The sequence below is a fragment of the Sciurus carolinensis genome, chromosome 9 (genome assembly GCF_902686445.1).
Source record: "Sciurus carolinensis chromosome 9, mSciCar1.2, whole genome shotgun sequence".
Classification (NCBI taxonomy): domain Eukaryota; kingdom Metazoa; phylum Chordata; class Mammalia; order Rodentia; family Sciuridae; genus Sciurus; species Sciurus carolinensis.
The window spans coordinates 64095654-64239832 of record NC_062221.1 but is presented as its reverse complement, the minus strand read 5'-3'; the positions used below and the strand labels follow the sequence as shown (position 1 = coordinate 64239832).

General features: G+C 43.3%; 3 protein-coding genes and 2 pseudogenes across 9 annotated transcripts; 4 read left to right on the top strand and 1 right to left on the bottom strand.

Moving 5' to 3' along the window:
- Positions 1-36435: 36435 nt before the first annotated feature.
- Fam43a (family with sequence similarity 43 member A) lies at positions 36436-39502 on the bottom strand. The gene has a single exon (XM_047565592.1). It carries the CDS (start codon positions 38595-38597, stop codon positions 37302-37304), a length of 1296 nt encoding a protein of 431 aa, XP_047421548.1. The 5' UTR covers positions 38598-39502; the 3' UTR covers positions 36436-37301.
- An 8993-nt stretch (positions 39503-48495) lies between these two features.
- On the top strand, positions 48496-75543 carry Lsg1 (large 60S subunit nuclear export GTPase 1). The gene is made up of 14 exons (XM_047565085.1): positions 48496-48628; positions 50157-50283; positions 55519-55639; positions 55809-55895; positions 56446-56532; positions 60650-60710; positions 61690-61866; positions 64710-65123; positions 66808-66909; positions 66999-67142; positions 69137-69260; positions 70708-70787; positions 72508-72681; positions 74507-75543. The coding sequence occupies exons 1-14, from the start codon at positions 48530-48532 to the stop codon at positions 74684-74686; spliced, it is 1977 nt and encodes a 658-aa protein (XP_047421041.1). The 5' UTR covers positions 48496-48529; the 3' UTR covers positions 74687-75543.
- An 11048-nt stretch (positions 75544-86591) lies between these two features.
- LOC124993392 (melanoma inhibitory activity protein 2-like) lies at positions 86592-88865 on the top strand (annotated as a pseudogene).
- Positions 88866-89356: 491 nt separating this feature from the next.
- On the top strand, positions 89357-92497 carry LOC124993633 (myb/SANT-like DNA-binding domain-containing protein 2; annotated as a pseudogene).
- Positions 92498-97058: 4561 nt separating this feature from the next.
- On the top strand, positions 97059-133636 carry Tmem44 (transmembrane protein 44). 7 transcript variants are annotated; one of them, XR_007110298.1, is made up of 12 exons: positions 97059-97374; positions 99896-100022; positions 101474-101567; positions 102703-102869; positions 103094-103180; positions 105683-105853; positions 107317-107463; positions 109732-109836; positions 115911-116069; positions 125965-125997; positions 129552-130247; positions 132727-133636. XR_007110298.1 is itself a non-coding variant. In XM_047565197.1 (11 exons), exons 1-11 carry the CDS (start codon positions 97232-97234, stop codon positions 129660-129662), a joined length of 1344 nt encoding a protein of 447 aa, XP_047421153.1. In that variant the 5' UTR covers positions 97059-97231; the 3' UTR covers positions 129663-130413. The 7 variants fall into 7 exon arrangements, 2 of the variants coding, with proteins under 2 accessions (XP_047421153.1, XP_047421154.1); XR_007110302.1 differs by lacking the exon at positions 105683-105853; XR_007110300.1 differs by lacking the exon at positions 125965-125997.
- Positions 133637-144179: the final 10543 nt, after the last annotated feature.

Below are 144179 nucleotides of genomic sequence, written 5' to 3'. Positions count from 1 at the left end.
AAATTACCTTTTCTCCATCCATAGAAAACTGGCTTCTCTGTTCTTGGGGGAAGCCCCAGGGCCTGAGGGAGAGCACAGTTCACCTGGTGCCAAACAGTAGTGGCTCAGTGAGAGGACATTCACTCCTCCATCCCCCAAGCAGTTGCAAGCAGAGTCGCCCAGTTCTGTCACTTCCTGTGGAAACTGGAACACTGAGCAAGTTATTCATCCCCTCTGAGCTCACTTTCCCATCTGAAAAGTAGACTGGACACTACCTGTCTTGAAGGGTTGCTGTCAGGGTTAGAGATAACACGTAATGTAAACATATGACACAATATGCCAGTACACTGCAGATGCTTCATAAACAATAGTGTGTGGTATCTGGACTGGAATGGCGTGTGATCATTCCAGGAGCAGAAAGGAGCATTTCCTTCTGGGAAAACCAGGAGGTGTTTGACAGACGTTTGTCCTGATTCCTTCATAGCACCCCAGAAATAAGAGTCTTGGAGTGAGTTCCAACTCTGCCACTTCCTTGTATGATTTTTGCACAGGTTACTTTCTCAGTCTCAGAATTGCCTCTGAAAGGGGGTAGACACATGACTTGGAGGCCACAGACCTCAGTAACACTGATAGTTCTGTAAGGCAGCTTGGGACCCGCGATGATTCTAGCTGCCGCTGCGCGATCCCACTGAACTGCCACCCGCTGGCTTGTCTCAGTTGCGGCTCGCCAATAGCTCCCAGAAAAATGCACCGCAGACACAAGGTCTCATGCAAGAGACTTTATTATGCGGACGACTAACACGTCTGCTCCAGGGTGAAAAGAAAGGAAAAAAGAAAGATGGCGTGTAGCTTCTCCCAGATATTGGAATCTCCCGGGCTGGAAGGAACCAATAGCGGAGGAGAATACTTGCAAGTTGACTGATGAACCCATAGCTATCTAGCATGTTAGGACTTAAGGTGGGAAGCAGGAAAATGGCGGCAGCGCGTAAGCCAGAAATTCCTGTAACGTAGGAGGCGGGCAGAGCGCAGATTGACAAGTGGTTGGGAAGCGGAATATTGGCTTTATATTACAAGTTCTAGTTCTGGAATTATGCTCCTGAGCTTGCTGAGTTACAATACTCTAGTCAAAAGAACAGATAGCACTTGAACAGATGGCCCAGTAATTCACTCCCAGGTATACACCCAGCAGAAAATTGTACACCTTTGTGTAGGAAAATTCATTGCAGTGCTGTTTGTAAAAGCCAGAACAACCCAAGTGTCCAGCAACAGGAGAGTGAATAAAAAGACTGTGATCTATCCACACAATGGACTACTCCACAGCAATGAGAATGAACAAACTATGCTACACACCACAAAGCAGAGTAGCCACAGACAGAATTTTGAGTGAAATAAGTCAGACATAAAAGAAGACATACTGAAAAAAATAAATGAATAAAGAGAACATACTGCTTGACATATATTGCTTATAGGAAGCTCAAAAAACAGAAAAACCAGTGCATGGTGTTAGAAGTGAAGAGAGTGACTACTAGGACTGAGGGGAGATGAGCGGAACTGCTGGGGTGCTGGTGAGGTGCTGTTTATTGAGGGGGGATCTGGCTATTCACATGTGTTCACTTAGAAAACAAGAAACCTACATGCACACTTATAACTTCTGCACATGTATACATACAAGTACATTCTAATTCAGTAAAAAGTATACCTAGAATCCTCTTTGGTCTCCAATGTACCAAATGTTTACTTCCATTTATGTGCTGCATCACTGTCCTGGGGGAGAGGTGGGGACAGGTGGCAGCCAATAGAAATTAGAGAACAAAGCATCTGTCCTCAAGAATCTCACAGCTCAAGGCAAAGCAGAGGGGTGAACAAAAATTATAATGGGATAACATGCTCAGGTATAGTCTTTTTATTGTTGTTTTTATCTAAGGATGTCTTTATTTCATGTCCATTTCTTTACAATATTTTCTTTCTATTATTATAATTATTAACACATATTAATTACACAAATTAATGGGCTTTGCTGTGGCATTTCCATACATGTGTATATCCTGTTTGGGTCATGTCCACCGTCCCTTCTTCTATTGTCTCCCGTCCTCCCCTTCTCAATCCCTGCCCAGGCAACCCGCCTCTGAGCCCCTAATCATCCCTCTTTAACTTTCAGGTCATCTGTTTTTAGCTTCCATATATGAGAGAAAATGTGCAATATTTGCTTTTGTTTCTGGCTTATTTCACTTAACATGATGTCCTCCAGTACCATCCATTTCCCTGCAAATGATGTGATTTCATTCTTCTTTATGATTACAGAATATTCCATTGTGCATATCAAACATGTTTTCTTTATCCATTCGTCTGTTGATAGATACCTAGACTGATTCCACATCTTGACTATCATGAATAGTGCTTTCATAACATGGTTATACAGGTGTCTCTTCTTATTCTGACTTCATTTCCTTCAGATATGTACCCAAAAGTGGGATAACTGGATCACAGGGCAGTTATGTTTTTAGTTTTTTGAGGAACCGCCACACAGTTTTATTACTATTTATTAATAATATTTATTTATTAATAATATTTATTTATTATGTTAATTAGAGGCTTACTAATTACCACACCCACCAACAGTGTATAAGGGTTCCTTTTTCTCCATATCTTCACTAGCATTTGTTATTTGTCTTTTTTGTTAGTTTCTTTTTTTTTTTTTTTCCCAAGCCGTTCTAACCGGGATTCCATGGAATTTCAATGTAGTTTGTTGGTGGGTTGGTTAGGAATTTGGTTGGTTTTCTTTCTTTCTTTTTTTTTTTTTTTTTTGGTACTGGGGATTGAACCCAGGGGCACTCAACCACTAGGTCACATTCCCAGCCCTTTTTTACATTTTATTTAGAGAGAGGGTCTCACTGAGTTGCTTAGCACCTCACCTTTGCTGACCCGTAAGGCTTCCTGAAACCCTGCTCCTCCCAGCCATACCCATCCCAGGAATGGCTGCCCCATCCTTCCAGTTCCTTAGACCAAAATGATCATCCCTGAGTCTCCTCTCTATGTTTCATCCAATCTGTCAACAAATCTCTGAGTTCCACTGTCAAGTTATCCAGAATCTGACCCTTCTCACTACCTCCGGGGCCACCGCCTATTCAAACCAGTTCTCTCCCACCTGGATTCCCACAGTGGCCTCCTAAGTGGTATCCCTGCTCCTTGCCCTTACCCTACTCCCAACAGAGTGACCTCAGGAAGTGATAGGTTGGATCAAGTCACTCCACTCTCAAAACTGCCCACTAGACTTCCCATCTCACTCAGGTCTTACACGGACTCCAAGACCCTACGTGGCCTGGCCCACGGCACCTTTCTTACCACAGCTTCTGGGCACCTCATTCTCTAGCCGCATCCATCTCCTCACTCTACCTTAAGCAGACCAGATGTTTTCTGGCCCCAGGACCTCTGCACCTGGGGAAAATTCTCTTCTCCCAGACATCACCCAGGCTCACTCCCTGAGCTCCTTAAGGACTTGAATCTAACTACGGTCCCTTCTCAGAAAGGCTCTCCCTGACCCTAGTATTTAAAATTGTAGCCACCCCACCCCAGCAGAACTCCCTAACCCCCTTCCTGGCTTTATTTTTCTCCATATCATCTATGACCATTCTGACATACTTTATATTTACTGACTCCTCTTGTTTATTGTCTGACTTCCCTTCTTCCACCACAGGGTAGGCTTCCCGTGGGCAGAAATCTTGGCAGCTTTGATCACTGCCATAGCTCAGGGTTTAGGACAGTACCTGGCACATAGGGAGTGAATGGGAGAGGTATGGTCAGTTCTGTCCATTGGAATGGTCATTTTATGCTGTGCAGTGGATGGATTTGTGTGAGGAAAGATTTGGTAGCAGCTAGAAGTCAGTTTCAATGATACCGATGAGATGTAATGGGGTTTAAGATTGGGAAGTAGCAGGGATTGAGAGAAAAGATTCGAGCCATATTTAGGAAAAAAAATTTTTTGTGTTATGAGTAATAGAAAAAGTAAGGGAGAGGGAACAGCTAGTAGTCCTTCTGAGTTTCTGACTTGGAGGACTTAGGGGATGACCACAAGAGAGAGAAGAAGAAGGGCTAGACCATGGGAGGGGGATAAGGATGTCACCCAAGTCATATGCACATCTATACAGCACACATTAAAAACAAAAAAAGACCAGTCCCAGAAACTGAGTCGCATCAGTCCACATTCCAACCACCAGAGCCATTCCACAGAGCTCACTCAAAAACTCCCTCACTCAAAACTCACCTGTGTGAACTAGAACTTCATTTCAGAGTCACCACCACACTCTCCAGATGGCCAGACTCTCTATTACTTTTTAATTAAAATAACAGCTGATCCCAACCTGGTTCATTCAGAGTCCCTTGTGCCAGGCCTTTGCATTCTGCATAAACAAAGGTTTATATTTCCTTCTGACACTCTGAATCACTCACTAGCCTGCTCAACTTGGCAAACATTTGCTTCTGTTTTTATATGGACTTTGGGCCACTAGACCACACAGGGTTTGGCTCTGTCTGTGACATACAATAAATTTTTCAATCACTCAGTCTCAGGGTATCTTGGGATCCCTCAATACCTAAGTCAGGGATTTGTAATCTTGGCTTCTCATAGACGTTATGAGTTAGTAGAATGAGTATATGTAATTGTGTTGATTCCTAAAGATCCTTTAAAAAGTGATTGTGATCTATTTGGGGGACATGGCCACTGGTCACAGATTGAACTAGATTTTTCCCATAAAGCCAGGATGGCCATATGTAGTCATGTTGGGCACGTCATGCAACTGGCCATGCTATGGGGTAAGTGGGAAATGCAAGCCAACCCAGACTTAACTCCCAGAGTGCCTGTGACCTGTAACCTCTAGAGGAGGTGCTTTGTCCATATTTCCACACAGATGTGGTTTTGGCTGGAACAAACTTTACATTATGCTGCTGGATGCAGGCAGTGGGGCATATAAGACAGAATGGAACACTACACAGTCACGTGCCACTTTCTAAAGGCCTGCTGGGCACGAGCCTGAACATGAAGGAGGGACGCTGGCCATTGTTCTTTGAAATGGAGTGTGGCTTCTGTGCCCAGTTCTTAAACATTTCACAAACAACAAAATTCCTTATGAATGAATACAAATAGAACAGATGGCAGTAGAGAGTGAGTGTTTCTCCTTAAGCACAGAGGTTTGTACAGACTTTAGTTATTCTCAAACTAAATGATTCACCTTGTTAGAGAATCTCTCAGCTGGGGCTTTTAACCAAGGGTCACCACTTTGTACCACACACTGAATCCCCAACATGGGCACATAGTTGTTTAGCAAATAAACAGCATTTCCTATGACCAGTACAAGGCCCATTGGCCAACCTAGGACTGTATGTTTCAAAAACAAGGGCCTAAGAAGATCATAGCAAATGCTTAGAATTCTTACTTCCATTTTCTCTTCCCATGCAAGCTAAGACATTACAAATCAGTCTTTCCCTCCAACTTAATATCAGCCTCAGATCTATTTTCAACCCAGTAGTCCAAGCAGTCACTACAACAAACTTAACTGACCTCCCTTATCCAGTACTTGCAAGTACTTGTGCAGTCAAACATACATATTCAGAACCAAAAGAGATGTGATAGCAGCAATGCTACGTCATGGAAGCTAGGTGCTTCCTCTCTCCTTGAGGGTGGTGGGTATTTCCACCCCGCACTCAGCCCTCCCTAATCTTTTCCACATACAAATATCTCAGTGTGAGATTAGAAGTGTTGCACTTTCTTTCCAAGGTGTATTTCTGAAAACCATATTATAAGTGGATCATATTTTCTTATAATAATAATAATAGAATAATTAGAGGGTTTTCCTGATTAAAAACTTGGAAGCAAATAAATCACAAGGTTGTTCAACAATACGTCATGCAAAAAACATTATTGACCATAGCCTCCTACAATTAATTAAAATATGGAACTTTAAAATCCCTTAAAATGGGTTTCATACTATATATGTGTATATATATATACATATATATATATATATACAGTATATATATATATATATATGTATATATATATATAAATATATCAGTGTTTATAAAGTACTCCCAGACAACAGAGAGCAACTAGTTCTTCTGAATCAGCAGTTTAAGCCATCTAAAGTGAATACAAGAACTATAGTAAATGGTAATTAACTATTTAAAAGAATTGGGTTTGCCTTCTTAGGAATTAAGCAGGGTTTGGGGGATAATTTGAATGATCTTGATTTCTTTGAGGAAGAAAAGAGGCTGCCAAGGAATATTTGACCCACTGCTTTTTCTTTTTCTTAAAAATATGATATTAGGGACTGGAGCTGTGACTCAGTGGTAGAGCCCTTGTCAGACCTACATGAGGCCCTGGGTTTGATTCACAGTACAAAAAAAAAAATAAGAAAGATGGCATCAGCCATGTAGCCCGCTCTGTGCCAGGCACTGGGATCACTCGAATTTATTCCATTGAGCTCAGAATTGCTCTTAATGGGGTCATTCTTTCCAATAGCTCTGCTGCATTGTTTACATACTTAAAGATTTTACTAGAGTTCAGTTGTATCCAGGATGTCACTGTTTCATCTTTCCTTTCTCCTTCTTATACTTTCTCCTTTCTTAATGTTTCTATTAATTTCTCTTAACTTACTTATGCCCTTTGAAAGTTTCACCCCAATTGCCTGAGATCCACAAGTACTTCCACCCCGGCTTTACAGCCCTGACTGTGCCTTAGAATTCCCTTGTGGAGCTTTTAAACACGCCCATGCCAGGCGGCATTCCACACGAGTTTAATCAGACCCTCTGGGGTGATACCCAGGTGTCAATAGGTTTTAAATCTCCACCGGTGCTTCCAAAGTGCCAGAGCAGACGCCACTGTCAGCCTCTCTTCCTTCAGTGGAAGAGAGGTGTCCCTCTCAGCAGACAGGTGTCCCTCCTGACTGCTGTCTCGACCTGAAGCAAATCTCTCCATGCTGTTGTAGTTACTCAACTCAAGTCTCCATTTTTCTCAAATGAAAGTGATTCTTGCCTCCAGCTATCAGTTAATATGATAATCAGGTAACAAGAGAAAAGCTTCAGGGCTGTCGCCTGCAGACTTCCAGAAGCTGGCACATTGTTTGGGTTCTTGTCTGTGGACACCTGATAGAATGTGAGACTCTCTGGAGGCCTCAAGTTTGGCATGAGTGTCAGTTCACATTCCATCCCGACTCCCTTCTGGATTAGCTTCCCAGGGCTCCCATAACAAAGTACCACAAACTTGGTGGCTTCAGAGCAACAGAACACTATTCTCTCACAGTTCCGAGGCTACAAGTCCAAAGTGAAGGTATCTGCGGGGCCATGCCCCCTCCGGAGGCACTGATGAGGAGCCCAGTGGCCTGCAGCTCTTGCCACTGATTGGTCTGTAGCTGCGTCTCTCCCATCTCTGCCTCTGTTGTCACGTGACTTTCTTCCCTGTGTCCTTGGGTCTCTGTGTGTCTCTCTCTTCTTATAAGGACACTAAATCATTGATTTAGGGTTCACCTTAATCCCTAACACAGCATAACACCATCTTAATTTGCCTCTGCAAAGACCCTGTTTCCAAATAAAGTCATATGCACAGGTTCTAGGACATGAATTTTGGAGGGACATATCCAACCAAGTACACCTTGTGAACTATTTGTGTGTGTTTTTGCTATCTGTCCCTAGGATGTAGAAAGTGGAGGTATTTATCCCAGTTTACCTACAAACCTATTTAGAAACTTAAATCCTTCGATAGATTGTTAAAAAGTCATCTGCTCATAGTTAAAGAATGTGACCAATTAGGTTGGCCTTTTAAATTTTTTAAGACAGTTTTTTTTTAAAGAAGGCATACATTGTGTTTGTATTTCTTCAGACTTTTATTCCATGTTTTAGCCATTAAATTGGTTCCATGTCTATTTAGAAATAAATAGCAATCATGTAATATTCAAGGTGTAATCAACTTATTTTTTTCTCCTAATGAAGCTTGACAGATTATCTGCCACACTCACAAATTGAACTGCAAACTCCTTCTTCAATTTTTTTTCACTTTAACATTGTGACTATTAATGTAGAAGGCCCAGGAAGGACCAGGCTGATGGTCAGATTTTGGAAAAATTCCTATGAGGGACTCATTTAACACCCGACACTTCCACTTCATCCCAACTTTCTTCTACAAAATCCGAGGTGGGTTTCAGTCAGATCCATTGTTTGTACTGCTCCTCATTCCCAGGTCCTAGGTATATTTCCAAAAATTAAACCATGTTAGGCTTTGAGGAATGAAAAGAGGCATTTATTTAAAAAACCGTGAAGTCCCCAGAGCTCCTAGGCTGACCTAGAGGTCTGAATTTGGGATTCACTATTCCCACTTCCATTTCTTCCTGTCATTTGAGCTGTCACCTTGGAGATGTCACAGCCCATATGTGCTTCCTTCTGTGAAATTAGGCCCGTGCTCATTGGCTATGGATCGTCAGGGGAGCTGGAAGAGCAGCCAGGAGATGTAAACTTAGCTCCAGCCTCAAGTCACACCAGCTCTGTGCTCAGAGAGGCAGAAGGTGGTAGATGAGGGATGGAAAATAGAACACAGTAAAGAATGGGAAACAAGGCTACAAACTCTAGAGTTGGACTGCCTGGGTTCAAATCTTAGACCCATTTTGGAGAACAAGATATTTAGCCTCTCTAAGCCTTTTTGTTCATCTATAAAGTGAGGTTCATGATAGTGCCTGCCTCATAGAGTTACACAGAAGTAACAACAGTGAATGTGACAAGCACCTGGCACATAATAAGTGCTCAGTAAAAGCTAGCCCTTATTACTGTGCCAGTTGTACTGTGTGGCTGGTTGCCTGGATCAGAGTCTTGAGAATTCTCCTGGGCAGACAGATGAGTGATGTCTGCCCTGGGTGTGGAGAAGGGTGGTTTTACAGAACCTGGACATAGTAACTATCGTTGCTGCAGGAACAATGTTGAAGTCATCTCTTTCTTCCCAGGACCCCTTTTTAAAACATGAAAGGCACTCATTAAATACACGGCTAAATAATTCATTGAGTGGTGTCTCTTGCTATAGTGATGTAAGGCAGGAGGAAAAAGAATGAGAACTAAAAATAAGTTCAGAGCCTGCGACAAAATCTCTCTCGCGACGTGGTTTCTGATAGTGCCCTTTTGTAGTTCAGGCTGTCAGCAGGACTGAACTGAGCCTCACCTGCAGGTGAATCCTTGGTTTGAAACTGATTGGGTTGACATGCCGTGGTGACGTCTAATGGGCCAATGCTGAACAACTGGAGGCAGAATGAGAAAGAGTCACCACCAGTGTGTGCCAGCTGTTCCAGTGACGCAGAGTACAGCCCTGAGCTGACCCTGGTCCCTCTCTGACCCTCATCACCCTTATCCATAAAAGGATAATGACCTCAAGTATAAGTATTGTGAGGCTCAAATAGCATAAGACATTTAAAAGAATGCTGTATAAAAAGTTGTTGTGTAGGAGTAAAGAAGAATGAATTTCCACCTACCCATCCAGGGGTGAAACAACTAGCAAAAATATATAGTCAGTTATATTTATATTAAAAATAAAATATAATTAAATTATAATTATATTTTAAAAATTATAAATTTAATTATATTAAGAATAAAAATATTTTTAAATATTTTTCTCTAATTTGAGCCAACCCTCCTTGGAACTTCTCTGTCTCCTCTATGACTCTTCTATCCCAATCCTGGGATGAATATTCAACTAATGAGTCTCCACCTTATCTTTACAACCAACTCTTGGCTAAAGACCTGTGGAAACTTCTAGCATATCACTACCCCAGTTAGCCAGAAGACAGACTTTAGCCATGATGCACATCGGATACTAAATGCTGAGACAGAGTGAAGCTCCAGAACCAGCATCCCAACCCAAGCAGATGGACGTACAAGAACCAAAGCCAAGAATTCCAAGCATAGTCCACCATTTACCAAGCCCTGCACACCAGTTTCAATTGCTGTTACCACAGCTGTGTGATATAGAGTCACTTCCTCTCTCTGGACTTTGGATCCTCCATCAGGTGGGAGCCTGTTCCAGGAGTTGGAATGAGGCCAAGGGAAGACCAAATCTTCCATCTTGCTGTCTTGTGCACAGCTGAGTTCACTGAGCTAGGAGGGGTGAGAGAGGGAAGATCATGCGCTAAGGTGGAAGATTCCAGAGGGGTCCACAAGTTAACAGTGCCTGCAAGGGCCAAACACTAGCAGTTGCTCAAATTATTCAAACTTTAGCATTGAAGTTCATTAGGAGGAGATGAACCCAAAATATGCTGGAAACATCCCTTACCTGCAGATTCTTCACAGCTAAGATGTGGTTTTATGTAGCTGGGTTTGGTTTGGGTTGTTCATTTCAAATCTGTGGCACAAATAAAAATAAGCCCTATAGGCAGACAGGAGAATAGCTGGGTCCCCCCTCCAGCTAACAGGACAGAAGTGTACCTCAACCACAGGAGGAAAATTTGCCCTTTGGGACAGTGTGGGGATTATTTCTGCTCTACCTACCACACACGTTATCCAAGGAAAAAGTTAGGGAAGGGCTTTATGAAGAACCCGTGAATTATTACATGTTTCCCAAGAAAGAACAGGAGAAACAGAAAAAAATGAAAGTATGATCTTTCTTTCCATTGTTAGGATTATGGGAGCTCCAGAGGAGAGAAGCCCAAGAGGAAGTTGTAGGGTTAGGGGGAGGTAAAGAAAATATTACCCTAGACCAGGACAGAAGATGGAATCACATTCTCTGGGGGTAGGGTGAGGATTTGCTGTGCTGCTGCTAGTACTGTTGAGAAGTCTTGTATAGACTTGGAGGCTGGGGCTCAGGCTGGTCCTCAGGAACCTGAGAGCCCAGAGGTAACCCAGGAAAGTGGGGTTGGAAAGAGAAGAGCAATGGAAGGAGGAGAGCTAGGTTGGTGGAAGGAAAGAAACTATCTGAATCTAAAAACCCTGCAACATGAATTGCTAAATTTGACTGTGAAACAAAGTAAATTAATATATTGTGTCTGGTGCTGGGCAAACTCAGTCAGCTAGCTGTTGGGCCGATGCCGCTTAGAACTTTTGACAGATGATACCTCATGCAACCATGATGTGGTACCAACCGGGGGAGGCAAGTAACCTGTGCCTGGTTTACCATGGGAAGAATCGGAGGTGTTGAGAGGCCACATGACTTGCCTAAAGTCATCAGCTACTTGCTGCTGGCCAAGCTAGGGTTCCAGAGCAGGTCTCCCTATTCCAAGACCAGACAGCAGTACTGTGAGAAGGCAGTTTAAATTTTCTTGTAATGTTGGCATACACCTGAACTGGACACATTTTTAGAAGAATAGAAATGATGAGATAGACAGATTAATAAGTGCATAAAACCAGGACAAGGAAGGCTTCCATGAACTTAGTACCTGGGAAAGTCTGAGGAAGATCAAGTAAAATCAGGATTTCCAGACACCAAAGATTCCCCTGTCCCTTGGCAGGAGATGAGTGTGAACTTGTATGTTCTCACATACCCCAAAGTTTAAAGACTGGAGCCACCAAAGAGGTGATCCCCTGGGTAGGCAGTACAGCTATACCCACGGAGTCCTGCACTAAAGTCTTGCTGGCAAGACCTTCAGTTTTCAGCAAACAGCAGGTCCCCAAGAGAGGAGCAGCCAGAAAACAGAAAGGGCAAGAGGCACAGTGTATGGGTTGGCAGGCTCTGCTCCAAGGCTCCTGCATGCCAGGGGCTCACCAGCCATCCCTCCCCGGCAGCCGCTCTGCCTGTCCCATGCTCTGAGCTCCCTGTGTTGCTGTCCTACTTTCTATTTTTTACTTTATTTATTTTTTATTATGAATATTCTAAGAACACAGAAGAGTATAGAGAATGATATAAAATGTACTCACCACCTGGGTTTGTCAAGTCTTAACATTCTTTTCCTGATTTGCTTTGGATATATATATATGTGTGTGTGTGTGTGTGTGTGTATAATATATATATATATAGCCTTCATGTACCACTCCTTCATTTTCTTGCCCTCCTTTGTCCCAGAGGAAACCACTTTCTAAAACTTGATGTTTATTTTTCCATGCATGACATATTACTTTTGTGACATCCATGGACATCCATAAAAAATAGTGTTCTAGTATATTGCTAACTTAACACTAATGGAATCATTTGTCATATAATATTAAATTAAAATAATGTATATGCCATATAATAAAAGATGATCTATGAACTAGGATAAGTACATGTGGTGTTAATATTAATGAAGTCAAAATGCTACTTGCTCAGTTTGTTTGTCTAACACTTTTGATTTGGGATTTGCTCATGCCAATCCTACTTCATTTATGTATTTTGATGCTGTGTGGTATTCCACTGTATGAAAATAGTATGATTTATGTATCCTCCTTTGGATAGGCAATTATTCCGATTTTTTTTTTTTTTTGCCAGTTTTTCACCATTTTACAAACAATGCCATGAGTAATATGCACGTCCGTGTGTGTGTGTTTGTCCAGGTTGTAAATCTCAGAGTGGAATTTCTGGCCTGTGGTGCGTGTGGCCTCAGCCTTATGTCCCATTGTCTTGTTCACCTCTTGTCTCTTACTCGCTATCACAGGTGTTTCCCTGAAATGGGCATTCCAGGAACCTGGAATATGAACAGAAAATGCTGCCCACAGACACAGCCACCGACGGACACAGGCTCTCACATCTCACGCATATGACAAAGGCTCTGTGCGCTTGTCTATGTGGGTCCAGGCTTCTGGCCCAAGTCCCCGCAAGGAGTAGAGGAAGTCAGAGCAAGGCTGGGGTGAGTCACCAGCTCTGTTTTGGGCCCCAAACTAAAATACACAGTAGTCCTGTCTTTATCTTTTCCTTTTGAAAATATTTACCTTAATATCCCCCTGGTTATCTAAGCAATATGTGTTTTTCACATAAATCTTAGAAAAAATGTTTTAAAAATTATATTAGTCATCCAAAATACCATTACTCAGAGGTGTTCACTGTTGATATTTTAGCCTATTTCTCCCAGTCCTTTTCCTTAGTGTTTTCCCCTTAAATACGTGCTTTGTTGTATATTGATTTTTAATCTAATACGTGTCTTTTTCTGTACCATCAAAAACACTATAAATAATTAAGTCAGATTTTTTTACTTTGTTTCCTTATTATCTACATTCAGATTATTCCTGATTTTTATGTGTACAGTTAAGCTACAGTGGGTACCTTTGGGCATGAATCTTTAGACCCTTAAGAAAAAATCCTAGAAGTATAATGCTCAGAAGGGCATCTTTAAAGCTTTTCATATATATTACTACACTTGTGCTATGTGGCATCTGACCATGTGGCAGGCCCACTGGCTAAGTCTACAGAATGGCCAGCTGGCCCACCTTCCCCCATCAGCCATTTGTAAAATCTCTTTTCGCTGAGGCTCAGATGTAGCAAGGGAACTTTAAATGCTGGCGCGCCCTGCAAGGACCAGGTTTGGTGGAGAAGAATGCATGGCATCCTTCCAAGCACTGTGTATTACGTGGCTTCCTCCACAAGACAGCAAAATGGATGAATCATACTGTGGGGAGTCAGACTCCTCAACCAGGTCTCTTCAGGTAAAGACGGTTGATATTGGCCCGTGGGAGAGTAGATGATATAGTATGTCAATTATTTTTTTTTCTTTTTAGGTTGCAACAACTAAAAAGACTAATTGAAGCAAAAAAAAAAAAAAAAAAAAAAAGAATTTTCTGGAAGGATACTGGAATCAAAGAACTGTCTACTTTGGGTGGGTTGTACACTGCACAGTTCAGGTGGGGAGGGGAATCATTCATTTTGTCATCTTTGTGAATGGTACCTGGTAGGGTGACTCAGTGCACTGCCTATACAACCAGGGAGCAACCCCAGTGGAGTATTTCTTAGATCAGTGTTTCTCAAACAATCTGTGCTGAAAGACTGGGGTTTTAGTATTACTGTTATTATTCAAATCCGCTGGAGGTCAATACTTTGGCAAAATATGAGTTATCAGAAAAAAATAAATGTCACTTGATGTCTCAGTGATGTCAATTATCATAAAAGTCACAAAACAGTGAGGTAAGTTTCTGTGGTGTCAATTATTATAAAAAATAATACAGTGATGTCGATTATTATAAAAGTTACTAAACAGTGAGGTATGGTCCACTGTTAGTTCAGAAACTTACCTCACCATGGACTGGTAACTCACAGTTTAGGAAATGATCCCACTCCACTGATGCACTTAGTAGCACAGTCACAGATATCCAAACCACATAAAGGCGGGAATGGAACTAAGTGTCCAAATACACCTGGTCTCTCCACCTCCTGTGCGTTTTCCTCTCTGCCTCATGGCACTGTGAAGCCTCACTGCGGAATGCCCGTCTCTGGAGAGTAGGAAACTTGATGACCAACATGCTTTGGTCTTTACATGTGTCTTATAGCCTAAGTCATGAAAGAAAGAATTAGTGGTCTCACATCCAAAAATTCTAGAGAAGGGACTCAGTGGCCCAGCATAGGTCTGCTGCTCACTGTGAGGAGTAAGGGGTGGATCACTTGTTCCCAAGGGATAGGACATATAGAAAACATCAGTTCCTCTGGGGACCACATGAATGAGACTGGGAACAGTTCTCAGGAGCATGTTCCCAGAAATAAATGTATATTCTAAACATAAAAAAAAATAGATTTCAAATTATTATGTCTATATTTTTCTATACCTATTTTCCATTGAATGCTTATTCTAAAATCTATCCCCCAAATAAGGGGTTGTGGTCAAATAAATTTGGGGAACACTAACAATTTCAGGATACAGATTCATAAGGCATATTAGCATATTAAAGACTCTGAAAAGTTCTGTAAAAAAAAAAGAAATACATTTAACTGTGTTTAATCCAGTGTTTTCCAAACTCATTCAATCACTGAATTTTTTTTAATATAATGACCAGTAATATTCCATGTGACTAGTGTTATAAGAATAGATTTTGAGAAAACCTTTCTAGGTAATATATGTTCTCCAGAAGGATCTGAGACAAATTCTTGAAAAAAAAGAAGTAAATCAAAAAAATTAAACAATTTATAAAAACTGTTCAATAAATTATTTATAAGGAGTTGTTTTTAAATATAATTTAAACTATCAAAGCTACCAGTTTCTCAGGGTTTTATATGCCAGAGTTACATATCTTATTAACATTGGATACATCTCTGCAGCCCCAGACCTTCCCTCTCTGGAACATTCCTTTCCCAGGGCATTCCCACAGATTGCTCAGAACCCTTTCATGTGATGTCTGATACCCTGCCTCCTTCAGGGTAAGGTGTATCTGTGCCATCATGTGGTTGGCCACTGCGGTTTGCAAAGCCAACTTAATAGCATAGGGACATCTGTTCTACCCTGTGTGCTTATGTAATAAAAGGCCCCACCAGGGTGAGCAATGCGCTTGGGATCAACGCTAACAGCACCTCACATCTGGGGCAGCTTGGAGGCTGGGCCAGCATTAATAAGTATAATAAAGGTCTTCTCCTCCCTAATGAGAGATTAGGATCTTATCCCAGATCAACCCACTGGATTACAGGCACAACTAAAGGACACAGTAAGTGGCGTGAGCATTCAGAAACAGGGAAATAAAAGGCAGGCTGGCTACCCTGTCTGGAAACGAATATATAGTAAATACTTTACTAATATTACATTATAATGCATGACAATGTAATATCTATGTTTCCAGACTTCGTGGTCACTCTGTAGCAAAAGCTATTATTATATTGAGTAATCACTGAACGTCAGGAGGCACTGTTCTTAAAGTTTCATCTGAATGAACTAAATTTAATTCTGTCAACCCTATGAGATGGGGACTGTTATCCTTTCCATGGTAATAGAGCAGGAAACTGAGGTATAAAGGGATTTAGCATCTGGCCCAAGATCCACTGTTAGTAAGTGATAGAGCTGAGCTTCCAATCCAGGGAGCCTCACTTGAGCTCACCACACTACCGCTACCTCTTCAGGAGGACCAAAAGTCCTCTGACCACGAATAGCAGTCAGTAAGCAGGGATTTAGGGTTTTCTATTTTGTCTTTAATTTGTGGAACCACAGGTGGTATTGTAATAATCATTATAATTAGCATCTGGACACCCTTGGTACCTGAGTGGGATTGGGTCCAGGAATTCCCCCACCCCCCTAAGAACATTAAAATCTGAAGATGCTTAGGCCCCTTACATAAAATGGTGTAATATTTGCATATAACCCTAGACACATCCTCTTGTGTACTTTAAATTATCTTGAAATGACTTGTAGTACCGAATACTATGTAAATGCTATGTAAATAGTTGTTACACTGTGTTTAGGGAATAATGACAAGAAAAAAGTCTGTACTATGTTCACTGTAGACACAATGTTTTTCAAATACTTTCCATTGGTGATTGGCTGGATCCATGGATGCAGAAACTAACTATGGAGGGTTGACTGTGCTGTTTTGGCAGCTTAGTTCTCACCACAGCCTAAGACAACAAACCAAGTATTATGGTTTGGATGTAGAATGTCCTCCCAAATCTCATGTTGAAAGCATGGTTCCCAATGCAGCAAGATTGAGGTAGGGCTCTGGGGCAATGATTGGATCATGAAATCTCTGACTGCATCAGTGGGATCAATTCACAATTCATTTGATGGATTAATCCATTAGTTGCTGAATGGACTACTATGGGAGGTAGGACCTAGTTGAAAGAAATAAGTCACTGGAGCCATGCCCTGGAAGGGTTCATCTTCTCCCCAGCCCCTTTATTTTTCTCTGCTTCCTGGCTGCCCTAGCTGAGCAGTTTTCCTCCACCACACCCTCTGCCATGATGCTTTGCCTCAACTCAGGCCCAGAGCAATGGGGCAGTCCAACCATGGACTGAATCTCCAGAAACCATGAGCAAAACTAAATCTTTTCTTCCTTCAAGTTCTTGTCAAGCATTTTGGTCACAATGATGAAAAGTTACCTATCACACCAGGCAGGGACTATAAGTCCATTTTACAGATGAGCAAGCAGAGATTTTCATAGGATCACTACCTACCTAAGGACTGAACCATGTTCTTTGACTTCAAGAATCATGTGATTTTGCTAGGCCTGGTGTCACATGCAAATAATCCTAGTGGCTCGGGAGGCTGAGGCAGGAGGATTATGAGTTCAAGGACAGCCTCATCAACTTAGCAGGGCCCTAAGCATCTTAGCAAGACCCTGTCTCAAAATAAAAAAAAAAAAAAATTAAGAAGTCTGGGGAAGAAGCTCAGTGGTAAAGCGCCCCTGGGTTCAATCCCCTGTACCAAAACAACAAAAAAAAATATATATATATGATTTTAACTCATTACTTGTTGGGTTATATGGTAGCCAGAATTCAAGATGGTGCCCAGTGATCCCTGCGTCTCTTGTTCTTTCCTCCCATGCTAAATCAGACTCTCCAGTCTAACCACTGTGATACGGTGGAAATGCTGATGGGTGACTTCTGAAGCCAGGTAATGAAAGACACAACAGCATCTGCCATGACAGAGATCTCCTGTATCACTCCCTCAGGAGGAAGTCAGCTGCTGTATGGTAAGGACACACAGGCAGACACGTGGAGAGGCCCTCCTGGTGAGGAATAGAAAGAAACCTCTGGCCAACAGCCAGTGAGGGGCATTTCACAATAGGCATCAATTTGCCAACCACACGAGTGAGCCCCATTAGAAATAGGTCCTCCAGCCCTAGTCAGATGACCACAGCCCACCTGAGGCCTTGACTGCAATTGCACGAGAGACCTTAGGCCACTTCCACCAGACTAAGTCACTCCTGAGTGCCTGGCTCACAGAAATCATGAGCTAATAAGTGTGTATGCTATTGTCTCACGCCACTTTGAAATTTTTAACTTCAAAAAAAGTTCAGGAATGCCAGGTGCAGGGGTGGGCACCTATAATCCCAGCAACTCAGAAGGCTGAAGCAGGAGGATTACAAGTTCAGAACTGACAAAAATTTTTTTTAAAAAAGAGGAAATTTGTTGTGCAGCTACAGATTACAATACAAGTTCCAACTTCAACAATGCTGACTCTGAGTAAGGTCATTAACTGGCTGTGACCAGAAAACCTTTGAAGTACTCTTTTGGACTCAGTTTCTTCCCCAGCTTAATAATAATCTAGTTCATTTTGTGAGTCATTCTTGAGGTAAATAATTTACAACTGGGTTCAGAGAATGCTCTTCTGGCACACATAGACTACTTTAGGCCAAACCTGCATTAAGCACCTATATTTGAGGGGCATTTCATTTGTGTATTATCCACTGTATCAACTCATGAAGATCTGATTGAGAACCCTCATAACAATAGCCCACAAATGCTCACTGAGCTTCACTATGTTCCCTGCTCTGTGCCAAGATACCCAAAGAAGGAGGGCCTTTGCTAACGCTGAATGGCTCACCAGAAATACCTTCCCTTACTCCACACCTACCATACCTATGCCCTGTCCAAGGCCCATATCACTTGCCCCTGAAACTTTCCCAGGCAATTTCATGTGACACTGCCCTCCAGGTCACCCAGGCAGGAGAAGCCTCAGGTATTTGGCAGAGGTGTGGTGGTATAACATGTATAACAACCAACTCTCTGGGAGGAAAAAGCCTATCTTGATTTTTGTGATGTTGACCTTTCTACCATTGCTGATGGAATGCTACCAACATCACATCCCTAAGTGCAGATTTGAGAAAAGATGTGCACAGTCAGTCTTCTAAGCCAGTGCCAGCTGTTCCCAGACACCCCTGCATTTCTGACACCTTCCTCTTCCTGCCTGTTACTTTGAAATATCCTTAGGACAAATCTCATTCCCAGCATCTCTCCCTCAGTCCAGATCTGAGCTCACCTCTTGCCTGGGCTATCTCGAGAGCTTCTTCCTGGTTCTCTCCGCCTTTTAGACCCTCCCCACCCCTCTATCCTCTAATCTGCCACTGGGCGAGGGCTCCTACATCATCATCTCATGGCACCATACCATCCATCCTGTGTGTCCTACAAGTCCAAGGTTTTCAATGAAAAGCTCAAAATTGTTGGATCTACAAGCTCTTAGTGGACTGACCCCTGTCCACCTCTCATTTACACACACACCTCACATCCCTCGCCCCAAGGAGAACTCTCTGAATAACCTAGCGCTATTTGTGTGAGCTTCCTACAGCCTGAAATGCCTTCTCTCCAATCACAAATCTCACTCCTCTCCTCCTTCTGGGCTCATTAGCACAATCCTCTTCCCTCTAAGCGCCTCCCTGAAGCCCCCTTATCTCCTCATTCCAGTGGCGTTTTTATTGGAAGCCCAGGTTTATTGAAAGCTCGCTTACCATGGGGAATCTTGGCCAGTTCTTTGTATCTCTGACTTTCTCTCCCTTCCCAAAGCCACAGGCTCCTTGGAGGCCAGACCTTATGACGAATCTCCTACTCTTCAGTGCCTAGCACCGTGGCCTGGCATTGGGAGGATCTAGAGAGGGGAGAGGTGGTGTCAGAAGGAGATCAGCGGGGTGAAGTAGTGGAAAGGGGCAGAGCCAGAGACCTCGCCTACCTAGGAAGGCTCCTGGCAGGGAGGACACAGTTCACCGAGGCGGAGGTGTGGAAGGAGAAGAGTGAGGAGCAGGAGCCCTTCCAGAACCCTCTATAGTGACTGCAGCTCCCAGAACTGCCAACACCTTCCATCTGTCTTCCATGTCCCTTTTTCCTGAGACTGAATGTCCTCCTCTCAGGAGTTAGGTTCTGTGTCTTTTATATTGCTTCAAATTAGATAATTATGGGCTCAAAACAGGCCACAACTTAATCACGTGTTAAAGACTCTGGTCCAAGCCCTAACTCTGAACATTCAAACTGAAGTCACTGATCACATGCATCGTGTCTAGAATTTCAGGTAACTTCCTTAAAATAACTGCAAGAAAATGCCCTTGGCATGTTAACTCTGCTCCAGTTACAAGGAGACCTGGGCAAGCCTCTTGTTTCTAGTTCATTTATCCATCTGAAAAAGGAAGTTTGTGACCAGATGATCACGAATACCTTTGACTCTGTGATTCTGAGCCAATCCCCCACTCTGTGCTTTAATTTCCTCACCTATAAGTGAGAATAATAATCTCTTTCCATTTCAAAAAACTGTTTAAGATTAAATTAAGTAATGGCTATAAAAATACCATTGTAAGCCAACCCTAAAATAATAGTTTTAATTTTTAAATCCCATTAGTTTGTTAAAAATATTTTATAAACATTCTTGGATAATTTAAGTCATTGCAATACAATTGTGGGTATCATGGTGAATGTTAATTTAGGAGGAAAGCTAGAATTTATTAGAGGTAGGTAGAGGAATTGGGCACTTTTCCCATGGCTAAGCAAACTCAAGAATCAGGCCACATCTAGCTGGGTGTGGTGGCTCGGTTCTGTAATCCTAGTGACTTGGGAGGCAGAGGCAGGAGTATGGCAAGTTCAAGGCCAGCCTTGGCCATTTAACAAAACCCTAAGCAACTTGGTGAACTCTGTTTCAAAATAAAAAATAAAAGGACTGGGGATGCGGCTCCGTGGTAAAGCATCCCTGGGTTCAATCCTTAGTACCGAAAAATAAAAAGAAACCAGACCATATCTACTGGGTGCATTGGGGATGGACACTGTAGACCAGGCCTGTGTTGATAGGTTTTTTTATTGCTTTCTTATTCCCAAGTTCTACACAAAGGATTGGTCATTTAAATCCAGGGATGCCTGCTTATTCTAAAGCTTATCCTGAATGTTCAGTCGTCCTTTTAACAAATGTGCTGAAGGGAATTAAAGTAAGTCATGCCTGTTCGCCTTTCCCAGGTAGAGCACAACTAGGCCACTCCAGTACTGCAAAGTCTCCTCTTTCCATCTTGGTTATTATTATTCAGCTCTTCAAAAGCAAGGTCAGAATTCTGAAGTAAGCCAGGTCTCACTTTGATCTTCAAGAACATGACCACACTCTGCCCAGCAGCCTTCATCCCCGTGTCTCCAAGCACAATAAAAGTATAATTAGGAAATCTTTTGAGTGTCCTTGAGAACAGGCACACCCGGAGTGATTGAAGCCAGGGACAGTCTGAGGAGTCCAAGCCACTGCACAGCTTTGGCCTGAAAATGATTGCCAACCACTACCCTGAACTGCCAGCCAAAGAATGAGACCTCCTTTACCTTCACTTCATAGGGGAGCAGAGACACAGAGACAGACCAACTAACACAGCAGCTTTTGTAATTGATGTTGGAAGTGCAGTTTCTGTTTCAGTCCCTCCATGTGAAGTTTAGAATGAAAGGTCCAATCCTAAGTAACTCACTTTTTCATCAACACACAGTTGCTTATACTACACAGGTGGACAGCAGCAGATGGGCAAATGGCCTATCTCCAGGCAAATGTCTCTGGCAACCATGTAAAAACCCCTGCTGATGAAAGATACGGAGTAAGAAAGAATAACTTACATCTCCCACCACCCCAAATGCAAGAGTTAGGAAATGCACCCAGTCCACCAACCAGCAAATCAAGGAAATCTTTATATCTGAAACACATCCCATTAGAAAATAGGCATGCAAGAAAAGCCCAATAGTGCTTTTGTGAAGGGACTAAATTACATTAATAGCGTATTATTCTTATTATAAAATCCTTTCTATTTATACCTTATTTACAAATAAAGAAGTATTTTTCTCATGATTGACAACTGCTGGTACAGTCACACTTACTGGTATAACATTGAATTATTTCTATATCTGTTAGTAAATAGCCACTGGTCCAAGCTCCCTAGGGTGCACCTTCTTGTATCACCCAGCTGGCATGTTGCTCCTCTAGGAACCCTCCCCACAACACATGCATACCTGTCCACAATCCTGGAGTCAGAGTTAGCACCTAACTGAGTAGGGGCCCCAGGACCAATGTCAGGCCCCTGTTGGGGCTGATTTCATTCACACTAGGGGGCACGTGAGTACTTCCCTATTGCCCCGCCTCTCCACACTGAGGTGCTGGGGTGGAACAGTCAGCCAGGTGCCTGGGCTTTGCACCCCACAATCAACTCTCTGGCTCGGCACTGGCCCTAGTGTGGGAACACAAGCCAGGCTACCCCAGAACAGCCACGAGGCAAACGCTGAGCGCCTGGCCAGGCCCTTCTTTAACTGAGGGAGGATTGGGAGACATCCTTGGGGACTAGCATTTAAACGTGGCCTCTTTCCCCTCGGCTTGGCCCCAAAGCCCCAGGTTAGGTACCTCTTAAAAACTAGAAATAATGACACATAACAGACAAATGGGCAAGTCCTTAACCTGCTGTCTGCATCCCTTTCCCTCTGTTCAATTCAATGGAGAGAGATAATGACCTATCTTAGGTTTAATTAACATCTGGGCTCTGCTGCTGGGAGATTCCCAAACCCACGTCTCCCTGTAATTGCAAACCTTTATTTATTCGGGCACTTTGATGACAGCCACATAATAGAGCGATGGCCCCAACCCCACCCACTGCCTCATACTTGCCAGTTGTCAACCTCCCCTCCTTCCCCCACCTGCTCCTCCTGATTACTCTCCTGCCCATCTACCCCCCATTCCCAGTGCCTTTACCTACAGTCCCTTCTACCTGGCCATTCTGTACTCACAGAACACTCAGAATCAGGAGACCTGGACCCTGGACCCAGCTCTGCCCATTACTTACTCTACCACACTTGAAGTCCCCAGCAGTTTGCTTGCATACAGTAAATGCTAAACACTTGTGCGTTGCCTAGTTTTTTGCTCCTTTCTACTCTTTAATCCCTAGGTCTCTTCTAAAAATTGAGTTACTCCTCCTGCTCTGTTTGCCTCACTAGGTGGTTATCAGGAGAGAAACTGAAAGCATCCTTTATTAGTTCAAAGATGCCACATACACAGAAGAGTGACTTCCTCAGGAGAGAGGCTTGGAGCCAGCATCACAGGCCAGATATGACAGCCCCAGTGCCTAGTAAGGCCACCCCAGTCCATGGTCTGGCCTTCAGTAGTGCAGGTCCTAAGGAAATGTTGGGTCTCCATCCTCAAGATGTTTTGGGGGAATCCCAGGAAGCCATAAACAAAGGATGCAGCAGGCTCTGCAGCAACGTGCAGGCCGGAGTCCACTTCTGGAGCTTCCCCACCCTGCTCAGGTACAACCCAAGCTTGGCCTCCAGGTTCCTCCAGGACCACAGGGATAATAACTTCTCACAATTGGTACCACACTTTTCCATAAAAAGTGGCTTATATTCATAAACTCCTTTGAATTGTGAAATGTCATAAGGTAGCATAAATGTCCCTATTTACAAATGAGAACGTCAGACCTCAGAGAATTGCACCACTTTGTGCAACACCACCTTGGAGCTCTGTTGAATTCGTGCAAGCCCCACCTCTGAGTCAGAACCCAGGGATTCTCTTCCGGGTGGAGTCAGCCTCTGAAAGAGATGCGACTAGTCCCTTTGCTTTCCTTTTTTTTCCCCCCCTCCCTTTCTTCTTTCCTTTGATGGTATTATCTTTATTTCAATCATTTACAGATTTATCACTAAAGTTATCAAAGGATAATAATTATAATAAAGTAGTGTTGCATTCCATTAAAACCCTTACTAGAAAATTTCCCATCATTAGGTACCCACAGGCCTTTTAAAACATGCCATTTTAAATGAAAATATTCTTAAAATGTGTTATATAGTTGTTGGTTTATTTTTAAATTAGATTAGTTTATTGCAAATTTAACATGCTAACAAAAATCCAACAAGAGCCCTATAGTGCCGGGCGTGGTGGTGCACGCCTGTAATCCCAGCAGTTTGAGAAGCTGAGGCAGGAGGATCCTGAGTTCAAAGCCAGCCTCAGCAAAAGTGAGGCTGTAAGCAAATCAATGAGAGTTGCTCTCTAAATAAAATACAAAATAGGGTTGGGGATGTGGCTTAGTGGTCCAGTGTCCCTGAGTTCAATCCCCAATACCAAAAAAACAAAACAAAAAAACACAAAGAACCATGTAGTATAGTCACATGCATCACATAACAATGTTCTAATCAACAAGCAACCACACATCAGTAGTGGTCCTTCAGGATGGATCACCTAGTAATGTCACAGTATTCTTAGTTTGTGTAAGTACACTCTATGATGTTCATACAATGATGAAATCGCCCCCAAAAATTACTTGTCTGAACATTTCCCCATCATTAAGTGGCACATGGCTGTATAATGTAAAAGTCCACCTACCCTCACACCCCCACACCAATGTGAAGATTCAACAAGTCAGTAGAGGTGCTTCTGACAGGGAACTGTGAGGCTCTGTCAGACATCTTGGGTGGCCACGGCAGGGGATGAAATTCACCTTGGGCCTTCCCAGAGCACAAAATGACCATTCACCCATCTGTCAAGGGCCCTCTCTTATCTAGGGAAAAAAAAAAAAAAAAAAGCCTTTCCTTTTCTTAGGTGCCTGGGCTTCCAGGACTGGGGTGGTTGGATCCTCCATGGAAGAGAACATGGGCCTCCCCTCAAGGGGCTGGTTCTGATCAAAGATGTGGAGCAGGGGAACTGTCCTGGAGGCTTCTGTCTGCCCTGCACACTGAGAAGAACCAACCAACTTGTTCCCCACATCCTTGCAGGGCTGAGGAGGACCAAAGTGACAAGTCACAGGAAGAGAAATCTCATAAGAACTTTCCAGGAATGAGGGCTGCCCTTCCAGGATCTGGTCAGGAGGAGAAGAAATCTGCTTCCAAGGTCTGCAGAATTAAGGGATTCCCCTAGTGAAGATGGTCCACTTGGAACATTCCTTCTGGTCTTGAGCTAATCTTTTCAACATTTTTTTTTTCATTAGAAGTTACTTGAACCCTGGGTCCTATTCCAAATTGCCTTTAGGACCAAGTACAAACCAGATGAGGAATGTTTTCACAAACCCTTATAAATAACCAATTTCCATGATCTTCCCAAAGTCTTAACTCATAGGACCCTGGGCCAGTGGTCATAAAATGAAAACAGGATTAAAGACTAGTTATTTTTATGTTGGACTAATTCAAGTTGTAACTTTCAAGATCATGCAGATGTCCAGTGTATAAGCAGACTTGGAATGACCAGGAATGTCCCCTCCACCATGTTGCAGAGCCCCTGTCCCTTTTCTCCAAGCCCATTTCCCTTTCCTTCTGAGAGCATGGCTAGACTACATTTCCCAGCTTCCCTTGCAGTGACATGTATCCATGAACTGCGTTCTGACCAAAAGAATGTAGGCAGAAGTTATCTGAAGCACTTCTAGACCTGTCCCAGTAAAGCCCCCTAAATAGTCATGTACACCCTCTCGCTGTCCATTGGAGGACATGTCTTTGGCAACATGCAGGGAGACCCAGAGAGAATTCTGAGATCTTAGAGTAGAGTCAGGACATTTTTTTCTTTAAAAGGTCAGATAATAAATACTTCAGGCTTTGGGCTATACAGTTGTGTTAGGCAACTTTCTGTCACTATAATAAAAATTCTAAAATAACTAATTTGGGCTGGGGAGATAGCTCAGTTGGTAGAGTGCTTGCCTTGCAAACACAAAGCCCTGGGTTCGATCCCCAGCACCGCAAAAAAAAAAAAAAAAAAAAAAAAAAAAAATTTATAAAGAGAAAAGGTGGACTGGAGGTATAGTTTAATGATAGAGTGATTGCCTAGCATGTGTGAGGCCCTGGGTTCAATACCCAAAACCACAAAGGGCAGGGATGGGGCACAGAGAAAAGGTTTATTTTGATTCACAGTTTTGGAGGTTCTAGAACATGATTGATTAGCCCCATCACTCTGGGCCTGTGGTGAGGCAGTACATTATGGCAAGAGCCATGGTAGAGCAAGGCAAAGAAGAAAGGAGGAGGCTGGATCCATGATCCCCTTGGAGAGCACGCCCCTCAATGACCTGAGGACCTCTCACTAGGGCCTGCCTCCTAAAGGTTCACCAGCTCCCAGTGGCTTCCCACTCTGGGGACCAAGGCTTCATATGTGGGCCTTTGGGGGACACTTACCTGAAACATAGCACAGTCTTTGTTGCAACTGCAGTTGGCCCTCCACATCCTCAGTCTTTGCACCCAGGAATTCAACCAGCCAGAGATCGAAAATGTTTAAAAACAAACAAGCAATAAAAGATAATAATGCAACAATTGAAAAATACAAATAAAAACAACATAGTACAACTATTTGCATAGCATTTGCATTGTATTAGGTATTAAAAGGAACTAGAGATGATTTAAAGTATGCTGGAGGATGTATGTAAGTTATTTTTGAACTAACTACATCATCGTATATAAGGGACTTAAGCATCCTCAGATTTTGGTAGCCATGGGCAGGGAGGGTCTCCTGGAAACAATTTCCCTTGGATACCAAAGGACAGGGACAACTGTATTAAGCACTGCTATTGTAGGGCATAAGCAGCTGTAGGCAATATGTAAATGAATGGGTGTAACTGTTCTAATAAAACTTCATATACAAAAACAGCTGAAGGCCCAATTCGTTTGAGGACTCTTGCCCTAGAAAATGGTGGAACCACAATATAAAAGGTGCCTGAGTCCCTGACAGAACTGAGAGTATTCACATTTAATATTGCATAGGAAAAAATAAACCTTCATTATGTCAAGCCAGTTAGAGTATGGGATTTGTTAAAGCAACTACTATTCTTGACCCTGTTTAATTATATCCACCATACTCTATCCTTCTGCCAAGTTTTTGGATCAGGAAATGGACCAAAGAGAAAAAAAACTCAAATGTTCTTATGAAATGGACTTGAGGAGTACAGGACTGGAGTAAAGTTAGAGGTAGGAGATTTTCCAAAATAATACCACCCTCCCCCGCTGACACACACACATGCAAACCCTCTGGAGAACTGTGCTTCTTCTAGAACATGGTCAGGCAATTTTGTGACTCTGCTTAGAGCCTTGGAGAAGATTCACATTATGGTCAAAAAGGATGACCATCTTCGTGAAGACCTCTGTGACCACCCAGCCCCATGGGTGAGGTGGCTGTCCTTCTGCTATGTGCCCTGATACTCTATGCACTTACTGATTATACTTTTTTTTTTTCAATGTTGGGAATGAAACTCAGCTTGGAGGTAAGCACTTTAAGCTACACCAGCAGCCCTTGATTATACCTCTTTTTATGTTGCATAAGTATTATATGTTTTGCCCTTTCCACTCTATTATGAGCTCATGAGAGCAACCTCTGCTTGTCTCCCCAGGTCTGTGCATTTCCCACCACACTGGCCTACTTCCTCCCCCAATCAGGATAGTACTTGGCCCACAGCAGATACATTATAAATGTGTCTTCATTCAAAAAGAATAAAGATTTATATAGGTTAAGGTCAAAATTGCCTAGGTTACAGGTAGACAACTATATCAATTATCATCCACACTAGAGAACCTTAAAGTGGCTGTTTTATAATTACATGAGGACATCAGACAGCAACCATGACTGTCTTGACCAAGCTGGAACCCATGATCACCCTAGCCATAGACCTCTTTGGGTCATTGTCTTCAGCAATATAAAGTATTCCCAGAGGGATATGGTAGTTGTGATTAGTTTAAGGACCCTTTAAAATCAAGAACAAAGAAAACTCAGAGCACAATGGAAAGGAAAGAGTGATGTGCTTTGAAGTTTTTCTTGGCAGAAATCTGGGAAGATCAGCATAGCTCTCTTACCACACAGAGTTTTCACCGATCACTTCATGCTAATGCCAATCACAACAGCCTGAGTTTACAATACAGCTCATATTCATCCCTGAGCCCTGTTCCAGGCCTACCCATTGGACAGACAGACACACACACACACACACACACACACACATACACACACACACGCACATTCCATCAGCACAAGAGAATACTCAGTGGACTACACATAATGTCTCCAAGAAATGTCCACAGAACTTCCACATTTCTGGAAAAAAATTGATCTAGAGAATTACATTAAGATCTGTATGCTTTTCATGGACATCTATTTGAGAGGTAAATGAAATCACAATTGCAAATATTTGTGGAAGGTTTTGGGGGTGTGTGTGTGTGTGTAGAGCATTAATCACTCTAGTAATACTGATCTAAGCTGATAATCAAATGCTGACATAATGAATCCATTACGTGGAACAAATAAAATTTCAGCCAGAGAGAACAAGACAGTGACCATCCTCCTCTGCCACAGTGATGGACAAGATCGGTCTGGAGATGGCCACAGAGTCCATATGGATACCCTTTTATATTTATTTATTTATTTATTTTTGTACCAAGGGACTGAACCCATGGGCACTTAACCACTGAGCCACATTCCTAGCTCTTTTTAGTTTTTATTTTGAGACAGGGTCTTGTTCAGTTACCTAGGGCCTCACTAGGTTGCTGAGGCTAGTTTTGAACTTGTGATCCTCCTGCCTCAGCCTCCCAAGCATCTGGAATTACAGGCATGTGCCACCACACTCAGCAATACCTAACATTTCAGAAATTTCAACCACAGTCTTCCACCTACAGTTTCCTACTCTTAGTTGATTATTTCCTCATTTTTGCATGTTTTTCCATGTTGGGCTCTGGAATATGTTTCATGGAAAATGTCCCTGCCCAAGGACACATTAGAGCTACAGGGGAGTCCCTCTGAAGTTCACCAAGCCCATTATGTTACTTCAGTCTGAATGTTCCAGCAGCAGCCTCTCCTTTCCTGTACTGCGTTTTATACAACAGTTATTCATCCAGCGGTGTTTAGATTTTGACCCTCAGAACAACAGAGAGATAGTTTTGTCGGCATTAGAATCTTTATTCAACAGAAAGAACTGACCCCAAAAGGAAATTTGTAGAAGAGCAAAACGTTACTATGTGTGGAAACCAGGACAGGACTAAAAATGGGTCTCAAGTTCATTTCTCCTTCGGTTGCACCTTACAGCCTCGCCTGCAGAAATACTGACGACCACCCCACATCTTTTGATTAACATTGGACATTTGCCAGGACCTGGGTCAGAGGAATGGAGTAGCAGATTTAGGGCACACAACTGCCAAGCCTAGTGTCACATGTCTCTAATGGCAGAAACTGGGGAAGCTCAGGAAGGAGGATCTCAAGCTCAAAGTCAGTCTTTGCAACTTATGAGACTCTGTCTCAAAATAAAAAATAAGAAGAAGATCTGGGGATGTAGCTCAGTGGTAAAGTGCCCTTGGGTTCAATCCCTATTTCAAGAAAACAAAAACATTATTAAGCATATGGACTGAAATCTGCTTTGATCTCATCCATATGAATGCCTCCAAAAGGGTCTGAGCATCACTGAATTCTAGAAGCTTCTTTCATTGCACTAACTGCTGCAGATGTGAGAGAGGGAGGGTCCCACTTTCCATGATGTGTCTGTACATTTCTTTCAGACAAGCAGCATGGTTTGGTCCAAATGCTACACACAAACTACAGCACCTTTTAAAGAGATGAGCTCCTCTACTGGACACCAGTGAACATTTATTCCTGGGAAGCAGGACTATGGGGACAAGTTGGCAAAAAGACTGGAACAGATTTCTCTGTAGAGGAAGCCTTGGGGGAGGACAGGCAGCAGCAGAGGATAAGAAACTGCTTGTGGTTCTGTAGGTGGTACCTGGAATCATTCACAAGCCCTGAACTAGAACATGAAGCTGAGAGTCTGCTGATGCAGGACCTGGTGGCCTTATTTACCCTCCTCCTAGAATTCATGTGACCTTGGGAACATCACTTTCTCTCCAAGCAGGAGTTCAACTGCAAGATCGGAACTTTTAGGAATGTAGCTTATGGTGCTAGAAAAACATCTGTAATGTTATGAGAAGTACTCCCCAAACTGAAATGTTTCTTGCTGCCTACACTAGCTTCCTCCCACCATGGTGCCTGAAATACCCTTTTTATTTGGCTTTTATATCCTAGAGGCTTATAATATTCAAGAGTCCCTTATTTAAATGTCAATTCCCTGGATAGGTCATTTAGATTGTCTTAGATATCCACTATAAACTTGAGGAGACAAAAAGAGGGATTTCACCAGTCATGGGAGGGAGGAGAACCCTGATCTTCACACACATACAACTGGCCCATGTCCAGCAAGGCAGTGGGGCTCCCTGCATTACTGTGGAGGAGATTCTGGAAGAGACTAAGGGGAATCAGATGTAATTCTTATGTTCATATAGGAATACACCATGGTGAATCTCATCATCATATACATCCATAAGAGTGGAATTCTAATTAGAATAAGTTATACTCCATGTATGTATAATATGTCAAAGTGCACTCTACTGTCATGTATGTCTAAAAGAACAAATAAAAAACAACAAACAAAAAAAGATAGGAGAGATTATTCAAGAGAAAGAGAGAGAAAGAAAGAGAGAGTAGGGGAAATTTTACACCTGAGTTCAGTTAGGTGTGGTGGCACATACCTGTAATCCCAACCACTCCAAAGCCTGAAGCAGGAGGATTGCAAGTTTGAGGACAAGCTGGGCATCTTAGCATGACCCTGTCTCAAAATAAAATAAAAAGGAACATTATATTGAGCGAAATAAGCCAAACTCAAAAGGTCAAGGGTCACATATTTTCTCCCATATATGGAAGCTAGAGAGGAAAAAGGACAAGAAAGGTGGATGGAGGGAGTGATATCATGAAAATTGAAGGGAAATCAGTAGAGTAGAGAAAAGGGACTAGGGGGAGGGAGGAGAAGAAGGAAATGCTAAATAGTGAAGATTGATATTGGCCAAATTATATTGTAAAATTGAATGCACGTATGACTATGTAGCAACAATTCCCAACATGGTGTACAACTATGATGCACCAATAAAAATATGGAAAGAAGAACTAAGCATAAAAATATAAAATAAAATTAAAAAGGTTGGGGAGGTAGCTCAGTAGTAGAGTGCTTGTCTACCACCTCCAAGGTCCTAAGTTTCATTCTCAATTCTGAAAATAATAATTTTTTTAAAACCTGAGTCCTAACATAGGTTCTTCTATAAGCTTCCTGTGGCAATGTGCCTAAACCCTTTCTCTTCTCTGGGTCTCAGTTTCCCTAGCTGTAAAATAAAGGAATTGGACCTGAGGCTCTGAGGTTCTATCTGGTTCCCAGGTTCTGAGAATGCACAGGTAGAAGAACTTTCAGTGAGCTAATGAGGAAACAGAGGAAGGGAGACTCGAGACCCAGAATTAAAAACAAAGTGGTCTATGGGAAGGAGCCAGGGTAGAGATGGGTCCTGGAGAGGGTCCTGTTGCAAGGTGCTGAGGAAGTGTTTCCAAGATTAGCAGCTCCTTCTTTGTCCAGACTTGCCTCAGGCAGGTTTTGGTCTCTGTTGTCAAGAGACCAAAACACACCACAGCCAGAAGCCCCATGGCCTTTGATCATACACTTGGACTCTGCCATGTTTTCTTGGACAGAAATTGGGCTACATCCAAACTAACATCCAAAGTACACAGGAAAAAGAGTACAGAACCTGGAGTCAGGAGACTCAAGTTCTTGCTGAGTGGTCCTAGGCAAATAATTTCACCTTTCTGGACCCTAACATGACCCCTAAGTTCAGCAATAGTCTCTATTTCAGAACACACCATGTCCTCCAAGTGAAAAAGTTACCTAACAGGGGTCTCCTGCTCTGGCTTGGCCAAGGGAATTATTTCCAAACCAGGTCTTTGTGAGGGTTCAGATATAAAAGGTCCTAGAGATAAGAATTGTTCCCAGAGCTCTGGAAAATTTCCAGCCCCTGGTCAGTTTCTTCTGTTCTGTCCCACTAGGGGATAGGGACAGACAAACACACTTGACTTCAATTTTCATTTTATTGAAAGCTTGCTATTGTCTAACCCAGTCCACCCATTATACCTATGGGAACCTGAGGTTGGAGAGAAGTGACTTAACTAGCTTACCTACTAAGAGAGTTCTGGACATTTTAGGGCCTAGACCCAAGTCCCTTTCCCTGGCAGACTTTGCATCATACCAAATTATTTGGATCATTGGCACAAATTGGCTGGGTTTAAGCAATAACCTCAGAGTTGGAATGAGCAGAAATAAAATTCTGAATCCACTCAAAGCCAATTCCAAATAAAATATGTGTCTCCAAACCAGGACCTTTTCCCCAGGTCAGAGAATTCCAAGGAAAGTGTTGGGAATTGAATCTACCTCATGTAGAGAAGTTGAATGAATCCCTATCATTCCTCCTCACCAGCTACACATCCTTAGGACCTTACTTCCTCCATTTGGTGATGCCCTTGATGTGTATCAGACCTGTTCTCCTAGCCTGGATGGGAATCACTTCTGAACTCCTTCTATAGCATTTTCTGAGTACCTACTAAGTGCCAGGTTCTGTGTTAAGTGGGTGAATCTGAGATGCCTAAGACACATTCCTGTCCTTGAAGAAGGTAGCCAAGCAGGAAGGTTACGGATGACTAATAATCATGATGCAATGGCAAGAGCTCCCCCACCCTTGACCTAGACCTGCTCTTCTAGGGCAGAGTCTGGCTAGACCAGATCTCAAGGGTGGAAGCAATAGGAGATCAAGTTCCTCTAGGGGCTACCACCCCACCCATCAGCAGGGTTCTCCCCCAAGAAGACGGAAACCTAACCTTTCTACCCCCAGCATCCTACATCTAGTATATACTCATTCATACATGGTGGGGGGAGTGGAGTGCTAACAGCATCATAAATACTTATCATCAAACGTCTACTGTATATAAATCCTAGGAATATGAAAGAATAGGGGAAAGAAAGAACAATTCAACAGCCAGTTCCTGATATCCCGAAGTTTAAGACTTGGTTATAAGTCCTAAAAACTAGAGGAATGTGGGGAAAAAAAATAGTTTAAGAGTTAGACCTCTGAGTCTTGGTCCTTCCTATATGACCTTGTGCAGGATACCACCCCTTTGCCAGTTCCTTCATGTCTAGGTGACCGGGCAGGTTCAAAGCATGCATTACAGAATTGGTGTTGGCTAATGTCAATGTGCATGGTTTGTTTTTTCCTTGAAAGTTTGGGCTTTCAGCAGGGCACAGTGGTGCACACCTGTAATCCCAGAGACTGGGAAGTCTGAAGCTAGAGGATCATGAGTTAGGGGTCAGCTTCTGTAACTTAGCAAGACCCTAAGCAACACAGCAAAACCCTGTCTTTAAATAAAATATTTAAAAGGGCTGGAGATGTAGCTCAGTGGTTAAGATCCCCTGGGTTCAATCCCCAAATCCTCAAAAAGAAAAAAAAAAAATTGGGCTTTCAGGTGATTTAATATCTGAGCAAGTTTTTTTTTGGAAAGGAGAAGAAATGACAGGAGAAGCAAGAGAGGAAAGATGTGTTAACAGGAGGAAATGGGATGGAAGAGAAAAGAGGAGGGAGAGAGAGACAGAAAGGAAGGCTATCAGAAGTTCATGGGGCTTAGAAAGAAGGACCTTTGCTGGTACTACTGAATGTTCCAAGAGAGAAAAAAGAACAAGTGCCAAACTCCAGAGCCACCTAGTCATTTAAATCACCAAAATGGTGGTGGTGAAAGCACTCAAACTGGGTCACTTCTGAGCTGGCAGTGGGGATTTGGTCCCAGGAACCCAGGATTCTGAACAGGGGTGAGCCAGCAGGAATTTTTAAAAAGGGCCCAACTAACAATAAAGCCAGATCCAGATGTGGCTGTGTGCAAAAACCTTCTGCACGCCTGGAGCCCTGAGTAGTTTCCCATGTGTCTGACACAGCCCCTGGCCTCAGCTCCTGGCCCCAGCAGTCCCCGCACTTTTCTTGCTCTGTCATGCATCACTTACCAGCAGATGCTAGGGCTGCTGATGCATGCCACACAGAGGAAAGAGGTCTGCTTATTAAATTACTAAATCCTGTTAGAAAAGAGGGCAACTTGCTCCTAATAGAATTTTTATGTTCCTCATGATCCTCAATGACTCCAATGAGATGTTTAAATCTCCATTGTGAAGCCAGGGATAGATTCTCCAGCCAGTTCACATTCCTTTCACCAGCGGAACCCTCAAATGCAACTCTCCCCTGGGAAGGAATTTTGCTTTCTTAGTATAACAGAACCTTTCTAATTTGTTTAAAATCTTCTGTGCTGAGTGTGGAGCAGTGAGAGGCACGTCTTCTTTACAGAGCATGCGTGTGAATGGAGAGAAAGTTCTCTGAAATGATGACAGTCAAGAGGGTCTGCCCTCCACTCCTCCCTCCTTCCCCTCAACATACATAACAAATATCTGTGCTAAGAGGCTGACAAACGCCTGCTCCGTGGACTCACACTGCCACCTCGGCAACAGTCTCCTGTTGCTGGAACTCACTCCGTTGTTAACCACGAAGTCAATGCTGCATTGTTGGACACAAAGGATTAGTTAGACTGGGAAAGAATGTGCAAAGGGTCTTACTGCATTTAAAGTACCATCAGGTCATGTAAAGGAGAAACTCAGGAAGTAAGAGCTAAATTTGATGAGTCAACCAGACTTCAGGTGTTTTCTGGATTGTATATTTCATTGATTATTTAGCTTTGCTTTTGTCATACCACTCTTCTCCCTTGGAGTGCCATAAGCAAATTAGTTTTTAGGTAATTTTTATTTTTCTTTCTTTTAGTTTGAAGCATCTCTTTTTACTCTGGTACAGTCCTGGAAGACTGAGATGCAACAAGAGGTGAATCATATATCACCTTCGCATCTCTTCTAGAATTACATCTGTCAAGAGCCCCAGTGTGCAGTGGAGATAGAAACCAAAAAGCAGAGGGCAGAAGAGGAGAGAAGGAGAGCACCAGGGGTCAGGGAGGAAGAGAACTGGTTGATTTGTACACTGCTTTTCTTCCTCCTCCTCCTTGAATCCCCCCTTCCTATTTATAAATGATATCAGAGGAAAAATCAGACTTTAAAGACAGTTGACTTATATTTATTGATGGTGTTGATTTAAATGTAATTTATCTGAGCTTTTTGACCAATCACCATACCCCCATCCACCACAGATGAAAGTCAACCTCGGCATTCTCACCAGACACATAAATTGGATAAGAATGAGGGCAGACACCCTGCCCCACTCCTAAGTATCAGCCATACTATCTCCACTGTTTGATGTCTTCATTGGTTTTGATCAGCAGAGGAGCTTGGCAAAGTGTGGAAATAATCAGAAATGTGAGATCTAGTCCTACAGGATAATAATGGCCCACACAGCTAGCTGTTGATGTGGGTGTACAGGTAGGCTTGGATTTGACCTTCCTGATCTCTACCTGGGCATTGAGAAGTATCATCCAAGTTGGGCATGGTGGCATACACCTGCAATCCCAGTTAATCAGGAGACTGAGGCAGGAGATCACAAGTTGGAGTCCAGCCTCAGCAACTTAGCAAGATATTGTTTCAAAATAAAATTTAAAAAGTCAGGGATGTAGCTCAGTGGTAGAGCACCTCTGGGTTTAACCTCCAGTACCACAAATAAATAAATTAATTAAATAAATCACCATTCAACAATGTGTATCTGAGGTATTCAGGGAGAGGAATAGGGATTCTACCAAATCAAATATAAAAGAGTCAAAGGCCTGGCCATATCCCAAGCTCCTTAAGAAGACACTAAATATTTGTTAAAATATTTCCCTCCCATCTCCTTGTTGCTTTTCTTTTTCAAAGACAGTCTTATTCCTGAACCACTCCCACTAATTAGGGGAAAATAAATCTTTCACCCTCCCTTCCTCTCTGGTTTCTGTGAATTCCAGACTCCTTGGGATCTCTGGTTCTAACTGCTCAGAACACATTTATGACAAAAACAAAGTGAAACACCAGGGAAGGCCAGGGAGAGTGAGATCCACTTCTGCAACAGAGGAAAGGAGGCCCAAAAGGGCAAAGGGGTCGGGGGATTGCAGAAGGCACAGTCGTGGCAGCATCTTATTACAACTTCCAGCTGATCGGGTGTAGCCCAACTAGAGACATCTGTTGGGAGTTTACAACAGAAACAAACACACAGGAAAAAATGAAAACCCTACAACACACACACCCAGACCAAGCTCTCTAGCAGCCCCTCTGCCTTGCCCTCCACAGCATTCCCACTGGGCCAGGCTGGGTTGTAGAGGGGAAGGAAACAGGCTCTGCAAGCCGCCTACCCACCCCCAACCCACCTGCACATGACTCATTCACACATGATTGGAACTTACAAGTTTTCTCTCTACTTGATTTTCCTCCCAGGAAAAACAGAGAAGGGCCCACTCCTCAGAGAGCCCCATGGCGACTTCCTTTGGGTCTGAAGTTCATCTCTAAAACTCCTTGACTGTAAGGGAACAGATCATGCAGTGTCCTTATTCTTGATCATTAGGGTGACCCACAGGAGGTGGCAAAACCTCAGCAGACATGGAAGTCACTCCTCCACACATAACCTAGAAGGTCTGAAAGTGGAAAATGGAGCTCACCATGGTCTCTCCAAAAATTAGCTCAAAAAGATGAAGGAAGCTCATGCTCAAACAACCTAAATGAAGAATATGGAACACAATGGGCCCCAGACCAGCACAGAGAGTTGTGTGGTCCAGGAAGGTCCAAGACCATGCACAACTTGGATCTGAGCACCTCCTGTAGCAGTTCCATATGCTCACCTGTTCTGTTCTATTTTCCTCTTTATTCTATCCCCATGGCGTGCCAACAGAACCAGAGCAGTGCTACTCAAAAAATAACAAAATGTTTTATACACATTTCCATATATACAACTGAACAACATTTTACATGTTTCTTTTGCACAGCAAAAGATATATAAACATTCGGCTCTGAGAACACAGTTATGTACAAAAAAAATGTCAAAAATACTTCACAACAGTGCAAAAATATTTTACACAGCATCATGGAGTGAGATATTTCAGGCAGGAGGAAGGTGTATGTGTCTCTAAAGGAAAATTCCTTTTTTAGATATTAGATGTCTTTAACTGTAAACAAAATGCCGCTTTCTTTCATAACACCCCCCCCCCAACAGTTATTTGAGGAATTTGGCAGAATTTCAAGAGTCCGAGTCTGAGGTAAACAGCCCAAGCTCTCTCACCAAAAAGAACTGGGGGCAAAAGGGTGGCATGAAAACCTTAAACATTGTGAGAGCAATTTTTTGTTTTAATGACATGTCAATGACAGGGCAAGGCCGCTCCCAGTGAGGGGTCGGGGAGGAAGTTAACCCCTCCTCCTCAGGCCTCAGCTGCTTAGCAAACAGGAAACTGGCCGACAGGCACCTCACACTGCCCTGCTGGACTTCGCTGGACCTTCTCTCACCACCACCCCAGGAGGCTATCTCTCTGTCCTCCGTAGGGATTTCTTCCCTTTCACATTTCCACATCTCCACTCGCAACCCGCAACGCCAGCCGCCTCCAACAGAGCAAAAAGTGTTAGGGTGCAGGGTGGGGGTAAGGGCCATGGGGAACCCAGGATCAGGGCCCCGCGTGCCTGATTTCCCCTGGGTACAGGCGGGATAGGGAGATTGCTGGAACCACAGTTGGGGAGCCACTCTGGGGTGCCGGGGAAGCACCGAGGAGTCTGCTGGGAGCTCAACCCAAGTGGGGTTCGTCGGGACTGGCGCTGTCTGCTGGACCAGACTTGTCCCCGGCGGTGGCGGAGGTTGCGTCTGGGCCCCCGCCCTCGATGGAGCTCTCGCTGCCAGTGCTTTCACCCGACAGCAGGCGCGTGACCCTCAAGTCTGCCTGCAGGGTGCGCACGTCGTTGCCAAAACTGAGCTCTCCCAGGTCGCTAATAAGCTGCGAGAGCTGGGCCTTCACGTCGGAGGCGCTGCCCGACAGCGGAGGTGGAGTTCCCAACCCCGGACTCAGCGAGACCCCGCCGCTCCCCAGCATGTCCTCGCGCCCATTCTCCAAAGTGTCCAGCAAGTCCCCACATTCGAAGTGCATGGCCACCACCAGCGCCCTCTGCGCCTCGGTCTCCCCCTCTGCTGGATCCCCTTCCCCCACACGATTCTCCTCCTCCTCCTCCTGCTCCTCCTCCTCTTCCTCCAGGCAGCCATCGGGGTGCTCCTCTTCCTCTTCCTCCTGTAGCTCCTGCTCCTGCTGTTCGCCCAGCAGGTCCTCGGTGATGGAGCCGAGCTTGGGCGCGCTGCGGCTCCGCTCCACCGGAGGCTTGTAGCAGCAAGGTCCGTGCAGAAGCAGCTTGCGCAGTGGCACTAGCGGGATAGTGTGCGCACCCACCAGCTCCTGCTGCTGGTGACGCGCGTCGTCCCGCCGCTTGAGGCGTTTAAATTCCGCCAAAGCATTGGCCGACGTCTGGTAGAGCAGCAGGGCCATGGCCTGCGCCTTCTCTGGCTTAGACACCAGGACGGCGTGGCAGCGCAGCATTACCGCTTTGTGCTTTAGCTCGTGTCGGTACACCCAGGCGAAGACCTTGGGTAGCCGCGCGTCTGCCACGCAGTAGGTGACGCGGTGCAGCAGGTAGAGGTGGCCCGGGCGGCGCAGCGCGCGCTCTTCGGCGTGCACCATGCGGATACCTTGCGCGCTCACCGTCAGCTTCATCTTGGTACCCTGACGGCCCGCCTCGCTCTTACTCCAGATCTTGCCCACTGCTAGGTCGGTGCAGCCGTCGCCGCGTGCCTGAATGGTGGTGGCATTGCCCAAGTAGAGCACGGTGTATGTGGGGTCCTCGCTGGTAATGTGCAGCTTCTTGCGCTTGGAGCGGAACATGCTGCCCACCCGGCTGAGCGCGCCTTCGGGGCACGCTCTCGCTAGCGAGCTGAGCGCTGAGTAGTGCAGGCTCACAGCGTAGCCTTTGGGCTTGGACGCCTGCCGCGGCGGCGCCTCGGCCAGCAGCTCGAACTTGTGCTTCTTCCACGGCAGCATCTCCGGAAGGCACCCGGGCGCAGCTGGGCGGCGGCGGCCGAGCGCGGGGTATGAACCCAGCTGAGCCACCAGCCCCGGCCGGGCTTGGCCCGGGCAAGACCGAAAAATAAAACTGCTGGGAGCGGGCCAGTGGTAGGGAGAGGGGAGCAGGGAAGAACAGATAGTGCTTGGAAACCCCGCAAGGGGTGGGAAAGAATTGTTCAAGGAAAATATTCGGCTTTGAGATTGTAAGGGTGAGGGGGCCCACAGAATTATCCCAGCCTGGGCAAAGACGAGGGCAAAAAGTCTCAAGCAAGCAACACAATGAGAGAAAAGGGAAGGAGAGTGGAGCGGAAAATGTCAGAAAAAAAAGCTTGATGCGAGCATACAGATAAATAGGGGGAGCCGCGGCAAAAGAAACGGAGTGGTGCGAGAATATGCAGGAACTCCGGCGAATATGAACACGGCCCCCAGCCACACACACAAACCCCGGGCCTGGGGCCAGAAGCCGCAGAACTCTTCAGCAGTTTGCCCAGGGTCCAGTGCTCCCCACCCACTAGGGGTGCTGGAGCCGAGAGCCCCTCGGCCGGGCAGGTCCTGAAATCAGTAGCTGGTCCAAAGTGTGGTCAGATGATAGGTCCGGATGGCCGCGGCGGGCCCCGCGCAGCAGTCCCGCGGTGGCTCACTGCATCTTCGCTCCAGCTGGATGCCGGGGACTTGCGCTCCGCCAGCTCACTGTCCAGGCTGGCTCCACCACAACAGCGCTGGGCTCCGAGGTCGGGGCGCACGCATGGTCGGCTTCGGGGATCGCCGCTACCTCATTTCTTCTCTCCGGGGACGGTTCAACTCCACTCCCGGGCTCTCCTCGGTCGGCTGCCCGTCTTGCAGCGCGCCCTCTTTGGTACAGCTAGCGGTGGCAGGCTCGCCTCACATCATTGCCGTCAGGGAGGGAAGATCTCGGGTAAATATAGGCCGGCGCGAACCATTCGCCGCGCAGGGACAGGGGAGGAGCAGAGAAGAGGATCCGTTTGGAGCTGCGACGTCCGACGGTTTTCTGGTCTCTTAAAGGGACCAGGTTGCAGGCATTGGCCGAGGGAAGGAGAAGGCAGGTCCAATCTGGCAACTACATATCAAATTTACCAACATCTCATTTATATACAGAAACCACGAATAACTGGGGTTACCCCGCAGCAAAAGGAACTTGAACTCTGACACTCCACCCCCAGGGTGAATTGCAACTCACTGAACAAATGTATGTCTAGATCGAAACTTCTGGGGGAGGTGGTGGAAATGGAGATTGTGAACTATAATTTCCTGTGGAAAAGATTTGGAAAATAGTTTCCCCCCCTTCTTTGATAGCTTTCTTAGAATCACTGGGTGCGGTTTAATATTATTTTCAGAATTATATTCGATTAAAACAGGCAGAGACTTGTTTTTGGTGGGGTTTTTTTTGTTTATTTTATTTTTTTACTTTCTTGGAGCCAGTTATTTACAGGTAAACATCTGGTAGTAAAAAGTGAGGGGTAAGATGACTAGAACAAACAATATTGTATAGAGTCAATAAATTAGAAGCTTCCTAACCCACCCCCTAGCAATAACCCTTCCTGCACTCAGAGTAGAGCAATTTTCTGAGGTATGTACAATTTCTAAGTAATACTGTGTATGGTTAGACTTCAGTTTACTTTGGCAGGCCTGACATTCAGTTTTATTATATAGCATTGACACATTCTGAATGAGAATTCCTAGTAAAAATCCCAATGACTTTTTTTTTTTAATCTGAGTGTCAAATATTCTCCAATGGGAGTGATAATTGCATTAATCATTTTTCTCATTTGCCAACTGGACAATAATGGTTTTAGTCATCTGACCAAAGCTGGCTAGTTGCTCATTTCTGGGCCCTTGAAACAACTCACTGCTATGGTTTGTTCAGTCAAAGCAAGAAAATCTTCCAGTTGTAATGTGTGATAAATATCCAGATGGTCCTGCAGCAAACTCCCTGGATCCTCACAGAGGCTGACAGTGGTCTCTCTTCATAGGCCCAGTCCACTGTGGATCTGGATCTTCATTTCAGAACCACTGTGGCTTCTGGAAATTCCCTGGCCCTCAACATTTGCTATCTTTTAACCTTCATTTGAACTCTAACCCAGCTTTCTCAGAGTCATAGGTGCTAAATTACCTTTTGGTGCCAGGTCCTGAGCTAGAAGCAGACTCAAATCCCATTCCCAAGAAGCTCCTGGTCCAGAGAAGAATGTAAATGCCACCAAACTCTGATCTTTCCCTGGAAGGTAGGTTTTATGAAAGTACCCTGTATCCTCTGTGACTGGTACAAAGAGACAGTAAATGTTTGTTGCTTTTGTGAATGAGATGTATGTGGATAAGAAGACAGAATGGTCTAATGCCTTGAGAAAGACCCAATGTGCTGGGAGAAGAAAAGGTTCATTATGACAAGGAAAATCAGAAAAGAGTCCCTGGAGGTGGTGATGTTTGAAAGATAAACGGGGTTTCTCCAAGCAAGAAAGGATTGGAGCTAGGGGCGGTGGTGCACGCTTGTAATCCCAGCTGCTCAAGAGGCTGAGACAGAAGAATCACAAGTTCAAAGCCAGCCTCAGCAAAAGCAAAGTGCTAAGCAACTCAGTGAGACCCTGTCTCTAAATAAAATACAAAATAGGGCCGGGGATGTGGCTCAGTGGTCGAGTGCCCTGGAGTTCAATCCCTGATACCCCCCCCCAAAGAAAGGATTGGAGGGCTTTCTGGGTATAACGGATGGCAAATTTATAGGAGTATGAAAAAGCGTGTACATGTGCAGAGTAGGATGGAGTTCAATGATTATAACAATGAAAGAAAAAGTTTCCTAATAATGCTTTTTGGGCCCTCTTACTCTCTGTACTCTCTGAAGAAAGGAATGGCCCTCTTAACACTGGCTGGACCCACGGTGTCCTTCAACCACTGCCATCATGCCGTGTTTCTCAGCTGCCCAGATGGGTTAATGGAAGGATGCCAGACATGGTGCTGGAATGGAGTAGGACTGTTACAAACCATTAAACTAACATTAATTTCTCTTCTGCTCAGACTTCTGAAATATCTTGCTGTGTCTGTGAAGTAGACAGTGCCTTTTCCAAAGGGAAAAAAAATTCTGGAAGAAACACACCAAATTAACCTGTGCTAAGTGATCTTTAGCTGGTCTATAATCTTGAAATCAAAACTCTACGAAAGCAGACATTGTATTTAAGTGGTTAGCATTTCTAACTGGCTCAGAGGATCAAGGTCCAGAAAGTTCTGGACAGAGAAAAGAGGGAGCAGTGGTGAGATCTAAGGCTGATGATTTCATTCTTTGCAGGAGGCACCACTATGGGATTTATGTGATAAAAGGCAAAGCAGGGGACTAGAGTGACAAGGAGGCATCCACTGGCCAACTGGGCCAGTCCTAGATACACAGTCCCTTGTGACTAGATCATGTCATGCCTCAACTGCCTTTTTAATAACAGAGAAGTTATTAACCTTGGAAGAACAGAAAGGTTCTAGGCAAATGTGAACACTGGATGTGTGAGTCATGCCTTGTACCTGTGCTCTAGACCCAGGAGGGAAACATGACAGCTCCTCCTGGTTTGAGCCTGGACCAGCCTCTGAGACCTGCCTTACCTTGTGAAGAAGCTGGCCACCCCCATTGAAGGTACATGTCACAACTAAAGTTGCATTTCCTCTGCTGGGAAAGCTGAGGGCACTGCTGATGAGATCTGAGAACAGGGTTGTTCCACAACACAACCGCAGCAGTCATTTGAGAAACGGGTCAGACCCTGAAGACTGCACTTTTTGTGAAACTGCCCCATCTACTGGTGACAGGCAGAAGTGCCACTTGGTGGGACAGTTTCTCATAAAACTGGACAAGTCAGTGGTTGAATCAACGTACATCCAAGTCACAGCTGGAAGGAAATGCTGCTACACGGAGCCCCAGTCCATAGTTTAGCATCGGAGAGTCAGCCTTTTATCTCAAGAAAGGCTTTTGAAACTGCTTTCTGCCACTTTAAGTGGTGCTTATGCTCCTCCCTCTCCATCCCCCTCCCCCAACAGCCCACAGAATGGACACTGACTTCAGAGATGACAAATGACAAATCTGGAATCTTCAAAGTTGTTCAACAAACATTTGTTGAGAATCTACAGGGAATGTGATATAGTTTCTAAGAATAGGACTGTAAAGAAGACAGAGGTGTTTGCCTTCATGGGATTTATAGCCCACAGGGAGGCAGAGAATCAACAAACAACTAATAAAATATCAGATAGTGATAAGGTGAAAAGGAAGCAGTGCTAAGACTGGAAGGCGGCTGGGGTTTAGAAGCATGGTCTGGAAGGTGTCTCTCTGAGCAGAGCTCCAGATGAGCCTGAGCCAGCCACACAGAGACAGGGGAAAGTACTTTGACCTGTGCTGGCCTGTGTGGTCATCACAAGCCGGAGTGATGGTGAAAAGGATACACTTAACGCTAAGTGTCAAAAAGAAAAAGAAGGTCTAGCAAACAGTGAAGAGACCAAAGCCTCCTTTATGGCAGGAGTGACCTTCAGCTAAGCATTGAAGGGTGGGCAGATTGCTGTTGCCAGGTGGGAGAAAGAAACTCAGAGAGAGAAAAAACAGCTTGCACAGAAGGTAGTTCATGTGGGACACTAAATGACAGGGGCAAAAGTAGGAAACTCAAGTGTACTGAGTACCTGTATATGTCAGACATTGTGCAAGTGAGGTCTGCACCAACCTCTTCCTTTTACAGAGGAAAGGAATAGGTTTGGAGGAGTCAAATAAGTTATTTGACTTGCCAAGATCTCCAAAGCCACCGGTCTTTTTCATGTTTTGGTCAGGCCAAGGCCTGCCTCTCTAGCACCTTGAGTGGCAGCTAAAGGTTTCCTTCAAGCTGGGAGGCACTGTAGGGGTTGAAGCAGGAAAGCACTATGATCAGAGGCAAAACTCTGAGCAGCTCTAATACACTGGGGGTCCCAGAGCAGGCTACTGCCCCTCTCGGGACATTTGCTTCTCTGTGAGCTGTGCGAAATTCCTTTCAGTTCTAAAGATCGCAGGAAGCTCTGTTAGTTCCTGGGACTTCCATAACTAATTACCTTGAAAAGAGGGGCTTAAAACTACAGAGCTGTGTCCCCTCACCCTTTGGAAGGTCAGCAGAAAGAAGAACCCCTCCTGCCTCTTCCCAGAGCCTGATGGTTGCCTGTAGTTCTTGACATTCCTTGGCTTATAGAAAATTCCCGTGCCTCCCTGTTCCTGTGGTGTTCTCCATCTGTCTTCTCTGTTTTGTTCAAATTTGCCTCTTCTCCTAAGGACAGCAGTCATGGGATTAGGCCCCACTCCAATCACTGTAATGTCTTCTTCTCTTGATTACAACTGCAAAGACACGTTTTCAAATAAGATCACACTGACAGGACTGGGGGTTAGGACATGAACATCTCTTTTAGAGGGAAACCATTCAACTCAAAACAGAGGTCATGTCAGGAAACTGCAGGAGTGTGAGGGAGGACCAATAGAGAAGCAGGTCAGAAGTCCACAAACTCCTACCTTGTGACACATATCCCCGGAAATGGACTTGCTGTGCCCCTTGGGGTGGAGTCTCTCCCTTTGTGGGCTGCTTGCTTAGAATGTTTGCCACTAGGACAACACCAGGGCAGAAATGCAAAGGCACTAAAAGGAAACCGAAATAAGAGAAGCCACAAGCCTATGAGAGCCTTCTCATCAGTGCCACCAAGGCAGGGCCAGGAAAGGACTAGATGAGTTTGTCCCCTCTGAAGGTAAAGGGAGGAAAAATCATTACCTCTGCATGGTTAGCTTTAAAACAGAAACTCTGGGCAAGAAACTCTGGGGCTTAAAAAAAAAGAAGTGGTTATTTTTGACATTTTTGTTTGTGACAATGGTAACTCGTGATGAATGAATCTGCTACATGGTGGTTGACAGTACCCTCAACCCTCTCGTGGCAAAGAGGGCAAGGCGTAGTCTTCTCGAGTTGCATGGTGAAGGCACTGGTCTGCTCCTGCCAACCTAGGCACCCTAGGCTGTCAGTATTCCCCTGCTATTTCAGATACCTGGTTGAAAGGCAGTGTAGTAGCATGATGAAGAAGGGGACATGTCAGGGTCAAGAGTCTGCCAAGCACCTCAGTGGTCATCCATCCAACACCACTCTTATGCATTAACCTCACTTAGAACATCCTGAAACTCGGTTAGGTTGCCTTCACTTGAACAGCCCTACTGGCAGATGGAATGTCCAAAGCTGCATATTCCATCTTGAACCACTCTAGTTCTAAGAAGTTTCAGGCCAATTAAACCTAAAACTGCAACTCTGTGGTTTCTCCCACGTATTCTGGTTCTGCTTGCCTTTTGTGTGTTCCATCTTCTCCCCCTTCCCTTTGGCAGTTCTGCAAGTAAAATGGAAATGGTCCTCACATAACCCTCATGTCCTCCCCAGGTCAGTCATACTTCCATTACCTTTGCCTCATACAGCATGTTTCTGCATTCCATCCTCATCCAAATCAATATGCTAAGGCCTATTAATGTAAGTAGAATGACTTAAGGGGAGGGGTCATATTTAGGGACAAAAAGCAAAGCCCTGGCCCTTGGAAGGCCTGGTGGTGTAGGGTCTACCATGGGAGTTCATTGCTCCACTGCTGATTTAAGCTGCTAAACATTGTCTGATCACTACTAAAAATGTAAGCTCATCAGGGCAAGAAGTTTGTCCATGCTGAATTTCAGTGCCTAGTACAAGGAAGGAAGGAAGGAGAAAAGGAAGGAAGGAAGGAAGGAAGGAGAAAAGGAAGGAAGGAAAGAAGGAAGGAAGGAAGGAAGGAAGGAAGGAAGGAAGGAAGGAAGGAAGGAGAAAAGGAAGGAAGGAAAGAAGGAAGGAAGGAAGGAAGGAAGGAAGGAAGGAAGGAAGGAAGGAAGGCAGGCAATTTCTATTTACAGAATTTAGAGGTGTTGATTATTAATCCTCCTTCTAGCCTCCTTTACTTTGTTTTACTTTGCTTTATTTTATTTAGTCTCAATTTCTACAACTCAAAGTGCAGAAAATAATACCCTTTCTTACTTAACTATTGTGAATGACAAAGGTAACTGCAAAATCTCTGGGAATAAAAGACCCTTTATATTCCAAATATAAGAGTTAAGAAAAACTCATGGGCATAAATCCAGAACAGAGTCCTGCCACCTGTGTCACCAAAGCCACAGGCTTTTGACATTATTCTTGCATGTGCAACTTGCACAAGCGGGCAATTGATGTTTGAGTGCCGTGACTCAACCATTCCAATACCCACCAATGAATGTCTGCTGAATTACTGAATCTCACTTGTGTGTGAGAATTCACCCATTTCCAACAGGGATAAACTGAGAATGACAGAAAATCCCAGGGAGTTTCCATGCTGGGTCAAGGACACTCAACAGAGATAGCCAGACTTCTATTTTCACAACTCCTACCTATGCAAACTGCTTTCATGTCATTGCAGGAGGTGGTATAGAGAATGAGAGTGAAGAGGAACAGGACTACATACTTGCATTGGAACAATTTTTCTGCCACTGACACACTTTTGGCTGAGGAGTGAAAGCAGACCAAAACAGAAATCCATTGACTCCTCTCTCCCCGTCCTCAGGCAAATGTGGAGCCCAGAGCTCAGCAGAGTAGAGTTGGGTTGGCAAAGACTGCTCCAAAGTTTGGTTCTTCAGTGTGAGTGTCAGGGTTTGAACATTGATCAGATGAGATAAATCGAGCATTATGCAACGCCATGAATGAGGAACACCAGCCATCACTATTTGGAGCTGGATGTAAGACTTCCAATCCCCAAATCAGTGTAACCTCTTCTAGAAGACAGCTGTTCAGAGAATTCTGGCTCCAAAGGAAGGGTTCAGCTATATGGGGGATTGGGAAACTCTGATCAGTCTTTCAGACATAAGCCTGATGGATGAGCATTTCCATTGGTGTGACAAAATGACCAGGGGTGTTTGGCTGTGTTGTGTTGTTCCCGTGTGGGTGGAATCACTTCTGCGGTTAGAGGGCAGGGACCTGGGCTCACTCATCTTTGCAACCCCCTCACTACAGCTTCAGCGGAAGCCTTACTCAACCCTTCACCACAATCATGCTCCCCTCCTCAACCACACTTTATTCCTTGATCTGGATCCTGTGATCTTGTCTCATCAGCACCCCCAATTGCTTTCCTCTTTGGCCTTCTCACTTAAAAATTAATTATCCAGCTGCATTATTACCTGCATTGCTCAGTTGGTGGGAATATATTGTACAGTTGTCCCATTAATAAATGGACAGCAATCTTGCAGCATTATCTCATTTGCTGTTTTTACTGGACAGGAATTATGATTATCATTATTATCTCTATTAACCAGATAAGAAAACTGAGACTCAGTTCTTTGAGTAATGCCTTAGAAAAATATTCATCTATGCTTTACATTTATTTGTCAACTGGGAATAGTTACTCTTACATTTGACTCCCCACCAGTCCTAATTAAATTATCACTGGTTATTTGGTCAGGATATCTCAGAGCCCTTACATGAATGACAACAGAAACCCAAAGTGTTCACTTTCTCAAAATCCTGGATGACAAGATCTAGAAAAGGAAATTAGGGTAAAGCCTTAAGTTAGTGGTTGAGCTCTAGGAGGAGATGGCACGTTTCTCTATACCATCTGTTGTTGTTGTTGTTGTGTTTTAACATGTAAAATCTACTTGATTTTATTTCTTTGAGTTAGTGATATCGTTAACCACTCAGCTCTGGCAAAAATTTCAGGAGTTTCTCAGATATTTTAAAGACATACAGCTTCCAAATTGACAAATGGGAGAAATTATGTTCTGGTGCATTCCTTTACTGGTCCCTAAGCACTGCCTTCCCAAAGTCTTGCCGAGTACTACAGGGCTTGTCAGCAATCCCTTGGGAGCTTCCCACAGTTCCCTCCAATTAGGTTAGAGCTAGCAGTGAGGTGTAGCACACAGAGGCTTGGCAGAGAATCCAGGAATGGATGAGTGGTATGTTTCCAACTCTGCCTGCTGCTAACTTGCTGATTGAGCTCTAGCCAATTCACTTCAATGTCTTTGCCTGCACTAGAAAAAGGAGTGGACTACTCTTGCAATTCAACCATAGCATTTGTATTACCTGTAAACTTGTTAGAGCACCAGGTTTTACGCCAGATCTTATGAATCAGAATCGTTCTGTTAAAGAAATTTCCAGGGAATTCATATATACATTAAATTTTGAGAAGTACTAGATGAGATGGTTTCTTGATCCAGTGATTTTAGTTTTTTTTTTTTTTTAACAGGCAAAAATGTATACATATATGATGTACAGTCTGTCAGGTTTTAATATGCTAACTAACTGAATTTGAAATCTTGCCAAACTGGAAATATTCAACTTTTCGTTCCGAACTCCCATTCAGGCAGGGACTTTTCTCTCCAGTTCGCAGCTAGGGAATCGTAGGTAAACAAAAACGGTACTCAGTAGCAGGGTTGAACCTCCACGAGTCCACAACTTGGTTGAAAACCAGAGCTAGAAAGTTCCTTCCAACACGCGCCGCAGAAAAGCCCCCTCATTGGAGTCTCTAAAGGAAAACAGGTAGGAGTCAGTGTTCGTACCTTGAATGAGAACGGCCATATTTTCCAGTTGTCCTAGTTTCCAGCCGGATGCTGAAGACTACAGAACAAATCTGGGACGTACCATTCTCTTGACTAAATCATTCTATCCAAATTGAGACATTTACAGGGATATTCATAGGAAAGTTCCAGAAACTATCTTCAAAGTTTTTTCTATAATACTGGAAATCTCTGTATGTATAAAGAGCATTATGGAGCAAGTTATTTCGCTTTCTCCTCTCAACTTCGGGCCTGACCTATTTGGGTTCGCCCAAACGTAACTTCCTGAAGTCGAGCTCTGAATTCCGGAAGCCGCACGCGCTGGGGAGGTTCATACCTCGGCTGGGTTGATATGGGTCGGAGGAAAACGCTGGGTAGTGGGTCTTTGGGCCGGGCCCTTATCCGCCATCAGACTCAACGGAGCCGGAGCCACCGTCACACCGACCCGTGGGTAAGACAGACACTGTCATCTTTCTTACTCTGTTGTTTCGACATCCTGAGTGCTACAAAATTTGGGCTCAAAAGTCACAGAAATTTTGCACAGGTGATGCCTAAGCAGTTTTCAAGGATGAGTAATAGTTTTTGCCAGACCGAGAAGTAGGTCCTAGCAAGGCCTAGGGCCCAGAGGTAAAAGCCTGAAAGCAGACCTGGTGTGACAATGAGGCTGGAATGAGAAGGTGGAGTCCTGAATACCACAGTGTCTTAAATACATTTGATTTTCGCTCTAGAGGCTATGGGAATGCTTGCAAGATTCTGAGCAGGAAAGAAAACTTTTTAGAAAATTGATTGGTTTAAAGAATTGATCCTCCAAAACTGTTGGGTTACCATGAATAATACAAAATAACCGAGATCTGTGCTTCCCTTTTCTTCTTCTCCCTGGTGGTTTAGCTCAAAGATGAACTTTTTATTTCCAAATGTGACAGGACTAATTTTTCCCTAGGCTTATGGGAGACGCTTAAAAAGTGAATGGAATGGTTTAATTTGTTTTTATCATTCTAGTCATTTATTGTCCACCGTATTTGAGAACATAATTGAGTGATCAGTAAGATCCTGTGTTAAAGTTATTTTTGTCCCTCCTGCGGATTTTGACTGTCCACGTGCCACTATGACACCATCTAGCTTACAAAATTAGGCTGCAAAGTAATCTGCATACAGTATATATCTGATCCAATTAACTCTGGACATTATATTACTGGTAATTTTTATTGATTTTGAAGGAATTTGTTATTAATGTATTAATGTAGCCTTTAGAAAATACTGAGGAAATTTAATGTAGATTCTAATCTTTATTCTAATATTTGCAAATTCTGTGACCCAGGGCAAACCACCTAGGCTTTGGACCCTTAACTTTTTTGTTTTGTTTTATTTATTTGTAGCTGTACTAAGCATATAGCTGATGTTTTATTAAACTGTGGGTTCCCTCTGGAAATCAGCTGAGTAGTTTGCAACTTTTTTTTTTTTAACCTCAGAGAAAAAAAGAAATATTAGTATTATATGTGATAACTTTTGTTTCAAGATTCTTTTATTTCCATTTTACAATAATTACTAGCACTTATACACTTTTATCACTATGTGAGTCACACACCTTTGGGTCACTGTGTAAAATGTATTTCTTGTGGTCTCTGTCAAAAAATAGTGATAGCTGGCAGAATTGGACAGTCTGGATTCAAATTCTATATCTACATAGTTTGAAACTATAGGCAAATTATTTTATGTCTTTAAGTCTCACTTTCCTAATCAGTAAAATGAGATACAATAAAATTCACTTCAGAAGATTCTGAAAATTAAACAATGAAGAGAAAGTGTTTATCATAAGATTAAAAAGTGCTCATTTAAATGCTGATTGTTAGCTGTACAGTTTTTAAAGGGGCTAAACCACCCTCAAGATCACAGAACAGTTGCAAAGACATTTAGAGCCTATTTGAACGTCAAGAGCAGAAGAGAACTGCTTTATTTCTTACCCTTTATTTTATTCATAGTTGCACACAAGTGAACTCAATGATGGCTATGATTGGGGTCGCCTTAATCTTCAGTCTGTGACTGAACAGAGCTCTCTTGATGACTTTCTTGCAACTGCAGAACTTGCAGGAACAGAGTTCATAGCTGGTAAGTTGTTTATTGCTGAGTGTATGTAACACTAGTCATGTTATCATCTTACTGTCTAGATATAAGTAAGTTTTACTGGGAAGTGTTTGAGACCCTGCTGAACTCATAAATGGTATAATTTTAAACTTCAGATCATACTTCATATCAAGTTCAAGAAACTCAGTCTCTCATAGTAAAAAAGACCAGTTAACTATATGGCATTTCTCAGAAATCATTTTCTGATATCATTATTAAAAACAAAATTGTATCCTCACTGCTATTAGGCAATTTGTGGGTTTTGTTTGGTAGGTTTGTTTTGGTTTTTTTTTTGTTGTTGTTTTAGTGCTGGGAATTGAACCAAGTGGTGCTTAACTACTGAACCACATCCCCGACCCATTTTTAAGAATATTTTTCTCTTGAGACAGGGTTTGCTTAAGGCCTCACTAAGTTAGTGAGGCTGGCCTCAAACTTGTTATGTCCTCCTCAGTTGCTGGGATTTCAGGCATGTGTCACCATGCCTGTCTTGACTGTTTTTAAAGCACCAGCCAATAAATTTCTCCATGCACATAATTTTAGTCACTGTTTTTTTTTTTTTTTTTCCTACTTAGGAGTGCACCTGGCACAAAAATGGTGTTATAAACTATTATTTCTACTCCTCTTGTTGTTACTGTAAATGTCTTATGTTTGTTATGTTGTTTAGCAAATCATTCTTCATTTGTTCAAATACCTTTTTTTTTTTTTTTTTTAACATCTACTCTCAGATATGGTACCAACTACTCAGTAAAAAGATAAATTTTGTTCCTGCAAGATTTTGTTTTAGTACTGGGGAATGAGATTGACCAGATTATGTTATGTGCATGTGTGAATGTGGCATAATGAATCCCAGTTATGCATACTTATAATGTACCAATTTTTTTTAAAAAATGAACCAAAAAATAAATTTAAAAAAGATTTTGTTTTGGGTGCTATGAAAGAAGTCTGGAGACGACAATAGGATCATAAAGATGGAGTTAGTAATCCTTTCTATCTAAAGGAAGACAGGTCAGTCAATGAAAGCCCTTGCCTTGGAGCTGAGTCTTAAATGTTGAATAGATAGTAGAAGGACAGAGGAGATAATACAGGAACCCGTACACAGGCAGGCAAAGGATTCAAAGCAAGATGTGAGTTATCAGCCTATTTTACTCAGAAAACAATTAGAAGTTTGACTTTACAGACACAGAAGGGCAGGGTATAATGAGCACAGACACTGAGGAGGTGGACAAGGGGCAGATTCTGAGGAGAATGAAGACTTAAGGGAGCCTTTAAAGGTTTTAAGCAAGTGAACAACATAGTTTTAGATTTCATTGTGTAGTGGTTTTTGATTAATTTGTTGTTTGGAGTCCCCCCCATTTTATTTAGTTATGGTGTACACAAGTTTTTTGTTAAACGTATATTTTGTGAATTGATTACCAGTTTCAAAACTAATGAGCAGATCTATAACCTCCCTGGTTTTGTGTGTGTGTGTGTGTGTGTGTGTTGAAATCATTTAAGATCTACTTTTTTAGCAGATTTTAAGTATATGGTACAATATTGCCAATTATTGTCACCATGAGGAACATTAGATCTCCAGTATTTATTCATCCTAATTGAAACTTTATACCCTTTGATCAACATCTTCCTATTTCCTTCACTCAGAGCTCCTGATAACCATTCTACCTGCTTGTATGAGCTAGCCTTTTTCATATTCCACATATTAGTGCGCTCATACACTATTTGTCTTTCTGTGTCTGGCTTATTTCCCTTAACATAATGTTCCTCCTGTTCACTGTTGTTTCAAGTGTCAGGGTTTTCTTCTCTTTTTAAGGCTAAATAATATTCATTTGTGTGTGTATACAGTTGTCCTTGATATCAAAGATGGATTAGGAGACTTGCTTTAGTCAATAAGAGAAGCAAGTCAGAACTGAAGTAGAAGAGTAGAGAAAAAGAATAGGAACAAGAACATTGGAAGCCAAAATAAACCAGACTTGATGGAAGGGATGAAGAAAGTGAAGAAGAGTAGAATCAAAAGTAAAGCACTGAAATCTCCTTAAACTAATGTGTGGGAAACAAAATGTGGTACACGTATACAATGGAATATTATTTGGCCGTAAAAGGAAGAAAGTTCTGATACATGGTGCAGCATGCATGAGCATTGAAACATGCTTATTAAAAGAAGCCAGGCAGTAGAGTGCTTGCCTTATAAGCACAAGGCCCTGGGTTCGATCCCCAGCACCCAAAAAAAAAAAAGCCAGGCATAAAAATCACATATTATATGACCCCATATATATGAAAAGCCCAGAGTAAGCATAGCCACAGAGACAGAATAGATTAGTGGTTACCTCAGAGGGAATGAATGGGAAGTATTAATAAGTAAAATTTTGTCTTTGTGGTGATGAAATGCTTAAAAATTGTGGTAACAGTATATAAGTATGTTTAAAAATCCTTAGTAATCTTTACCAGAACCGTTTTAGTGTATGTTAATTAAAGGGGGTGAATGTGTGTGTGTGTAAGTGTAATCAAACTTAATATTAGTATGCCTGTGGGTTGTGGTGTGGGGTGAAAAGACAGCATTTCATATGTCAGGAGCTGTTAAGATTTTGAAGTACATATCCTGTGACTTAACACGTCCACTTCTCAGTATTTGTTCTAGAGCAGTGGTTCTCAAACATCAGCAGCAGAATTACTCAGAAAACTAGTTAGTGCACAAACTCCTGAGTCCTTTCTCTAGAGATTTTGAGTCAGTGAGTGTGGGTTGAAACCTAAGAATTTGCATTTTTAACAAGATCCCAGCAGATACTGTATTTTGACTATGAAACCTTGGAAATTAAATGTTCCAGTAGGACAAAAATGGCCAAACTGTGGTATAGACACACTGTGAAATTCTGTGTGGCAGTTAAAAACAGTGAATTAACTCTTTGGATATTAATTTGAAGGATCTCTAAGACCTATTGTCACATGAAAAGACCAACTTGCAGAATGGTATATTAGGGGGAAAAAAATGGTGTGTGTCGTATGGTACTATTTGTATTTTGTAGAAAACTGACCAGTCCATATATTATGTGAATATTAGAAAAAGTATTAGAAGGTCACACATTTAGCTGATAACCTCAAAGAAGGGAACTGGAATTGCAGGGATGGAGAGAAGATTTGAGGTGAGTCAAAGAGAATGTTTACAAGTATTGATTTTTTTTTAACAAGGAGAGTTTTGTATGATGTAATTGTATAATTAATGAATGTTTAAAAACATAAAATAGAGATTAATGAGATGGAGCAAAGTTGAGTCTGGAAGGAGACGAGAATAAAATAGGATCAAAAGCAGAGTTGGAAGCTGGGCATGGTGGGTGGCACACCACGCCTATAATCCCAGCAGCTCGGGAGGCTGAGGCAGGAGGATTTTGAGTTCAAGGCCAGCCTCTGCAACTTAGTGAGGTCCTAAGCAACTTAGTGAGACCCTGTCTCAAAATAAAAAATAAAAAGGGCTGGTGATGTGACTCAGTGGTTAAGTACCCCTGAGTTCAATCCCTGGTTTAAAAAAAAGCAGAGTTGGACAGATAAGCTTATGCAAGGGAAGGAGCACAGCTTCTTTTAAGATTGGAGAAAGGAAACCTGAGGTGGGTGCATATATGAAGTGTGTAGGTAAGAGGGTGCTGCTAGACACAGTGCCACATGCCTTTAATCTCAGTGACTTGGGAGACTGAATCAGGAGGATTACAAATTCAAGTCCAGCCTGGGCAACATAGTAAGACCCTCTTTCAAAATGAAAAATGAAAAGGACTGGGAATGTAGCTCGATGGTAAAGTGCACTTGAGTTCAACCCCAGTACTGAGAGAAAAAAAAAAAAAAAGGAGTGCATATCCAGTAGCTTCAATTTTTCTCTTCATAGACGTCAAGGCTAGCTTTTGGGAAAGGAATTGAGCAGAGGACGAGTAGGGACCTTCAAAAGAATAATTTCCATTGAGAAAGAGAAGAGAAGAGAAGGCAAAAATACAGAAGGGTTTCTTCTATGGGAAGTCCCATAGAAGCTATTTCGGAGCCCATACATTTGCAGTGGCAAGTAGCTGCATTATCATGTCATTTCTTACAGCTGTGCACACAGCATTGCTACCGAAATGAGGAAGGGGAAACATAGTTGGAGTTTTGGAGTGTGGGTGCATTGGGGTGAGGAACTTTATAGTTTGGTTAGAGAATGGTTGAAGGGATATACCATGCAGTTTTAGCCAAATAGGGAAAGAAGCAAAGCTACAAAGTGGGTGATGGTCTGGATAAAGAGCACGGATCAAAGAGGACCAAAGTGTTTGCAGAGGGTTGACAGAGCCAAGTGAGAATGTTGGTGGGGCAGACTACCATGAAGAAGTTAATGTAAAAGAAGCATCGAGAGCATGGGGCAAGAGTTGTGTTTCGACTGTTTTTGAGGATGACATGGATAAGAATTGTGGTTGGGTTGACTATAAAACAAGTTATTGGGCTGTGCACTTGCATGGCATTATGGTGATCTGATGAGGGCAGTAGACTCAACCTAAAGGTAAAGAGGAATGTTGCTGAAGGTATTCTGTTATCTTTGAAAGAGAACCTTCCCTACTATTTCAGAAGAAAGCTTACTAGCTTCTCAAGTGCTGGTCACCACTGCCAGTGGATGCTGACTAGGTGGTGGCTGTGTGTGGGGAAATAAGAGAGCTCTAGAGCAGCTGGAGAGCAGGGAGGGGCAGAGCCCTAGAGTAGAGGTCTCTCTAGTTCATACGTAGATTTGACTTTTTACTTATTTATTTTTTAATTTCTTGATATAGTCACTAATGGTGAAGACTGATCATAAATATCTTATATAAATTACAATAGTGTAGAAGTTTACCAATTCTAACTGCAGCAAGTCTTTTCCCGTGAATCTTTGCCTCCTCACCAACTCCCAGTGCCTTAAAATTATTCTCCATATATAAAGTGAGGAAATTAGTTGTCCTGAATCTTTATAGTCCCTTCCCATTCTTACTTTTTTGTTTCCATGAAATATTCACCATATGTAGTTTTATAAAATCAGTACTTAAAGAAATGATGACCTTTTTGAAGAATGCTTGTTTTCTCCCTTTTGATATAAAACTTCATTTGGAAATTGTAATTTATTCAGGAATAGAAGAATCTAAAGGTTTAAATTCTGTTTTAGGCTCTCACATCGTTAGTTTTCCAAGTTTATAAAAATGTATTTTAGATTGCATCTTAAATAATAGTATCTTTCTTTTCTGTGAACAGAGAAGCTTAATATTAAGTTTGTGCTCCCTGAGGCTAGAACTGGACTGCTGTCTTTTGAAGAAAGCCAGAGAATTAAGAAACTCCACGAAGAAAACAAACAGTTCTTATGTATACCAAGGAGGTGAGTTGAGCAAGAACTTAGATCATTTCAAAGCATAGAGGGCAACTGAATATAAAATATTCCAGTTGTTCACATTTTTCATGTTTCCTTTCCCCAGCTGCCATTTTCAAATTCCCTGTTTTATTTTGGTAACTTCCATATGGAATTTTTTCCTCTCTGATTGTTTCAGACCAAACTGGGACAAAAAAACTAGCCCAGAAGAACTTCAACAGGCAGAGAAAGATAACTTCCTAAAATGGAGACGTCAACTTGTCCGGTGAGTGTTATTAGACTCTTAAGGATTTGTCTTGAAACCCTGAGTTCAGGCATTTGGTGTGCTTGCATTGCTGTTTGCCTTTTGAAGTCTTGATTTCTTTAAAAGGGAACACTTGAAAGTGTTCTACTTGGAAGTCCATACTGTTACATGTGCAAACGCAGCTGGGTGCCTGTGCATCTTTGCACAAAGATGGTAAGTTGGTTGTTCTGTTCACTTCCTGTCCTGGTTTCCTTTCATTCCCCTATGTAGCCATCAGGTTCCCTGCAGTTGATCACTGCTGTCCTGAGCTTTCTTCCAGGAATTGTGAGAGAAATATGTGATTTTGCATGAGAGATAAACTTTCAGAACTTAAATAGGTTACAGATAAAATTTGAATTTGGTGGAATATGATATGAATAAATTTTATCACTGTATTGATTCATCAAGAGGCATATAATAATTCATTGATACTTGTGTACTTTATAATTTAATGTAATGAATTTGGACCTTTATACTTAAGATTGTTCTATTATAATCTGGCAAAGATATAAATTTCTCATTCTAAAGCCAGGCTAGAAGAGGAACAAAAGTTAATATTGACCCCTTTTGAACGAAATTTGGACTTTTGGCGCCAACTCTGGAGGGTCATCGAGAGAAGGTGAGTAACCATTTTCTTTTGTGTACTAAAGACATTATAGTTGTGTTGTTAGATTTGGATATTGATATATGCTCATGTGCTCTGGGTTTAGGGGGAGTGGGATTAAATTATACAAAGAGCTATAGAGAATTATAAAAAACTGAAAACATGATAGTATATTTCTTTTAAAATACAGTGGATTTTTAGAGGAGTACATTGACTGGTGTGTAAGAACAGTGAATGTTTTCTGTAAGGTGAATTCTGAAGCATCTGTATTGAGTTCCTTGAGTAATTGGAAGATATGGGCATAAAAAAAGGGTCAGTCCTTGACTGTAAAGAGTATGCATGTTATGGGAAGAGCCAGGTGAGAGCTGATTTCAGCAGTCTTTTAGGGAATTCAACCTAATGCCACACAAAAAGTGTCAGGCACCAGGGGCACACAGATGAACACAATGTGGTCCTTGAATTCAGAACTCAGTACCTAGTGAAATACAAAAGGAGCAAGGTTCCCACTGTGTTACAGATAGAAAGGCCATGGGCTATGCCAAAGCAGAGGAAGGAGCAGATGTGAATCAAGGGAAATTAAGAGGGGTGTGTGTGTGTGTGTGTTTTAATTGGGCTTTTTAAAAAAGAATAATTTGATAAGTTGAGAATGGGAATTTTTCATTCTTTTCCATGTAATCCTGAGAAGAATTCCTGACTATTAGAAGTTAATCATCTTTCTCTAATGTCACCTCTTTAGTGTAGTTAGAAAGATTTTGTTTTACTCTAAGAGTTTCTGAATTATTTTCAAGGACTCCATAAATGAACTTAATATTCGAAATGATATTTTTAACAAGGAACCTTCTGGCTGTAATTTTTTCTTTTAAATCCAAGAAACAGGGTACTTTATTTGTTAATTCTCAGAAAAGAATATTCCCACATATAACATTGTTACCAAGAAAATAAGAGTTGAATTAAAAAATCAATTATTTCTTTTAAGGGTGATGAAAACATTCTGAAATTAGTGGTGATGGTTACAGAAAGGTGTGGATATATTTAAAATCACTGAATTGTACATTTAAAAGGGTGAATTTTATGATATATGAATTATGTCTTTTTTTTTTTTTTAAGTCATTTAGGTGCTCACCCCCTACATTCCAGAGGCAGATAGAGGGCTGATGGGCTGACCTCTGTGAAGAGGTCAGAACAGTAAAGTGTAAAAAGGAGAAGCTTGCTGCTGGTGGCAAACTCCACACAGGCCCCTTTCACTCAGTTAGGCTTGAGTGGAGCCAGGGAAACCCAGTATTATTCTCCCTGGGAACTTCTGCAGAGCAGAATGGATTCACATCTCCTTCAGTGCTTCATTAGCAGTTGAGGGTGTGTACTGCTGAGAATGAAAAAAATTCTTTTTTCCAAAGAGAAATGGTAACACACTCTGCATGCAATACTTCCCCCTCAACCCCTACCCTCATACTTATTGTTTTTATTTTAGATTTTCTCCTACTTTTATATTTCCTGTCTTTCTTCTCTGTTCATTTTATTCTGTTTATTCTGGTTGCTGATGTTTAAGTACAAAGCCTTTCCCATATGTCTAGTAATGTTTTTTGTCTACTCTTATTTATTTGCAACACTGGGGATTGAACTCAGGGCCTCTTGTACACTACACAAGCACTCTACCACTGAGCTACATCCCCAACCCCATCCCTTCATGTTTAAAAATGAAGCATTACAAAGCTGATTGATCTATCTGTTTGGTTCACTACTGCCAAGTAGTGAACCTCTCTGAGGTGACTGGGCAGGGATCAATTGTATTTGGTTGGAATATCCCAAGGTGTTACTATCTGTTGGTCTTTTTTCCCTAAGGCCAGTCATTTTCTTAAAGTGAAGAATGATCTCCTTCTGGGAATGGGACCAGATGGAGTGGTATGATCCAGGAGACAGGGCATGCTCACAATTCAGTGTGTAGGCTTATGTTTCATTTCCTTTTTTATATATGACACCTGTTTCTCACCTTCTGTGCCTGAAGTCCTAGTCCTAGAGCCTCTTAGGTTCATTTTCTCCATAATAAATGCTAACCCTCTACTGTTGGGGTGAGGAATGCAAGTTGTGGGCTGACTGGGCAGTTGCTTGGTTGAATGGAACAGTGGAGCCCACCAAGGAGACAAGTGGGAAGTTGATTCTGGTCTCATACCTCATGCTCTCTTCTAGAGAGGGCTGATGTGAACTTTCCTCACTGGTTTAGTATTTCTTAGTTGCTGCTGTTCTTTCTTTCTCCTTGTTCTAACGAGTTTCATCATTTGCTTTAGTTTTTTAAATTTTGAGAGGGAGCAGAGGCAAATTGAATGTGTTCAGTCTTCCATGTTCAACAGGAAGGCGCTTGACAAATTTTATACCCCTAAATTAGCAACTGGTTTCCCTGAAGTAAGTCCACACTTGTTCAAACTCCTAGCTTCAGTTGGATTATAGAATTACTTGCTCTGCTATTTTTAGTGATTTCTGTCTCTCTTTTTAATAACAATGTATTTCTGACTCAGGGAATATAGTTTATATCACATGGAAACAAAGTGGAGTTACACAGGAACGTTTTTAATAAAGTGATTACTACCACATCTTGAACAGGAAATATTTATTGATGACTTCTCTGCAGCAGATGTCTCCTGTTTGCTAACAGGCTGGCTAAGCCATCTGCCTCTATTTTCAACAGTAGTTATCAGAAAAGATTTGATGTATAATATGCCATTGAAATGCAGGAAACTGCTGAGGCACTGGGGGCAGTACACTGTATTCCAGTAAGATAAGGCGTTTCCACTGTGTTCACAGTGCTTCCTGCTACATAGGTGGCACTTCATATCCTAATTCAGTACATGAAACAATCCAGCTTAAAATGTCTTCTTTTCCTTCTGGTGTTTCGAAACCATTTATCCTGTCTGCATGTTCAATAGGTAGATGGAATATTTATGGGTCTTATTAGGCTTTTCCATTTTTTTGCAGATATTCAGCTTAATTCAGTTTGCAAGTGAGATGTTACCTTAAAAAGGAAATACTGAGACCAAGTGAGAGAACTTAAAAACTATTTGTCAAAAATTAGCAAATCTGTGAATTTGAATCACAAGATTATGCTAAAATTTTAGCTATTGTGGAAAAAAAACAAAGCATTTTCATTTATCAAAGCCCTGCCCTAAATGATAATCTGATTCCTTGATATTTAGTATGATTGCAGAGAATTACCCTAGAAAAGGTTGGTCAGTCAAATTAGAATTTGGGGAGAGTGCTGTAAGATGGTGATAGCTCTGCAGCTTCTCTTTCTGTTGGCAGCACAGCCTCACAGCCAGCCCTTAGAACTTCTTGCTAGCCAGAGACTGGAGGAGGGAGGTAGGGAGGCACTTCCCAGAGAAACAAAGTTTTTTCTAAAAAGAAAAATGTTGCAATGCCATGCAAGGCTGTTGGAGTCCCCTCTAATTTGTGAGGGATTCGAGGGCTACAGCATTTTCTTATGGCTGCATATTCTTCAGTGTGATGGAAGAAATTGAAGTCACGATTCCTGCTTCAGTATGGCAACTTAAATTGGTATTTTGCTGTTTTGTTATTTAAGCACATTCTTAGAACTGTTAAATGAGTGTTGGCTAGGTATAAGCTCTGTGGTAGTCCTGGGTTTAAATAGATAATTGACTTTTCTAGAGGTACCTGTCAGCAAGTGATTTATTAGCTTTCTTTTGAAGCTTTAACATGAATGAAAATTAGGAACTGAATATTTAGTAAATTTCACCTTGGAGTGGACTATGTGGAATACTCTTTCATCTCACCAGGAGAGTTTAATAGAAGTTATAGTGGAAGTTTTAGCCATGAATTGCCACCTGAACCTGTCTAAGCCATGTTAGACTAGTAGAATGTTATGGTTAAGAGCATAACCTCTGGTCCTAACCACCTGGGTTTCTGTTCTGACTCAGTTGCTTATTAGCTGACCCTAGACATGTTACTTAACTGTTCTAAGCCTCAGTTTCCTTGCACAAACTGGGAATAATTGTGCTTTTAAGAACATTTGTCGAGTGCTTATTATATGAAAAGTGTTTGCTGCTCTTCCTTCAATGTATGGGCAGCAATCCTTCCACGTCACAATGATTAGAACTCTCATTTATTTATTTATTTTTTTCTCTAGTGATATTGTGGTGCAGATAGTAGATGCTCGAAACCCACTCCTGTTTAGATGTGAAGATTTGGTAAGTAAAATTCAACTTAGATGGGAATAGAAAAGACAGTAGAATGAATCAGATATAACTTTCCTATGTTCATATATGAATACATCACCCGTGAAACTCCACATCATGTACAAGAAGAATGGGATCCTAATTAGAATAAGTTATACTCCATGTATATATAATATGTCAAAATACTCTCTACTCTCATATATATCTAAAAAGAACAAAAAAAATAAAAGTTCAATTTAACATCCTTGGAGTAGCAAAGAAAGGACAGCAGCACTCAACAGCAGTCACTGTAGACAAGCATTCTGTACTTGTTAGCTTTGTTTATTTAGGTCTCTCTCTTCTCCCAAGGTCGGGAGCTTGCATAATGCCACTGTTTAGACAGATGTTTTCTCAATTGTTCCATTTATAGGAAGGCACAAACCACTTGCATGAGTTTTCTAGCTTTTAGTTTAGAAGTCACTTTATTAATAGACATTTGACAGTTTTCCCATTTTTCAAGAGACACCAGTGGGAATAGCATTTTACTTATTTTAGCATATTCCAATCATTTCGCTTAAATCCATATTGTTAAGTTTTCCCTTCTTAACACCTTACTTATTACTTCCTTGGTATTTTGTAAGTAAACTATGTTTATAAAATGCCTCAGGATGTAGTAATAACTAAGGTGTGAGGATTACATGAAATGACATATTACAGATTTTAACTAATAAAACACTGTACTGTATGTGAAGTGTTCATATTTCAGTTTGAGAACCATAGTTACACAGATTTTTTAAAACTGGTCAGTAACAAAAATCTTAACGGTAAACTTCTTTTCAAAGCTTACTAAAAGATGGATTAATAGTATGTACCAAGATTTAAAATCTTCAAACTAGAAAGTGATTTAACATGGGCGGACAATTTAAAAACCACTTTTATTGAGGGTCTTTAATATAATTTACTAAGTTTTTACTTGTTGAACAGATCTTTCTAATGTCCTTGTCTTACCTAGGAATGTTATGTGAAAGAGACAGATGCTGAGAAGGAGAACATTATTCTGATAAACAAGGCCGACTTGCTGACTGCTGAACAGCGGAGTGCCTGGGCCACATACTTTGAAAAAGAAGATGTGAAGGTTATTTTCTGGTCAGCTTTGGCTGAAACTGCTCAACTGAATGGTGACTCTAAGGTAACCTGGGGCACTTTTTCAGGGTGTTTTCAAGGAGGATTTTGATATCTGACTAATGTGCTTTATTTATGTTTTGTTTTCCCTTTTAGAGATTTTTGGGAACTAGTTTTTGGTTTTTCAGGGTTTTTTTCCCTAAATACTAATATATTAGTAGAATGACCAATAAAAAAATTAATAACAAAATTACTTTCTTTGTGGTTTTCAAATAGTCTAACATCTCTAGTGTTGCACACTGATATTTTAATTTTTTTCTTCTTAAACAGGGAGTTTTATAGGAAGTCTCATAATGACCTTGTAATTACTTTTAATAGGTGTTAGAACAGAGGATGTAGTAACTTCTCAGGGTTTGATCAGAATCCCTTTACTTTGTTTTGAAAACAAAAGAAACTAACCCTAATTTTAGATATACCGTTTTATTTCCTTTACCTTTTAACACAAATTTTATAAAAACGGATTTTTTTCCTAATAAAATAATAACTATGGAAAGAAATTAATAAACTCTTTATGTCTGGAAAAGATTTACAAGTAAACATTTTTTTCCCCTAGCCTTTCTTTTCTCCTGTCTCTGTCAAGTATCTTGGTGGGTGTGGAGCTAGGTTCTCTGAGTACAGCGCCCTATCAAACAGTTGTTACCTCTCTATGACTTCTTTCAATGACAAGGTCCCATTGTAGCTCATTCCTTTTTAATCTCTAAATTCAGAAAGTTCTTCCCGTTAGTGAAGCTGTGTTAGCCCCCTTAATCTTTGATCTGAGCACTTGTCCTTTGTCCTCTTGGTTCCCTCTTCTACCAACTGTGTATATCTGCTGTTAAATTCTTCATAGACACCACCTCTGGAGCCCCCATCCTGAATGCCTATCACTTGTGTCAGGATTTTGGTTAAAATTGGCAGTATTACTCCAGATGCCGAGGGCATATACAGAAAAGCTCACATGTTTTCTCATCAGGATACTATCATTAATTCATACTTTCTGTTTACTTCATCCCCTTTCAGAGGTTTTATTACACTGTTGGCTCATTAACCTGTGACTAACTGAATTCCTCAAATTTTTTTTAAAAAAGAGACTTATTAGCAAACCATTCCATTTTTATGTGTGGAAACAGTTTGTTTTTACCTCACCTTGGAATGGTAACATTAATGGTGTGAGATCAAGGTAGAGTTTGTTTTTTTGAAAGCGCAGATTGCTTTTCTCTCATTCTAGCTTTGAATCATCTGCAGACTTTGAATGTTTACCTTTTTCTGTATGGTCTATATATTCTTCCAAGTCATTGATAACATTGCTACACACAATCAAACCAAAGATAGGAGTTCTGTGACCTTTTAAATCTGTCCTGGAAGTAGTGTCTTAAAGAAGTGCTTAAATATTTATCATTTTATGGTTCTATCTTGATAAAACAAGTTAATAATCCTATTTTTAAAAAATGTGAAAAGGATTAGTTTCTGTATCTTCAACATTCTTCTAAGTAGATTCCAGAGAGAACTGGAATTGTTTATATGATGTGTTCTCAGGGAACCCTGGATGCTTCCTGTTGATGTCTGTCTTATTTTTAAGGCTCATCAGCTAATTTGTAGATTTTTTTCAGTTTTCAGCCTGTGCATTAACAGTGCTTGGCTTACGTATATTCTTTCTGTCTTTTTAAAAATTAGGTACCATTTGCTCCTCTGAAGTTTTTTAAAATCTCTTCTCCATGATTTCTCAGGTTGTGTTTTCATATCTAACCATATCTAATTGAGTATTAAATATGAGCTTATTAAAAATGACTTGATGTTTACTGTTTTCTTGCCTGTCTGAAGAGTTTGGTTCTTCCTCTAGTTGTCCAACCCCTTCTTATTTAAATATATGTAACTCTTTTTAGTCAAATATTATTCTCTGGGTCATCTATTAATAATTGAATTGTCCCCAAAGGATTGACTTTATCATTCTTTTTTAAATTTTTAACATATTTACTACAAGGTCCTTTTGTTGTTTTTAGCATTTTTCCTGCAGCTGAACTGCTTCTACCACACATTTGACTATTACTCATTCTAGCATTATAACTGCTTAGAAATGATACAAAATTTGTGTCACTTTCAAATCTCAACCACTTCACACTCTTAGGTAAGAATTAGTGCTACTATAGATCTTCCTATTTCTGCTTTGTTGTCAAGAGAGATTAAGAAGAATTAACACACCCTTGAGTAGTAAATGATTTTTATCTTCATTGATAATCAGTCATCCACATCTGGCATGAAGTTTTGCCGCTCCTGCATTTCACACATGGGTCTCTGCTCCATGGTACTTTTTGACTAATTAAAGGCACTTAAAGAATCACAGGACTGGGAGTGTACCAGTGATAGAGCAGTTGCCTAGCATAGGCAGGACCTTGTGCTCAAGCGCTTCAGACACAAAGAATACCTATTTTCTTAAACATGCAAAAATGTAAATGAAACTCAGATGTTTTGTTGTTAATGAAAAATGCTTTTATTCTACAGCCCATTGCAAAGTATGTGCTGCCAAAGAGTTCATCTTAACATAGCATTTTCCCCCTGCTTTGAGATTTATTTTAAATTAGAGAAGTAATTCATTCATTTGCACAAAGTTCAGATCATCCAGAAATGCATGTGATAAAAAGTGAAGATCTGCTGCTCCTGTCCTCCCCAGAGGGCACCACTGTTGTGATTGGCTGCGCATCCTTGCATGGAAAGGCTTGCTTTCCGTCCTCCTTGTGTTTACCTTTTCCAGTCTTCATAACTTTTCTTGTCCTCTGTTCATCTTACATAACCAGCTCATTGAGTAGCTTCACTTTTGGGTAAAGTGCAACTGTACACTTCTGAACTTTTGTGGGTTTTTTTTTATTTCATCAGGAACAAGTGAACAGAAATGCTGGAGAAGCCAACACATCTGAGTCTGAAAACTCCAGTTTTGAAGAGAGTGAAATTCCGCACAGGGAGACTGACCAGCTCCCAGACAGGGATTCTCTCTCACTTGATGATTCTTCTAGTGATGAAGATGATAGTGAGTATGAGGATTGTCAGGAGGAGGAGGAGGAAGATTGGCAGACATGCTCAGAAGAAGATAACTGCCCTGATGAGAAGTCCTGTGCTCAGGGCTGGAAGGAAAGCTGTACTGTGGACTCTGAGACTCAGGGCAGGAAAACCCCACAGAGGAGACAGATACACAATTTTAACCACCTGGTGTCAAAGCAGGAATTAGTGGAGCTCTTTAAGCAGCTGCACACTGGGAAGAAAGTGAAAGATGGGCAACTTACTGTCGGACTGGTAAGATGAAATACATCGTCAAACAATTACTGCACAAGTGTCTTTATTCTCCATCCTTTGTTAGCTACAACAGGACTGGAAAGAGCAGTAAATCTTCTGGCATCATGAGGAACATATCACCTTATTGCCCACTGGCATCATGGAATGAGGCACTATGCTGGCCAGAGCCTAACTTGAGGAATGAACTTCCTCAAGGCTTATATTAGTTACACACTAACTATATTAAATATATTCTCCAATATCCTTCTAGTTCAACTCTTACTGACGTGAATTACCAAGAGAGTCTAAAATGAAAGCGTTTAATATCTACTTCAGTATTCTTTTGGCATTCTGTGGTCCTTGCCAACTTATACTGTAAATGTTCCAGATGCATATTTGGGAAAATGTGTTTATGCAACTAAAGCATCTGTCATGTTTTGCCTGGCCAAGATGTTGGGATTTTCCCAAATATGCATCTGGAACATTTACAGGTTTAGAGTCCTCCAGCTCTTTAGTTACATGCCTGCATACTAAGTGTGGTTAATCCTAATTATGTTTGAGCCTTCTTTGGCTCTACTCACCCTACTCCCCTGGCCCTGCAACAATCACAAAAAAAAAAAAAAAAAAACTTGCTTAAAATGACTAAAGCAATTGATATTTTATTTTAGTGTGCTACTTAAAATAGTTAATGTCTCGAGTCACACACAATTAATTCTGTGTAATTCCCAGTCATGCAGTAGAACTAACTTACTTGGATTGAACATTGGAAAAGTTCATTAATTTCTTGGAGTTTTAAGGCTTTATTCTATGTATTATCACTAAAAAATAATTTCTGCATGCATCAGAAAGCCCAACTTCTCTACAAATGTTTTTCATTTATGGAAACAATAAACAGCCTCCCTCATTTTCTGAATGTCTTACTCTAGAAATGCTGAAAAAAGGGCTGGGGATATTAACTTCGTGTAACACTTGCCTAGCATGCACAAGGCCCTGGGTTCAATTCCCAATACTGCAAAACAAAGAAACTAAACAACCTCAACATAATAAAATCCATATCTGAAAAAGTCACAATAGAAATCCTGAGAAAAAGGACTGGAGTTGTAACTCAGTGGTAGAGCATTTGCCTAGCACATGTGAGGCACTGGGTTCAATCTTCAGCACCACATGAAAACAAATGAATAAAAATAAAGGTATTGTGTCTATCTACAACTTGAAGAAGAAAAAGAAATCCTGAAAAAGGTTAATTTACCCTTTCTGTAAACATCTGTTGATCATCTCCTACAGACTAGACATTCTGCTGGACCCAAACTAAACAGTTATTGAAAACTTAAAATAACCATATTGTGATTTAATGTCTGTCTGGTGCTCATCTTCACCTCCTTATGGAAGATGCAGTGGAAGCAGTGAAATGCCTGGAAATGGGGCAGTGAGGGAGGGCTGGGTATAAAGCAGTGAGGTTTACTGTAGGTTAACAAAAGCTATAGAAATACGATTTGTATAGCTTAACCATTCTTCTCTGGAGATGAGGCTGAATAAACCCACCACAAGAGGAAAAAGGGTCAAGGAAAACACTCTAAAGCATCTATTTAAAAGTCTTCTAAAGTATTTCTGTAGTAACCAGATCTGGTCTTGCCACCATTTATGTACTATCTTTGGGTCTTTGATAAGTACTGTGCCTGTTCAGTAATTTCTGAGTCTTTTCCAGGTGGGCTACCCTAATGTTGGTAAAAGTTCAACCATCAACACCATCATGGGCAACAAGAAAGTATCTGTATCTGCCACACCAGGTCACACCAAGCATTTCCAGGTATTTCTATAGCCTGTGCCACTCACATATCGCTCCTCTTTCCCTTCATCTGTTGTGTATCCAACATAAACCTCTTCCTTATCTTTCAGACTCTCTACGTGGAGCCTGGCCTATGCTTGTGTGACTGCCCAGGCCTGGTGATGCCATCCTTCGTGTCTACCAAGGCAGAGATGATTTGCAATGGAATCCTCCCAATTGACCAGATGAGAGATCATGTCCCACCAATATCACTAATATCCTTTCTGCTTTGGAAAAAAACTGGTTGTTTGGCACATATTAGAGTTTCAAGGATTTGGAGGGGTCATTACCTTTCAATGGTATTTGAAGGATTCAGGTCTGATATTTTAAAGATACTAGTGACCTGCAAACATTTACACAGTAATAGCATCAGAACTTCAGTATTAGAACCTCATCTTCTGATTTCTTCAACCTGTAAAAATGGAAGAACCCCAACTTTAGATTCTCAGCCCCAAGTTGCAAACCTGTATAATATTGCCATTTGACTTTTTGAGTGACCTTAGAAAACTTGATTAACCTTCTGAATTCTTACCCTTTTCTATGAAATGGGAATAATATCTACTTCACGGTTGATTGGATTTAATCATTGTAAGGTTTATTGACTGCTGTATGCTTTCCAATGTTTACTAAGTATTATTTAATACTCATAAGTCAATCCTTGAGGCAGTTATTGCTATTATTCCTATTTCCTTGTATTTGAGAAAACTGAGACACAAGTTAAATCATTTGCCCAAGATCTCACAGATAGTAGTAGGTTAGGAATTCCACTCCCTCTCAGCACTGTGAGTTAAAATGTGAAGAAGCATCAAGGATAGTACTTGGCCATCCTAGATATATAAAGTACTCAAAGATAGATCTGTTGGGAACTTCAGGACTAGGATTTTACCCTCCTTAGAAGTTAACAGGGAGATCTGTTAATGCCCTGTGGATGCTGGCAGAAGACAGGAGAAGACTTCCTGAATCCATGGCCCACCAACCTATTAGCTTGTGTGGAAAGTCACAGGTCCTGCTCAGTGCTTGACAAAATCCTCAATGGCTGCATTTAAGACTGTAGCTTTTATTTACCCTGAAAATTTTTTTCCATAAAAAAAAGTTAGAATTTATCCAGGCTTTTTAAAAAATAACATATCACTAAAATAGAATACTAAACAATTGTTATAAAAAATGTACTACAAATAGCAACCTGCATAAACCTCAGAACATTGCATATACATAGACAATATGATACCATTTTTGTAAAAGCTTATCTCACAAAACAATTATCTTGTATTCATAGGTATGTGTGTGTATTAAAGTGAAAAGCGGACTGAAGGATGGTATCCCAAACTCGGCTTGGGGCAGCAGGGGGGACTGGTATAATGATTTAAAACTTAAATTTTTTTGTTGTTGTTGTTGTTTGTTTTTTTTTTTTAAATTGTTTTGTTTGCTTGTTTTTTAGTGTCAGAGATTGAACCCTGGGGCCCCAGACCTTTTCATTTTTTTATTTCAAGACAGAGTCTAAGTTCCTGAAGGTCTCATTAAGTTAAGACTGGCCTCAAACTTGCAATCCTCCTGTAAATCATTGGGATTGCCGGCAAGCACACAATAGCCAGCCTTGATATAATTTTACTGTTGAAATTTTGCTATTCTCATTACTTGGGAACAGAGGTTTTAATATTTATTTTTTGAGTCTGTTAATCAACAATAGATATGTATTAAGCATTTAAAGCAGGTTAGGCTAGGTACTATGGAGGGTAACAGTCATAACTAGTTGGCTCCTGCCTTTAAAGGATTATCAGTTGGGGATATGAGGTGTGTACATGAATATTATAAGTGACCTAAGGAAAGTACAGATAAACTGTAGATTAGACAAGGGAAAAAAAGTCATCTGCATAGTTGAGGCACAAGGAACCAGGATACCCCGTGTTTTATATCTTAATTAGGATTAACTAACAAATTTATAGTTTATTTACAATCTTACTTTTCTAAAGTGTCATCTTTAAGGTCTGTTTTGGAGATTTTTTAAGTAGTTCATTTGGAAGTGATAATTGGTACATAAAATTTTGTTTAAAAATAAAAACTGATTCTTTAATGAAAAACTGTACTATTTGGAGAGAAGAAAGGGTGCTCATCATATAAGTGTTGAAGTACTATGTTCTTAGCAGCATGTTTTAGATGTCATGAGAAGGAGGTGGTCAGTTCAAGAGAATGGATTCCTTGACCAGTTTACGTATGCCAGCATATTCCACGACATGTTTTAGAAGCCACCTATGGCATCAATATCATAAAACCTAGAGAAGATGAAGATCCCTATCGACCTCCAACCTCAGAAGAATTATTGACAGCTTATGGATGTGAGTTGTTTTCTGTTTTAAAACATGAATAAAAAATAGCAAGATGGTTAATTAATAGAAATAGTTAATAGAAATTTTGTGGGGTTGTGTGATGCAGGCGATTGAACCCCAGGTAAGCATGTACTCTACCACTAAGCCATATCCCCAGCTATTTTATTTTTTAATATTGTAAATATTATTTTTTACCTCGTACTACTTAACAAAACCAGTAAAAGAAAGGCCAGTATGTAAAAACAAATGACTACACACTATGTTTCTGAGATCACTGTCTGCAGGTCCATACAGAATAAAGTCTCATAGTAAATTTTAAAAGGCGTTGCCAAATTACTCTAGTTTTGCTTTATATTTCTTTAGATACTCATGAAGTTGAACATCTTCTCCTATGTTTGTTGGCCATCTATACTTCTTCTAATTACCTTTTTCTGTGCATTGGTTTTGTCTTAAATAATTTAAAAGAGGTCTTTGTTCTGTGCCACACATGTGTTTGTTTTCTCCTAGTGTTTACTTACCGTTTTTTTTTTAGCCCTATGTAAGTGGACAGTTTTAATAAACCATCTTTTCCCCTTTAGATTTGACTCAGGTTGATGTTTTACTTGGGAAGGCTTTCCTTATCCCCAAAAAATAAATTGCATCCCTGTAAAATTTATTTTAACATTTAGGTTTTTAATTTACCTAAATTAATTTTTTCGTGTGATGTAGATTAAGATTCTAAATACTGCCAAGTGTAATGGCGCATGCCTATAATCCCAGCAACTTGGGAAACAGGAAGATCACAAGTTCAAAGCCATCCTCAGCAAAAGGAAGGCACTAAGCAACTCAGTGACAGTTACTCTTAAATAAAATACAAAAAATAGGACTGGGGATGTGGCTTAGTGGTCGAGTGCCCCTGAGTTCAATCCCTAGTACTGCCCCCCCAACACCAAAAAATGTTTCTAAATACTTTCTTCTCAAGGGAATAAGCAAACACCCAGCTAGTTTGTGAGAGAGCTGAGTTTCTAACACAACCTGTCTGCCAAAGCCTATGTTCTGCCATGGTCTAATAGTATTAAAGGTATCTCTATGATATGTTTGGGGAACTACCAAAAAAAAAAAAAAGTAGTTGTATCATGAAATAAGAAAGCTTTCCCTATTGCTTTTGATTTTGCTAGTAATATTCTTAAGTAGCCTCCCTGAATAAATATCTAAGATCCAGGGGATTGAATAAACAACTAGAATACAGAGAAATTGAATATATCTTTCATAGTGTGGTGCTAGGTGATTGTTACGATATCAGATACAACTACATAGTTTATTCTGCATTAGCAAATTTTTTAATGCTAAACAAAATATATAATGGTAGTGAATTAATTTTTTAAAACATAGTGGTAAGCATGCTTAGTTAAACTAAACATTACCTCAATTATCTTTGTGATAGTCTGTCTTCTCATACTATTCATTTATCCCACAGATATGCGAGGATTCATGACAGCACATGGACAGCCAGACCAACCTCGGTCTGCACGCTATATCCTAAAGGATTATGTCAAAGTAAGTGAATCCTGGTTTTTTGTTTTTGTTTGTTTTTTTACTTTTGAATAAGTAGATATTTTCTCATATACTGTGTTCTTAACTGATTGCAACCTGTTAAGTTATAAGGAGTTTTTTTTTCATTGAGATGGGGTTATAACTAGGGTTATATTCTTAATCTAGAGTAGTTAGCCTCATATAAATTATGGAAGTGACTAATAACATACTATGAAAGGAAAGATGAAGATCTTTGAACACCTGTTATCGATGAAATTTACTGATTTATGCATCTTGTGTTTCCATTTCTACAGCCTTTTGGTTGTTTCCATTGTGACTATTATTACAGTCTTCCTTATGATAACAGCTGTTTGCATGCCTTTCTTCCCATGCTTATCTAGTAACAGTAGTAAAAATAGCTAGCTTTCATATCAAAGATAACTTACTTAGGAGTCATAAATGTTTTGTATGTATCTCATTAAAAATACATAACAAAATCAGGCATAGCAGTGCATACCGGTTATCCCATCTACTCAGGAAGCTAAGGCAGGAGGACTGCAAGATCACGGTCAGGCTAGGCAACTTTTAAGAGCATCTTAAAATAAAACATTAAAGGGCTCGTACTAGGAATTGATTGAACCCAGGGGCACTCTATCAATTCCTAGTACCACCTCCCCCCCCCCAAAAAATGAGAGAGAGACAAGAAGGTTAGGGGAACAGTTTAAAGGTATAGCACATGCTTAGCATTCTTGGACCTTGAGTCCAACCTTCAGCACCACGAATGAATGAAGGAATGAAGGAATGATATCCAATCCTCAGCACCATAAATATAAAAGAATGAATGAATAAACAAGTTTATGAGGATTATTTCTGTCATGTTACAAGGGAGAAAAAGCTATTTCGAATTTTCTTCATAAGTAGAGATTAATCATATGTAGCTCAAGAAATTCTGGGAGATTCATGAAAATAATGCTTGTTTTTATAATATATATATTAAAAATATCATTAAGCTCAGTGCGTGGTACATAATAAACCCCCAAGAATTGTTATGCCTTAAGTTTAATTCATTATAAAATTAGCATTACGAGACCCTGATAATAAAAATTTGTGAGAATTTGGCTTTATTCCTCCCTTTCTTCAAGGCCACATCAGTGGAGTTCTTGGAGCCTAGAAATAAAACTGGGCAACCATGTTTTATTGACTTCAGGAACAAAGTAGTTAATACTATTTGTATGGAAAATTATTTATTTACTTGCCTTTTAACTGTGGAGAATGCAAAGATGAGTAGACAGTAACTTTTAAGGCATCTTATGGTGGAAAGACGCACATGTGGACCCAGCGAGCAACTGCAATCCCACATAGGAATCTAGGAACTGTCTTGGTTTCAGAATTCTAGCCTAATGTTCCCATTAGTACAGTAACAATTGTCCAGTTGTGTCCTGGTTTTTGTTTTGGAAAAAGTACACAAAAGAATACTTAGTAGAAATGCAAACAAAGAAGAAAGATTTTGTTTAGTCTGGAGACCATGGAAGAGCACCATCTCTAGAATGCTTACAACTTCAGCATTGGTGTAATAGAGTTAGGACTCTTCAGTTGCAGTAGACTAAAACTCAACTCAGCTGGATCAAATGCAGAAAGCTCCCTCAGCAGGTGGTTGGTGGAGATGTCTCCTCTGAAGATTTTTCTTCTGGGGTAGCACATATGACACTTAGGATGACACTGTTATCTTCCATGTTCTTTGTAGGGGAAACTACTATACTGCCATCCTCCTCCTGGAAGAGATCCCGTGACATTTCAGCATCAGCACCAACGACTCCTAAGGAATGAAACAAATAGTGATGAAATAAAAACACAGCCGGGTGGAAATAAAAAAACAAAGCAGATTGAAAATGTAGTTGACAAAACTTTTTTCCATCAAGTAAGTTTTTAACTTTCTCTAACTTCTGATCCCCAACACATTTTTTTATAACAGTAAAGATTAAGATATTCACATACCATAAAAGTTCACACTCACCTGTTTAAAGTGTACAGTTCAGTTATTTACAGTGTATTCAAAGAGTTTTTCAACCACACATCAGTTTTAGAATTTTATCACCCCAAAAAGAAACACCATGCTACTGGCAGTCACTCCTCATTCTCCTCTCCCCACAGCCCTTGCCAACCACTAATGTTTCTGTTTATATAGATTTGCCTGTTCTAGACATTTCACATGAATGGAATTATATGCCATGGGATCTTTTGCAACCTACATTTTTCACTTAACATTATTGGTCAGTTTTGGACATTTTCACTTTTATGACTATTATAAATAATGCCACTCTGAATGCTTCTGTACAAGTTATATGAATATATATTTCATTTCTCTCGGGTTTATACAAAGGAGCAGGATTGCCGTGGTTAACATTGAGGTACTGCCAAACTTTTTCAAAAATGGCTATTTTACATCCCCCCAGCATGGTATAAGATTTCTAATTTTTTTACATCCTTGTCAGTACTTACTATTTTCTGACTTTATTTTAGCCATCCTGACATGTGGCATGTATTTCAGGTTTTTGAGCTGCATTCCCTAATGACTACTGATGCTGAGTGTTTTCATGTGCTTGTAGGCACATGCATATTTTCTTTGGAAAAATACCTGTTTCTATTGAATTATAAGAAGTCTTCATATATTCCAGACATAAGACCCTTATCAAATTTATGATCTGCAAATATTTTCATTCCCTAGTAGGTTGTTTTTTTCTGCATCAGCATTTCCTGTGATTTAAAAAAACAAAACAAAACAAAACTTATTAAATATACACAAAATATTCAGTAATTAATGTTAACTTCAAAATATGAATGACTTTGGTGGCATATGCCTATAATCCCAGCAATTTGGGAGACTGAGGCAGTAGAATTGCAAGTTTGAGGCCAGCCTCAGCAATTTAGTGAGACCCTATCTCAAAAAAATAAAAGGGACTGGGGATGTAGCCCAGTGGTAGAACACACTTGGGTTCATTCCTCAATTAAAAAAAAAAAAAAAATTATAACTTTAATTGCTTATATCATGTCTACTGCAGATAGATCTGTAGGTAGTGTTTTAAAAGACAGATTTATATGCTGGAGAGTTAAATCATAGATTAGATTTGTACCTACTGTATTTTTTTAAGTGCTTTTAAGTGACTACTACAGAAAAAAAAAAAAAATCAGCTGTATCCAGAGAGTGGTTGGGTATTTATCTGGTCCTTTATATCTTAATATGGTGCCTCACATAGTAAGCATGTAGCAAGTCCATGTATAAGAAAGCTGAAAACTTACCACTAATTTTATTTTATGTCTAACCTTTAGCCTAATATTTTACTATTACACAAAGATCATGGGATAATTCTTTCCATTTGCAGATCATATTGGATTAATTTTTCTTACTAAATAAAGCTAAAATTTCTTTATATAGTCAGTGTCTAATTTGGGTGGAGGCAGGTTAGATTTTGATAAGATAAAGATTTCCAGAAAACAACTGATGCTATGAATTTATAGATTGCATTTGAACCTATGTGACTAAATGAAGTAAATGAGGGAGAAAATGAGGAAAATGAAATGATTGAAGTGAATGCTGGGAAGCTTAGCATTTAAGGGATGGAGAGAGAAAGAGAAGAAACGTGATATGCTCAAGTTTATCTTGAAGTGATCCATAAATGGTACTATGTATGTTCGTCAAAGGAGACAGCCTGCTGGCACCTTGTATAATGTCTTTTATTTCCCAGGAGAATGTGAGAGCTTTGACCAAAGGGGTTCAGGCTGTGATGGGTTATAAGCCTGGGAGTGGCCTGGTGACTGCAGCTACTCTGACCTCGGAGAATGGAGCCAGGAAGCCCTGGAAAAAACACGGCAACAGAAATAAAAAAGAGAAAAGTCGTAGACTCTACAAGCACCTGGATATGTGAACCTGTGCTGCAACAGAAGTGGCATCTGCACTGTGCAGATGGAAAAGAACAGAAGCTGCTTGTTGCCTCTGGAACTTTTCCAAGGCTCTGGTGCCGTGGAATGGCCCCTGCTCTAGTGGAATGCAGCCACACTCACCAGTCTTGATGTCAAGACAGAAGGGTTCCTAGAAACACCGGCTCTGACTCAAGCAGTCATTGGAACCCCAGAAACATACTCCTGTAGGAGGCTGAACTTCAGATGAGGGAATGAATAATGTGTATTTGTGTAACATATATACAAATGCTTATTAATTTGAGTTGGAATGTTTTTGAAAATATACTAAAATTGTCACTAATTGATGTTTTCATTCATTTAAGTAGATTAAATGCCAGCTGGACATTCCATAATCTTTTAACAGTTGTAATCAATTAAAACATGACTGGAATTTGAGGTGGATTCTTTTGAGGACATTTATTTGGATTAGTAGTGTAAACTTCACATAAACACCCAACACATCTTTGATGTGGCACAGGACTGGGGGACTGGCATATATGGTTTTTAAAAGCCCCTGGGGAGCTTGACTTCCCACGTTGAAATCACCATCCCCTGAGCCAGTCCTACAGAGGGAAGCATGTGTTGCTGCTAACCCATCTGTAGAGAGCCACAGAGTGGGAGAATAGTTTATCAGTTTTTATTTTAGGCATAGAGATCCCAGATGTCCTTTGGTACTTATCATTAAGGGTGAGCTGGCACACTTTACCTTTTATAGTCACATTCTGTGTAATATACTATGACTCTTTCAACTCCTCACTTCTTCTGTGTCCCTTTTTCTCTGCATCTTGTTATCCCTTTAATTCAGTTGCCTTCTTGCTTATTATTTATTTTTAGTACTAGGGATTAACCCCAGGGGTACTCTACCACTGAACTACATCCCCAGCCCTTTTAATTTTTTATTTTGATTTAGGGTCTTGCTAAGTCAACAAAGCTGACTTCAAACTTCTGATCTGCCTGTCTTAGCCTCCTAAGTAACTGGGATTATGGATGTGCACCACCACACCCAGCCTTAACCTTGCTTTTTTTTGTTGTTTTCTTGATGCTGGGGTTTGAACCCAGGGATACTTAGCCACTGAGCCACATCCCCAGTCCTTTTTTATATTTTATTTAGAGACAGGCTCTCACTGAGTTACTGAGGCTAGCTGTGAACTCAAGATCCTCCTAACTCAGCCTCCCAAGCCACTGGGATTACAGGCATGCGCCACCATGCCTGGCCTTAACCTTGTTTGATATTGTAAATGTTTGGGGGAAACCTGTAGAGAAATGTGAAAACCTAACACAAATTTGCAAAATATCAGAGAATTTACTGATACCTTTGTTTAATCCGTGAGTTTATACTTAAGAAGTGACTATAACTAGTTATATATATCATATTGTTATATAGTAATTTTATAGTCAATGTCACGTAACTTTTCAGTCACCAGTGGATTGTATATACTACGGTGGGCCCGTGAAACTATCGTCTACTGACATCATAGCTATCTTTGTGTTTATGTACACATGTCCTGATGTTCACATGGTGATGAAATCTTAATAACTTTCCTGTCACTAAGCAGCATGTGACTGTTTTTAAGACCTGTTTTCCCAAGAAAAATGTTACTTCAGGGAATTAAATTATACTTATTCATCCATTTAACAAATACTTATTGACTAGCCACCTTGTGGCAGGAAGAGCAACCTAGAAAATGATCACAACTGAGGAAGTCCTGAAAGTAGGAGCAAGCACCTGGGGGCGGAAGGTAGCAAGAGCCATATCACATGGGGCTGTAGGCCCTCTGAGGGGGTTCTGGATATTTTCCGAAAAATAACATAAGCTAACAAGTTTTATATAAGTGAATAATGAGATGTGCTCAAATTCTTAAGGGCGAAAGTTTATTACAGATCAAGGCTGAGGTAGAGGAGGCAAAACTGAAGATGCTGGAAGTGTGTCTCCTGTGACATCCTACTTCAGTCATTCCTTTTTATGTCAGAAAAGAGCACAAAAAACTTTTGGTAAAAGAGGAGCAAGCAAGCATTGGCATATGGGCTGGAATGGAGCTCAGTGGTGGAGCACGTGCTTAGCATGTGGAAGGCTCTGGACTCAGAAATAAACAAGTGGGATATGAAAACACCTCGATCCAGGCACAGGCATATGAAAGAAATGAATAATGAATGGAGAAAGCATGTACTTATTTAGAGTAAGCTTTGACTTTGACAACAGTTTTATTGAGACATTTATATGCCTTACATACTATTTGATACAAAACTTACAATTCAGGGTGTTTAGGATATTCACACACCACAATCAATTCAGAAAATTTTAATCACCCCAAAGAGTCCCGACCCTGCAGTCAATCTTCTCATTCCTCCCTGCCCTAAGCAACCACTAATCTAATTTCCTTTATAGCTTGACAATTCTGGACATTTTATACAAATAAAATGTTGGTAAGGGTGAGGGTTGATTGGTAAATCCTTCAGCTTCCACGTGTTCCTCAAAAGAGCCTGGAGGAAGTAGCCTCAGTTGCCCACAGCTAGAACCATCCCATGAACTCGCCCTTCGTTGCTTTTCTCCCTTTTATTGTTTTCTCCACCTCGTCACTTCTGCTTCCAGAACGTGCCTCCCCAGTAAACGTAACAGAGCCAAAGTCCTTGCGTAGTGCAAGGATCCCAAACTAGGACACCCCTGCATGGGAGACTTCTGTTTTCACCTTTGCTTCTGCCCCAAATGCAACTCTTGAAGCATTCCTTGCATTTTTTTTCTAAGTATTCCCATCCTCGTGGAGGTTTGTACTCTAGACTTACAAATTAAGCATTATCATTATCACTAGTGTTTTGAATTTCTGGCATTTTATTCCAAGGAATATGCCACACTTTTAAAATAGAACCTACTATACATCTGTCATTGGTTTACTTTCAAAAAATAAGAATTTCTAAGATTTTTGTCAAGAAGCTAGTAGTCATGTATGTTTTCTTGGTGGGTAACTGGAAAATCAGGCAGCAAGCCAGAAATCTACTCAGTGCCACCTTGTTTAATAGCCCTTGCCCTTCTCCAGTCTCTAATGTGAGGAAAATCATTCAGAATTTTCACCCTTAATGTCCAGTTGCTGTGTGTTGCATTCTGCACATTGTATCCAGTTGATGGTGAAGAAGACGTGGGAAAAAAGATTTTGCTTTCCAGAAACAATTTTGCATTTTCAACTATCATATGGCATTATGAATGAAAAGTGCACAATACCCAGTAGACCAAAAATTCTTAACGTTTGATTAAAGTGCAATATGTACACAGAAAGCACAACCCTGTGCTTGCCTTCAGTCACACTCACCCTCCCAGGTTAACTACTGCTGTGACCTGCCCTGACTTTGTACTGAAGATTGAGTCTATATTACAATCTCTTATGTATCTGACTCCTTTAATCCAATATTGTGAGATTCATCCACACTGTTTACATGTAATAAATTGTTGATCATTTGCATTGTTTTATAATAGTGTACAGTGTGAATGTATCACAGTTTTCCTGTCCTATTGGATGTGTGGATGGTATACAAGCACAGGTTTTCAAGAGTAGAACTGCCATGGGTATCCTATACAGCATGTCTAATAGAACATTCTGTTGTAATGGAAATGGTCTATGATTAGTGCTTGCAATAAGTCACTGTAGACATAGTACTTATAGCAATTGAGGTGTGCTCAGTGTGATTGATGAACTGGATTTTTATTTGTATTAAGTATTTTAAATATAAATTTCACATGTGTCTTGTGGCTACTATAATCAGCACAGTTCTAATGCATACCTTTAAGTGAACAGGATGCATCTCTGAGGGGCATGTTTCCAGAAGTAAAATTCTGAAGCCATTAGGTATGCACATGTTCAGAATTACAAACACCCAATGAATTTTACTTCCATTCTTTCCTCATCTATATATATTTCTATAGGAAAGAAGATGAAATATTTACCTCTCTAGGTACTGCTTTTATTTCATAGGGGCTGAAATTAGACTTTGTTTTTATAGACTTGCCTGGATATTCCAAACTTGTGCCCTCACAGGAAGTTGTGGTAAGGTCACTGGGAAAGTCATCTTGCAGTGCCAACCAGTTTCCTCCCAGGTATTTCTTTTTCTTGCAGTACTGGGAATTGAGCTTTACCACTGAGCTACATTCCCAGCCCTTTTGATATTTGGCTTTGAGACAGGGTCTTGCTAAATTGCTGAGGCTGGCCTGAAATTTGCAGCCTCCCAAGTTGCTGGGGTTAGGAGTGGAATCACCGTGCCTAGCTCAGATATCTCCCCTTAGCGGGAACTCACCCCCTGATGCAAGTCAATCTGAACTAGCACTTAAGTCATAGGTCAATAAGGTTTTTTCCATGTGTTTAGTTAGGGGACAAAGGGTGTGGGGTGCTTACATCAAATCTGAAATATCTGCAAATTGACATTGTGCTTTTCTTCTTCCCAATAAGGTATAGATAATATCAAGCCTATTGCTGGTATCTTAGAGTCTAGGGTCCTCCTAGAATGTCCAGGAGACAGAGCCTGGATCTGAGCATCTTTTCTCCTCCAACTGAATCCAGTGCCTGGGCAGATTCTAAGAGGTGCTCATTTACTTAGCCGCATTCCTGAGCTTTGGGGAAATGCTGGTTAGGTCTCTACCTGAGTCTCTTCTCTGGCAGAGAACAACTCAGGAATGCAACTAGACAGACTTAAAGGTAAATATGTCCTTTGTTCTTTTTCTTTCCTTAATCTCAGACTCTAATCTTCATTGTACTGTACATTGAAAAAGTGACTACCATCATGTTTTCCAGTGCATAGTTAACTGTTGAGCCCCTTCCAAGAAAGAAACAAAACCAACCAATTTGGCATGTATATTTAAAATAGTGTTGAAAGTGCCATGACTATTGTTGGATTGATTTGGAAGCAGCAGCAACTGAAGGGAGAATTATTTTAGAGACTCATTTTGGAAAATACTTTTTAAAAATGCAAGAGCTTTTAACCCTTGTTTTGGGCACTTGCAGTCACTTCTCCGAGTGGGATTTTGTGTTTTACTTTCTTGGTTGCTTAGCTGTTGGGGAATAGAGAAAAATAAAATATTTTTCAGGAAAAATAAAATCTGCTTAGCTGATAGTAGGCAAGCTGACAGACATGTGCTCTGTTGCTACTTAAGTCTGCACTTGGCAGCTGTTTGTATTCAGGCTATTTCTTTGTTTAAGAATCAGTCTTACAATGGCGTGCATGGTGGTGCATGCCTATAATCCCAGCAGGTCAGGAGGCTGAGGCAGTAGGATCAGGAATTCAAAGCCAGCCTCAGCAATTTAGCAATGCCCTCAGCAACTCAGTGAGACTCTGAGTTGGATGGGGATGTGGCTCAGTGGTTAAGTGCCTCTGAGTTCAATCCCCAGCACCAAAAATAACTAAATAAAAGATTCAGTCTTATAGACTTGAACCCAGAACTTTTAAAGTGTCTTCTAGAAATCAATGCTTCTTAAATTTGACGTTCATATAGATCATCTGGAATTCTTGTTAAAATGTAGAGAATGCTTAGATCTGGGTGGGGCCTGTATGTGTATATTTGTAACAAGTTCTCAGGTCATGCAGATTCTGCTGGTCCAGGAACCACAGTTTGGTAGCAAGCTTGTAGGCATCTTCAGAAGTCCAAAACTAAAGACAATGCCTGGAACTCCTGCCTGACCCAACAATCAAGGACAGAAGATGAGATTTGGGCAGGTGCTAGTGTAGGTTTCACATTTATAATTTATATATCTTGTCTGCTTCTAAAAATAGGCTCCTGCCAGGCACAGTGGCACATGCCTATAATCCCGGTGGCTCAGGAAGCTTAGGTAGGAGGATTCCAAAGTCAAAGCTAGCCTCAGCAACTTAGTGAGGCCCTAAACAACTTAGCAAGAGCCTGTTTCAAAATACGGATTCAGTCCCCAGTATAAATAAATAGACAACTAACAATATTAGAACACTTATGTTTTATATGAATTAATAAAATGTTGAATTTTTAAAAGAATTCTTGAGTTCACAGTAGTATATAAAAAGATGGGGGAGCAAGGAGAAGGGACGCTCTTTTTTCTTTTAAATACAAGAACCTGTCAGTAAATGTAGAAGGAATGAAAGAATCACCACTTTGTAATCACTAAAGAAGTCAATGATTCAGGCAAATATCATCAAGGAAAGTGCTTTGTACAGTGCAGAGATGAGGCAGACATCACCTTAAACAAGTGTTGAAAACTGGCACCCCAGATAATGCCCCCATCTGGCACGCTGTACCCCTGAGGGGGTGCCATAGGAAGTACACATCCCCACCTTCTACTATCTTTGCAAAAACACAGAAACTCAATGAATCACAAAGAAACAAGTAGGTAATTCCAGATTTGGAACATTCTGTAAGATAAGAGGCCTGGACTAAGGAGACATACGAATTATTAAATCCCAAACTGGGAAATAAACACCACACTGGACATTATTAGAATAACAGCCAATGTTAATATGGATTACATATCCAATAACATTGTGTATCAATATAATGGAAGTATGGTATGTTAGAAAATGTCCTTGAAATATATGCCAATGCATTGGAGTAAAGTGTTACGATACCTAGTTTGGAGCAAGAAATGGAGAATAAATGTGGCAAAAAGTTTAACAAATGATGAATCTAGATGGGTATTCTTTCACCTTTGCTATAGGCTTAAAATTTTTCAAAAAAGTTTTTCAATAAATTGAAGGGACAGGCCAGGCATGGTGGTGCACACCTATAATCCAGCAGCTCAGGAGGCTGAGGCAAAAGAATCATAAGTTCAAAGCTAACCTCAGTAACTTAGAGAGGCCCTAAGCAACTCAGCGAGGCCCTATCTCTAAATAAAATACAAAAGAGGTGGGGATGTGGCTCAGTGTTTTAAGTACCCCTGAGTTCAATCCCTGGTACCAAAAAAAAAAAAAAAAAAAAAAAAAAAAAAAAATTGAAGGGACATAAAAGGAGACAGTAAAATACCATAAGGGCTCAGGAGCTGTTAGGAAAAGAATGGACAGAGTTGAACCAAATTGTTACCGTGATAAACAGAAATGTAGTTCCTATCTTCCCTCTCTGCCTTCACCAGTAACTAGGTTTGGGGAAGTGTGTTCATCTGGCTCATGATGGCATATACGAACTTGGTATGAAGTTGGTTTCTTTCTGAATTGTAAACTACAATGAGAACTTATAGTTCTTTAAAATAATTACTTGGATATAAATATTTAAGTGCTGAATTCTTTTTTTTTTTTTTTTCGTACTGAGGATTGAACTCAGGGGTGCTTAACCACTGAGCCACATCCCCAGCCTTTTTTTACATTTTATTGAGAGATAGGATCTCGCTGAGTTGCTAAGTGCCTCACCAAGTTGCTAGGGCTGGCTTGAACTCAAAATCCTCCTGCCTCAGCCTCCTGAGTTGCTGGGATTACAGGTGTGCGCCACCACATGCTGCTCAAGTGCTGAATTCTATTTAATTGGCTCGTTAAAAACTAAGTGGCCTTGCTGATAAACAGCATGCCTTGATATTGCCTCTTTAAAAAATGTAGAACTTTCCTTGATGTAACATTTCAACATCTCTCAGTTCCATTAGCCCTTTCCGAGCTTCTCGAGCATCATGAGGTAAATGAATTTCAGCAATTGCATGTTGCAAATGAGGCTCATGAGGGGAAAGAGTAAAACAACCTTCTCAAGATCATGCAGTGTCTTGACAACAGAGTGTACGACCCCATCAGTCCTACCACCTGTTTTAGTCATGACACCCCAACATGTCCACAACAGGATTGATTGATATTTGGAAATGCCATTACTTCAAAATGCATTCTTTAACAAAATCATTTTAATGCATATTCTTAGAATTGGTTTCTTACTAGGCACCATGGCACATGCCTCTAATCTCAGCAACTTGGGAGGCTGAGGCAGGGGGATCACACGTTCAAGGCCAGCCTTGGCAACTAAAGTAAGACCTTTAAAATGAAAAGAACTGAGAATTTAACTTAGTGCTAAAGTACCCCCGGGCTCAATCCCCAGTACCCCCCCCCAAAAAAAATCGGTTTCTTTATTATAATAAAACCAGACTGATGTTTTATTTTTGTTTTGTCACTACTGTTTGCCTAGTAGCCACAAGCCTTCCTCTAAATAACATGTTTGGTAAGAACACCGGCAGGAAACAGCCCTCACAGAAGGGAAAGCTCCTGCAGGCTGCCCAGGTTCCTACAGCCCTTCCTTCTTCACAAGGACAATGCCTGAGATCGCGCTGCCGCTGCCAACGGGAAATGCCTATGAGCAGTGACGTGGGCCGCTGCCCAAGGGGACAAGTGCTACAGTTCTCTTGTTAGGTTTTCTTCTCAGCAGACTTTGAACCATGGCCAGAAAGGCATGTCTTTATCTCCTGGGCGGCTCTGGGACTTCTGAGGAGCCTGGAAAAGGAACAGATTCACTCTGAGGGCCTACTGTGCAGAGCCCTATGGAAGATACTGGGTGAATCCAGGAGGGGGCTTTTGGGGAGGAGGGGTTCCAATGTATATAATCCCAAGTGCTGTCCATAGGCGGACTGCTAATTCCCCATGACTGGGAGCTGACTGTCCCTCCCTGCTCGGGTCCTATCCTTGCTGTAGCACTCCAGCTATTTGCCTTTCTCTTGCCATCCTTTTGGTCACCAGGAGGCCTTGGCAGGGTGGTGCCAGAAGGCATGAGCTGGCTGCCCAAACTCTTCCACTCGCAATCTTTGTGCCTAGGCTAATTCAGCATCCTGAAGCTTTGCGAGGGAAACTCAAGAGTTTGGTTTTCGACCCACGCGGCGGAAAACCATAAGTTTGCAAGGATCCTTGCAGCTCCCTGGTTTTGGGGTCCTCACTGACCTCTGGCAGGCCTGCAGCAGTGTTTGTTGTGGGCATTTGAGTCTTGGAAGATCAGGGGAGCCGCTGGTGGTGGAGAAGGGACAGGTGCTGGTTCAGAGCCGGAGCAAGCCCTTCTGGAAGGGAAGGACAAAGATGCAGACCTCAGGATAAGGCTCTGAGATGGAAACACGCCTGAAGTGGTCACAAAACAGCAAGAATTAATTGAAAAGATTTACTCTATATCTTAATGACTACAAGAGCCTTGGGAAATAGATTCAGAAAGTGTAATGTTTTTCTGCCCAATTGCCAACTTACCCAGTCATTGATTTTTTTCCCTTCTTTCTTTTTGTGGTGCTCAAGTTTTTAAGCTTCAAGCTTTCCAAGACAAGTGCTTTACCACTAAGCTATTATCCCAGTCCCCAATTTTTCTTTACATTTTAACCTATGAACAAGTGGTAAGGGTGAGGTAAAAGTAAAAATATGTCATTTAAGTTACTTTCTTAAATGATCATTATTACCATGAAGATTTTTAACAATTTTATGTATCAAAATGAGCATTTCTTGCTATTCAGAATTCTGGTGTTTCTAAGTTTCTTAATTTCTTTCTTTTTTTAATTTGTGATACTGGGAATGGAACCCTGGACATTGTGCACGCTAAGTAAGTGCTCTACCACTGAGTCACATCTCTGACCCTTTTTATTTTTTTATTTTGAGACCGGGTCTCACTAAGTGATCAAGGCTGACCTCAAATTTGTGATCCTCCTGCCTTAGCCTCTTGAAAACTGAGATTATAGGTGTACACCACCACACCTGGCTTCTAAATTTTCTTGATTGGGCAAATTTATTACAAATAAGAAGTTAAAAATAATGTAATTAAAAGTTACATTAATATAATTTTATATAATAAAAATGGGATGAATAGATAAATTCTTTTTGTGGCTTTTCAAATTTTATCATTATGAAAGTTATCTGATAAATTAATATTCTCATTTTCCTCCTTTACTATGTTGTTTAAAGGAGGTCAGTAGGAAAAAACAACAAAAATTTCTTATTTCTTAATAAGTATTGAAATATGAGATTTTTTTAAAAAAAGAAGAATGTAGAAATAGCACTACAACTAGAAAACAAGCAGGAAATTCACATTTATAAGAAAGACTAATAAACATTTAAAATAAAGGATCTGAAACTTATCGAGTGGGATGAAAGTACTTGCAACCCTGTTCAAATATTTGTTCCTGTCCTTCCACCTTGAATGTTTTCCTTTGCAGATTTTGACAAACTCCCTCCCTTGTCAGCATCTCTATCTAACGTTGATAGACCAAAGATTTATTTTCAAACATGGATCACAATGGAATATAAAGTTGATTTGATTTCTACTCTGCTACTCCCACAAAAATATTTCTGAAATTATTTTCTCAGGCACAGTATGTTCACTGATTAAAAGATAAAATTATCAGTCAAAACTTTGGACTGTTATCCTATTTTTAGAGATGTTTTACCTAATTTGTCTGTATTTATGATCTCTTTCGCGCATTTTATGTCATACAAAAGTTGGAAAGTACAACTTCTAAACTTTTCTCCCAATTTTATTGAGTTATAATTGACAGTTTAAAATTATTATAGCATTGTAATATCTCAAGTTGCAAACCTGATACTTTGGCTTGTCTTTTTTTTTTTCTTTGAAACAGAGACTCACTAAATTGCTGAGGCTGGCCTTGAACTTGTAATCCTCCTGCCTCAGCCTCCACGGTGCCTGGGATCATAGGTGTGCGATACTGTACACAACGGATAATTTGATTCTGATATGCGTATATACGTTGTGAAATATTCACCACAAGCAGACAAATTAACATATTCATTACCTTACATAATTACATTTGTTAAAAAGTTTCTAAACTTTCATACTATACAGAGTAGGATAAATGTTTTAGTTTACACAGGTACAACTCTGGCCATAGAAGTATAAATAATAATCAGTTTAATCATACATGGTGGCAAGATGCCTTTGAACTTGTCATGTACTTAGAGATATTCAGAAAACCAGTGGCTATTAGTGAATGTTTTCCTTCAAACATTAGATTTGGTTCATCAACAATTCAAGCATAACCAAGAATAAAAAAATATATTTGGATGTCTTTTGTTTACATGAAGCAATGAATTATTTATCTTAACATAATTTACCTTCAGCATTTCAAAGAGTCATAGCTTATCCTTCTCTTTGCTATATATTTAGAGCCACCAGCTAGCTTAGACCTTCTGAAGTACTATGAGAACTCAAAAGAACACAAGTATTCTTCCAACTGAGTTATATCTCCAGCCCACAACTCAAGTTTTAAGCTCCTTCTTTTTAGAAATATTAGATATGCTGTACTTTTAAAAACTAACTTGTCATAACTAATTTGTGCCTGTGTTAGAAACTTTTCAAATAATCTAACACGAGAGTTTCTCTATAGAAGTAATTAAAATTACTTCCATAGAAAGTGTCAACAGGGCCAGGGATGAAGCTCAGTGGTAGAAAGCTTGCCTGGCTTGCTTACAAGGCCTTGGAGTTTAACCCCCAACACTGCAAGAAAAGGACGGGGAGGGAAGGAAAAGGGAGAGAAGGAAAGAAAAGGGGAGGGGATGGAAAGGAATGAGTCATTAAAACAAAATATGGCCTAAAAGCTCTAAAAAAAGTTTACTAAGCTCTAGAATTTAGTTATGTCAAACTGGATAATAATATGAGTATACAGAATAACTACTGCATAATAAGCTCCGATGGAGCCTGGTCAAAACCAAAGGGAGGAGTGGGTGGGTCTTGACCTCCAGTGGGAGGGGCTTCACTGCTATGCACGGCTTGCGGGAGGGGTGGGCCTGTGAGCTCACAAGGGCAGCCATGAACTCACAAAGCCTCTGGTGGCTGGTTGCTGTAGCTCCCTGCCCAGTCCCGGTCATTTGGCTCCCTGTGATCTGCGCGGTCAGACGGTGCAGGTTTGTGCTCCAACCGAAAGATTACTGTCCACAGCCTGCTTTTGTGGCTGGGCAGGATGTAGTTGGCCAATCAGTTTTGGCGTGATGGAGGGGCCAAGGGCTGCCCCTCAGCCAGCTTGGACCTGGGCCTGGAAGAAGTATTCAGGGTTGAACCAGCATTGCCTGAAGATGTAAGACCAGGCCCTAATACTTGTGTCTTTCCTTGGGAATTGGTGATATGTGCAGCTATTGGATTTTTTTACTGTTCTCTTGTTTTTTGTGGAGAAGTTTTCAGTCTTTTAGAAGCAGGCTTTCCAGGGGAAGAGAGCTTGCTCTAAAACTTTCTGAACTACTTGAAGAAAAATGCGAACTATTTGAAAACTTTAGCCTTGTTCAAAAAGAGTATGATGGCTTGGAATCGTCCTTACAGGATGCGAGTTTTGTGAAGGAGTCAAAAAAAGCACAAAATTTGGAGGCGATATATGAAAAGCTGAATCAGTCCAAATCTAAACTTGAAGCCGAAATACTTATTCTAGAAAAAGAGCTAAAAGAAGAGAAATCCAAACATTCTGAACAGGATGAATGGATGGCGAATATAGCAAAAAGGTTACAGTCCCAATCAAAGTCCCTCAAATCACAAGTAACTGAAGCTAAAAACCTTCAGAATACTTCAAATGAATAAAAAAGAACTTAAGGTAGCAATAAAAGAGGCTTTGAGTGAAAATTCCCAACTTCAGGAAAGTCAGAAACGAAACTCCTTTTACAAGAAGCTGACGTATGGAAGGAAAAAGTGAGTGACTTTCATAAACAAAATAACATTGGAAGACTCTAAAGTACAGACAGAGCAAGTTCTATGTGATAAAGAAAATCACATTAAGTCTCTGATCGAATGCTTGCTAAAGATGAAAGATGGGGCTCCAGTGCTTGGAGAAGCCCTAACAGATAATCGTAACTTAAAGTTGGAAATGAAGAGTGAATCAGAAATTGGTGCTCACTTAGGTAATCAGCCAAAAGGAGCTTTGAAGAAACTGGTTTATGCTATTAAGTTAAATGCCTCTTTAAAAACTTAGAAGGAGAAATAAATCAAATTTATACTTTGTTATCTGAAGTAAATGAAACAAAAGATCTTATAGAATGTATTAAAAATCTTCAGACTGAACAAGAATCTTTGCAGTCAGAAAATACACAGTTTGAAAATGAGAATCAGAAGCTTCAGCAGAAACTTAAAGTAATAATTAAACTGTATGAAGAAAACGAAGTGAAACTTCACAGGAAATTAATAGTTGAGGAAAAGTGCCGGTTAGAGGAAGAGGAGAGACTTTGCAAAGTGGATAAAAGGATCAGCCTCTTAGCGAAACAGCTGGAGACCTATAGAAAGCAAGCCAAAGATCTGGAGGAAGAATTGGAGAGTACCATTCATTTTTATGAGAGGCAGATTCTTTTCTAAGAGAATAAAGCTTGTGATGATGATTTGGCAGTTTTGACTGCTGAAAGAAATGGTGAGTAAGGAAAGTAAATGCTCACAACAGACAAAAATTAACTGAAATAGAGTTTGAATTTAAACCTTTAGAAAAAGATCCTTATGCACTTGATGTTTCAAATACAGCATTTGGCAGAGAGCATGCCCTATATGGTCCCTCACCATTGGGTCAACAACCTTCATCTGAAATGAGAGCTTTTCATTTGGAAAAGAAGGGTGCACTCTCACCTTTGCTTCCAGGGGAAGGAGGAAGAGGTTCAGGAGGCCCAGAGAATCATCCGAACCATCAGATTAGCAATGAAAGAAGAGAATCAAGCTATGATGGGTTAACTGATCCTCATAGAGTACCTGCTGACACTGCGACCCTGTCACCTCCCTGGGAACCGGACCATAAGATGATGAGCCTTCCACCAGGCCAAGCGTACTCTGATCTACCTGTTCCTCTACAAAGGCAAAATGGATATTATTCTAATTATAGTAGACTGCCCAGACCACCAGAACTCAGAAGTTTTAATGTGCCTTCTTTGGATAAAGGGATGGGCATATGTCTTTAGAAATGGAATCCAGTAGAAATGATACCAAAGATGATCTTGATAATTTAAATGTGCCGGATTCATCTCGCCCTGCTAAAAATCAAGCAACTGGCTCTGGCTTTGTTTTTTTTACCTCTTGTTCCAATCAGAAATCCACTTCGAGTAGATCCAAGGAGTAATTTCATAAGAAGAGGATCTTTTCTTCCTCCATCTCCTCCAGGAAACATGTATGGAGCATCTTGAGATTATTTTCCACCTGGCCCACCAGCCCTTCCATTCCCAATTTGAAATATCTATTCACTGAGATGTTTTCCTCATTATCTTCCACCAAGAGCTGGATTTTTTCCCCCGACACCCACATTCTGAAAGTAGAAGTGAGTTCCCTTCAGGGTCGATTCCACCTTCAAATAAGCCTGTTGTTGAACATCCAGAAGCACAGCAAGAAATCTATTTTTGATCTTTCTTCAAAAGTAATTTGACTTACCTTATTTTTAGTTTAACTACTTTTACTTAAGTAATTACTTTTGCTCCAATTGAAGCTTAAGGGAATTATAATTCTTAGGATGGTACTTTGTACATAAAGACTTAAATATGAATCTTATGAGTAAATTATTTTCATTTTATTTTATTCTACATAGTATAAACTTTAATTTGGTTAATCCACTATTACATAAACAACAATGGAGTTTTATATATGTAATCTTGCAGTTTGGAATATTTTAAACTCAAACAAAGGCTGTGCCTTTATGCCAAGAAATGTGTTTACTATGATTGTAGCAAATGTGAAAGTAACTTTATTCTTAATAAAATATTTTAATTGAAAAAAAAAGTTTGGTTTTCAACAAATTCAATTAGACATGCCAGTGGAAACCTCCAGTGGGCAGCTGCATGTGGCTCTCAAGCCTGGGAGGTTGGTAACCTAGAGGAAAGAGAGAAATTCTGAAAAAATACAGTCTCTATCAAGGTTGAATCAGGAAGAAACAGAAAACCTGAGCAGACCAATAAATAATAAAACGATTGAAGTAATAATTAAAAACTTCCCAACAGCTGGGTACAGTGACACACACCTGTAATCCCAGCAATTTGGGAGGCTGAGGCAGGAGGATTGCAAGTTCTAGGCCAGCCTCAGCAACTTAGACCCCGTCTCAAAAGCAAAAAAGGACTGGGAATGTAGGTCAATGGTAAAGCACCCCTGGGTTCAATCCCCAGTATTTAAAAAAAAAAAAAAAAAAAAAGCAGACTCTCTCAACAATGAAAGTAACCCAGGACCAAATGACTTTACAGCCGAATTTGACAAAATTCAATTAATTAATTAATTAATACCAATTAGTTATTAATACCAATACTTCTTAAACTCTTCCAAAAGCCAGAATACTTCCTAATACATTTTGCAAGGCCAACATCAGCTTTACTATTTCAGACAGAGACAACACGAGAAAAGAAAACTACCGGCCAATAATTCTGAAGAACATGGAGGCAAAATCCCTTGATAAAATATTAGCAAATCAAATACAACAACACATCAAAAAGACTGCACATCATGATCAAGTGGGATTTATCCCTGGCATGCAAAGCTGGTTTAGCATATACAAATCAATCAATGAGATCTATCACTAACAGGCTACAAGAAAAAAACCACATGATCACATCGATTGAGGCAGAAAAAGCATTCAAGAAATCTTGTTTAATATCCTTTCTTGATTAAAAGGAAAAACTTAAAAGTTTAGGTATCAAAAGAAAGTTCCTAAATATAACAAAGGCCATTTATGAAAAATCCATCGCAAACATCGTAAGTGGGGCGAAATCAAGCTCTTCCTCTAAGATCTGGTACAAGGATAACCACACCCACCACTTCTGTTCCCCATGGTACTAGTTAGATAGGTTCTGTTATGGTTTGGATGTGAGGTATCCCCAAAAAACTCATGTGTGAGACAGTGCAAGAAGGTTCAGAGGAGAAATGATTGGGTTGTAAGAGTCTTAACCCAATCAGTGAATTAATCCCCTGATAGGGATTAACTGAGTGGTAAATGAAGTGTAGGGTGTGACTGAAGGAGGTGGAAATTGGGGCATGGCTTTGGGGTATATATTCTATATCTCAAGAGTGGAGACTCTCTGCTTCCTGATGATGTGAGCTGCTTCCCTCTGCCACACTCTTCCGCCATGATGTTCTGCCTCAACTGGAGTCCCAAGGAATGGAGCCGGCTTCCTATGGACTAAGACCTCTGAAACTGTGAGCCTTCAAATACACTTTACCTCCTCTATAATTGTTCTGGCTGGATCCTTTAATCACAGCAGAAAAAAAAAAAAAAACTGAATAAAACAAGCCATTTGTGGTAGTGCTCACTTATAATCCCACCTATTCAGGAGGCTAAGGCAAGAGAATTGTATGTTCAAGGCCAGCCTCAGCAATTCAGCAAGATCCTAACCAAAAAAAAAATTTTTAAGGGGGCTAAGGATATATTTCACTGGTAGAGGATGCCTGGGTTTAATTCCCAGTACAAGAAAAAATTTTGCACAGTTAGGAAAAAGGAGTAAAAGGCATACAAATCAGAAAGGAAAAAGATTATCTATTTGCAGATGGCATGATCCTACCCATAGAAAACTCCAAAGACTTTTCACCAAAAAAATGGTGAGATCTAATAATTTTCACCAAAAAATGGTGAGATCTAATAAATGAATTCAGTAAGGTTGAAGGACATAAAATCTACATATAAATATCTGTGGTAAGCGCTCTTTTTTTTTGTCATGGGGGGAGTATTAGGATTAAACCCAGGAGTACTCAACCATTAAGTTAATCCCCAACTCTTTTGTTAAAAACTTTTTAAAATCTCAAGACAGAGTCTCACTAAATTGCTGAGGCTAGCCTCAAACTTGCAATCCTCCTGCCTCAGTTGGGATTAGAGGCATGGGCCACCATACCCCACAGAATCTGTGACATTCCTATACACAAATAATGGCCTAGGGAAAAAATCAAAATCTCTCAATAACATCAAAAAATTATAATACTTACAAATAAATCTAACCAAGAAGGTAAGAGATACGTGTACTGTCAACTGTGAAACAATGAAAGAAACTGAAGGAAACACAGGTGAAAAGATAGTTCATTATTTCAGAGATGGGCAGGCTCTTCAAGGCTCCATCTTTCTAACAACTGGCCATTTTGGGAATTGGTTATAATACCCCGTTGGAAAGAGGATATCCGTTACCATTATGCTGAGATCAGCTCCCATGTGCCCCTTGACAAGCGAGGAGCAAGAGCTGAATACTTCAACTCTGAGAAGCCTGAGGGACAAATCATTATGACCCAAATACAAAAAATGAACTGGAAAAATGTTACTACAAATTTTTAGAGATCACTATTAGTAAAGCTAGGTGCCTAGAACTGCACATGGAAATTGACTGGATACCTATTGCCCACTCCAAACCAAATGGTGGGAGTGTTGTTCACTATTTATTGCCAAAAGGCATTCCTAAAAGCCCAGGCCTTGATGCCATTGGCTGTGAAGACTGTATCAAGAGGCCCCTCCCACCCCACATGGAGCCATGCTCCCTAGACCCAGGAAAAGAGGGCCAGGTTGACCTGGAAACCTTTTCAGCACAAGCCAGGTGGAAATAAAACCCACTCGAATTATCTACTGCTACATTGGGATTGCTGAGGTTAGGACTCTGCAGCAATGTTAATTTTTATATTTCCAAGCAAATACTAAAATCTTCAGCAAAGATTGGTTGGTATTAATGAATTTTTGACTCAGAACTGTATTGTGGATCCCGTAGTTTCCCCAAAATCCATCTATATCAAATTTGTGGAAGTAGAGCGGGATTTTCTTTTCACTGCCTCTTTAGTTGAATGCCTGGAAAAAGCCATTGGATATTCCTTAAAATTTAACAACTTTATGTCATCCTTCATAAGGATTTGGGCTATTACCCCCTCTTCTCTACTCAAGGCAGCAGGTAGGGAAGAGAACCAAGAGCTGAGCTATGTGTCTCCCCTTGGTTAGCTCCACACTTTCATACTTTTTGGACTTTTTCTTTCTTATTTACTTTTCTTTTTTGGTGAACCTGAGTCACCTCCTAGGCAAGATAATGACAATCACAACTTCCACTGTTGACATGTACCTTGCTTGACCTGCAGGATTTCTAAGAATCACTGCAACACTAAGCTGGGTCCTACCACCTTCATTTTCTAGGTAGGAACACACACAAGTGCAGAGAGGTTCAACGCTCTGCCCCAAGTCACAGCTGCAAGGAGGTGGGGCGGCGGGGGCACGAATTCCAGTCTACTTTGTGCAGGCCTCACAGCGCACTCTTCCCGTCTTTCTATGAGGCAGCTTTGGTCAGTGACTGCAAGCAGCTTCTCCACTGAGGGCCATCTCCATAAACCAGTGTTTCCCGCAAGACTCCCAGAAAGCTGGAGGAACACATTATAGGAGGCTCAGATCCTAATCCCTACAGCCTGTAAATGCTCCCTTATATGGCAAAAGGATCTTTGCAATTGTGATCCAGTTAGGGAACTCAAGATGGAGAGATTACTGTGGATTATCTGAGTAGACCACACAATGCAATTACAAGCATCCGAGATTTGACAGACACAAAGGAGAAGGCAATATGACCACAAAGGCAGAGATGGCTCAGAGGGATGCAGCTGAAACCAGGCAGTCACCAGAAACTGCAAGATGGAAGATAAGGAAGAGATTCTCCCCCACCCCCCTAGAGGGAGTGCAGCCCTGCCCACACCTTGACTTTAGGACAATGAAACTGATTTCCCACTTCTGGCCTCCATTCTGGGAGAGAATCCATTTCTGTTGCTTTAAACTACATTATTTCTGGTAATTTATTACAAGAGCCTCAGGAAGCCATGCATTTTTTTCCTTATAAATTTTATTCTATTTATTTTATTTATTAAAATATTTTTTTATTTTTACAGACACATTTTCATTCACTGTACACAAATGGGGTACAACTTTTTTTTCACACCATTCATGTAATCATACATATATATAGGGTAATACTGTTTCATTCTACTGTTTTTTCATTCCCATCCTCTCCCACCCTTTTTCCCCTCTACACCATCCAAAGTTCCTTCCTTCTTCTCTTTCCCCTGCCACCCCCCCCCCCATTGTTATATATTGTCATGCACTTATCAGAGAAAACATTCGTCCTTTGGTTTTTGGGCTTGGACTATTTCACTTAGCATGATATTTTCCAACTTCATCCATTTACCAGCAAAGGCCATAATTTTACTCTTATGACTGAGTAATATTCCACTGTGTACATATACCACAGTTTCTTTATCCATTCGTCAATTGAAGGGCATCTAGGTTGGTTCCACAATCTAGCTATTTTGAATTGAGCTACTATGAACATTGATGTAGCTGCATCTCTATAGTATGCTGATTTTAAGTCCTTTGGGTATAAACCGAGGAGTGGGATAGCTGGGTCAAATGATGGATCCATTTCAAGCTTTCTGAGGAACCTCCATACTGCTTTCCAGAGTGGCTGCACCAATCTGCAACTCTACCACCAATGTATGAGTGTGCCTTTTTCCCAACATCCATGCCAACACTTATTATTGCTGTGTTCTTGATAACAGCCATTCTAAATTGGAGTTAGATGAAATCTTAGGTTGGTTTTAACTTACATTTCTCTAATTACTAGGGATGATAAGCACTTTTTCATATATTTGTTGATCACCTGTATATGTTCTTCTGTGAAGTGTCTGCCCATTTCCTTAGCCCATTTCTTGATTGGGTTCTTTGTATTTTGGGTGTAAAGTTTTTAAAGTTCTTTATAAACTCTAGAGATGAGTGCTCTGTCTGAAGTGTGTGTGGAAAAGATTTTCTCCCACTCTTGTAGGCTCTCTTTTCACATTATTGTTTCATGTACTGAGAAAAAACTTTTTAGTTTGAATCTATCCCATTTATTGATCCTTGCTTTTATTTTTTGCACTATGGGTGTCTTGTTAAGGAAGGAAGCCATGCTTATTCCAAGGACACATGCCCAGAGAGTTGGTTTAATGGGTCTGCTTTATTGACAGGCAGGTGGCGTGGTTCTGATATAACCTATGCACCACATTGCCCAACTGCCCAGGCAGAGCCTCATAGGAAAGAAACCTAAACCCTTAAACTAGAGGGGTTTAGTTTAGGTTTGACTTCTTTCTTCCATGGACCCCAAAGTTGAATTTCAGAGGAGTCCACACATTGCTAAAGACTGAGAAATTTTTCAAGGATGAAGTTTTCTTCAGATTCTCAAAGGAGTCACAGAAAAGGTGAACCACCTAGGTGCATAAACCTGGTCCAGGCTGCTAGGGATAAAATAAAGCAATTTTAAAGTTCTGCCCAGTCTCTGAGGGCTTATGCAGAATCTCAGGCAGAGCAGAGAAAAGCTATAATAAAGATTGAATCAAATTAATAGTGCTATCTTCAAAAACACAAAACAGAGCATAAGGTCACTCTGCCTCAGGGCCTGGGAGAGGGAGGGATGGGGGGGGGCTCCCCTACTTTAGAGAAACTAGATTCTCTTTTGGGGATGGTTGATAGACAACATTACCAGAGGAGCAGAGGATGCAAGCAATCACAGTCAGAATCCAAGGGAAATAAGAAAGGAATGGCCATTTACACACACACAGTTGTACACCAAAACCCTCAAGGAACCAGGGGCAGAGATTTCAGACTGGGGATTCTTTTAGGGTACATGCAGTGTCTCAGCTAGAGGACACTGTGGGAACTTATCATTATAACAAACTGTGAGAAACTTGAGTTTATGCATTTTCTTTCTATTAATTTAACATCTTAATCATGCCTTCACTGGTATTCATTTTACATCACTTTATTTTAATCATTTTATTTTTATTTTGGTCCCATTTGGTTAATAATAGATTTCACCTGTTGAACATCTCTCTGCTGCTGGACTGTAAGCTTCACAAAGGTAGGGACCACTTTTTCTCAACAATATGTCTCTAGCTCCTAGCTCAATACTTGTTTTAGTCCATTTCAGCTGCTGTAGCAAAATAATCTAGGCTGTGTGGTTTATAAACAACATATATCTCCTAGTTCTGGAGGCTAGCAAGTCCAAGATCAAGGCACCAGCAGGGTTGCTGTCCTGCTAGCCTGGTTCATAAATGGTGACTTTTTGCTGTGTCCACCCTCATGACCCAATCACTTCCTAAGGGTGCCACCTCCTAATATTATCAAATTGGTGATTAGGTTTCAATATATGGAGATACAAATATTCAGACCACAGCAATGCCTATCAGGGTCATAGGTTTTAAAAAATGAATGGACTAGCGAAATAATGTAGTGACTTTGGAAAACATTCTGGCAGTTTCGCAAAACATTCAACATCAAGTTACCATATGACTCAGCAATTACACTTCTAGGTATATACCCAAGTAGAAACGAAAACATATGTCTCACAAAAACTCCTACACAAATGTTCACAGCAGCATTATAATAGCCAAAAAAAAAAAAAAAAAAAAGTGAAAATAACCAAAATGTCCATTAACTGATGCATGGATAAATAAAATGTGATATATCTATACAATGTATTACTATTCATTCACAACAAGGCATGTGCTAATACATACTACAACATTGATGAAACTCAGAAACATCATGCTAAGTGAACGCCAGTCTCAAATAGGTCACATACTGAACGACTGCATTCATATGGAATGTCCTAACAGAAACAGATCAAGAAACAGATTTATGATTCCTATAGCTAGGAGTGTTGAGAAGAAATGGCTAGTACCTGCTAGGTAGGTGCTTGGTAGGGAGGAGTGATGAAAATGTTCTAAAACAGAACGCTGGTGTTGGTTGCCCAACTCCGGATGTACAAAAACTATGAAAGTACACTTTTAAAAGTAAATTTGGTGGTATATGAGCTATGGCTCATATAAAGCTGTCATTTTAAAAAAGAAATGATAGCCATGTCCTGCTTTAAGCAAACTTACTATAATCAATAAGGATATTTTAAAATTAGAGCAATCTGTTTTCAAGAAAAACAGCCTGTGTATCTGAGTTGTGCAGCAGTGTGACTGTAAGGGAAGGGGCAGATTCCAAAGAGAACCGGCTCCTTGGCTGGGGGCTGTGCTCTAGATGACGTCCCTTGGGCAGAGGTGAAGTTGACAGCCGCAGAAAAGAGAGGAGAGTAGGATGTAGAGGTTGGTGACTGGCGCGTTTGCTCTTTTATCCCGTCCCCCGCGCCACCCTTTGTATTGCACCCTTTTAACGATCGAGACCATGGCGCGCTCCCCTTGGGTTGCCAGCTCCCAAGCGCTTCGCAGGACAAGGGTGTGTATTGTTTGGGTCAGGAAATGTGAATTAGTGAGGGGACAAGGTACGTTAAGAGACCCGGCCGAAGCTCGGCCCTCCCTCAGCCGGGGCGCTGGTCCAGTCTGGCTGCGGGACTCGGGCTGAGAGGCGGCGGAGAGTCTGCGGGACTTGGGCGCCGCGGCGGTGTGGCAGGGGCGGGGACCACAGCCTTTGTGCAGAGGCTGCTCCGGCTCCCGCCGCTGGGGGGCGACCTGCACCCCGCCGACCCCCGACAATAGCGCGAGGGTGGGGAGCCTCACGGTCCCGGAAACTTTCCCCGGGTGTCGCCGTCGCAGCGCACGCCCGGGAGCGCGGAGCGGGGCTCGCCCACCTTTGCCGCGGCGGCGGAGGGGAGCCTGGAGAAGGGGGCGCCCGGCCGCCCGCAGCGCAGGAGGCTGGAGCTCCGGCCCCGCGAGCGGTGCCATGGGGGAGGCGGCCAGCCCCGCGCCCTCGCCCGCGCTCTGGGACTGGGACTACCTGGACCGCTGCTTCGCCCGCCACCGCGTCTGCATCTCCTTTGGCCTGTGGATCTGCTCCTCCTCCTGCTGGATCGCCGCCCACGCGCTGTAATGGGGCCGTGACTCTCCGCGCGAGGGGGTGGCGGTCTGTAGTGGGGGGATTGGCGCCACCCTCCTGCTAGTCCCTCTTGGAAACCCAGAGGAAGAGCAGTAAAAGGGGGCGGGTGGAGGAGGCAGCACAAGTCCGGGATGAAATCTAACATTTCTCTACGAACTGAAGTCGGATACTTCTTTCCGGATTCCACGCACAGGGAAGCTGGGCTGTGAGCCAGCAGAAGGAGGCTAGGTGGTGCAGTGAATGGGGCCCCGACTGGCTTCTATTGTCAGCTCTTAAACTGACTCAGGGCCCCGACTGGCTTCTATTGTCAGCTCTTAAACTGACTCAGGGCGTGAGCTGAGCAAGTTATAAAGACTTCGGGTCTCATGCAAATGGGAATAATTCATCATAAGATGGATGGGAGGACGAAATGAGGCAGTACAGGAAAAGCACTTAGTAAGTGCTCATTAAACATTATCACTCCAGCCCTGCCACCAACCCTTGGGGGCCCTGGCAAGTCCTTTGATGATTCTGGCCACAGTTTACCCAGAGCTCTTCTAGCTGGGCAGGGGTCTGGTGATGATCAGACTTTGACCACAGCCTTTGCCTGTGTCTGGCACCTGTAGTGCTTTGGCCAGGGGTCAGGGTAGCCTGGGTTCTAAGGGTGAAGCCTCAGAGTCTTCAGCCACTCTGTCCAGAGCAAAGAAATCCAGAGACAATGCCAGGATAGTGCTGCCCAAGTATCCCTGGCAGGGGAGAATGGACCAGCAATCTCCAGGAATGACTGGAACCAGCTCACCCTAGGATTGTTCTCAGGCATTTGATAGTGCTGCAGAGATTCTGAGTTACTGAGAGAGCAAAACCCCAGATCCTATTACAAAAGGGCAGACTTTTAAGGACTGAACTCTGGATCAGATGAAGGAAACTAAGGAGACCCTGCTTTTGCATTTTTTCCTTTGTTCCTCACAGTCACCCTCTGAGGTCAGCAGTGGTGGGCATTGTACCACGTGGCTTGGAGAGGTTGAGGACCTCCCCTGAGCATGCCCAGCTGGCCAGGCAGAGTAGGGCCTCTGCATTCTCACCCTCCTGGAGTAGGACGCCACCAACCCAGTACCTCCAGCTGTCTTAGGGTAATGTGTCTCTTCCACGTATGTGGCCTGGTCGAGGTCCGCAGGATCGCTGGCCCCTGAAGCTGAAGAGATGGCTGAGAGCACTAGGGTACAGAGCAAGGTCATCACACGTGAAGCCTGAAGGCCTGCCATCAGCCTGCTGTGTCAACATAGGCCTCGTCTCTCTCCTAAATGGCAGGGTTGAAGGAAATTATTTCTCATTTGGGTCCAACTCTGAGGGTCCCTACTTTGAGTCTTAACTCCTTGGCCTTGAACTGGTTTCAGGATCCAGAACCCAGGCTAACAGTGGACGACCCCAGTATGAGATTTGGGCTTAGGCTGTCGGTCAGGAAGTGTCTAGGAACCCAGCCGCCTTCCATCCCATCCATTATTCTCAAGGACTGTGGCTCAGAACCTGACTGTGGGCAGTGAGTACCACCGTCTGGTTAAAGGAAATGAAACCAGAGCAGTGTCAAGCCTCAGTGCTCCCCTGGAAATGTAGCGAGGCGACATCTAGAACAAATCGTACCAGAAATCAGTCAGCAATGCTGCCAGAGAGACCTCGGGGTCCTTCCACCGGCCCTGCCCTTCTGGGTGTGTTCCCGGGCATGTGAGGGACCAGAAGAGAACCCTAGGCAGAGAAGCCGATAGCAGCTGGGGATCTAGATGGAGGGCAGCCCAAAGTGCTGTGGTGTCTTTTGCTCTCCCTGGGTAAAGAACATGCTCAGGTTGGACACAGGCCAGCAGAGGCCAGCCACCCAGTGGCATGAATGGATCAGAATTTCACTTCAATTCCCAAGAAGCAACTTTCTTTGTTAGGCAAATACTCTACCACTGAGCTACCTCTTCCTCCCCAGCCCTTTTATGTGGTATTTTGAGACAGAACCTTACTAAGTTGCTGAGGGTGGCCTCGAACTTGTGATCCTCCTGCCTCAGCCTCCCAATTGCTGGGATGACAAGTGTGGGCCACCGCACCTGGCTAAGTTATCTTTCCAATTGGTGCAGTTAGCTCTGCAGTTAGAGCAGTGCTTGGGTGAATTTTATAACCTTCTTGCTTCCCTTTTAGAAAGTGGAACCCAAGAGCAAGCAGTCAGGGTGGAGAGGTGGGTCATTACATGGATTTGACCTGATTTGGAGGAGGAAAGTCACTGCATGTGGGTGAGCTCTGGCATCAAACCCAGGCCCTCACGCATGCTAGGCAAGTGCTGTGCCGCTGAGCTACACCCCAGCCCTGGCGTGGACTTCTTGACCTGAGGCTTAGCGTTCTGATCTTTTCTTCCCCATCTGTAAGCTAAGTCCAGAACCACCAGCTACATGCCTAGGGGAGAAGGCGCTTCATAAAGATGCAAAGTCACAGTTGCCCTTTTTAGACATCTGCTCAAAGTCACCACTCCTGTGTTCTGTGCACACCCTGTCACTCCAGGCTTCTCTACCTGAGATGCAGAAAGAAACCCAGGCAGGGCCAGTCGGCACTGTGCGCTGCCTGCTGCCTCCTGACCAGCCTGTGTGACACCGTTGGAGCAATTCTGGCTAGACAGCTCACAATCCAGGTATGTCGGGCCCTAGGTGGTGGCAGCCACAGTGGCTTCTGTCTTCTTCCTTCCACCTACAAGGCAGTTCCCCCTCAGGGCCTGTGTCCTTCTGTTCCTTCTTCTCCTGTTCAGTGCTCTTGCTGCTGATATCTGTTTGGCTCATTGCTGACTTCCTTCAAGTGTTTGCTCAAAGTCACCTTCAAAATAAGTCTTCCGCCTTGTGTAGAATAGTAACCCACCTCTTCCTCCAGTGCTGCAGATACTCTCCTCCTGCGCTATTTTTTCCATAGCTTAATCCCTCATTCACCATGTATTTACCCTTCTTGCTCATTGTATGTTAACCCCACCAGAATGTCAGCTCCACAGGGCAAGGAGTTACTTACTGTCAGACCCCACCACTTCAAAAAGCTTATAGTAGATGCTCAATAAATAGTTACTGTGGTCATTACAGTTTCCAGAGCTCCAAACCCAGCCCCAGCTGACTCCAGGGCAGCTGAATCCTTTCCCAGGTGCTGACGTGGGCTTTGGAGTGAGTGAGAAGCCATTTCTAGTTTCCCAATAGTTGAGGCCCTCAAATGAACCTATGTAGAAAGGTCCTATCTGCAAATAACTCCTAAGGAAAACCTGCTGGGTCCCACTGCAAGGACCTCTTGGGCCTTGTGCCCACCAAGGTAGAAGCAAAGGAGGTGACCTAGTGGCCAGGACGTAGGTTGGGAGAGTCCTAGGCCCTGCTTTGAGCAGTGTTCTCTTGGAGGCAAACCCCCTTTTTGGGGGGATGCTCATTTTCATAGAATGAGGCCCCACTCAAGTCCACTAATAATGGCCAGTGTTTATTAGACACTTAACTACGTCCTTCCTGGGCGGTAAGAGCCTTTCATTTGGTACTCATTCAATCTTCAAACTCTCCTGCAGCATGGGTGCTCACCCTTCCCCTTCTACATCGGTAGAAACTGAGGCATCGAGAGGTTCAATAATTTCTCAAAGGTCACCCAGCCAGTAGGTCGTGCCGGAATTCCCACTCTGCCACGTGGGCTCCTAACCTAAGTGTGCTGTCGTAGTCACTGGCGCTTCGTAGGTCCTTTGCTCTCTCCAGGCACTGTTCTAAGCACCTCCCACCAATTGTCTCAAGAAATCCCAACAGGTTTGGGGGCAGGCACTGTTGTCATGCCTGTTTTACAGATGGGGAAGCTGTAAGCTCAGACACATTCAGTGGTTGGGCCACAGATACACAGCCAAGACCCCCCGTGCAGTGGAAAGCACGTGGGGGAAGCAAAGGGCTGGGTTCTGGTCTCTGCCAGTGGGCATCTGTGTAACTTGGGGTCAGTCATTTGAGCATGCCCCGTGGGCTCACGCATGGGTGGGAGGTATCACGGGACTGATTACACAGGTGGAGGGGTTTGGGATGAGAGCCACTGTAGTGGCTGGGAAAGATGCTTGGATGCCAGGACTCTGTCTCCGTTTGCCCCCAGGTTTTCAGTGGTGCCTACCTAGCAACTATCGACTTAGCCAACTTCATGTTCATTCTCTTCCCAGTCTGCAGATCCAAATTCAAGTCCCATTCCGGTGAGTGTCTGGCCATGTGTTCCTGTCTTCATCCATCCATTCATTCATTCATCAGTAGGCTCAGTGCCAGCTCCTTGTCACACCCTGAATGGGCCCGGGGCTGGCACAGACAAATGAACGAGGTCCCTGACCTCTGCCAGATGAGAGAGCCAGGGCCCTAAGCTTGTCCAGTGCTGTCAGCTTGGACATGCGTGCACACTGTGGGCACCCAGAGGGAGGGAACAGGCTGTAGGTATGGGGGAAGCGTTCACCACTGGAACCGGGAGCCCAGCGAGGGGCAGGCAGGTGCGCAGAAGAGCCTGGGCCACGGCTGGGAGCAGGCATGCACAGCAGTGGGTACCAGAAAAAGTCTGGACCACCCCTGGCAGAACAGGACCAGGAAGTGACTCAGATGGGATGAGTAGACCTGAGTCTGTGAGAGTGAGGGTTCCTGAGAAGGGACAGCAGTGTGCTTGGGCCCTTGTTCGAAAGAGGGTGTGCTTGTCTCGGTGGGGAATGTACGGGGCCCCTCGCCGCTCCTTGCTGCCCAGAGGAGAAATGTTCTTAGAATTCCTCAGAGGACAGTGTGTCTTAGATTTCAAGTAAACGTTCAAAGACTTCTCGTTGCTGTTTGCCCCGCTTACTGTGCACCTGCCTGGCACAGAGACTATTCACTCATTGGCACATTCACCAAACTTGGCCCAGTTCTGCTCTGTGCAGATGATGGAAATGGTCAGGGCATGGCGCCCATCCTTGAGGCTCTGGAATAGGAGAGCTGCTGCTGTCTGCACACAGACACTTAAGACAAAAGATAAAGTCTTGCCTAGTGTGTGTGAAGAAGAAGGAGGAGAAGGAGAAAGAAGGCCGGGGGAGGAAAGGGAGGGAGGGGGAGGGGCGGGGGAAGGAGGAGGGAGGAGGAGGAAGAAGAAAATGTCCTCTGCCTGTGGAAGGAGAATGGCACCAAATGTTGGGGGAAGGGGGAAGGCATCTCAAAGAGGTGGCATAACCCCAGGGACTTGAGGGTGGGGAGGATCCTGCTGTAGTGCAACATGGGAAGCCGTGTGGTCTCCGTGGACTCCACACCAGCTCTTCCCATGCAGCCACATGGCAAGTTCTAGGTTTCAGGAGACACCTGGGATTTCGATGTCTCTTGCAGGTTGCCGAACCAGAGAGAGGAAGAGGAGGCGGCGACTCAGAGCTGGCATATTTGCCCTGGCTCTACCGCTGAGCCTGGGCCCAAGCTGGGCTCTCTGGGCTGCTGTTCCGAAGGCTCCGGCCCTGGTCCGGGGGCCCCAGCGGAGGCTGCTGGGAAGCCTGCTGCAGGTGAGGCTGCGCCCCTCGGTGAGCACACAAAGTAGTGCAGCTAGCTTCCCTCCTTGTCCCTGCTTGCTGAATGCCCTGAGTGTGTTGGGAGTGGGGCTGGGGCCAATGAACCCTTGCATTTGGGGAAGGAAACTTATAAAAGCAGAAAAGGGCCATCAGGTTCTTCTGCTTCTTGGGACACATGGATGGTCACCATGGAGTGCTGAAAATATCTATTTTTGCAGGAAAATACGGAAGTCTTCGGCTACCTGCTGGGTGGCATTGCTGCCTTGGGCGCCTGGGCCTCCAGGATACCCCCACTCTCCAGAATCGTGAGACTGGGGTGGGGTTGGGGCTTTGGGTCATGTGGCAGGTCCCAGGACACCAGTAGCATCCTGGAGACTCCAGGTCATCCCGGAGGTGTGGTGTCACTCTGCGTGTGGGTACACACATGTATTTATATTTCTCTGAGGAACGTTCATGACAGAAGTGAGGGTGTGTATACAGAGATTGGGCGACTGAGCCAGGGGTCCTGAGGCCTTCAGCGGCTCTGATGGTAGGCCCGCTGTGTTCTTTCCCATTTCTTTTCTTTTTTTCCTTCTTTTTTGTAGTGGTACTGAGTATTGAACCTAGGGCCTCACGTGTGCTAGGCAAGCTAGGCAAGCACTCCACCACTGAGCCACATCTCCAGCCCTTTTTATTTTATTTTGAGTAGGAGTCTCACTAAGTTGCCCAGGCTGGACTTGAACTTCAGTCCTCCTGCCTCAGGCTCCCGAGTTGTTGGGATTATAGGCATGTGCCAGCACACCAGCCTCTTTCCCATTTTGTATAGCCAAGGAAAAGCAGACCAGGGAAAAGCCACCAGGCTGGGACAAACAAGGATGCCTCTCAAGAGTGCAAAGGGCTTAGAGGTCAGATGCATTCAGCTCCTGGGGCTCTAGTCCCAGAGCATCTTATTGGCAGGTATTTGCAAGTATCTGGAGTGAGGGGAAGCCCTTGGGGAGCTCATAGTCTCATCAGGGTCAGAACTTGCGACAAGATATTTCAGTGCTCTAAGAAAGGTAGTAAAGAAGGTTTGGCATTTTGGAAGACAGGGGAGAAGGCTCCTAAGCAGTTCTAGCAAGCAAGGGGGAAACTGTCCCCACTGCCAGGCAGTGAGCAGCAGGGAGCTCTCACGGGGGCTCAGAAGGGAAGGTGGGATCTGAGGCAGCAGAGGTGAGGGAAGGGCCGTCGGGCAGAGGAGCCTGAGAAGACAAGCTCTAGCGCTGTGTGAAACCGCTCTGCCAGGCTTCCTCGGCAGGCTGACAGAGGTGCGCCTGTCTCGTGGACACCATGAAGTGTAACGGGCCCATCGTGGAGCCTGAAAGGGATCACAGGCCCAGCAGCATTATGTTTTAATAACAGAAGGGAACAGGGTTCAAGGATGGGGTGGGGTGGGGAACTGGTGCCCATTCACCTGAAGGTTTAGCCTATGCTGGGGACAGAAACACCCGGGGTGTACCTCACCAGCAGGTGTCTGGCTTCAGACTAGGAGGGGAACAGAAGCCCTGGGCTCAGCTCAGCAGCCCACTTGGTGGGGTGGGTCTCCAGGGTAGCCTGGGGGCCGGGGAGCCCCACTGCAGGAAGACCTTTGAGGGAGCCAGGACAGTGCCTTGACTACCTGTGGTGTCCTCTAGGGCCGGGCGTGGCCTTTAGGCTGGGGAACCCCAGGGTCTCTCGCTCCATCTGTGTAGCTCTCTGCCTGAGGTGGGAAGGGCCCATGGGAAAGGACGTCATCTCCATCCTCAGCCTCTGGGGCCAGGGGCCAGGGGCCAGGCCCATCCTTGCTGACCAGTACTCTATACCTGATGGTACTGTCTTTATTCACCAGTCTCCAGCGGATGGTGGCCAGAATCAGGCCCTGGAGCAAAACTAGATGAAATGCAGAAATGTTCCTGAGAATTCTTTTTGAGAATTAAAATGGGAGGAAATTGGCTCAAACATGCTCTTCCCTGCATTTTTTCTCATTCCTTAGCCAAGTCCCAATGCCTGTAAACATGGTCATCTAGTAAAAATACGATATATTCATAAATAGAAGTAATTTAAAATGTTATGTAATTTTATCTAATTAATAGTTTTGTGGACATGCATATATATTATCTATATATTGATATCTATCTATCCATCTATGTATGTGGTGTCTCAATACCTGTAAAGGCTACTTATATATAAATATTGCATGTCTCTTATTTTTGAACCAGTATATTTCCATTACTTGTTCTCCAGAAGTGTCCCCACGGCTTCAAAATTTCCAGGCTATTACCTCTCATTTTCCTGACCTTTTCTATTTGTCCTGGGTCAGTGTTGGGGGACCCAGCAGGAGAAGGATGGGTGTGGCATTTTATAACTCAGTCTCACTACCCCCCAGCTGACAGTCACGAGCTCCTGCAGTCCAGCCTCAGGATCTGGGGCACTGAGATGGCGAGGACCCAGCCCTGCCCACAGGAGCCCTCTGAATGTGTAGAGTGAAGTCATGCTCAGCACAAGGCACTCTACCAGAGACTGTGTCCGTGTGACAGGGCCAGAAGAAAGGGTTACTTGCTCTGCCTAGGGTGGAAGGGTAAGGGGAGGTTTCCTAGAGTTTGGTTTAAGCCAGGTTTTAAGGGATGTGTAGGAGTTTATGAGACAAAGGAAGCAGCCTGAACAAAAGCTGGAAGTCAAACAGGAGCAGAATGGCCCCTGGAGAGTGGCTGTGGGTGGCGGTCTTGCCCCTGCCACCTGCTATGCCACTGAGGGGCCTGGGTCTCAGGATCTGGGGTTCCCCTTGCCCAGTTCCCTCCTCTCTCTCTGCCCAGTGCCGGGGGAAGTCATTCTCCTACATCCACCTGTGGGCGCGGCTTCTGTCAGCCCTGGCGGGCCTCCTCTATGCCTCAGCCATTGTGGCCCATGATCGGCAGCCTGAGTACCTGCTTCGGGCCACGCCCTGGTTCCTGACCTCCCTCGGCCGTGCTGCTCTGGACCTCGCTGTATCCACCCCAGGCCCAGGGGTGGATGGGCTGATTGCAGGCAGAGGAGGCCTGAATCTCACCCCCGACAGCCTTCCTTCCCTCTTGCTAGGTAGAACTCTTGTGTGATGGGGTGGTCCCAAGCCTAGGGCAGGCAGACATAATGCATTTATTTGTTGTTTGGTGCTTTCCCTTTTTAAAACCAGAAGAATTTCTCTCCTGGCTGCGGCCCTCTGAAACAGCACAGGGGAGTGACAGGCTCCTGGCCCTGGGGTCAGAAGGCTCAGGTTCCAGGCTCAGTTCAGCTCCCCAGGGTGCATCTCCTCCTGGATTGGTGCAGGTCCTGCCTCTCCCTTGAGCCCCTGATCCCAGCCTTTCTCCAGCCCTGCAGTGCTGCACAGGCACTTGCTCTTTTCTGCTCTGCTCTCAGGAGCTGGAGTCTTGCAGTGCAGGAGCAGGGATCAAAGCTCATAAGTGCTAAATCTGTTGGTGACTGCAGAGCGTCTTTCTGGTACCCCAGGTGTGCCCGATGTGCTGGTACTCAGGTGACCTTGGCATGGGTGCTTCAAGGGCAAGCTAAACTCGGGCAGTGGACTGCAGGATTGCTGCCATGGGACTGGCCTGCATTGGTGGCGGGGAGTGAATAACCTAGCAGTGTGGTGCTTGAGGCTGAAGGCTTTAGGGAGTCTTCCCTTGCCTCTCCCAGCTTCTGTAGCCCCTGTTGTTCCTTGGCTTGTGGCCTCCTCATCTTAGTTTCTGCCTCTGTCTTCACGTGGCCTTCGTTCCTTCATGCATCTCTGGTGTCCTCTCTTATAAGGACTGTAGTCATTAGAAGTAAGATCCACCCCAATTCACTATGGCTTCCTTTTTTTTTTAATTTTTTTTGTACCAGGGATTGAACCCAGTGGTCCAGGGGCCCTTAACCATTGAGCCACATCCCCAGCCCTTTTTTATATATTATTAGAACCAGGATCTCGCTGAGTTGCTTAGGGACTCACTAAGTTGCTGAGGCTGCCTTTGAACTCAGATCCTCCCGCCTGAGCCTCCTGAGTCATGGGGATTGCAGGCAGGGCCACCACACCCTGTTGACTTCCTCCTAACTGATTATATTAGCAAAGTCCCTACTTGCAAATTAAGGTCACATTCTGAAGCTCCAGATGGATATGAATTTTCAGGAGACACTTGCAACCCACTTTATGTTCTGCCACTGGAAGCCAGGCCCTTCAGGAAAGATGTTTTTCAAAATGTTTTTGTTTAACAAGTGTTTGCCAGGGGCAGGAATGTAGAAAGACACCTGGCCCTATTCTCAAATGAGCGCATGTCTGGGGGCAGATGCAGGCAGGATAACTCTGGGAAAAGAGGGAATGAGAGCCCAGGGTGGGCAGAAGAGAGTGGGGGTTGCTGGGGGGTTGCTTGTGCTGTGAGAGGTAGTGTCGGGGGCTGGAAGCGTTCCACTTTCTTGTCCCTTAACTTCCATATCTCAGATCATCTTCCTGTCGTGTGTGATGAAGAGCAAAATGAGACAAACCCTAGGATTCTCCACAGAAGCCAGAGAGAGCCCCGACACTCAGGCCCTTCTGACCTGTGCAGAGGAAGAGGGAGAGAACCAGGAGACCAGGACCAAGGACAAGGTCTCTCTTGGGAAAACTTCTGGTCCCACAGAAGTGTTTACCGGCTGCAGGGGACAGAATCAGTGAGCCTCACAGAGGGCTGGGCTTGGGGACTCTGGAAGCCTTTCCACCGTTGGCCACTAGGTCACTTAAAAAACTGCAGTTTATATCCAAAGCTAAGTGACCCCAAATGCAATGGGATCCTTCATCTTCCCAGTTTTAAAAGGATATCAAGTTAATTAAGTGACTTTTTTTTTTTTTTTTTTGTGGTGTTGGGGATTGAACCCAGGGCCTTGTGCATGTGAGGCAAGCACTCTACCAATGAGCTATATCCCCAGCCCAAGTGATATTCTTTTAACAGGGTAGATGGAATAATCAAATATCCACTTTGTTGTTTAGTAACAAGCAAACTCCATATTACATAAATCAATATATTAATTTCAAAGTTTGATTTCTACTCATATTTCATAAAAATACATATGCCCACTCTCACATGGCTCTTTGACACTCATATCCTCACCTCCCTGTGACGCAGTATTCCAGAGCCCTTCACTATATCAAGCTGTTTGGTCTGGACTTTGTGTGCAATGCTGACTCTAAGATATTTATCTTAAGCCACAAGGACCCATGTGCTATTCGTGGTCACTGCACACTACAGTACAGTTGATATTACTAAAAAGCTGATCTTCAAAAGGGTTGTTTACAATAATGTCCACCATTTATAATTTTGTCATAGTACTAGTAACTTAATATGTCTGAGACAAATATATTTGTTTCCTTCATGTGTATTTGTTACTAGGAATTGAACTCAGGGACACTCTACCACTGAGCTACATCCTCAGGCCTTGCTAAGTTGTCCTGACTGGACTTGAACTTGTGATCCTTCTGCCCCGGCCCATTTTTTTCCGGTCGTGCTGGGGATTGAACACAGGACTTCATATGTGCTAGGCAGGCATTCCACCAGTGAGCTATGCCCTAGACTTTTGCCTTCTCTTATAACAATTCAGTCAAGTAACCTCTACGAGTAGCCAGAATGTACTCTAATTGAGGTAATTTGTCTTCATCAAAAGATCTTGGTTCCAAACTGTTAAGACAGTAACCCATAATACAGGAAAACGTGTAAAGACTTAAATGTGAGACAGCTTCTTTACTAAATTTTTTTGGTGGCGGGGGGGATATTTTTTGCCTACTACCTGGGCTTTTCACTACCTTAGGTTCCTCTTATAGAGAGAGTGGGAACGAGGCTGTGAGCCAATGTCCTTTGTGGCCAGGATGGAAGAAAAGGGAGGGGAACAGTGAGTGTATTTGAACAGGTAAAAAGTGTTCCAGGCTCACAATTGCGATCTGAGTTAATGACCTAGAAGATGATGGTACATAGGACAAAGGTAAAAGCCATTTATTTAAGATGCTTAGATTCAAGTTCCCAGGAAGGTCCCAAGGGGAAGTTACTCTCGTTCCATTCTAGCAGCTGTTATGAAATCATACCCCAAAGGAAAGTTAAAGATTTGAAGCTCTGCATATTTAAGTATTCTGAATAGAGAAGTAGTAGCCTTTGGAATCTCGCAGCAATCCTTGACAGCAGTGGTTCTCAAAGTGTGGTCCCTGAACCAGCCTCACCTGGGAACTTGTTAGAAATGCAAATTCTAGGGTTATGGTGGGGTCCATTAATCTGCATTTTAACAAGCTTGTGCTAAAGTTTGAGATCCACTGCTTTACAAAAGCATGTCTTTATTTGCAATACTGGGAATTGAACCTGGAGATTCTCTACCATTGAGCTGTGTCCTAGCCCTTTTAACTTTTTATGTCGATATAGGGTCTCATTAGGTCACTGATGCTGGTCTGGAACTTGAGACCTCCTGCCTCAGCTTCCCAAGTCGCTGGGATTGTAGACATGCACCACTGTGCCCAGTTTACAAAAGCATTTATTTAACACCACTGCAGTGAATCCCAAATTTTGCAGCCCATTAGAACCACCTGGAAGCTTTTAAATCACCCAGCCCCAGGTCCCATCCCTTACAAATTAAATCGGAATGGCCTTGGGTGGCAACTAAGCACCAGTTGAGTTGCTTTTTAAGATCCCCAGCTGATTTCATTGTGCTGCAAAGTTTGAGAACCACTGGCCCATGGGTGACCTCAAAAGTGAGCTCATCTTACAGGAAGCTAAAAGTGAGATTGTGTCCTAAAAACAAGCAAAATGCCTTAGGGGAGTCTTTTAAATAAAATGGGACCTTGTTTTTAGAAAATGCCTTCTGACTTTAAAATATCTTTCTCCCCATCTCCACTTGAAAGAATTCAGATTGGGTGCCACTCACCACCCTGTCACACTGCAAGTCATTGAAGACAATGGCAGCAATCAGTCACTACATGGAGCTGACCATCGAACCTGTGCAACAGGTGAGTGGCCAGCCTGGGCCATAATTAAGTGTCTCTGAGGGTAGGAAGTAGTCCTGGAAGGCTTCCTGGAGGAGGTGATTCTGTAGCTGATGGGAACCATGTTAAAAAGGAGCTCTACAAAGCTGCAGGTGGGTAAGACGGAAGGAAGTGGGACAGATGGAGGGAAGTGGGACAGATGGAAGGAAGTGGAGTGGAGGAAAAAGACTTTTCTTCTACACTCTTAGGTATAATGGCTGAGGATTGTGAATCAAACTAACAAAAGACGGTAACGAGTAAGAGAGAGCATACTTCAGTTATTTGTACATGTAAGTTCACGAAGAAAACTGTGCCAGGAAAGGGGGTTTGGGGCTTCTGGAGTGGGGAGGCAAGTCAGGGAGGCGAGGAGGAAAGGTATGGCAGTTAAGGGTTGTAATGCCACAAGTCTCCCGCCGTGGGAGGCCTCTGGAGGTGCCTCTTCCCAGGGCGCAAATGGAAACTTCCTTTGTGAATATAAATTTCCTCTACAAAAGGAACATTTACACCCATGGGTCCTGCAGCCTTGATCAATTCACTGTGGATCAGAGATATGTGAAAAGAAATTTATTTCTGTACTGAAAATGTCATCTTTTTTAGTTGTCCTTGTCTCCCAGAGAATATACGTAGCAACCATTTGCATGGCATTTACTTTGAATTAGGCTTTAGGTGTATCCAGAGATGATTTAGAGCATATGGAGGCTGTGCTTGGATCACATGCACATACTACCCCATTTAGCTAAAGGACTTGAGCGTCCATCGAGGGGCCCTGGAACCGCTTCCCCACTGACAAGGGATGACTTCTCCGCTTTAGGCAGTTAGCAGGAGGCACATGTCTTCTCCCACTTCTACTGGTTTTCATTTGTGTTTAACTCAAAATAATCCATAATAAGCCAAGAAGTCGTATCTGAGGTGCCCTATTCTGTTACCCTCCCAGAGTAAGGGAGGTAAAAAGGTACAGATCCCCACCCAGGGAGACTGACTGTCACCCTGTGATAGCAGGAGCCCCACCTGGGAGGCTTCAGTGCTAGACTCGAGGTCAGTTGTGCATTTCAGAGCCTCACTGGACCTTGCTGGGTGAGCAGGAGAGGAGACTAGGAGCAGGACAGTCAGCCAGGGCAGTGGTGAGTCCTGGGAAGAGATGGAGCAGGAAGAGCAGAGGTGGAGTTGAGAGGTGGGAAGTGGAGCGTGCGAGAGGCTAAGGATGTGGGGTCAAGGGGAAGGAGGGCTCTGGATGACTCCCAGGGTCCCAGCCCACGCTCCAGGTCCTCAGGGGAGGAGGGTTGAGAAAGCGGTGAGAAGTTCACCCCCTCGTCCCACTATTCCGTAAGACTCTTCCTGTCAAGGTCACTAGTGACCTTCCTGTTGCTAAATCCAGTCATCTCTCTTCTGATTTCTGTGGTTCCTGTGCTCCTGGCTTTCCTGCCCTGCTCACAAGCTTTTCTTTCCCCCACGGCTTCTGCTGGTTCTCCTGGCAAGCTTGGCTTTAGAGCAGAGGGCCCCCTTCTCTGGGCGTGCCCTGGGGGACCACAGCCCCAGCTCTCACTGACTTCCCTGGTTTGCATCTATGTCCTCTTCCTCTCCACTCAGTTCCAGTTCCAGCTGCCACACGGTGTCTCACGCATTAGCCTCCAACATAGAATTCTGGATTTCCTGCCCAACCCGGCTCCAATCCCATCTTCCTCATCACGGTTAATGACACCCTTGTCCATGCAGGGGTTCAAGCCAGAAGTTCCTCCCTTCGCCTTTCTACACCCCATGCCCGCAGGCCACTGATGGTTTCTGTAAATGCTTCCTTTAAAATAAGTCTTGGGCTGGGGCTGTGGCTCAGTAGTGGAGTGCTCGCCTAGCATGCGTGAGGCACTGGATTCAATTCTTAGCACTGCATATAAATTAATTAATTAAATAACTAAGTAAATAAATTAAATAAAGGTCTATCAACAACTAAAAAATTTTTTAAATAAAAAATAAAATAAATAAAATAAGTCTCGAGGGCTCCGGATGTAGCTCCGTGGTAGCACACTTGCCTAGCATGCGCAAGGCCCTGAGTTCAGTCCCCAGGACGAATAAAATAAAATGAATTGAAATAATTAATAAAAGAGACCAGCAGCTTCCTAGCTGGTCTTCGCCACTGCTACTCTTGTCCTGCCCACTCCAACTGCACCAGCAACTAGAGGATCTCATACACACCGATTATGGTCTTGTTCTTGCTGTGCTTAAAGCACTCTTCTGGCTTTCCTTTTCACGCAGAAAAGATCTAAACTCCTTTCTTCTTCTTCTTTTTTTTTTTTTTTTGGTACCAGGGATTGAACGCAGGGACACTTAACCACTGAGCCACATCCCCAGCCTTTCTTATATTTTATTTAGAGACAGGGTCTGACTGAGTTGCTTAGGGCCTTGTTAAAGTGCTGAGACTGGCTTTGAACTCTCGATCCTCCTGCCTCAGCTTCCCAAGTAGCTGGCATTACAGGTGTGGGCCACTGTGCCAGGCAAGAATCTAAACTCCTTCCAGAGACTTCCAGGCCCCTCCGGCCCAGACCCCACTGCCCTCCTTCTCCCCGTCCTCTCCCTGCTTCTCCTCTCAGCAGTGCTGCACAGGGTGCCCCACCACAGAACACGTGCCAGCCTGCCATGGCTGCCTCTTGCTGATCTTTCAGACTAAATGTCACCTTTCCAGACCCGCAGGCAGAAGTAGCTTCCACTACTCTGTCCTGTCACTCCACTACCTCTTAAGTTCTCTGCATTGCACGTCCCACTGCCTTTTACTTTTCTGAGCCGTCCATCTCCTGCTGGGGTGCAAACTTTGTCTCCTGTCTTGATTACTCCAGTACCTATAACCAGGGAATCGTGACCCCTTGGTAAAGGGAAGTTTTGAGCACATGCTCAGCAGTGTGGTCCTTGCCCAGCTACCCAGAGGACACTGGTGCTGGGAGTGAGTTTGACCTGACAGATAAGCTTTACACCCAGCTGTCGTTGTTCCTTGGATGTTGGATGCAGCCACCCCTGCGTGTGATGTGAATGAAGGTCAGAGTTAGAGTGTGCTGTCACAGTTCAGAGCCCACTTCAGCCATGAAACCATCCTTCTGATGACAGCGAGAAGGGTGACTGGGTGGTGGGAAGCCCTCAGGAGGACACAGGGAATTCTGGTGGCATTTGACCAAAGCTTTGCACTAGACAATTTTAAATCATGGAACTATCTTCTGAAAAAGAAGCAGTGTGCAGGGCTGGTCTGTACTGTGGTAGAGAACTTGCCTAGCATGCTCAAAACCCTGGGTTCCATCCCCAGCACCGCGGGAAAAGAAGGTGCAAAAGTTATGTTCGTTTTGATCCTATAAGTCGGGGTTGCATGGTTTCCTGTTGGGGTCCCGCCTGAGAAGGAAGAGCATGTTCCTCTTTCTTCTGCTCCCACTGAAGCCCCCAGCTGCTTTGAGCATCTGCCTGCCTCTTCCCTCTGCGTCCACCAGAGGGCGAGAGGCGTCCCAAGGAAGGGAGTCCAGAGCCTCACAGTCCATCCGGCCCTTGCAGAAAGTCCTTCTTCCTTGGGCTCCCTGGCTCCCATGGCAGCCTGCTTACTGAGGGCTACTTGCCAGGCTCTGAGCAAACAATAACCACCAACCCTGCCTTGTGCATATTATGGGATAGAGTACTGGTCTAAGTCCTTTATACAGATTAACTCTTTCACTCTCATTGTCAACCCTGGAGATACTATTCTCATTTTACACACAGAGAGATTAAGCAATTTGCTCAGGTCACACAGCTGAATGGTGGTAGATTCAGGGTTGAGACCTGCTTCTACCTGAGCTTGTGCCCTGCCCGCCTCTGCTGCCCATCCTCAAGCAGGTGTCATGGCTGACTCCAAGTAAGTGCTTTATAAACAGTTGTTAATATTAATACAAATTATCATAACAGCCCCTGAAGTAGATGCTATTATTGATTCTATTTTTTAATCTTAACTAATAATAATTATTTTAAGTTGAGTCACAGCAAAGCATGGCGGTGCATGTCTATACTCCCATCTATGCAGTGGCTGAGGCAGGAGGATCATTTGAGCTGGGAGTTCAGTGCCAGCCTGGACAACATGGCTAGATACAGTCTCCAAAACAACAACAACAACAACAAAAAAGCCAGGTGCAGTGGCACAAGCCTGTAATCCCAGCAAGTTGGAAGGCTGAGGCGAGATGATGGCAAATTCAGCCTCAGCAACTTAGTGAGATAAAGCATCAAAAGGGCTGGGCATATAGCTCCATGGTAAGCACCCCTGGGTTTTTATCCCCAGTATGAAAACAAAACAACAACAATAATAACAAAAAAAAAGAGGCACAGAGAGCTAAGTAACTTAGCTAAGATTCCACAGTTAGGAAATCACAGAAATAGGTTTCAAACTAAGCCTATCTGAGTCTGGGGCCTAAGCTTTTATAAAGAGAACATGCTTCCTCTGCTGCCATATTGTACCTGCTCAGTGATACTTTTTTTTTTTTTTTTGGTTTTATCTTTTTTCAGTGAGGGGGCCCCCGTGAGCTAGGTTGTGGTGAGATAGGTGCCCAGTTGGTCACATACACTGACACAGATCCTGTTTGAATGGCCATCTGGAAATGGGTAATGAGAGCCACAGGGACATTCCTTGCTTTCCCAGCAACCCTTGCTAACAAAGCGCCAATCCTAAGGGGAGACTTTCAAGAGGTGCCAGGGGTGCCGCCCATCGTTCAGTCCAGTTTCAAGAGGGGCGCGGGGCCTCATAGGTCATCTGCCTTATCCTTGCTTGAAGCATTTGAAAAGTCTGTCTTCTTTGTTGACTCGGGCGTGGCCAGGCCCTAGGAGATTATAAGATTTATCCTTGTTGCCTGGGAGCCACCTGCTTCTCCACCTCCGCCCACGGCTTCCTGTTTCAGCACCTTCTCAGGTGGGCTACAGGGCTGGCACCTCACCCATGTTCCTAGACTGAACACTGCTTTTATTTCTTTGTGTACTTTCTCCACCTGTTCCAGTGACTCACATGACACTGTGCATTTAACCCATGGAGGGTCAAGCCCTTCCTGATTTGGGGACAAACACTCCCAGGCATTCTTTTCAGATATCCAGAGCATTTACACAGAGCCCCGTGACACTCCTTCAACAGAGGCAAGGCAGGGATCGCCTCCCCCTTGGATAGACCAGGAACCTGAGACTCAGGATCCATTTCCTTCTGAGGCCCAGAAAGCAAGTGATCTGCTTCTCTGTTGTGGTGTGGAATGTCCAGAATCCCATATGACTCCGAAAGTCCAGTGAGGGAGTTTCTCTGATCTCTGAGGAAGCCCCCTGTGAGCCTTACCAGAGACTAGATAGATAAATAGATGATCTTTCAGGTTACCTCTTCCCTTACCTCCCAACTCTCCCAAACGCTCTTTCATTGGCTGCCATGGGTGTGAGTTGGTAAAACCCAGATGGAGTGCATTTTGGCAAGAGCCGAATAACACATGCACACGCCCTTGGATTTGTCGGTTTCCCTCTAGGAATTTATCCTCTGAATACCCTGAAATGTTGGATATGCAGTGTAATTTGCTGTGGTCGGGACTGATTGTAAATAGAAGGGATCAGAGGCACCCTAAACGTCCAACACCAGGGGACTGATTAATAGATTATAAACATCCTCTATGGTATCCCCAAGCTCCAAAGCTTCAGAGATAGAACTATCCCAAGGCACATTGTTAAGTAAAAATAAATAAATAAATAAATAAATGCGTAAGAAAATGTAGAGTGCACTAGAATTTGTGCAAATGGGGAAACTGTGTGTGTGTGTGTGTGTGTGTGTGTGTGTGTGTGTGAGAGAGAGAGAGAGAGAGAGAGAGAGAGAGAGAGAGAGAGAGAGTGAGTGAGAGAGAGAGAGAGAGAGAGAGAGAGCACGTAAGATCTGGAAGGACACAGGACCTTGGGCACTACTGCGTCAGGGTAGTCAAAGGGTAGGGGTACAGGGTGACCACTACACACCCTTTGGACTTTCTAAAACTGAAGTGTGTGGACGATTGACAATTCAAAAATTGACTAAAATAAGTGTTCCCGCCGGCCCTTTCCCACACACCTTGCAGGCAGGCTATGGTGCCATGAGACTGCCTGGCGATGGACAGACCAGCACAGGAGACACGTCCCTGCAGGAGCCCCCCTCGTACCCACCCGTCCAGGTCATCCGGGCCCGAGTGTCTTCCAGCAGCTCCTCTGAGGTGTCCTCCATCAACTCGGACCTGGAGGTACAGGGTCTGCCTGCTGGTGGGTGCAGGGGTGCGTCGCTCACCAACACTCGCCTGCCTCCTCGGGCTTGCACTGCCCTTCTCTGATCTTGCCAGTGAACCTCACCCTGCTGTTAAGGAATGCACCTCTGCGCAGCTCCCAGTCTGCCCCAGGAGCTTCCCAAACCAGCTCCGGACAGAGAAGAGGCCCCCATGGTCAATCTGGTCAGGGGAACACTGGGTTTTGGAGTTCAGTCTTGAGGGATCACTTGCACATTTGAGTCCCACAGAAGTAAATGCATGAATAATAAACTTCTTAAAGTCTCAAAAAGTCTTAAAAGCTGGGGGTGTGGCTCAGTGGTAGAGTGCTTGCCTAGCATACACCAGATGCACCAGGCCCTGGGTTCCATCCACTGCAAAAACAGAAAGAAAGAAAAGAAAAAAGCCTTGTGCTTCCCAAACCCATTTGACCATGGAAGCTTTTCATTGTCCCAGTGAATATCAGCTCCTCCTGTCATGCCAGCAGTGTCCCACACAGGCTACACACTTTATTAACTTTGCCTCAAAACTCATGTCACATCTTGGATGCCCAAGCAGATGTGACTCTCATTCCTGAGCTGTTCCATAGCTGTAGTTCCTGGTCCCATTCAATGAGGAAGTTTGCATTTGTCTGAGGGAAAAAGAAAATGAGGATGAAGTGGTGGTCATGTGCATGTTGGCAGAAGGGTCCCAGCTGTCACTTTTTGGTGAGGGAAGGACTCTTTCTTTCTGAGTTTGTGTCCTTCCACCATTTTTGGTGTTAAGTGCCCTTTTCGAAATGATGGTAATAACAGGTGGTAGTCGGTGTTGAGTTTTTGGTTTGGGATTGGTTCCTACTCCACCTCACCCCACCCCCAGTACTGGAGATCAAACCTAGGGGTGCTCGACCACTAAGTTGCATCCCCAGCCCTTTTTATTTTGAGATGGGCTCTCCTTAAATTGCTGAAGGTGGCCTTGAACTTGCTTTCTTCCTGCCTCAACCTCCAGATTTCAGGGGATTACAGGTGTGTGGTACTGCACCTAGCTTGGTTTGGTTTTTAATGGCCTCATTTGGCAAAATAATCAGGTATCTATCCCAGGTGTCCAGATTTATCAAAGTTACACTGGACCCTGAATCCAAAACTCAGAGCCATTGACTGTGGGATAAAATCCAGAGTCCTTAGTGTGATATTCTAGACCTTTCTCAGTCTGCCCAGCCTCCTGTTCTTCCCTGCCCTCACCAAGCTCTCTGACCTGACTGTGGACTCTTGTTTGTCCCCAGGCCTTTGGGTCTTACCTCCTCTGTAGCCCCATTTCCACGGGTCAGAATCCTATCCAGATGCCACCCCTGGGAGAGACCACCCTCATCAGTGGCCTTTTCCCCTGAGTTCCCAGAACACACTGTCCCTTGCACACCTCTATTTTGTGTGTGCAGGGTCTGGTGGGCTGTGGGGTGACTCTGTCCCTTGATCCTAGAACACAGTGGGCGTTGAGAGCTGGGTTGGAGCTAGGACTTCTCTACCCTTTGGGGTCATATTTCTGTGTCAGTCCATGTTGTGTATTTCTTGGCTCCAGTCTCAGAGCACGCAGGACACCCAGGGCCCATGGCAGTCTCTGCCAAGGCCTAAGGCTAAGAGAGAAGGAATGAGCGGACACTGAATTCAGTGAGGAGCAGGGACAGGAAGGCTGGTGAGGGCAGACTTGGAGGAGAGGGGGCAACATGAGCTCTGTGGAAACAAGGGTGTCTTGCTGCCCACCTCAGCTGAGGTGAGAACTGGACAGGGAATGTGGAAAATTGAGAAATCTGTCCTCGTGGCTGGTTTGGGTCATTTCTCTGTTTTGCAGTCCTTATTCTTCTACTCTATTTTCTCTCCATTTTTAGAAATTTGTTGTTTAAAATATGTCAGTTCCAAGGATACAGGGTCACACTCTTAAAGTAAGCAAGTAGAAATGAATGCTTTTGTCCACATTAAAAGGAATAATCAGAAGCCCAGTCACCCCAGCCTCTCCCCGGCAGTCTTTCTGCTTCACGCCCTAAAACTTACACGTGCTCTAGATAATAAGGCCTATAAAGAGATAGGTTATCTCCTATAAAGAGATAACCTCGCCTTTAATTATCCATACACACGAGCAGATCAAACAGAATTGTGAAGCTCCCAGTATCGATTGTTTAATCTATGAGCAGGAGGCTGTGTAGCTTTCTTCAGGTAAATGACCCATCACGGGTTCTGTTTTTAAACACAGCTCACCTGTTCAGAAGGCTGAGGTGAGAGGGTCACCTGAGCTCATGAGTTTGAGACCAGCCTGGGCAATGTAGTGAGACCCTGTCTCTAAATAAAGAAATAAATGTAATACATGGTTTTGGTAGAAAATTTGGAAAACAAAGAAAGTAGAGAAGAAAATTAAAATTAGTCCCTAAGCCCACTCACAATGTGGGATTGAGCGTGCTTGACATGCCACCCCGGTTTTTGAAGTAGTATTCCCTGGAGATCCTGCTTGGTTTGTGGCTGAAGGGGAGGCGTGGCTCAGCAGATGGGTTAACAGTCCACCTCACCTGGCCATCTGGTGGCTCATTCAGCAGATGTGTTCTGAGGGCAGGAATTAGAAGGGAAGATGCCTGAGGACAGATGGACTGGCCCAAGCCTGCCCCTGCCTGGTGGGTCTGGTGCTTGGCAAATTGGCCACAATCCAGAGTCTGGGCCTCTATCTTACACCTTGTCTTTTAGGAGTGTGACAAGATGGAAGCATATAGATGAGTTTCGGGGCTTAGGTATCACTTCCTGTGGTTTGTGACTTCTCTTGCATAATTTACATGTTTCGTGGTGCTGGACTCAGATCACCCCAGGCGTCTCTCCCAACTCTGGCCTGTCCATGCTCTGGCCTCTGCCCTGGCCTCCACTGAGGCTGGCTTCCGTAGTCTGCCTCTTACTGACCACCTGGGCTTCTCCCTGATCCCTTGGGTTGACAAGTGAATGCCTCCCCACTCCCACGGTGCAGGCTCAGGGGAGCTGTTCCGTATGTCAGAGGTGATGTGTCCATCTCCGCCACGGTCCGTGATCATCTCATAACTGACCTTGAGGTGACGTTTTGATGTCGTGTTCTCGGGTGTGTGCTCACTGCTCTGAGCGCCCCATCCTGCCACGGGCTGGGGGAGCGGGGAAATGAGCCGGTCTCAGCACACAGCGTCTCCACAGCACTCCAGTCCACGAAGCGTCTCCGAATCCATTCATAAAGATCACGGTACTTGCCAAAGTGCACGTGTCTTATGCCCGGCACAGGGTGGTGCAGTGACGACACCAGAACTCTGTCTAGGCAGCCCCGGAGAGCAGGGGACTAGGACTAGAGGAGTTCAATTAGCCAAACAAATAAGGAGGAGAAGAAAGGAAAGGAGAAGGAGCGAGCAGACCTGGAGTTTGAACCCAGCCCCGTCTGCTCTGAAACCGCCCGGCACTCCACTGCCTTGCAGACTAGTACCCAGAGGCTATGCAGGACCGTGTCTGTTATCCATTATTCCCACTGAACAAATGAGAAAACTGACTCTGCCCAGGAGTCTTTCTACTCACATGGGTTCTGCCTCTCTGTTCTCAGGGAACGTCCCAAGAAGAGCGGATAAACACTGGGATTTACAGATGAAGCCAGTGAAGGCAGAACATAGGAAGGGATGAGGCAGACAGGACCGCGGTGCTGTGGGGGTCCCCTGAGGGAAACTTGGATTGTTCTTGCCTCTCTCCAAAGACCCCACGGGCTTTGGTCAGGGTGCCAGATGAATGGTTTGAGAGCCCCAGTGAGACTAACAGCCACAGAGAGGGAACATTCACCTGGGCCCTGTAATTTCCAGATACCTCCCAGGAGGTGGCACCCTCCACACACCACAGCTCACCCGTCCAGCACAAGGGCAGCCCCACTCCTGGCACAGACGACCAAAGGGCACACTGAACAGCTGTTGAGTAAGGGTCACTGGGCTCATGGTCCATAGGTGGGGGGGCCAAAGGGACACAGTAGCAGGGCTTGCAGGAGTGGCCTGTCACTCTCCAGGAAGCCACATAGGCGCAGCGCTGACTTTCCCCAGCACTGGAACTGCTGAAGATGCCGCATGTCGTGTCCCCCTGTGCCGAAAGTGGAGTGAGGGTGAGTGTAGAGAGAGACTTGGGAAACTCAGAGGATGAAGCTGGTGGAGGGCTGGCGATTGCTGCTCCTAGGGCTTTTGATGGCTTCATTTTCTTTTCTTCTATCTTTTAGACGGTGGGATTCAGGAAAAGATCGAGTCCAGCTTTGTGACAAAAGTTTATGGCAGGTAGTTCATCTGTTCCTTCTGGGTTCCAAGCAAGGGTGCAGGCCTGGTATAAGCTGTGTAGGAATTGTGCAAGGAGCTGTTTCTGTCGCTGGAACAAAGGGTGCACAGTGGAGGTGTCCAGGACAGGAGCTGCTGCAGCCGCGTGTGTACACAGTTGTGCACATCGAGTGCATGCAGCACTGTGTGTGTGTGGCATGAAAATAGGGCCAAGCACCAGACTGCTCCATCAGAAAAGGGTCCTGCTAATTCTGTGCCCCAGGCTCTTGATAACCAAAACTGCTTATCCTGTCTCTAAACCACATCCTGAACCCGTAGACCAGGACAGATTCCCTTGGACATGTGCCATTCTTAAAGCTGTCATTCTTTTAGGAGAAAAGGACAGAGAACTGACTATGAAAGTGCTAATTTTAAGCCAGGTGTGGTGGCACAAACCTGTTTTCTGACTTAGGAGGCTGAGGCAGGAGGATCACAGGTTTGAGGTCAGCTTCAGCAACTTAGCAAGACTCTGTCTCAACAAAAAACGATTGGGGGTATAGCTCAGTGGTAGAGTGCCCTGAGTTCAATCCCAGTAATGGGGGCGGTGTGTGAATTTTAGAAGAAAATTTATATAAACTTGAAGAAGGAAGCTAAAAGGCAGCAAAGGTCAGGAATGAAGTCCAGGATGTGGCTTCTGCCCTCCACAGGCCCTTTTGCCCCCTGGGGAGTGAAGACACCAGTCATAAGAAGCAGTACAGCACAGTCTATCCTGAAGTGCGTGGGGCATCTGGTTACTCCGTGGTGAGGAGAGACTTCACTGGCCCCAAGGGAAACGTGGGCTGTGCAAGGGAAAGAACAGCGGCCCAGCAGAGAGGTACATGCAGGGCTTGTCTGGGGCTGGGACCTGCACTGGACTTCTCAGGTTGTAGTTTCTCCCTCTGTAAATGGGAATTATGAGACCTAGCCCCCATGTGACAGAGGGATTGGAAGGGTTCAGTGTGGGTACTGCCAGCTCTTGCAAGAGAACCAAAGGCATCACCCATTCATTTTTCTCAACCTGGTCTGGAGTGGAGATGATGAGCCCAGGAGGCTTGGCTAAAATCAGATGTGAAGGAGCTTTGAGAGGCAGCAGAACACTGTCCACACAGAGGCCACTGTGAAACTCCAGCTTCGGACTGGGCCATCTGCAGGGAGGCCCACCTAGCAACGGAGCCCTAAGTGGAAGATGCATTGTTGGAAGAGGCAGGTGGAGGGCAATTATGCAGGGTCAGTTCTCAGACAGGCTTCTCTCAGGAAAACAAATGGGCAACTCAGCACAAATGAGGCCAGCATCCTTGCTAACATGGTTGCTGGGTCTGCCTAGCTCCACCCAGAAACCTCCTCTGCCTCCGGGTCTCGAGAGCATTTCCAATTCCACTGCCCTGGTAGGCTTTCCTTCCAGCCCTGGGGTGCTTCTGAGGATGCTGTGTCATCTCAATAAAGGAGGTCTGTCCACAGTGGGTCAGAACTTTGCTGTCACTGATCCAGCTCAGGAAAGGCCTGTGCAGACCTGCATGGAGAGGGATTTGCATGGCCAAACCAACCAGTCACGGGGACATGTTTTGCTATGAAAGCTTTCCCTCGCACAGAGCACTTCAGGACCTTTGGAACATTCTCCTTCTTCCATGCCACTTCTTTCCCTCCACAACATCCTGGGAAGGAAGAGCGTGCAGGAAACAGGGCGGTTAGGGAGGAGGAGATACAGCCCACGGCGGGTGATGCCGTGGGTGATCCAGAGTAAGTGCTATAGAGTTGACTAATTATCCTGGACAATATTTATCATCGGGTTCTATATTTAATAATTCGTGTATATATATTATATATTTAGTATGTACATTGTATAGTTTGTACATATTTAATGATTTAGGTTGTATATACTTATATATACTTTAAAAAGTAGGACTGGCATGAAGTTCAGTGGCAGAACAGTCACCTAGGTTGGTCATGGCCCTGGGTTCAATCTCCAGCCCACCTCCCAATAAAAATAATAAATAATAAAAAAGAAATAGAAGTGATGAGGGTTTTTTTGGTTGTTGTTTGTTTGTTTGTTTTCCCTGTAATGTTTTAAAGGGACTCGGTCAAAAGGCAATCCATTTAATGGAATCTGGGAGACGTAAGGCTGGTGTGTAGCTGGCCAGTCTGAAAACATTTACGGCCCCTGCCAAGTCCAGCACCAGCTCCCTGCCCAGCCTTGGGAAAAGTCACTTCTCCCCAGATGAGGGAGGAAGGATGGTCTCTTAGGGCCCACCAGCTTCCATACTCTCAAATTTAAGAAAGTGACTTATTTCCTCAGTGACTTAACCATACCTCAGATTCCTCAAGAATGAAAGAAATGGTGCCACATGCTGTGTAGACAAGAGCTTCAGGTGCCTCTCCCAGAAGCTTGGGAAAGTGTGCTTTCTGAAGTGCAGTGAACTGTGCGGCGGGATGGCCCAGGCCTGTAATCCCAGCAGCTCAGGAGGCTGAGGCAGGAGGATGGCAAGTTCAAAGCCAGCCTCAGCAACTTAGCAAGGCCCTAAGCAACTTAGGGAGACCCTGTTTCTAAATAAAGTATTTTTTAAAAAGAGCTGGGATCTGGTTCAGTGGTTAAGTGCCCCTGAATTCAATCCCCACAACACATATAAAAAAAGAAATGAAGTGAATTGAAATGCCACATACTGTGGCCCACAGAGACGACAGACTCATAGTCCTGAAGACAACTTAAGAATATATGGAGCCGACTGGAGTAGTCCCAGCTATTTGGGAGGCAGGAAGACAGCTTGAGCCCAGGAGCTGGAGGCCAGCCTGAGCAACACAAGCAAGAACCCAGCTCAGAAAAGAAAGAAAGAAGAGAGAGAGAGAGAGAGAGAGAGAGAGAGAGAACATGTGGAAATGCTCATATGCAGTGGCAGAAAAGCTATTTGCATAATTTTACTATATTTCATTATAAATATATATTAATGTATATGTTTCAGAGGACTGTTCAGTAACAGTTCATAGAAGAGCTCTTTAGGGATAGAATGGGACTTGTGTTTTTTGGAAAATTTGTCTATGATGAACACATTTTGGTTTTTTGTTTGTTTGTTTTTGGTTCTGGGGATTGAACCCAGGGTGAGGGGGGAGCACTTAACCAATGAGCCACATCCCTAGTCTTTTTATTTTTTATTTAGAGTCAGGGCTCACAAAGTTATTGAAGCTAGCCTCAAATTTGTAATCCTCTTGCCCCAGCCTCCCAAATAGCTGGGATTACAGGAGCACACCACTGTGCCTGGTGCACATTTTGTTATTCAAGCAGGGAAAAGACTATAAAATGTTATTCATTTATGGTGTTTGGGAGGTGAAGAGACATCACTTAGAAAGATTTGAGGTAACTGTTCTTAGGACATTATCATAACTCACTTGAAACAGTAGCTTTTTATAAAGAAAATCCTGACTACTATCTCCACTAGAGGGCACTCTTCTCCAATTTTGATACTGGAGATTTTAAAGGCAGTTCTAAAGTTTTATTTCAAACCACTTGGGAAACTCAAACCTATTTATATGTTTGCTTTCTTGTTTGTTTGACTTTAAATAAACTTTTTATTTTGGAATAATTTTAGGTGTACAGAAAAGTTTCAAGATTAGTACTGAGTTCCTGTATGCCCTTTGCCCAAGTTCCCTAATGTCACATCTTACATAACTTTCCTAAGTTAACAAAATTAAGAAATTAGCATTGGTACATTACTGCTGACTAAACCACAGGCTTTATTTGGATTTCACCAGTTTTTCCACTAATGTTCTTTTTCTATTCTAGGCTATAATCCAGGACACCATATTGTATTTAGTAATTTTTTTTAAAGAAACAAATACACACTAACTGTGATAATCATAAATTACCTTTACATTTTGCATGAATACCTGAATTTCCAGAAAGGTGCAGGGTAGCATTTTTATTTAATTTCTCTTATTAGCCACCCGGTGCAGTGGTGCACACCTGTGATCCCCACAACTCAGAAGGCTGAAGCAGGAGTGAGGCAGGAGGATAACAAGTTCCAGGCCAGCCTCAGCAACTTAGCCAGACCCTCAGTAACTTAGTGAGACTCTGTCTCAAAATAAAAAATAAAAAGGACTGGGGATGTAGCTCAGTGGTAAAACACCTCTGAGTTCAACATCCAGTTGATAAATAAATAATTTCTCTATTTCCATGACATTTATAAGTTATTAAACTTTTTCAATCCCTAATTTATATCATCTGCATTTCCGTTTTTTGCCATGTTTGTGGAACCATCATTTATGTTCAGTTTATGTTCCTACAGCAGAAGTCAGTAAAAGATTATTGCTAGCTGGTGGAGCTCAGGGATAGAGCATGTGCTTATTAGCATGTGTGAGACCCTGGTTTCATCCCCAGCACCCCACCCCCCCAAAAAGGTGAATGCTAAGGAATTGCTACGGATTTTGTTAGGTAGAATCATAGCATTATGTTCAGGATTTTTTAGAAAAAGTCTTTATGAGATACGTTCTAAAGTAGTTACAAATAGCCAGTCACAGTGGTGCACGCCTGTAATCCCATCAGTTTGGGAAACTGAGGCGGGAGGATCATGAGTTCAAAGCCCACCTCAGCAATGGAAAGGTGCTAAGCAACTCAGTGAGACCCTGTCTCTAAATAAAACACAAAATAGGGCTGAGGATGTGGCTCAGTGACTGAGTGCCCCTGAGTTCAATCCCCAGTACCAAAACAAAAACCAAAAACAATAAAGTAGTTACAAATGAAATTATTTACTTTAAAATACTTGAGCAAATAAAGATTTGGCCACAAGATCAAATAAAATAGATTTATCCATTATCATTCATTAGATTACTTTTACACTTTTCTGTGTGATTTAAAGAAGTTGTTTAAAATGAAAATTGAAAGGAGTTGAATAGCAGAGTCTTTGTTTTCATGTGACAGTAACCCTGAATCTTGTGCACAGTTAGTAAGGTTAACAGACATTTCACAGATCAACCTAACACGTCTGCAGCCCCCTGCTGCGTCAGAACTACAGGGCTCCCCCCCGCCCCCCCCCCCCCCCCCCGGCTGCGCAAGCGCACTGGAGGAGGGAGAGCTGACCTTGGTGCCCGCGCTCCAGGAACCTGAGTCAGACATACTTGAGGCTTGGAGTAGAACCAACTCTGCAGTAAATGCTGATTAAAAATGAATCTTGGCTGGTAGCAAACACCCCGTATTTCAAGGTGGGGATTTTATTTGCATCTCTCTTTCTTAGTTTTATGGATTTGTGTTGAATCATCTCAGCCATGTGGTTAGATCTATTATTATTATTATTATTATTACTGTCCCTAATAACACTAATTTATAGTAATATTAATTTTAAAATCTCTATAGTCATTTTTCCCAGGGCCTGCAGCCCTTCATAATAATTGTGATTATCCTTTTGATCATTCACTAAACTGTCACTGCTAATAACTGCTGCTTTTCTGCTTGTGAAATCGGCTGTCCCTTTGCCCTAAACCATCTGAGGGTTTGTCTCCTGGCTCCCTGAGCAGATGGGCTGGCACTGAGATCTGCTCTGCTATGCTATATGATGATAGCAAAATCAGTCCAACATTTTTTCTGTCTCTCTTTTTATCCTGCAGCAGAAGTATTGGGAGGCCCTAAACTCGGAGCAGGTATGGACAATCATGCTGTCTCTCTTCCAGGAGGGACTTCTATGGCTTGATTTCAGTTTGTTTTTATTAGACCCCCTTGGACGGTGGGTACATGACAAATTCCATTAAAAAAAATAAATAAATAAAAGCATGTAAAAAGCAAGAGAAGTTTGAGGACTAGTGGGATTTTCAGGGCTGTCTTAGTTCAAAGATTTTGTGCTTTGTCGGGTTTTCAGATAAGCCCATACTATCCTTTAGGGACTCAGAAAATATGCATAACCCAGTGACGATCCATAGTTTGGAAAAGGGCCTATGAGCAAGCAAGAGTTGCTGTAGGTCACCAATGGTAGTGCTGGTATGATGCAGCTGCAGCAGTTGATGTGATAAATAGTCCCACACATTTGTCTTTCTGAGGGAGGCTAGGGTCGTGGCTCAGTGGTAGAGCCCTTGCCTCGCATGTGTGAGGCACTGGGTTTGATCCTCAGCACCACATAAAAATAAATAAAGGTACTATGTCTTTCTGAGACCTGGGCACCACCTGGCTGCTGTCACCATGCCATCTTCATCTCCCAGTAATAGATGAGCGTGTTTTATGACAACTACCTGTGTTGTCGTCTCCCAGAATTATTTCTGATATGAGAATAAGTACATCATCTTTTGCTCAAATTATTTTTATGACTGGTTTCTCACAATATTTTTTATTAAAGTGAAGTTTTAACTGGGCAGTGGCACATTCTTTAATCCCAGTTACTTGGAAGTCAGAGGCAGGAGACTCACAAGTTCAAATCTAATCTCAGCAGTTTAGCATTTTCTCAAAATGAAAATAAAAAGGGCTGGGTATGTAGCCTAGTGGTAGAATATTTCCTAGTATGTGTGAGGCCCTGGATTCAATCCCCAATACCAAGCTGGAGAAAATGAAGTTGTGTTTTGTTGTTGTTGTTATTTATATTTTCTCTTACTTTCTTTCTTTTTTTTTTTTTTTTTTTTTTTGTGCCAGGGTTTGAACCCAGGGCATTCAACCACTAGCCACCAGCCCTTTCTATCTTTTATTTTGAGAGAGGATCTTGCTAAATTGTTGAGTCTGGCTTTGAACTTGTGATTCTCCTGCTTCAGCCCCCTGAGCCACTAGGATTATGGATGTGGCAAAAAATGAAGTTTTAAAACACATTGTTCTGAGGGTTCAAAAGAAAGAGATTTTTAAATGTTTTCTAATACCTAATTCATTTCAAAGAGTTCACCTGGTCAAAGTGGCAGGTCATTTCTGTTTGTAGGCAGCTGACTTGGTCAGGATTAGCAAGAATAACTTTAAGAAATCATTTAAATAGCTGGAGCCATAGTTCTCAAACATCAGAGCATCTAAGAAATATCATAGGGACTCGCTGAAAAGTCAAACCTCAGGTCTCAACTGTAGGTAGGAGCTGGGGTGGGTCCTCAGCATCAGCCTTTTTAAATAGCAGCCCAGGTCCTTCTGGTGGGGTTGGTCCAGAGCACCTTCTGAGAACTCTGATCTAGGACCCAGGCCTCAGCTCAAAAACTGCATTCATCAGAGAGCACACTTCCATCCTCTGAGAACAGAACAGGCCCATACTTGTGCCACTGGGGAAGTGGGTCACAGAGGCTGGCTGGTGACTCTTTTACTTGGAATCTTTGATAATGTCAGGAAGGAATTTGCTTAAAGGTGTCCAGCCGAGTCTGCAACCACAAGTAAATGAGAAGTTCGCACCAGGAGTGGCGGGCACAGTCCCAGACAGGTACAGCAGGCAGGGCTGCATGAACCAAATTAGCTTATCCCCAGGCCTCTAGGGTCTTTTTAATATGATGGGTTTTTAAATCACCAAGTAGTAGAACTTGGTTCAATTGTTTTCAAAATTGAATCAGGCTTTCTTTTCAAAACAGAGCCACAATGTGAGTTTTATAACTGGCATGACATGAGCATTATCTGGGAGACCTTATTTGGGTCCTCTAAGAACTGGATGGCTGAATTCTGCTTAAGTTTTAACAGCTGGTACAGCATCTTTCTCAGAGTGCAACTCTATACCTGGAGTCTATGATCTTTGTCCAAATACATCATCCAGCCAGGCTGCCACATTTTCCATCACTGTTGCTTGTTGTTTCTGGGTCTCCAGATACTGTCAAATGTCACCTCATAGCTTAACATCATCAGTCATAGAAGCTCAGCAGTGGAAGAGATCTTATTGTCTAATTGCTAAAAAGCTGAGGCCCAAAGAGAAAGCAAGTTTGTGCCGGGAGGAGGACTTGACCCCGCCCCCACTTGCCTCTGTAGCTAGAACATTAAGGGTAGCACTAAGGATCCCTTGAGTCTTGACCATGTGCAAAGTTCTCTCTCTAATACATCATCTGTGGACAAGAGGCCTTTGCAAACATCTTCATAAAGACTTCGTGCCACCTTTCTTGTTTTAACTTTTTACTCTTAACCTTAAAAACTTCAATTTCCCATACCTATCTAAGTCAGAGTGATGAAATATTCACTAGATGTGCCCACCATTCTGAATTGGGTTTTAAATGTTTATTTTTTCAGTACCAAGGATTGAACCTAGGGACACTTAACCACTGAGCCACATCCCCAGCCCTTTTTTATATTTTATTTTGAGACAGGGTCTTGCTAAGTTGCTTAGGACCTCACTAAGTTGCTGAGGCTGACTTTGAACTTGTGATCCTCCTGCCTCAGCCTCCCGTGCTGCTGGGATTACAGACATGTGCCACCGCACCAGCCTAAGTGTTTATTTTTGACAAGTCTGCTGGGCCTCAAATTGAAAGGAAACACCATGTGGGAACAAAAGCAGTCCTATGCCCTGCTCTTTAGGAGTTCATCATCTCCCTAAGAGAACAAGGCAGATGTCCAAAGAAAGGCCAGGGCTGTCCATGTGCAGGTGCAGATGAGTGAGTGGTAACGTAACACAAAGAAGGTAGAAGCAGATGAGAGCTCACTGGGCTAACACAGCCAAGACAGGAGGAGGTATTTCCTCTAAAGAGTGGGTTGAGGCCAGTTGTGATGGCACTCACCTGCAGTCCCACCTATTCAGAAAGCTGAGGATCAAAAGTTCCAGGCCAAACCAGGAACTTAGCAAGACCTGTCTCAAAATAAAATACATAAAATAAAAAGAAGGGATATAGCTCAGTGGTAGAGTGCTTGCCTAGCATGCATGAGGCCCTGGATTCAATTCTTAGTACCACCAAAAAAAAAAGTTTTTATTGGTATTTGTATTTTCCCAGAATGAATTAGGCATGGAGGTAGGAATTTTCAAGATAAAGGGAACATGTCTCTGTCTCACTAGATAAGAATTTGCTAAAGATGGACAACAGTGGGAAAGGAGGTGGCAAGGAAAATGGGGCTGGTCTCTCCATGGTGGGTGTTCATTAAGTCCTTGATTTAAAGCAGTAGTTGCTTCCCTTACATGCAGGAAACATAGGCCTGGTTAATTTGTCCTCACCCATTTGTCCTTGTCTTTGCCTATGTTATGAGAACTTGGATTGAGTTGTTGTTTGGGGAGTGGGGATAGTAATAGATGGAAAGGATCTGTCCCACCAACTATCCTTATGTCTTTTCTCAACAGTGGGACCCTGAAGATGTCAACTTTGAAAGGAACAACGACAGCATGGAGATCTTCAGATCCCAGGTGCAGAGGGGCTCTTTGAGGACAGTAGACTTGACCTCTGATGATTAGCGCCTTCAGAAATACAGTTCATCAGCTCAAAACCCAAGATCAGGCAATCAGTAACTGAGCAAAGATCAACCTACAGTGATACCCATGGCAGGACTTTAAGCTGCTGCAGAAGCTGCCCAGGGAAGTGAGGACCTGGAGCTAAGCTTGGCTGGTCTACATGGCTCAGAATAGAACTAGACTCTGGGTCCTATGGACAGACCTGGATATGCCATTCGTTCTCAAGGTTAGAAGTTCAAAGATGGCTCCTGCTTTGTAAAGATGAGCCTTCCTCCAAAACACAATGGACCCTCTTTTCCTGTCTTTCCTTTCCTTCTATTCCCATGAAATGTAATCATAAACTGAGTATCTGCTGGATGCCAGGAATGAGCTCACCTAACAAACAGCTCATGTGTTTGGACCTCAGCAAAGCCCGTCCTGCAAGCCCTGGTTTCTGCCCTCCAGTATCTGCTGGAAGTTATCTATAGGACTGCTTGGTCAACTAAGTGTCTGTGAGATCAGTGGTATTGCAAGCACAAGCAAAGCCAGTTGCTCTAAACAAGAGGACTTCCTGCAGCCTGGCAACGTGTGTGGAGGCAGTGTTTGCAGGTGAGGGGGACTGTGTGCTTTAGGAGGTAACTGAAAGCATATGGAGTGTAATAGGTGTGCTGGGACGTGTCAATTCAAGCATGGGCACCCCGTTTGAAAATTGTTGGTAGTATGATCACGTGTGAGGGGAAGGGTGAAGGGAATGTGGTAAGGTAGGAGCAACCACTAGTGAATAAAATTTAATTGAATGAATCAAAGCATCTCACGGTGGAATATAGTGGTAAGTCAGAATCCCAGCAGTCACACAAGTGCACTGTGAGGGGACCTGGGAGAAATGCCAAGAAACAGCTCTGTTCCTGGCTGGCCCACAGTGGCCTGTGACTCAACTGCAGCTGCCCAGTTTCTCCTAAGGGCTCGTGCAAATCCCAGCAGCCTGAGGAAGGGGGTGCTGGGAAAGTGGGTTGGATCCACAGGTCTCTGCATAGATCCTAATCCCCGGGATGATCTGAACTAGAAGAGAACTCAAAGCTACTTTTTTTATTCCATTTATCAGCTTTGGGTCCCTTGTTGTCTTATAAAAGAACGCTTGTTTTGTGATCTTAGCCAATGCAGCTGTACTCTGAAGAAGGAAGAGGTGAATGGAGGCCCAGGGCAGAGGGGGTAGAAGGGAGCATGCCAGTAGGTGAAATGGTAGAAGCCTGGGGGCAGGGAAGGGTGGAATCTAGTGGATGGTGCAGTGTCCACTGTAGAGGGTGGAAGACACTTGGAAAGGAACCAGACTATGGAGGCTAGGGAGTGGGTGCTTGAGTCTGTGGCTGATAGTAATTGTGGAAGATACCAAAGGGTGACTGACTTGCTCAGGGGCTCAGCTACTTATTTTTTCATTCCTAATGCCAAAGCTTTTTAGGAAACAGAAATGTACAGTCACAAACAAAGTGAACATGGGGAATATTTAAAGACTACTGAGTGGTAATAGCAGGCAGGAGGAGGGGTCATCTTTAGAAAAGCAGAAGGCATAAGGATGCGATGACATTCTGAAGTTCACCTTTAGCACACACATACCTTATCAAAGGGAGGCGGGATCATGCTCCCTGAGGTATCATAAATCTGTTGAGTCCTGAGGGAAGTGGCCACTCCTTAAGAACATCAAATGATCTTGCTGCCTTGGAGCAGCACAAACTATTTGAGCTCCAGATGTTATTTGAGCTCCTCCCTTCACAAACCAGTTCCTATCATGGCCCCAGTTTGTCTCAAGTCTCTTCATCCACAGTGAACCACCCTGGGAGTTTGGGAAGTTAGGTTTGGCTTTATCGTTTACTGAGAACCTGCCTGTATGCAAAGCTCTGGGGTTCTACCCAGCACCTTTGTGAAGAGGTGCCAACCAAAACACCTTTCTCCTAGTAGGAGTGGGTCTCTGTTGTGGCTTCATTTTTAGCCATTACTCTGCCCAGGAGGGCTGTGGAAGGTCCTTGCCCTGAGGACCCAAGAGGTAGTGCAAAAGGTTACCTCCACTGTGAAGGGCAGTGAACAAACCATGCAATCATCCTCTTGGGAGAGGAGATGGTGTAATATGTCTTAGTTGTCCTACCTATTATCTGCATGGCTCAAAGTAGTTACCTAACCTTTGTGAAGTCTCAGAAAGCTTATGGTAATAACTAAGTGAATTAACATATATGAAGTGCATTATACCTGACTAACAGCAGATTTTGAAGAGGGATTAGTTTCCTTCCTCCCTAAGTTTTTGGACACATGTGCTGAAAGACAGTGTAACCAAAGAATCAGATCCACAGATGGAAGGGATTTCAGAGATTTGGATCTCCTTAAGAACAACCGCAATAAGTGATTATCCAGCCCCTGCTTAAGCTCATCTCCAAAACAAAAGGAGAGATTTCATCTGCCAAAGAAGTTTATATAATTTAGAGAGAGTTCTGATCACTACAATTTTCTGAAGAACCTGAATAACTAGTTTTCTTATCTCCCTCTGGTAATTCAGTAGGAGCATCATCTGATGATATACTCACATCACGTTTGCTACAATAGGTATGAGCTACTAGTGTAAGGAGAGGCCTTGGGCCAAGGACTATGACGGGGCTCCATTTCCCAGGTCTGATTCAATATATTTGTCATTTCCCTTTTTGGGTCAGTTTCCTCATCTGTAAATTGGAAGTTAGGTTAGATTTCTTTCCTTTTTTATGAATATGCCAGTCAGTATGTTTCCCACAGAAAACGAACATCTTTTTATAAACACTCAGGAAAGAGACAGAATATTAAGACAAATTTCCAATATGTCTTGAAGATAAGTACATTATATATTTCTTTCAGTTTTACTATTCATTTAAGATGAACACAGGTGCTGGAATGTGGTTCAGTGGTGTGACTGGCATGTGCAAGGCCCTGGGCTCAACCCTCAACACACACACACACACACACACTACACTGTGATACTTCCAAAATTCTCTGTACTTCCTTTTCTGCCCTTTATTATTCTCCTCAACTATGCAGGCGTTGACCTACTCTCTTGACTTTGTGTTTTCTGAAGTTAAGGCCCATGCCCTGGCAGAGGAGGCTCCGCTTTGAAGGAACCCAAGGTATATTGCAATGCCGAGGAAGAGCTCTTCAAGAAGTTTACACAAGCCTCTCCTGGTATTCAAGAGTCATCATGTGAGAGGGACGATCTTCAAGAAGTTCAAGAACGATGCTAGAAAAAATAACTTAGAACATCTAATCTGCTTTTTCTTTATACAAAAACCCTGAAAGCCAAATAAGCCAGGGGGAGGTGGGAAGCATTGAGGACTGCTCCTTCCAAGCTGGGCAAGTCATTAACCAGCCTTAACTTCAACAACCTCCGTTGATCTGTCGCCTGGAGAACTCAGCACGCCCTCCCAGTTCCCTAGGCCATTTCCCATCAGCGGCCGGTACTGCCTGGGAGGTTCAGCCTCCTCTCTAGTCCTCTGATGGTCTGCAGCTACGATGGCCGAGGGGTCTGGTCTTTCTCCTGCACCGGCTCCCTCTTCAGTCCCCAGAGAGATCGTCCACGACCAACTGAGGGCCGGTCGGTGGACTCCTCAAAGGCGGGGTAAGGGCCCACTGTCCGGACGGGTCGGAACTGGACCAGGGCTCCCCGGACCTACCTCCTGGGAAGTACTGCCCCGGTACTTCCGCGAAGAGGGCGGGGGCGGGGAGAAGCACGAGGCTCTGCGCTTGCGCACTCCGCAGCCACCTCCCCACCCGACGGGGAGCGCGAACCCCGCCCCCGCGGTGTCTGCAGCACGTGGGCTCCTTCTTGCGCAGCCGCGGCCGGGGAGGCTGCTAGGGGTGCTGGTTGCCACTTTTCCGGCTGAGTTTTTAAGGTTAGTTACACAGTTATTTTATGGTTCCTATCGTTTGGGGACCAACTCCCAGCCTTAGCCTGTAGTGTAAACCATTCTTTAAGTACATTAAAATTTCTCTTTGAAATAAAGGTAGTACGGGTGCGTGGTTTGAAAAAGAAAACCAGATTCTACCAGTTTTCTGAAGAACAGGGCCCTGCCCCTCCGTTCCCAACTTGCCTGCTTCCTTCCTCTCTCGCAGCCACGTTTGCTCACGTTCTCAAAGTGTTTTGTCTGTTCCAGCTGTTTTCTCCATTAGCTTTTTGTTTTGTGGGTGTAGAACCCTGGACCTCACTCAAGCACATAGAGGTGCACCCGCAGCCTTTGTTAGTTTTGATTTGGAACCCATCTTCTGGCAACAAAGTTCCAAGATTATAGTTTCTTAGCTAGATTATCTCTAACTTCCATTAAGTACAGGTCAAGGAGGCATAGCAGCTGGGACAGGGATACTGGCGTGTTGAGAATGGTGTTAAGAACTGCCTACATATCTGCAGGTTGCTGCGGAGTCTTTTGTACCAGGGCTTCCTAGGCCACCAGGTTATTCCACACTGGAACCCAACTTCTGAGCCCACGTTCTGACATCTGCCTTCAGGACAGCCTGGCAAGTTCCACTTATCTACTCTGGACTTGACATTTCCCTCTATCCTTCCACCTCTTCTCTTGCAGATTTCTTAGCAGTTGGAGTCTCCAGTGGAAAACAGGGTTTTCTAACTCCACAACCAGAACAAAGGATTGTATATACACTTTTGCCACCACAGTCTTTCCCAAGGACAGCCTGGCCAGGCTGTCCACCATGTGTGAGGGGAACCGTTTCATAGGCCTAATGTTCTGACTAACCATGGTACTTTGTGAAATGTGTATATCCTAAAGCTCTAATATTCAAATATAGGTTCTTAAGCTGCAGCCCCCATGATTTCCTAGGTCTGGACAAGGCCTGGGAATCTTAAGCACCTCAAGTGATTTTGTCACAGGGGATCTAGGACCGCTCTTTGAGAAACACTGTCATCAGGAAATCACTTTAAAACTGATCTATTTGTATGAGAAGTTGTTCTTGTAAAAGTACTTAAAATGGGGGGGGGGGAGTGAAAAAGCTCCAATACCCCACTATAGGGGAAGATTAAACATTAAACTTAAAAAAAAAAAAAAAAATGTGGTACTGGAGATTGAATCCAAGGGCTTTCTATGCTGAGTTACATCTCCAGCCCTTTTTATTTTTTATTTTGAGACAGGGTCTCTCCAAGTGGCCCAGCTGACCTCAAACTTGTAATCCTCCTGCTTCCCACATTGTTGAGACTACAGATGTGAGCCACCATGCCCAACTAAAATAGTATACTTTAATGAAGAAATTGCATTTTTCCACAAAGTCTAAAAGATTATAGGACAATAGACTGAAGCACACACCTGAATTACCTTGAAATCATTTGGTGCAATGCCAGAGTGCAATATTATTCTCATAATGAATTTCCATTTCCCACATGGTGAAAAAAAAATCCTTTTTTTTTTTTGTATTGTTGTTATAAAGTTGCATGTTTGAACTTCTGAGGAATTGAGACACTGAAAGGTTGGGCTGACTCCTGTGTGAGCAGAGTGGCAGAGGATGTTTTTGATAGCACCCTAACCAGGAAACAGATCCCTGTGGGCAAGCAGTGACTCACCCCCGAGTCTCAGTGAGTCAATAGTGTCCTAAGGGAGCCAACGCTGGCAGCCCTCTGTCCTGGATGGAAGCAGGACCTAGACTCAGTCCAGGATGTCAGCGTGATAGATCAGGGGTGGCAGAGCAGAGCCCATGGAGTGGAAAGGGAGCTGAATCCTTTGGATGGTAAAAATTATGTATACAAAACAAGTCAAATAAAAGAACAACTCAAGTCCAGCACAGTGGGGCAAGCCTATAATCTCAGCAGCTGGGGAGGTTGAGGCAGGAGAATCGCAAATTCAAAGCCAGCCTCAGCAACTTAGAGAGGCCCTAAGGTAACTTAGCAAGATCCTGTCTCAAAATAAAAGATAAATAAAAAGAACTGGGAATGTGGTTCAATGGTTAAGCACCCCAGGTTCAATCTCTAGTACCCCTCCCAAAAAAAAGAACACAAAAGACCATGTGCCATTACTAGTAATTACAAGAGAAAATTATTGGTATCAGAAATCATTAGATTCCATGATAAAGAGATTACATGGAAGCTGGGTGCAGTGGCCCACACCTGTAGTCTCAGTGACTCAGGAAGCTGAAACAGAAGGATTACAAATTCAAAGAGAGCCTCAGCAATTTAGGGAGGCCTTAAGCAACTTTGCAAGACCCTGTCTCTAAATAAAATATTTTTTAAAAGGGGTGAGGATGTGGCTCAGTGGTTAAGCAGCCTTGTGTTCGATCCCTAGTATAGAAAAAAAAACAATAAGGCAGGGGGCAGAATTTTCCTAGAGGCCTTAGTCTGAATAAGAAAAAGGGCATTAAAAAAAAAAAAAAAGAAAAGAAAAAGGGCATCTGAAAAACAACTGGGGTGGGGAGTGGTGTTGGAGATAGAATTCAGTGGCAGAGGGCTTGCCAATCATGTGCAAGGCCCTGGGTTCCATCCCTGGCACCAAAAAGAAGAAGAAAAATAACCAGGCACAACAGTGCCTATCTGTTGTCCCAGCCCCTGGGAGGACTGATGCAGAAAGACCACTTGAGCCCAGAGGTTTGAAACTATATATATATATATATATATATATATATATATATATATATATATATATCCCCCTCCCAGGTTTATGTAGACAGAAAGCTATAAAGCAAATGTGTAAAAGGGAAAATTAGAGAATCTAGGCGAAAAGGATAAACATGGTCTTGGTGTTATTCTTTCATCAGTCCTGTGGGTTTGAAGTGTTTCAAAGCAAGGTGTTGGAGAAAGTATAGGAGTGAAGAGACACACAATCAGCCTCCTCGTTGAGGTGGCTCTCCAGGGGCTGTGGTCATATCCCAACATCCAAGACTCCAACATCCAAGAACTGTTTGTTTATATTGTGTTATTAGCAACAGACTTCCTGAGACTCTGTGAAGGAAAGAGCTGGATGACTAGGGGCTGCTTTTCAAGCAGATGCTAAGTGTGCTAGATTCTGAGCCGGCTGATTGTGATGTCAGGTCTTAAAGGGTAGACAGATTCCAGTTTGTCTGGTGCTGAGAAAAAAATAGGCCCTATATCTTAGACAGCCCTGATAAGGTGCCTCCATGGATATGAGTAATGTCAGACCCAGGGGACGCACTGGGCTAAGAAGTCTGGAGGACGGAAAGCCTGGAGCAGAATGACAAGGAAATTCTTCCCCTGAATTGCCTTTTCCTATTGAGATAAGATAGTGCACAATAAAGCGTGGGGCGACAAAGAAGTGCTGCCACCACCCACAGAGAGCAGCCTGCGCACAGGCCCAGCAGAGGCAGGCACGTAGCCTCCAGGGGCCTGGCACTGGCTTGCTACTCATGGGACAAAATCACTGTCTTTAGAAAGTCTGGGGCAGGTCTTGAGTCCCAACACTCACCAGCTGTGGAGCTCTGATTCCCACTAGTCTTTGTTCTATTCTTCTTAGGTATGGTGCTGGGGATGGACCCCAGGGCCTTGTGCATGCTAAGCACATTCTATACTCCAGCCACACCACCCAGTGCCCAAGTCCCTTTATTCTTTAAAAAAAGATTACATGTGTGTGTATATATACCCCTCTTCTACCTGCCTTACTGAATGGTTGCAAAAAGTGATAACAAACCATGAAAGGACTTTTTCAACTCTTAAGAGTCACCAAAAATATCAGTTATTATCATTACTTCCTTGGCATGAAGCAATTATTTTGTAGGTATTCCCATTTTTAAGTTCAGTTCCAGATTTCCTTGAAAATCACCTGGATGTTTCTTAGGGCCTGAGTGCATTCTTGGTACAAAGTCGTGTGTACCGTTGAACTTCTGAGGAGGCAGGATTGAGACACCGAAAGACTGGGTTGACTCCTGGGTGAGCAGAGCAGCAGAGGAAGTTTTTGATAGCACCCTAACCAGGAAACAGATCCCTGTGGTCAGGCAGTGACTCACCCCCCAGGCTCAGTGAGTCAGTAGTGTCCTAAGGTAGCCAACGCTGGCAGCCCTCTGCTCAAGGAATGGAAGCAGGGTCTAGACTCAGTCCAGGAGGTCAGTGTGATGAATCGGGTGGCAGAGCAGAGCCCATGGAGTAGAAAGGGAGCTGGCACCGTTGGATAGGCCTTTGGGAGGAGAAGACTAAACTGATGGGCAGGTGACAGAGAGGCTTTTAACTCAGCATAAGGGAGCAAGCATTCATCGCCCCCACGACTAGAGTCATTCCAACACAGTCCATCACCATTCCTGTTTGGGGACGGTGCACCATTACCCAGAGAGTTGGACCAGATGACATGTCAGGGCTCTTTCAACCTTCTAAGAAAGGGCCACAGTTCTGGGGTGACAGCTGAGTTCACTGATTGGTTGTCCCATAGGCCAGGGAAAAGGCACATTTAGTCAAGGGGTCAGCATTAGATCATATTTCAGTAGCCATCCTCCAAACACAATTGCCCCTTTACCCTTTTTGCCTTCCCTATCTCTCCGTTTTTACTCCTCCCATCTTTCTTTCCCTTATGCTTATTTAACTAACACTTTCTGAGAGGCTGCTATTTTCAGGGCAGTCTGCTGGGTCTGGAGGGAAGGAGTGTAAATACCATCCAGTCCTTGACTGCAAGTGTGTCTTGGCTGGTGGAGGGAGCACAGTGCCAGGGGCGGAGGTTGGGAGAAGGAGAGTATTCACCAAGAATGAGACGCTTGAACCTGACTTTGAAGAACACATCTTGGGGCCTGGGTGTAGCTCAATGCAAGATCACAAGCTTAGCATGCTGGAGGCCCTGAGGGGTTCCATCCCCAGCAACACACACACTCTCTCTCTCATGATTTTCCAAATAGAAAAGGCAAAGGGAAGATCAAGAGCAAAGAATGGACAGGGCTGGGGCTGTAGCTCCATGTAGAGCACTTGCCTTGCATGCCAAGGTCCTAGATTTGATCCCAGCACTGAGGTAAAAGAAGAAAGAAAGAGCACGTGTGTGTGTGTGTGTGTGTGTGTGTGTGTGTGTGTGTTTTGCAGTAGGCCTAGCTCAGTCCACTACTTTTTTCCCTGTGCTTTACTGTCCTCATCTGCAAAATGGGAATAAAAATGCTTCCCATCTCATACGATCATGGTGAAGACTTAAAAACTCAAAGACAAGAAATGCAAGACCAGCAGCCCTGCTAGGTTTCCAGGTGTCTCTTAGGTCATTCATGCTAGGCTGAGATCTATATGGCCTATTGTTCAAAAGACATGTAAATATGTATATGGACGGAATGACCTAGAAATATGTATGCAGACATATAAATACGTTTGTGTTTGTGTACAAAACGTGGAAATTTGTTCATATATGTATGTGGCTCTGTCTTCCTGACTTGATGGTCTCACCATATTCCTAGAATGAGATACATATTTGATACACATGTCTAAATACACAAAACAAAATAAATATGTTTCTAGTAATTAAACCATATGAAATGTATCTATTTATAAATATGCACAACTAAGATACAATAGTAACCAAATATGAATAATAAAATAAAAGTGCACAGAGAATATAATAGCAGATAGTGAGTGCTGGGTAAATGACAGCTGTGCTGGGCACAGGGGCACATGCCTATAATCTCAGTGACTCAGGAGACTGAGGCAGAGGATCGCAAATTCAAGGTCTGCCTGAGCAACGTAGCGAGACCCTGTTTAAAATAAAATAAAAAGAGCTAATGATATGGCTCAGAGGAAGAGTGCCCTGGGTTCAATTGTTAGTGCCATAGAAATAAATAAAGTCTATTGCTACGAAGGCAGCAAGGCCCAGGAGTTAGGGATGTGGGCTCTGAAAGTCAACTGCTAGGTTCGCAACCTAGAAACTGCTAATTTTGTAATCTGCGTGCCTCGGTTTCCTTTTCTGTACAATGGGGATGATAATGACTCCATCACAGAACAGTTATTCAATGTTATTAAATGAATGCATAATACACATGGATCAATGCTGGGCAAAGTGACATCAAAGAAATATGAGCAATTATGATCACCTCTGCTGTGACTCCTCACCACCTCATGGTGTCACTGTCATATACTGATCCTATTCTGTCTTCTGCTGGCACCCCCTGGCTGCTTCAAGCAGCCTGTCAGGACAACTGTGGCCCTTGGAGAGGAGATTATCCCTCCTCCCTTGCTAACCTTGGCTAAGGGAAGCCCTGCTTGGACTCCTAATATGGCATTTCACCTGCACAGCCTCCTCCCAGGACACCAGCTGACCCCAGAATGCCAGGTCATCTGATTCCAGTCCCACCAGCTTATGGAACCAGAACCTCCAATCTCTAGCCTTCTTCCCTGAGACCCTTCCTGGGGGCTGCAGCTTTTCTTGGCCACCCTGGAATCTAAAGGGTCTGAGTTCATCCCTTTCCCTAGACAGTGCAGCTGTTGTTTTAAAGGAGATGACCATGGTAGGAGCTGGGATCCCCACACCCCACTCTGTTCAGAAGGTTGTCCCCCATGGTGATGACCTTCATAAAGGAGATTCCTCAAGCAATTCCCAGGTGTGCTAACACCTATACTTCTGGTAGAGCCACTGTCTGAGATTCCAAGGCAACTTTTTGCTTCCCTAGAAAAAGGAGAAAATCCCACATCTATCCCCTGCTTAGAAATCATAGTATGTACAATTTTCAAAAATCCCAGGCATGATTCTCCTATGCAGCCAAGAAAGAGAATCACTAAGGTAGGAAGTTTGAGACTTGATGGTCATTAAAACACAAGTGGGAAGCTGTGAACGTATTCATTTGAGGCTGCATCCTTTGGAACATTGCAATCCTCAAATATTGGAGCAACATTATTCTTTGACATTAGCTGGTCAATGATTCTCAAACCCAATGGGCAACTGAATCCCCAGGGTGTTGTGCTTATAATATGGATTTCCAGGTTTCAGCTCAGCTTCCCATCAGTCACACTGGTTCAGTAGATCTTGAGGATGGAGGAGTGGGGAGAAAGCCCAGATCCTAATGAGGTGCCTTGGTGAGGGATGCTGGGTGGGGAAGGCAGGGAGTCATGAGAGGCAGGAGTAGCATCTCAGACAGGATCAGACGTGACAGTTGTCATCAGAATCTGGAAACAAATTGCAGTTCTCAAAGTTAAATCACAAATCTCTTGCCAAATGCTGTAGAGTCCCTGTCTAACTATCAGGGCATATTTTCAGATTGAAGAAAAAGTATGTCCAAAGCAGGATCCCAATATCAGAACCCTTTGTGGGAGCAGAGGTAAACCCCTGGGAATGTGCTGGGAAGACAATTGCTGCCAATGGTCATGAGGAAAGCCTTGTGCTCCGATGACCTCATGGCTCTTTTCTGTCGCCGGTGACTGGACACTCCCTTCCCCTCTGCCCACCTCCACCCACAGGCATATCAGACAGATGACCACATGAGTACAAGGGAAAAGTGTTCCCCATCGATAACACACTTCCTCATGTGCTGCTGTCCCCACCCCCAACCTTGCCTCCCAAATATCCCATGATGGCAGACTGAGCAAGACCGAGTGAGGCCAGTCCAGAGCTCATACTCTTTTCCCTGGAAATCCAGGATTTTTCCATCTCCCCATACTGAGCATTGAACCAAAGGGCACTCTACCACTGAGCTATACCCACAGCCCTTTTTTAATTTTTATTTTGAGACAGGGTCTCCCTGAGTTGCCAGGCTGGCTTAGAGCTTATAGTTCTGCCTCAGTCTTCTGAGCAGCTGGGATGACAGGCATGCAGCAGGCTCAGGAATTTTTGATGAGTTGCATAAGGGCAAATACCTGGTCGTCCCTTAAATTCCTCATGTGAAACCTTTACCTGGACAGCTTAGGTCACATCTATTCCCTGACTTACTGTGGGTGATTTTGTTTTTCAGTTTTCACCCTGAAACTATTCCCACATCTCCTCAGAGGGGTCCAAAAGGCTGCCTGGCCAGCTGAAGTAGGGAAGAGCTGAGGCCAAGGAGACTCAAGAGCTTTTAGCTGCGGAGCCCACGGCTCAGGTGGAACTTCTACAACTTCTTAGCATTAAGGAGCGACCCTGAGACATCTCCCTGCCCTGCTCCTTCAGAGTTAGTGATAAGTGGCAGAGGCAGGGCTGCTCACCAGTCCCAGCCAAATGCAGAGATCACCCAAAAAAAGTCCATCCCCCCTGTCATCATGCTCTGGAACCTCTGTCACTCGCCTGCCCTCTTGGGCCTCCTACTTGGCTAAATATTTGGGAACTAAAACAATAGCTTCACTAAAGCAGCGGTGGGCAGTTCCTGGAAGGTCATGTGATTGTCCGAATTGAACCAATTTGTCAAAGACCATTTTCCTTTCACTCATCACCTCCCCCATACCCCACGATAAGATAGGGTCCCCAGAGCACAATAATCCTTTCCTGAGATACAATTTAGAGGCTCCTGAGAAAAGAAACAACAGTGAGGCTAATTTTGGCTTTTCTGAGACTAAAGAAAAGCACACAGGCAGGCCCTGTCCTGCTGGAGGAAGCCGGGTGGGCCTCCTTTCTCCCTCAAGGGTATCTGCTCAGCTCCCAGGGGACTGAGAACAATGCCGGGGATGGGGGGTGCAGGGGATGGGAACTGAGTCTTGGCCCCGGCTGCAGTGACCAGGCCTTGCCTGGGCTCTGGAGAGATCTCTACAATGACAGCCCAAGGCTTTAGACTTAAATTTTTCTTTAATTGCCAAATCCTTACCAACCCTCCCCAACTAACCTATAAATGAATTAAGAGTTGGGGATTCCTTACAGACCCTCCCATGGTCCTGATGCTCTTCAGACCTCTGTGAACCCCCTAGAGTTTTGGGTAAAGTTGGCATACATCTGCACTTTTTTCTGGGGTATTCCTTGACTATTCTCTGATTCTTAAAGGGATTTGTGATCAAAAAAAGTATGTGTCTCTGGGAAGAGAGACCCCCATCCACAGCAGAGTTCTTATCCTTTGTGTTGATGCTGGTCAAATTGCAGTGTACTTTAAAGTCATCTGAGTGTTGGGTTAAAATGCAGACTCTGATTCAGTAGGTCTGGGTGAGGATCACAAGTCTGAGTTTCTGACTAGCTCAAGGTGACCCAGAGACTGCTGATATGTGGTAGCAAGGCTTGAAGGCAAGCAGATCTGCTCACCCTAAGCCAGTACCATGGCTACAGTCCATCCTCCCTATTGCCACCAGAGGGACGTTAAGGCGCAATTCCAGTGGTGGTCTTCCTTGAGCTTGTTCTCCATTGTACCACTCCTGGGCAATGAATTCCATCCACGCTGGTCTACACAAGCCCCAGGACTTGGGAGTCACACCAGTTTCTGAATTCTGCTTCTGCTGTTTACTAACTTTGTGGTCATCTGATCTCCATTTTCCTCAGATGTAAAATGGGAATAAGAACACCTCCGTGAGGACCAAATGAAATATTGAATGTAAAGCCTTTAGCTTTCACATAGTAAGTGCTCAGTGAATAGGAATGTAAGTAACCTAATTGTGACATGCCATAGAATTTCCCTTTACTCACGATTCCCTGCTTGGACTATTCTCCCAGGACCCTTCTGTGACACCTCAAACTCTCCCTGGTCCCCCTCATGACCGTTTAGTCTTTCACCTTAATTATATTACTGTGGGTGATTCATTTATATTCTCTGCCTGCAGCAATGCCACACATAGTTTGGGGCACATATTAATAATATTCACTAGTAAAGTTAAAGAAACTGGGTCACTCCTAGTTCTTTTTGTTGTATGTGTATTTAACATACCTATAACAACTATGCCTTAGCTACAGTGAATATATATGTTAATACATTTGTCCTCTCTCAAATTTATGTTGAATTAGCAGCAACAGTATTAAACCAGGCTAGGGGTGTAACTCAATGATAAAGTGCCCACTTAGCATGCATGAAACCCTACATTTGATCCCAAGCACTGTAAAAAAATAAGAATTTTAAAAGCCTATATGATCAATAATTATGGGCTAGGAATGTAGTTCAGCGGTACAGTGTTTGCCTAGCATGTGCTAAGTCTTGGGTTAGATACCCAGTACCACAAAAAAAAAAAAAAAAAAAAAAAGAAAGAAAGAAAGAAAGAAAGAAAAGAGAGATGGGGCATTTAGGGGGTGATTACACCTTGAAGGCTTGGTCCACATGAATGGAATTAGTGTCCTTTAAAAAGGACTGGAGGGAACTAGCTAAGTCCTCATTCTGCCCTTCCATCTCCTCTGCCACAGGAGAACATGGTGTCCATCCCTTTAGTCCTTCCATCCCTCCCACCACATGTGGACACTAGTACCATCTATAAGGGAGGGCTTTCACCAGAAACCAAACCTGCTAGCATCTCAATCTTGGACATCTCAGCCTCCAGATCTGTGAGAAATAAAGTTTTATTGTTTATAAACTATCCAGTCTCAGGTATTTTGTTATAGTAGCACAGACTAAGAATGTGTATCAACCTATAATTAAAGAGATTAGTTTGGTAATTTCTTTTTTTTTTTTCTCAGTTAATTTAATCCTCAGTATTATCTATTACTCCTGCTTAGGTTGCAGATCTCAAGAGAATAAGCAGTTCGGCATAGGCACTACTTTATACTG

Bases quoted from the DNA above. Each gene is read 5' to 3' on its own strand.
- Fam43a (XM_047565592.1), bottom strand. From the start codon at position 38,597: ATGCTGCCGTGGAAGAAGCACAAGTTCGAGCTGCTGGCCGAGGCGCCG.
- Lsg1 (XM_047565085.1), top strand. From the start codon at position 48,530: ATGGGTCGGAGGAAAACGCTGGGTAGTGGGTCTTTGGGCCGGGCCCTT. The intron at 61,867-64,709 runs GTAACCTGGGGC...TTATTTCATCAG, and splicing joins AACTGAATGGTGACTCTAAG to GAACAAGTGAACAGAAATGC. The intron at 70,788-72,507 runs GTAAGTGAATCC...TGTTCTTTGTAG, and splicing joins TCCTAAAGGATTATGTCAAA to GGGAAACTACTATACTGCCA.
- Tmem44 (XM_047565197.1), top strand. From the start codon at position 97,232: ATGGGGGAGGCGGCCAGCCCCGCGCCCTCGCCCGCGCTCTGGGACTGG. The intron at 109,837-115,910 runs GTGAGTGGCCAG...CACACCTTGCAG, and splicing joins CCATCGAACCTGTGCAACAG to GCAGGCTATGGTGCCATGAG. The intron at 125,998-129,551 runs GTATGGACAATC...TTTTCTCAACAG, and splicing joins AGGCCCTAAACTCGGAGCAG to TGGGACCCTGAAGATGTCAA.